General features: G+C 31.3%; 15 protein-coding genes and 2 non-coding genes across 32 annotated transcripts; 6 read left to right on the forward strand and 11 right to left on the reverse strand.

The window, feature by feature from the left end:
• The first annotated feature begins 11,210 nt into the window (after positions 1-11,210).
• On the forward strand, positions 11,211-18,340 carry LOC114168947 (SWI/SNF complex subunit SWI3D). Of its 4 annotated transcripts, none has more exons than XR_003600794.1 (8): positions 11,211-11,764; positions 12,763-13,295; positions 13,939-14,592; positions 14,917-15,083; positions 15,177-15,919; positions 16,066-16,262; positions 16,353-16,796; positions 17,993-18,340. XR_003600794.1 is itself a non-coding variant. In XM_028053934.1 (7 exons), the coding sequence occupies exons 1-7, from the start codon at positions 11,323-11,325 to the stop codon at positions 16,725-16,727; spliced, it is 3,111 nt and encodes a 1,036-aa protein (XP_027909735.1). In that variant the 5' UTR covers positions 11,211-11,322; the 3' UTR covers positions 16,728-17,098. The 4 variants fall into 4 exon arrangements, 1 of the variants encoding a protein (XP_027909735.1); XR_003600795.1 differs by having other exon boundaries at positions 18,008-18,340; XR_003600796.1 differs by lacking the exon at positions 17,993-18,340 and adding an exon at positions 17,828-17,986.
• Positions 18,341-19,220: 880 nt separating this feature from the next.
• On the reverse strand, positions 19,221-22,667 carry LOC114170094 (ras-related protein Rab7). The gene is made up of 7 exons (XM_028055579.1): positions 22,388-22,667; positions 22,038-22,064; positions 21,811-21,910; positions 20,593-20,739; positions 20,405-20,485; positions 20,121-20,266; positions 19,221-19,557 (listed from the first exon to the last, which is right to left on the reverse strand). The coding sequence occupies exons 1-7, from the start codon at positions 22,438-22,440 to the stop codon at positions 19,491-19,493; spliced, it is 621 nt and encodes a 206-aa protein (XP_027911380.1). The 5' UTR covers positions 22,441-22,667; the 3' UTR covers positions 19,221-19,490.
• A 4,620-nt stretch (positions 22,668-27,287) lies between these two features.
• On the forward strand, positions 27,288-35,419 carry LOC114169925 (coatomer subunit gamma-2). Its single transcript, XM_028055324.1, has 18 exons — positions 27,288-27,544; positions 28,021-28,118; positions 28,220-28,270; positions 28,380-28,493; positions 28,595-28,795; positions 28,870-28,971; positions 31,210-31,317; positions 31,396-31,626; positions 31,886-32,136; positions 32,257-32,428; positions 32,513-32,668; positions 32,780-32,830; positions 32,931-33,071; positions 33,148-33,348; positions 33,440-33,571; positions 33,653-33,826; positions 34,021-34,260; positions 34,891-35,419. Exons 1-18 carry the CDS (start codon positions 27,499-27,501, stop codon positions 35,083-35,085), a joined length of 2,664 nt encoding a protein of 887 aa, XP_027911125.1. The 5' UTR covers positions 27,288-27,498; the 3' UTR covers positions 35,086-35,419.
• Positions 35,420-35,774: 355 nt separating this feature from the next.
• Positions 35,775-39,144, reverse strand: LOC114169926 (guanine nucleotide-binding protein subunit beta-2). Its single transcript, XM_028055325.1, has 6 exons — positions 38,847-39,144; positions 38,610-38,704; positions 37,616-38,040; positions 36,278-36,635; positions 36,073-36,186; positions 35,775-36,006 (listed from the first exon to the last, which is right to left on the reverse strand). Exons 1-6 carry the CDS (start codon positions 38,950-38,952, stop codon positions 35,971-35,973), a joined length of 1,134 nt encoding a protein of 377 aa, XP_027911126.1. The 5' UTR covers positions 38,953-39,144; the 3' UTR covers positions 35,775-35,970.
• A 1,087-nt stretch (positions 39,145-40,231) lies between these two features.
• Positions 40,232-40,303, reverse strand: TRNAE-UUC. The gene has a single exon. It is a non-coding gene; the product is annotated as a tRNA-Glu (tRNA).
• A 420-nt stretch (positions 40,304-40,723) lies between these two features.
• Positions 40,724-43,932, reverse strand: LOC114169005 (glucan endo-1,3-beta-glucosidase 7). Of its 2 annotated transcripts, XM_028054014.1 has the most exons (5): positions 43,695-43,929; positions 42,712-43,376; positions 41,524-41,856; positions 41,091-41,376; positions 40,724-40,997 (listed from the first exon to the last, which is right to left on the reverse strand). In XM_028054014.1, exons 1-5 carry the CDS (start codon positions 43,762-43,764, stop codon positions 40,960-40,962), a joined length of 1,392 nt encoding a protein of 463 aa, XP_027909815.1. In that variant the 5' UTR covers positions 43,765-43,929; the 3' UTR covers positions 40,724-40,959. The 2 variants fall into 2 exon arrangements, with proteins under 2 accessions (XP_027909815.1, XP_027909816.1); XM_028054015.1 differs by lacking the exons at positions 40,724-40,997; positions 41,091-41,376 and having other exon boundaries at positions 41,518-41,856; positions 43,695-43,932.
• Positions 43,933-46,217: 2,285 nt separating this feature from the next.
• Positions 46,218-50,447, reverse strand: LOC114169900 (cyclase-associated protein 1). The gene is made up of 10 exons (XM_028055286.1): positions 50,090-50,447; positions 49,412-49,580; positions 49,273-49,337; positions 48,552-48,852; positions 48,326-48,473; positions 48,103-48,212; positions 47,957-48,012; positions 47,804-47,860; positions 47,448-47,591; positions 46,218-46,714 (listed from the first exon to the last, which is right to left on the reverse strand). Exons 1-10 carry the CDS (start codon positions 50,363-50,365, stop codon positions 46,628-46,630), a joined length of 1,413 nt encoding a protein of 470 aa, XP_027911087.1. The 5' UTR covers positions 50,366-50,447; the 3' UTR covers positions 46,218-46,627.
• Positions 50,448-51,494: 1,047 nt separating this feature from the next.
• LOC114169826 (probable receptor-like serine/threonine-protein kinase At4g34500) lies at positions 51,495-55,336 on the reverse strand. The gene is made up of 7 exons (XM_028055148.1): positions 54,284-55,336; positions 53,070-53,174; positions 52,838-52,960; positions 52,546-52,716; positions 52,328-52,457; positions 51,898-52,107; positions 51,495-51,818 (listed from the first exon to the last, which is right to left on the reverse strand). The coding sequence occupies exons 1-7, from the start codon at positions 54,802-54,804 to the stop codon at positions 51,702-51,704; spliced, it is 1,377 nt and encodes a 458-aa protein (XP_027910949.1). The 5' UTR covers positions 54,805-55,336; the 3' UTR covers positions 51,495-51,701.
• A 9,710-nt stretch (positions 55,337-65,046) lies between these two features.
• Positions 65,047-67,964, forward strand: LOC114169772 (BTB/POZ domain-containing protein At3g05675-like). The gene is made up of 2 exons (XM_028055070.1): positions 65,047-66,412; positions 67,475-67,964. The coding sequence occupies exons 1-2, from the start codon at positions 65,174-65,176 to the stop codon at positions 67,757-67,759; spliced, it is 1,524 nt and encodes a 507-aa protein (XP_027910871.1). The 5' UTR covers positions 65,047-65,173; the 3' UTR covers positions 67,760-67,964.
• Positions 67,965-71,657: 3,693 nt separating this feature from the next.
• Positions 71,658-74,674, reverse strand: LOC114169529 (uncharacterized protein At1g01500-like). Of its 6 annotated transcripts, none has more exons than XM_028054727.1 (3): positions 74,334-74,674; positions 72,616-73,457; positions 71,658-72,161 (listed from the first exon to the last, which is right to left on the reverse strand). In XM_028054727.1, exons 2-3 carry the CDS (start codon positions 73,312-73,314, stop codon positions 71,931-71,933), a joined length of 930 nt encoding a protein of 309 aa, XP_027910528.1. In that variant the 5' UTR covers positions 73,315-73,457; positions 74,334-74,674; the 3' UTR covers positions 71,658-71,930. The 6 variants fall into 6 exon arrangements, with proteins under 6 accessions (XP_027910528.1, XP_027910524.1, XP_027910529.1 ...); XM_028054723.1 differs by having other exon boundaries at positions 74,274-74,673; XM_028054728.1 differs by lacking the exon at positions 74,334-74,674 and adding an exon at positions 74,062-74,266.
• A 2,571-nt stretch (positions 74,675-77,245) lies between these two features.
• LOC114169572 lies at positions 77,246-79,959 on the reverse strand. 2 transcript variants are annotated; one of them, XM_028054796.1, is made up of 3 exons: positions 79,783-79,959; positions 79,580-79,698; positions 77,246-77,715 (listed from the first exon to the last, which is right to left on the reverse strand). In XM_028054796.1, exons 1-3 carry the CDS (start codon positions 79,905-79,907, stop codon positions 77,696-77,698), a joined length of 264 nt encoding a protein of 87 aa, XP_027910597.1. In that variant the 5' UTR covers positions 79,908-79,959; the 3' UTR covers positions 77,246-77,695. The 2 variants fall into 2 exon arrangements, with proteins under 2 accessions (XP_027910597.1, XP_027910596.1); XM_028054795.1 differs by lacking the exon at positions 77,246-77,715 and adding an exon at positions 78,261-78,552.
• A 115-nt stretch (positions 79,960-80,074) lies between these two features.
• LOC114169571 (phenylalanine--tRNA ligase alpha subunit, cytoplasmic) lies at positions 80,075-85,193 on the forward strand. The gene is made up of 17 exons (XM_028054794.1): positions 80,075-80,401; positions 80,482-80,574; positions 80,885-80,941; positions 81,466-81,521; positions 81,637-81,729; positions 81,841-81,931; positions 82,438-82,475; positions 82,580-82,618; positions 83,274-83,350; positions 83,434-83,518; positions 83,617-83,713; positions 83,945-84,041; positions 84,165-84,236; positions 84,349-84,415; positions 84,502-84,627; positions 84,791-84,845; positions 84,945-85,193. Exons 1-17 carry the CDS (start codon positions 80,132-80,134, stop codon positions 84,996-84,998), a joined length of 1,467 nt encoding a protein of 488 aa, XP_027910595.1. The 5' UTR covers positions 80,075-80,131; the 3' UTR covers positions 84,999-85,193.
• Positions 85,194-85,424: 231 nt separating this feature from the next.
• On the reverse strand, positions 85,425-88,554 carry LOC114168569 (transcription termination factor MTERF2, chloroplastic). The gene is made up of 6 exons (XM_028053447.1): positions 87,752-88,554; positions 87,075-87,483; positions 86,641-86,856; positions 86,312-86,419; positions 85,894-86,168; positions 85,425-85,798 (listed from the first exon to the last, which is right to left on the reverse strand). Exons 1-6 carry the CDS (start codon positions 88,420-88,422, stop codon positions 85,603-85,605), a joined length of 1,875 nt encoding a protein of 624 aa, XP_027909248.1. The 5' UTR covers positions 88,423-88,554; the 3' UTR covers positions 85,425-85,602.
• An 81-nt stretch (positions 88,555-88,635) lies between these two features.
• TRNAQ-CUG lies at positions 88,636-88,707 on the reverse strand. Its single transcript has one exon. It is a non-coding gene; the product is annotated as a tRNA-Gln (tRNA).
• Positions 88,708-94,481: 5,774 nt separating this feature from the next.
• Positions 94,482-95,567, forward strand: LOC114169892 (glycine-rich RNA-binding, abscisic acid-inducible protein-like). Its single transcript, XM_028055274.1, has 2 exons — positions 94,482-94,733; positions 94,996-95,567. The coding sequence occupies exons 1-2, from the start codon at positions 94,620-94,622 to the stop codon at positions 95,410-95,412; spliced, it is 531 nt and encodes a 176-aa protein (XP_027911075.1). The 5' UTR covers positions 94,482-94,619; the 3' UTR covers positions 95,413-95,567.
• A 3,582-nt stretch (positions 95,568-99,149) lies between these two features.
• LOC114169170 (protein RADIALIS-like 4) lies at positions 99,150-100,831 on the reverse strand. The gene is made up of 2 exons (XM_028054212.1): positions 100,305-100,831; positions 99,150-99,377 (listed from the first exon to the last, which is right to left on the reverse strand). The coding sequence occupies exons 1-2, from the start codon at positions 100,592-100,594 to the stop codon at positions 99,350-99,352; spliced, it is 318 nt and encodes a 105-aa protein (XP_027910013.1). The 5' UTR covers positions 100,595-100,831; the 3' UTR covers positions 99,150-99,349.
• Positions 100,832-110,212: 9,381 nt separating this feature from the next.
• LOC114168601 (transcription factor bHLH63-like) lies at positions 110,213-112,779 on the forward strand. 6 transcript variants are annotated; one of them, XR_003600708.1, is made up of 8 exons: positions 110,213-110,737; positions 110,833-111,069; positions 111,171-111,305; positions 111,447-111,506; positions 111,714-111,950; positions 112,044-112,152; positions 112,409-112,512; positions 112,596-112,776. XR_003600708.1 is itself a non-coding variant. In XM_028053486.1 (7 exons), the coding sequence occupies exons 1-7, from the start codon at positions 110,375-110,377 to the stop codon at positions 112,631-112,633; spliced, it is 1,179 nt and encodes a 392-aa protein (XP_027909287.1). In that variant the 5' UTR covers positions 110,213-110,374; the 3' UTR covers positions 112,634-112,779. The 6 variants fall into 6 exon arrangements, 4 of the variants coding, with proteins under 4 accessions (XP_027909287.1, XP_027909288.1, XP_027909286.1 ...); XR_003600709.1 differs by having other exon boundaries at positions 112,404-112,512; positions 112,596-112,612; XM_028053486.1 differs by lacking the exon at positions 112,409-112,512 and having other exon boundaries at positions 112,596-112,779.
• The last annotated feature ends 9,719 nt before the right edge of the window (positions 112,780-122,498 follow it).

Below are 122,498 nucleotides of genomic sequence, written 5' to 3' on the forward strand. Positions count from 1 at the left end.
AGTGAATGCAACACGTATCAAAAATTGAAAACTAATTGCATGTTCATATTCAAAAATTGAAAACTAATTGCATGTTCATATTCATTGCATAATTTAAGTTAGAAAATTCACCAATCACACAGACTCACATTAAAAATTCACCAATAACACAATATACACACCAACACACAAAATCAAATTATGAAATTGTACAAATTATGAAACGGAATACCATGAAACGGAATACAAAATCCGTTTCAAACAGTATGAAACGGATTCTGTACTCCGTTTCCAAAAAAATTTGCAAATTTTTTTATGAAACGGAATACAGAATCCGTTTCAAAAATTTTTTTGGAAACGGAGTACAGAATCCGTTTCATACTGTTTGAAACGGATTCTGTATTCTGTTTCATAAAAAAATTTGCAAATTTTTTTACAAACGGAATACAGAATCCGTTTCATACAGTTTTGAAACGGATTATGTATTCCGTTTCACATACATTTTCAATTCCAAGCTAAAACAAATTCAATTTACAAAGTATGAAGGCTAACCTGACGGCAATACCACTTGGAGGAGCTAACGCAGTTACTTAGAAGAACTTCCTTCACAGAATCAACCTTCAATCACAATAATAATCACAATAATGCACTCAGTGTGTGACAGAATGAACAAAACAATAATCAAATGCATGAATAAACATACGAGGATACAAACCTCTTCCAGGGACCACCAACGAACGAAGATACGAGGGACCACTGCAGAGAATGAAGGCTGAAGCACGAGTGAGAGGGACCACTGCACAGAATGAAGGTCTGAAGAAGCACGAATGAAGGGCTGAAGTACGTATACTAAGGTTTTGGGGGTGCAGCGAGGTTGACGCAGTAAATGAAAATTTACTGCGTCCGTACCACTTCCAACCATTCTCACACCATATTAAATAAGGGCAGAAATGTAAATTTTGGGGGTACAGGAGATTTCTTGGAGGTGCAGGGAGAAGGCCCCCAAAATGATTGCATGGGCTGTAAAGGCCCACTTCATACAGAGCCTAAACCAGAAAAAAAAAAAGAAAAAAACAACACGCAACACAAATATTAAAATAAAATTATAAAAAAATGAAATGCATTAAAATGTAGCCAATAAAAATGAGTGATGAAGTATAAAAAAAAGGTATAATTCTTTTTTTAAACAATATCGCGAAATGAATATTGAATGATTGAAGGAAAGTATAAATTTTATTTATTTATTGACATATTAAGCTAATATCATTCTACAAATATAAAATAATCTCTATATATTTTTACACACGTACGCACACAAAATATCAATCTTTTATTGAATTATATTTTTTTAAAATACGTTGATATTTGTTTTCTAGCTTGTCCGTATTCTCTTAATATTTATGTTTCTTTAATAATTGTTATCCCTTTTGAATCAATTATTTATTTCGGTAACCAACTTAAATAGGTAATTGTATTGAATTATATAAGTAATCATTATTATTGTAATACTTGTATCAATGTAAAAGAGAGACTCACATTTCATAAAGATATTAGTGTTTCGATTGACAAATTGGAAAAAAGTTATTGTACAATTCAAATCAGAATAATTAAGCAACAACTATGTATTTTTTTTATCCTTTGGTTTGGATTTGTTTGTCTTAGGTGTGCATAGAGAAAACGTCCTTATATCTTTGAAGAGTGAATATACTATCTTGAGTTTTTGAATCATCCATTGAGTTTGAATGTATAATTATGTTTTGTACATGTTTTTATATGTTGGGTCTTTTAAAGAATTTAACACCAATGAGACATGAATATAACTCACATGTAAAGAATTGACACAACTCTTAACCCAAAATTTTAAGACAAGTTTATGGGTTTTAATCCTTCAACTTTTTTATTTTTACTTAATGTGAAACTTATTTGATTTCATATATCATTGAGAAGAGTTAGGTTTCCTCTGGACAAGGCTAATACTCTTAACATTGATAATAGTACGTTATTCAACTTACTACCAATCTCGTGTTCATAAATATAACAAGCACATTAAAGTTTATTTTCACCATATTCTTAAAGCCCACGGTGCATATCTAATTAGTCTTCCTTATGTATTTGATCTTCTAATTACTAATATATTTATTAGATCTTTATTTTGATCTTGCCATCGATTTTTGGTTGCATGGTAAAAAGAGGCTTAATAATAAAAAAATCCAAGTTATATTTAGTTAATTGACAAGTTAATTATGTTTAGTGAATTGAAATGTCTAAAATAAAATTTGACTAAATTTATTAAAACTAAATAAATCATAATATTAATCATCACCTTGGTGTTTTAACATACATATATTGAGTGTATGACTATAATTAATTGGTGATACAATAACGATTTAAAAATAAATAAAACAATAGACCCAACAAATAATAAATTATTATGGTGTTTTTGAACGCAACTATTGGCACCATGGCAAGACACTAGATTGCATGAAAGAAAGCGCGACGCTCGACGGATTTCAATGATGGAGAGGTCGGCTAGCTCATGATAAGGAAGTGCGAGGAAACAAAATCATAGGCCTAAAAACCCTAAACTCATGTAACGTTGGACTGGGACTTTTTAGACTCTTTGTTGGAATTTTTGGAGAATGAGACTCCTTTTTGGGGTTCCATAATTGTTGTTGAAGAGACATGTGACTGGATTTTCTGTTGGTTCAAAATTGGGTTTGTTGGTTTTGGGAGAGTTTAGTGTAGTGGTTTTTGGAGCTCGATGTTTTGGATCTTGGAGAATTCAGTGGACAAAGATGTACTTTATGTGTGTAAATTTTGAAAAAAAGGGATAACGTTAAAGTATTATTAGAATTTTAATTTAATTATTTTATTTGTTGTTTACGCATAGATTAAATAATGTTATCCATGATTTTTTTTTGGGTTAAGTATGTTTTTAGTCCTTGAACTTTGGTCCAAAATTGAAATTCGTCCCTGGTCGAAACTTTCATAAATTTTGGTCCCTAAACTTTAAAAATAAATGAATATAGTCCTTTTAACCCAATTTTGTTAACTCTTTTTTAAGTTTCGAACGCATTTCTCAGTAAATATTGGAGTTGTTTATGCAGTTTGACACATTCTCGACTCAATATTTACTGAAAAATGTGTTCGAAAAGTAAAAAAAAGTAAAAAATATTGGGTTAAAAGGATTATATTCATTCATTTTTAAAGTTTAGGAACCAAAATTTATCAAAGTTTTAATCAGGGACGAATTCCAATTTTGAGTTAAAGTTCAGGGACTAAAAACATACTTAACCCTTTTTTTTTCCACGAAGCATCCATCAGTAGGTAAATGTTTTAGTTAGGTTATTTTTACCCATTTTTTATCCGTGGATAAATTTCTTAAATAACAACAATTTGCATACAAATTTTATTTCACGGGTAATTTCAATTTTTCTTTTTTGGGTGTTAAGAGATAAATTCAAAATTGAACTCAATTTCATAAAATTGACTTATAAAGTGAGATTTATATCAACTTATATACCATAAATTATATTGTTAGATACATAATTTAATATTTACTATATAATTTTGGATTAATTAACTTCAGTGATCAAATTTGGGAGAAGGTTTTAAAGTACTAAAAAAAACTCATTAAATAACATTAAAGATTGATGATTTAATAGTTAAAAGTTGTAAAAGAAAAATTATCTATTGTTGTATTTATCAATATGAAACAATAAATATGTCAACACGTATTTAATATTTAATATGTGCATACCCATTCAAGTATATTTTAAGTATATTTTGTTGTAATAGTTATTGTTTATATATATATATATATATATATATATATATATATATATATATATATATATATATATATATATAGATGACAAATAAACTCGTCCCCGTGGGTATTGTCCGAATCCGTCCCGTTTTGACGGAGAATCCCCGCATTGACTGGGTATGGGTATGGGTATGGAGAATCCCCGATTTTTTCAATTGGGGATGGGGATGGGGATGGGGATGAATATATACCCGCCATAATATCCGTCCCCGCCATATCTCCATCCTCATTTAAATCATTAAAATATTTATAATTAATTAAGTAACCCTATATATATATTCTTTTTATTTTTTATTTCTTCTAAATATTTGGTTTGTCATGAAACTCATTCGCATCTCCAATATATTTTTTATCTTATCATAACTTTTATGTAATTATGTTAAAATGATGTATGTCAATTAAAAAAAAAATTTATGTCTAACATTTGAATATTTCTATTATTTTTTAATATTTTTATTTATTGTATATTTTCCTTTCACATGAGAATGTTTAATACTCTTAGTTTAAGTGTTTAATAGCATAAACATTTCATTTACTAGGTAATATAAAAAAAATCTTTACTTATTATTATTAATTTTTGTTTCATTTGAAGAACTATTTTATTTCGCTAAAACAATTTTTGTTATTTTTCAACCATTGAGTATATATGTTGATATTTGAAAAGTTTTCTTAGAAATCTCTAAGATATTTTTCGTCTTATCATACCTTTAATTATACATTTGTTTTTCTTAATGCAATTCCTTCCAATAGTCTTCAAATTGTTTATAAGACACACATTTGTTAATTTTTTAATATTTTTTTTTGTTTATTTTCATCATGTAGAATACTATTTCGATAAATTTTATCTAATTATTTTTTATTTTCTACTCATTACAATCATACTTTAATTTTTTCACTATAATTGTATAAATAATTTTTATTTACTACAATATAAAAATTTAATGTAATTGTCATGAATATTTTTTTTATCACCATCCAACATATATTGGAGTTTAAATATAAACTTTTATTATGTTTATTATTTGTTCTTTGCGTCCTTTGTGTGATTCCTTCCAATAGTCTCCAAATTGTTTATAAGACACACATTTGTTGATTTTTTAATATTTTTATTTTTTGTTTATTTTCATCATGTAGAATATATCTAATTATTTTTTATTTTCTAACTCATTACAATCATACTTTAATTTTTTTCACTATAATTGTATAAATAATTTTTATTTACTACAATATAAAAATTTAATGTAATTGCCATGAATATTTTTTTACCACCATCCAACATATATTGTGGTCCAAAAGATACAAGATCTATGTTAAAATTTTATTATTATGTTTATTATTTGTTCTTTGCGTCATTTTGATCAAGTGATGTATTATATTTTTTATTAGTGTATAAAAAATAGATTCATTATAATTTAAAAAATTGAAGTAAACAAACATTTAAAATATATTTTAGGTTTAATTACTCGGATGGTACCCACTTTGGTAGGAGGGTGTCAATTTGGTACCCGCCGAAAAAAAAAATGTCAATTGCGTTCCCACTTTTGAAAAAGTGCATCAAGGTCCCTTTCAGAAAAAAATAATTAACGCCGTTAACGGCATGCCACGTGTCACTCTCACGTTTTTTTAATTTTTTTTAATTTTTTAATTTTTTAATTTTTTTTTGCAAATTTTTTGTGTTGCCACGTGTCAAGTTCCTGTTTTGACACGTGGCAATGTTAGTGTCACGTGACAGGATAATGCCACGTGTGACAATTGTCATTGTACTGATCTCAATTTAGTACCCATATATACCTGATTGTTTCAATTTAGTCCCCATTTTTTGTGCCTTTGGTTCAATTTTATCCCAATTTTTTTAATAATTGAAAAAGATTTTTTAAGTCATTTTTTTAATAAGATTAAAAGTAATTAAGTATAAATATTTTTACAACATTAAGTACTCTAATATTTATATTAAAATTTACATGTACAAAAAATGTTATACTAATAGAAGAATATAATCATCTACTTTTCTTTCAAAGTAAAACAATATTGTTTATGTCAAATTCAAGACCAAATCTATTATTTGTATAAATGTTATTTTAATTAAACCTATATTTTAATTTAAATATTTTTTCCTTTTATATTTTTTTAAAAATATTTTTAAAATTTATCAACTAGGTTTCATTAATGTTTGCAAATTTAATAAATGTTTTGATTCTCATTAAATTTTATTTGGTATTCTAATATAAAAAATGTAAACAATTATAATTTATTTCAAAGTATTTGATATCGAAGAAACAACCATACTCCTAATATTGAATATTTGATAATATTATGTTTCTTTTACCGTAATTTTTTATTATTTTATAAAAATTAATTAAAATTAATACTAAAGTAGTAAAAAAATGGGTATGGGTACGAGATTATACCCGTTACCCGGTGGGGATGGGGATGGGGATGGGACAAAAGTTTGATACCCGTTGGGTTTGGGGATGGGGATGAATTTTTTTTACGGGGATGGGTATGGGATAGTAAAACCCGTCCTCGCCCCGCCCCGTTGTCATCCCTATATATATATAATAGAAATAAAAAGTAATGGATTATTATTATTATTATTATTATTATCATCATCATCATCATCATCGTGGGGTAGTTGTATAAAATTTTATGAGAATGATATAATTTAATTATTTTATTAATTAATTTGATATTACATTAATATTAATCATGTCCTATTAGTATTTTATTATTAATATATTTTATTTTTCTTGATACAATGTATTTTTTGAATTTTATTATATCAAAAAATTTAATGGATAAAAAAAATTTAGTTCAAGTATAAACATACTACCAAAGAGAGCATAACACAAAATTAAATTTTATTTATGAAATAAATTATTTCATTCACACAAGATTACAAAATGTCATATAACTGTACTCACGATAGGTGAGATCACACTCATATGAAATTATATTATTCATGCTAATTACACCTGACAAGGTTTACATTTCATCCATGATGCAATTCAATATTCAATTTAAAGCAATGCATCAAGGATCAACGCATGCAGTAATCTTTATTGAATTAATGTAAGAGTGTTTTACCAAAGAGATCACATGGACCTCTCAACGGATTACTGAACCGTCAAGTTCATCACAGATCATTCATTGAACAATTTAACCTATCACAAAGCTCGTTGATCAGAAACTCAAAATTATATATTACACATACAATAATAAATTATGTGCAATATAATTAATACTAACAAATAACTTAATTAATGCTAATCCAGAATAATAACAAAATAGATAATAATAATTTTATATAATAAAATTATATAAAATATAACAAATATATATATATATATATATATATATATATAATATGAAATTGTAAGTTATAAATTCATAGAAAAAACACGTTTCTTATTGATTTTTTTTCTGAAAGAAAAAATTATCCTCGTATATAATACATCCTTCCTGTCCAGGAAGCCAATTAAGTAAATAACTTTGAAAAAATGTAAACATTGAATTATTTGGTATCACTGTCCTATTTTAGTCGTGTTCATCAAAAGAACATGTTAATAAAAAAGTTGACAAGTAATATATTTGAAATTAAAATACTTGGAAATCTAATAAACACAATTAAAACATAACAAGCTAAAACCTCATGTTTAACTCAATTAACATGATTAGAATTTGAATAACTATAACAAAACTATACAATGATGTTGAAGAACTAAAACCATAATTAAACTTCTGTAATCTTGTGATGTCACACACTGTTTTTAGGAAGAAGAAAAAACGTTGGAAACCAACCAACAAGTTGAAAATAAACAGAAGTACTTACTCGTAATAATTTGTCCCATTATCATTGTTCTTTGTGGGAACAATACATTTTAAAGGACACTTCGGATTTGACAACAAACTACCATGTAGTCCACTGTTTGGTTTCAGTTGCAAAACATGGCAACTGCCACAGATATTAAATAAAGAATCTTTGACTCAACTTGGTTTTTGGGGAACTTGAATTCAGAGTGTATCTGTTTAATTTCAACTACATCACACACGTGAAATCATCATCATCATTATTATGTATACATCAGAGTAAAGGAATGTGTAATATTTGTCGACAGTTTTTTGCCACACAACACATGATTTATCCATTATTTCATCTCAATACTTTTGTTGATTATGTCATCTCATTATCCTCTTTTGCCCTCTCTTTTTCCATCCTTCACACCACTCACCAATCACCACCATGCATGCACTCACTTTTCATATATCTCTATGAATTCACTATCTGTATATATTTGGTGTGGCATATTATATATCAAATATAAGTTTTTTCTTAAACAATGAAATAAGCTTCTTAAATAGTAAATGCATTATTTAGTTTTTGATGTTAAAAAAAACAATTAGTTATTGACTTTTTTTGTTATAATTGCCAGTAGTTTAATCTCTAAAATTAATACTACCAATTATTCGGTCTCCAATCTTATTTAAAAAATAAATAAATAGTACTTCTAATTTTTTTTACAAATAAAGATATTAGATTCACAAGTGCAGGAACAACTATTTATACCAATTAAAAAAAGTTATGTATAAAAACACAAGGTATATAAACTATGCTTTCTATAACAATTCTAAAGTCGGTATAAAAAATTCACTTGGAAAGGAGAAATTATGTATAAAAAAGATAACAACTTTCTTTTAACTCCCTGTCACATATAAAAATTGCATATATAATGTCCAGAAACCACGTACAACACCAAAACAACCACAAAAGATATATTTTCATTCAAAGTTATAAAATATAATAGTCTAATACTTACATGAAATACAATCCTAATCTAATATTTTCATGAAATATAATCTAATATGTGTAATACAATACTATCTTGACCTATTGACTTTACATTCTAATATTTACATGGAAACTTATAAAATTCTTAATATTATCTTTTATAAACACTCGAAAGAAATGAAGTTTATTGTTCACGAACTTTGTTTAAGAATTCTTTTTCCATTGGAGACGCATACCACAATGAACATTTGAGTCAACAATCTTTTAGTGATAAGTAGTTAAGGTATGAGTTAAAAATATATGTCTTACCAAATCCCATGAGTCAACAATGTTTACAAATATGATTCTATGCATGTGTCTCATCACATAATATCCACATTCAAAACTCTTTGGTTGACACGAGTACTACAAGTTAAATTCACATAATATCATAAACTTGATAATTGTATTTCAATAGTTAGAGGATGAACTACCTATAATTGGTGCAATGGACTGCAATTTCTTTTTATAAGTTATTTGTGTTCCCTACAACCTCGAAGAAGCCTCAACCACTATGTGAATGTTAATGTACATTGAAATTGCACTTATTACGGAGCTTAATAAAATTAAGTTATATAACACAAAAAATAAATTAATAAAAAAGTTACCATTGTAGTGTACTTTTAATTGCCAAAGTGTGAGGTTTATTGTGTAATGAACACAAGACAACCACAAGAAACTTTTTAAGAACCCTTGCATATTCAAATAATATTAGATACAATTAAGTTTTACATAAATATAATTTAATTTATAAAATACATACTTATTGTTGCAAATAAGGTGCTAATTTTGTTTTCCTTTTCAAATGTCTGTAATAGGTACTTATGCACCTTTTCACCTTTATTCCCAACAAATAAAATGGCAATAAGGTCAATAAATCCGTATGTGATCATTCTTCTTCTTAATACATCTACGATGTAAATATCTTAGATATTGAAAATAAACAAGGTTAGAATAACATACTGAATATATTCAAACTTGATAAAAGTAATAAAAGTTTACTTACAATAACCAATGTTGTATTACTAATATGCATAACATATAAGTGCTAGAGAACTTAAAAAACATCATTTTGACATAAAAAAAGGTTGGAGGTCTTGTTTGAGACTTCGATAAACATTTGTAATTGTATAGGTTGCAAGGAGATAGTTGGTTGTGGCGGCTATGATGGCGATTCATTCATATCTTCCTTGGGAGTCAACCTGGCCCACCATAAGTTTGAATCAGGTTAAGATGAAAATTTTCTAGTTTTTTAAATGTGGGTTGACCTAAACCTGACTCAATTAACTCACGAGTTATACAGCTTGAGTCAAGTTGAAAGTGGGTTGACCCATAACCTACCACCACCAACATTTTATTATTTTTTTCAAATTTTTTAGAAGTTTTTTATTATAATTATTTACTATTTCTAGTTATATAGACTCACAATTTGATCCTTTTTAAATATTAGAATATTATTAGATAATGTTTGAATAAAATTGATGTTTAATTTATTTATTTTTCAAGTTGTATACGTTGATACTTTGATTTTCTACAACTATTTCTATAATAATATTTAAACAATTAGGTGAATATTTTCCACTTTTGTAAAAAAAAAAAAATAAATCAAATCAATTTACTCTCATTATAAACAATAAATATATAAACTAAAGTATAAAAATAAAATATTTGTAAATGAAAAATTCCCCGACTTATAATGAGTCAAGATTAATTACAAAATATTTACTCACCGAAATGAGTCAAATTAAACTAAACTCAACCCATAATTGTGGTTTTTAACATTTCTAACCACATAAAAAAAAAGAAAAATATTTACTTTGATTATGATTGAAGTGTATGTTACACTTATATAAACAAAATTTAAGTATAATTAATGCAATACAACAAATTTAATATTGAAATATTCTTTATTTGGACTTTTAAACATTTGTCTTATATAAGCCGAAAAGAAATACCGACTGGATACTACGTTCAAGCATACTTTAATTATATTCCCTATTTAAGATTTATGTATAACAAAATCATATAATTAGTAAAAAATATATTTTGCTTAGATATTGTTTGAAACATGAAAAATATAAAAATATAAAAAACTAAAGTTAAAAATTGAAATGTCAAGGGTTCGAAAGATATATAAATGGAAAATATTAAAACAAAAAACTTAAATAATATGGAAGCAAGATAAAAGATATTTGTTTTTTTTATTTATCACCTAAAGGAAAGAGAAAAGTGTATATTTTTTTATAAGAGAAAAACTTAGTTTCATCCCCCACTTTGTGTTGAAATCTAACCGTGCCACTTCTCTTTGGGCATGGATTTTTTTTTTCAATCAATAATTTTTTTTAATTAACATATATTAAGAAAAAAGTAATGTAATAAAGTTATTTTTTATGAAGACAAAAAGATTTTTGAAAGTAGTGTACGAATATACACATTCATTCAATTTTTATATGTTAGGAAAATAATATACTTAGGTCGTGATATTACATAGGCACACGTACGCAGGGAGTGGAGTGTGTGTGGCGGAAGCAGTAAAAGGCTAGGTGGAAATAACAAAAGAGGGAAATTAGATAACGACGACGTATTAATGTGTTCCAAGGCAAGGGAAGGGAAGCACCACCACAGTTTCACATTCACTCACCCAATTTTATTTCTTCCCTAACCCCTTTCCCTTCTCCTTCTCTTCTCCATGGAGGAGAAACGCCGCGAACCTGCTCCCTCCGCCGCAGATTCCCCGGCATCGGAGCCCGCATCGTCTCGCCGCCGTGCCGGGGCCAACAAGCGCAAGTCCGCTGCTCTCAACGCCTCCGGTTCCTCTTCCGCCCCCTCTAAACGCGCCGCTCGCGACAAGGCCTCGCCGCTCCACCCTCCTCCCCTCCACAATGGCCCCCTCACCCGGGCCCGCCAAACCCCCAACTCCCTCGCCGCCGCTTCCTCGTCCGCCGCTGCTTCCGCTCCCGCCGCCGTCAAACACTCCGAACGCACCCATCCCTCCGCTGCAGACTCCGCCGCGCTCGCCGAGCAGCTGAGGAAGGAGAGCGAGTGGGAGACTCTGGAGGCCGCGATTGAAGCGGAATTCGAAGCCCTCAGATCTCGCGGTGCCAATGCGCACGTGGTTCCCACTCATTGCGGTGAGACTTTGGGCACTTTCTCGAACCCTAATTTGGTTATGCTTATCTTCTGGGCTTCAATTGTAGCAAATAGTATGAAACACGCCATGTGTTCGATTTTATGCCATTGTTGTTCACTTGATGTTCGCGACGAACGAGTGATTCCAACGAACTGGTGCATGATAGATTCTCTTAAGTTATGTTTTTACCATTTGCGGTTTGCTTTTCTTCCTAATTCGCAATTTAAATTACGTTACCCTAAGTAGGTGTAATTGTTTGAGAACTCAGCTGCTTTTCTAAATTACATCAGAGATTTGATGTGGGAAATTGTGTGTAATAGTTGTATATTCTGAAATTTGACCAGACCAAGCTGACCTTATGACCTAGCTGAATAAGTGATGACCAGAGGCGTGCCCGAGGCTCTGACTAGTGGGGGCAAACAATATAACTGTATACTCTTATTTTAACATGAGTCTGTCACTTGATAATGGAATCACTATATAAATTTGTTGGGAGCAAAAAATTAAATTTTCATGTATTTAATTGTAACTTTACAAAATTAAGGGGGTGTCCATCCTCAAACCTTCTAGGTCTGCCACTGCTGATGATGACAGTGTGACTTTTAACAAAATAACAGATGACTGTGGACTTTTGTAGTAGGTAGCAAGGAAAGGTCAGGAATAACTGTGTGGAAGCTGATTGAGTGTTTCTGTTTTGTTTGTTGGAACTTTCTTAACCCTAAACAAGAGAAAACTGCACTGCAAGACATATCATCCTTGCTGCTGGTTCAAAAGTATGTTGCATAATTTAAAGAACGGTGCAGTATGAGCATTAATTCCTATCATGTAGTTATCCAACAAGATGCTGGAGATACTTTTATGAAAATGTTTGGTGACCCAGGTGTTCAAATTTTTTATTTACTATTTCAATATGTAATTGCAATGAGCGTTTTTAGGTTTTGGCCCAAGCTAAAAGAGGTTATTCTTAAATTAGTCATTTACTTTGAAATTTAATTTCAGGTTGGTTTTCATGGTTGTATATTCATGAAATTGAGAAGCAAATGTTACCTTCTTTCTTTAATGGAAAAACTGAAAATCGGACGCCTGATGTATACATGGAGATACGAAATTGGATAATGAAGAAGTTTCATTCAAATCCAAATGTGCAAATTGAAATGAAAGATATGTCACAGCTTAATGTTGGAGACATGGATGCTAGGCAAGAGGTAATGGAGTTTCTGGATTATTGGGGTTTAATTAACTTCCACCCATTCCCTTCAATGGATTCTGCTGTGGCCACTGCCAGTGATGATGGAGAAGCAGAAAAGAGTTCTTTGCTTGAAAAATTGTATCACTTTGAAACTCTGCAATTATGTCGACCTGTTCAAAGGTCTAGCCAAATGACTCCAGCTACAGCCTCTGGCTTGTTTCCAGAGTCTACTATTGCTGAAGAGTTGGTGAAACAAGAGGGGCCAGCTGTTGAGATGCTTGAGTACCATTGCAATTCATGTTCTGCTGATTGTTCTCGCAAACGTTACCATTGCCAGAAGCAGGTTGGTATCTATTACTTAAATTGAAATGCACCTTATGGTGATATGCTGAAGATATGGTTTAACTTTAAATATATTATTTATCATTCCTTGCGTACCACTCAAATGCAATCTTGTCCCAAACTTGGTGTTCTTATAAAAGTTGTAGTCTAAGTTCCATTGGTTTGTATATTTGTACTATATCTCACACTTTTAATGAATTAATATATTAGCACATTTTATGATGTCTACAATAAATGTTTTCCGTTGTTACCTTTGTAGCTTGATGGTGTGGAATCAATTTACATTGTTATCCGAGTTGGGTTATAGATTTTTTACTTTTGTTAAATGCCACCATAAAAGGACATTTCTGGAGTAGTGTAACAGCTACAGTCAGTTTTGAAACCTTTTCAATTGCCATTGAACTTACAAAAGAATCAATCATCAAGAGAGGCTAAGTGTTTATTTACTCAAAGGGTCATTGTTTATATTGATTGATTTTGAGGGCGTAGTGGTTTCTGTAACTTAGTTAGCAGCAGGCTGGTTGTCTATTTCACTCTTTGTTGAATTCTCACTAATACATTGTTGGCATGTTGTTATTCATGAGTTTTTAAATTTGCTCCATTTCATCTTGTATATTTTATCTATTCTGTGATGTGTCTGACAGGCAGATTTTGATCTGTGTTCCGACTGCTTTAGTAATAGAAGATTTGGCTCTGGCATGTCTTCATTGGATTTTATACTCATGGAACCAGCTGAAGTTGCAGGGGTTAATGGTGGAAAGTGGACTGATCAAGAGACCCTTCTGCTACTTGAAGCCTTAGAACTTTATAAAGAAAATTGGAATGAAATTGCTGAACATGTTGGAACAAAAACAAAAGCTCAGTGCATATCGTACTTTGTTCAAATGCCAATTGAGGATACCTTTGCTGAATTTGATGATAATATTGATGCTGGTTGCAAAGAACCAACAGATCCAGTTGCAACAAACAATGACTCATCTATGGACAAGGATGCTTCAGAGTGTATTGAGAATGATACTAGTGATGGCATCAAAGACCAGGATAAAAATTCCAAGGCTGAGGACGTTGAAGTGAAGGTGAATCAGGAGGAGAATCTAAAGTTACAAGAAGGTAGTGATGAGAAAGCCAGTGAGGGAACTTCCAAATCTGAAGATGCTGTTAAGGTGAAGTCTGATCAGGAAGCAGGCAATGAATGTGCTATAAATGCTCTCAAGGAAGCATTTGCTGCTGTTGGTTATTCTCTTGGACCTGATGGACCTTCTTCATTTGCTGAAGTGGGTAATCCTGTCATGGCACTGGTAAGTTGAATGCTTTGATGCATGAACAGTAACATTAATTCTGTGTATTTTTGGGGTAAGCTGGTTTGAATTATTTAATTCAAATCTCCTTTCTTTAGGACAATAATTTTGAATCACTTATATTTTTCTGTAAGTTTGTAACTGCTGTGCCATGTCTTTTTGCTTGCAGACCACAAAACTGCGAGCGTTTGTTACACCATTAAACAATACTTACTATTATATTACATAGAATCTTTCTCGTTCGTTGTGTCATTTCATGTTATTTCTCATGTAGTCTTGCACACTCTGTCTTGCTAAGTAGTATTTTGTGGCTTTCTTCTACAGGCAACGTTCCTTGCACACTTGGTGGGTACTGATGTGGCTGTTGCTTCAGCTCATAGTTCCATAAAATCCATGTCAAGAAATTCTCCTGGCACTGACCTTGCTGCAAGGTGTTGCTTTCTTCTAGAAGATCCGCCAGATCATAAGAATGAACCAACTAGTTCTGAGAAGTATGTGTGGTAGTTTTCACTTGGTAGTTTGATATGAAGTCCACTTCTTGTTGATTGAAACTTACAATGTTATTACTGTATTTTTTATAACAGGGATTCTAAAAGTGAGGGAGATCAGGATGAAGTAAATGTAAAGAAGGACAAACCAATGTTGGATGATAAAGATTTACCGAATGATCACAGTAATATGAAAGTTGTAAGTGACACTTTAGAAGACAAGGGACAGGCGGCTTCCACAGATGGTGCAGCCTCAGCAGAAAAGCCAATTTCTCCGAAGGAGCAACCAATGGTTAATCATGAAAGTGGGCTTGACAATTGTAATGTTCCTATCAGTGCAAAGCTATCCAATGATCAAGCACCAGACACTCTGCATGATTCAGGTGGTTCAACATCCAAGGCTGAAACTAAATCTAATTCTGACCAGGTTCAGGAGGGATCCTTAATTGAAGAACCTTGTCCTGCAAAGGTCATATCTGTGTCTGATTCTCTTCCATCAGAGAAGAAAGAACTTCAGCCACTTAAATCCAATTTACCAGAAGAGTCTCCAAAGCTAGTAGAGACATCAAAATGTGAGATAGTCTCTGACTCTATTCCCCCAACTAAGAACAAGTCTCAAAATCCACAATCTACAAATCCAGTTTGTGAATCTGTAGAAACAACAGACTCAGCCATGGATGTTGAAGGAGTTTCTAATTCCTTGCCGCCAGAAAAGGTTGACTCTCAGGCACTATTAACAACAAAATCATCCCAATGTAATGGGACAGAAAAGGATGTAGATATGTCACCATCAGATCCAGTTAGACAAAATTCTGCTGCTGAAAATTGTGCAAATACAGGTCTCTTTCTTTTCCTTCCTCTCGTCCACGCATGCAGGGAAAAAATAAGTGCCATATTTATTCAGAAAATGTAATTATAGGTCTATCTCTATAATTTAGCAGATTTTGATTTTGATCCACAAAAAATGAATAATTTCAACATACAGGGACAGGTAAAGATCATGCGGATAATGGAGCAAAAGTGGAAGATAACGATACAAGGATTAAACAGGACAGCAATTTTGAGAAAATGAAACGGGCTGCAGTTTCTACACTTGCTGCAGCCGCAGTAAAAGCAAAAGTTCTAGCAAATCAGGAAGAAGACCAAATCCGACAGCTTACTTCCTTGTTGATAGAAAAACAGGTAATCTCATGGCCTGGTGAAGATATCGTTGCCTTGTACTTCCTTGTTGTTTTGTTTCTGACTTTCTTGGTAAATTCTGTCTACTTACAGTTGCTCAAGTTGGAAACTAAGTTGGCTTTTTTCAATGATGTGGAGAATGTGGTGATGAGGGCAAGGGAGCATGTAGAGCGATCGAGGCATAAGCTTTATCACGAGCGTGCGTTGATTATTGCATCGCGGCTTGGTATACCAGCTTCGTCCTCTAGAGGTATACCACCAACTATATCAACTAATAGAATTCCTACAAATATTGCGAACTCACTCCCAAGACCACAAATGATGATGAGTCCACAAAGGCCACTTCTTTCTAGACCTGCAGCCACTGCAGCTACAACTCTTCAAAACCCATTAGCATCTTCAACTGCGGTAGGAAATTCCGTTCGGCCATCTAACCAGGAAAAACTTTCTTCTGTTGGGACAAAATAAAGGTTCAGTACATCTGCTAAAAAGTTATTGTCTTCATACGTACTGATCTCTCGCCATCATTTTGACAATGTGAGTATGCATTCTCATTTTGTTGTGGGTTTTCTTTTAGTTGAGGTCAAGATGGTATATTCCTTATAGCAGCTTAGTTGAGTGTTATATAGTAGATCATAACTGGTAATTTTAGTAAACAAAGTAAATAGAAAAAAAAATTACGCAAAAATGATAACTATTAGGAAACGAAGTGAAAGAAACATATGGAGTTCAACTTGGGAATATTTGAGGAGAAAGCATGACAGTCCGTTTCCAATTTGAAGACATGAATCTGTATTTTGACCTTATTTTTTATTGGATTTTGCTCTTTCCTATATTGGGAATTCTTATGTGTTAGTTTTTTTTTTCTCTTTTTGTCCTCAACTCCCTGTTTCTACACATAAAGCATTCCATTCAATAGAGTTGATCGATTATGATTTAAATACTTCTTTTTCTAATTCATCTTACAGAATGAACTTTAACCTTAATTCAATTTTATAAAACCTACTTATAAAATTAGATTTAGGCACTTTTATATTATAATTTAGTCATATTTCTAATCGACCAGTTATTTTCAACATTTCTCATTGCATTAGGAACGTTTTTATCATAATTGCACAGGCTTTAGAGATAACTTGACTCCTTTGTTCAAAGCCATACCTTTTTTGGTTGTTTTTAGTGAGAAGCTAATCTTATTTAATGGATACCGCGCTCATCTTTGTAAGTTTAATTATTCATTTACTTTTTAGTCTCTATATGTAAAAACAAATCATATTAGTTCCTACTAATTTAATCTTAGTTCATATATATGTGTGTACAATTTTTTAGTTCACTGTTTTGAACTCAAAAACGAAAAGGGATTATAAATAATTTGTATAGAAGTTAAACGACGATTCTTAAATATAGGGACTAAAATTGATTATTTTTAAGTATGAGGGCTATAAGAAAAAGGTTGTTCATCTATAAGAATCTATAGAGTAAATTAGTATTTTTTATATTGACTGAAGTTGTTTGATTGCTTATCCAAATTGCTTGATTGCTTTTAATTTAGTTCCTCCCTTCAATAACAGTATGACGTGGATGAAATTGAAAGGGTTGCAGCATGTTGAAAATGAGTCACATGTAGAGATCAAAATGTGTTTAGTTCCAGTATAGTTCCTTGTTTTGGTTGAATTATTAGTAGTTCTAGCTTGTTGCATGCATGGTAATTAATTATCGGATGCCACTTGATCCAGTCAATTGTTTCAAAGGTCAAGTGCTGGTTAGGACTAACTCCAAATTGACGACAATTGGAAATTCAGTGAGCAGAGTAGCACATTGCAAGTTCATCCTTACCGATATAAGGAGCCGCCGGAGTTGAGAGGACGGAAGTTTACTGATATTTTGAAGTTGTAGAGCCATTTTTTTAAAATTTATTTTTCAAGTATTTAACTTAAAACAAGTGGATAGTTGTGCAAAATTTGCGCGTTCAATCCTATAACTTCAATGCTATTCACTGCATTATTGGTTGAGAACATATTGAAATTTGGATGACTTCATAAAGAATATATAGCAATCTCGCAATGATCAAGAATTCGCTACGTTATGGCTATGCCTCATTTTACCTCATTTCTTTTTCTTCACTCGCTCTTGCCTTCATAGTCACCTTATCTGCGGATCTTAAGAGGGCTAGTTTCTTTCTTTCTTTCTTTCGAATTAAAATCCTTCTATCCTCGATCTATAAAACAACAGTTTTTGGATGACTACTTTTAGCAATCAATTTATAATTTTAAAATTTAGAAAAAAGATTAATTCATTCCACATTTTTACTATAAATATTTATAGGACAATTTCCATCTATTTAATAACATTAAAAGTTATATTTCTTTTATTTCATTCACAATCGATATTAAAAGGAGTGAATAATTATAGTAAAGTCAAAATATATACGAATTTAGAAAAACCAGTGGCTGGAGCTTATTCGGCGGTAGTTGTTATTCTTGGTTGCTTGCTGGTTTTGGTATCAACGATTATGCTTTGACCAAAAGTCATACATCACTAATTACTTTCAGTCTGCTATTCAGAAAGATCATTCCACTCCGTCAAATTTGTTTTTTTCAAACCCAAGGAAAATCCACGGCAAAAGTAATTTATAAAAAGACAACAAAGCTTAAAATCTAAAATATAATGTGTTCAGGCCGTCTTGGTTTAAATTATAAGGGTAAGAAAATTTGCACACCATGTTGATATCGGACAAACCAAAAATATAAACTGTTAGGTCTGAAGCTTCTATTTCCTTTTATAGAAAATCACCATATCTTAAGGTTTCAATACCTCGAGAGATTTACCCAGAAACGTCTGAATCCCAGCAAACAACTGCGTTGTGAGGGTCCATCAACAAAGCTCGAATCATGACCAAAACAATCAATCATGGTTCACAAATTTGTGGAATAACGAAAACAGTCGTACAAAATACTACCGATGTTGAGTACGAACAATGAGCAATGCAATATATAACTTCAAAAAGATCTTACGCAGTTTTCTTTTACAATATCGGAATAGCATACATGAAGAACAACTAATATGATCAATTATAACATACCAAACAAGCACCAAATATAGCATTGGACAAATTTGTTTCTTGAGCAAACACTAATGTACAATGACGCCTCCTCATAGACAGCAATGGCTAAACACAGTGAAATCATTTTGAAGTAATGTACTTTATTTGTTTTGAAAAGAAAACCTATATATTCAGCACTCGCACCCTGTTGCCCGTGGCTGACTGCTGTTTCCAACATCAATTGTGTCTGGCAGGTATCTTCAATAAGCACGGACAGCAAAATCCAAAATGTAATATCAATAACACATGAATGGATAAATGAAGTTTCAAATAATAAGAACCATAACCAAGAAATAGAAATATTGCAAACAAAATACACACCAATAACCAACCAATTGCAGGACTTAATTATATTAGACAAACTAGCATCTCCAAAACTAAATCCCGAAGCAGTCGTAGTAAGCAGTGATCTTTCAATATTACACAAAAATTGTTCCATTTTACCAACAAATAAAAAACAGAAACATTAAAACAATAAGCTTGCAATTAATAATGTATGCCCATGACCAATTTTTTTTGGGTACAGCATAAAAAATGGTTTGTCTCTAATATCAATAAGGAAACATTAACCATAGATAGATCTTCCAATTTTAATATATGGACATTGTGATTTAAGACACTGATGGGTTCAAACTATGCTCCCTCAAACAATGAACACAACTTCATAAAGTGAGACATCTAGTTTATTATGACTCTGGTGATAAGTTCAGTTGGTCAGTTGACAAATACGAAAGAAGAGATGCTCAGCTTTAGGAACTTACAATTCTTCTTCTTCTCCACTTTTCAGGGCATTCTTTGCTATGCATTGGAATGCTTCTTCAACATTAATGCCTTCTTTGGCAGATGTCTCAAAATATGGAATATTTCCTTTTGATGCACACCAAGCCCGAGCCTTCTTTTCTGATACCTGCACACAGGAACTTGTCGAGTTCATATCTTTAGCATTATGCATTATAGGTATTTTACAAGTCTTAGAGTGTCTGGTGGGGATATCTTTTGAAAAATAGAAAGAAAAATTGAAGACAGCAAACTCGGGGGGAAATACCACTCTGCTGTTCCCACCATCAATATCTATTTTGTTTCCTATGACGACAAAAGGAAAATTCTCTGGATCGGAAGGACTTGCCTGACAAAGTGATCACAAATATTAGAAGTTGCAAATTCTGTAAAATAGTGCTTGCCATAGTAGATAAAAACAAAAAAATTTACACATTTGGAGGAACATAAGCATACTTGAATCAGAAATTCCTCCCTCCAGTTGTTAAGGTTGTCAAACGATTTCATTGAATTAACATCATATACAAGAACACAACAATCAGCGCCTCGATAAAAAGCAACTCCAAGGCTTTGGAATCTTTCTTGGCCAGCTGTATCCCAAATCTGTAAAGTTAAGAACAAACAATTAACAACAATAAAATTTTGACCATTACAACTTATTTAAAAATACAGAAATAGAATGTGAGAATAGAATAAAGCCCAAAACTAATATCCACTACGAACAAAGTTACACAGGCGTCTTGCACACTGCAAGGGTGTGACAGTAGTACGACTACACTTGTCACTCACAAAATCACAATCTTCAGCTTTAAAGCCTCCATTAAGGCTCTTAAGAGAGCAACAAAACAATTTATCCTTTCATCATTACAAATCTAGTACTCTTTAAAATAGTTTAGTTATCTATCCCATCAGATTCCATCTATACAACATCCCAAAGATGCTCAATGATATTAATAAAAAAACATTTTATTGTATACTATACTATGAAGTCCACGTTAAGGTCACAACTGTCACATGTACAAAACATACTATAATGACATGAAAAATAATGGGATGATTAGTTTCTGAGAAATTCAAGAAAATGGTACCCTGCACTACCTACATCCCATGTACAAGAGCATTTCCATAAAGTCCAAGAAACTATATATTTCAAAATAATTTGAGTGTGTCTGAAACCTGTCTGATTGGCGTTAAATGGAGGTTTACACGTTCTTATGCACAAGTAAAAGCAATGCAAGAGTTGGATTGGCGTTAAATTGAAAGTGGAATTCGGTACACACTTAAACATTCTAACATTATTAGGAGTAATGACCAGAGAAACTTAATCCAATGGGCTAGAAAGCTTAGACTAAGTACGATGTGAACGTATATACGATGCCTCGGAAATTAGACAATTTGTTCCACAGGCTTTATAGCTTGCAAGATCAATATATGAAAACCATCATTAAGGAGTTTACAATCAACGAATTCTTCCACCAAATCAGTACATACCACGACACATAATAAGATAGGGAAACCTAGGTACTAACATCAGGAAGGTGAGACTCCAACATAATCAGTATCTTCTACCCCCTTCCTAGCATCCGAAAAACCCACCATCTCACCCAAACTTAAGGCCCAAGCATGCATGCACTTCCACGCATAGCAAAAACAAGCTAAGCACTATCGACAAACCTGTAAGGTGAAAAGCCTATCTTCGAATTGCACTTCTTTAGTCAAAAAATCCGCTCCAATGGTTGCCTTGTACTGATTACTAAACTTCTTATTCACATATCTAAATTACATAGGTTAGGGAAATACATAATTTCCATACTGAACTGAGCACTAGAAAACAAATAGCATCGAAGATTAAAACAATAATAAACAGAAACAAGGAGTTCTAGACAGAAACCGAAGGATACTGGTTCATCAAAGACGTCTTCCCCACCCTGCGAAACATCAACAGCAGCATCATACAGTGATTTCAAAATAAATAAAGAACTAAAAACCGGTAGAAATGGTAAAACTCTGCAACTAACAAATCGACTAAGCGCAATTGCAAATGCGAAAGAGATTTAAGTAACGGAAGCAACGGTTGTTGTGATCCAAACAAGAACATGAAAAATTCCACAATATAAACCAATCGGAAGTAAAATGAAATAACATAACGAAATTATCGAAGGGAGAGACAAGAAAGAGGTTGAAAAGTGCGAAGAATGAAGAGATCTGTGTAAAGAGAAACCCTAGAAATGGAAAAGAGGAAGAGACAAACCCACTGTCACCGAGAATGATGACTTTCAGGAGAGTTCTTCTTCGGGAAGGCATGGCGGTGGCGAGTGATGAGTGATGCGATCGGAGAAAGTAAGAATTGAAATAAAGTGTTATAGAGTGTTTGACTGAGTCGTTGCGGTGCGCTACGCTCTCTCTCTCTCTCTCTCTCTGTGCACCTCCAAACTCAACTTCTCTCTCGTCTCTCTCTATGCAAAATTGCAATTGCAAACGCCTTCTTCTTCTCTCTCTCTCTCTTCGCGAATATTCCGTCGCTGACAGCTGGACCAGTACAAATGAAAATCGACAACTATTTCTTTCAAGTTTATTTATTTATTATTTATTGTGCACCATATAGATTCATATTTTTATTTTATTTCAAAATACTAATTAAATAACTATATATACATATAAATAAATAATAAGGAAATGTTAGAAACAGAAAAAACCTGGTTACAAAAATATGTTTTGAAAGATGTTTTCATTTATTTTTTTGGATAAATATGTTTTTGTCCTCAGTAAAATTTAGAATTAGATATTTATTGAAATTTTTTATCAATTTAGTTTTTCATTTTAATAAACATGTAAATTTAATTTTTTAATTAAATTTTATTGAATTTATTTGAAGTTTCAAACACATGATAATATTTAAATTAACATTTAAATAAAGATAGATCAAATGATATAAATAATTCAAATACTACCATAAAATACATTTGAAATATTAAATAAACTTAATAAAATCGGATTAAAAATATTAAATTTATACATTTTAAAAAATAAACGACTATATTAGTTAAAAATTTTGAAAAATGACCAATTTTAATTTTGACTGAATTTTGAAGAACTAAAAATATTTAACTTTTTTCTTATTGCAAACTACTAACCGTTGAACAAATCAATAATGGTATGATAGTACGATAAATGAATCTAACTTATTAAGTTGATTTTGGTAAATCATTATGTGATATTATGATTTGATAGTACTAATTAAATTTATTTTTACTTTTGATAAAATGGATAAATTTTTATGATACTTTTTAGAAAATCAATTCCTAATATAATTCAGAATATAACTCACGCTTGATGCAGATGAACTATACTTTCATAATATTTTATTTTATTAAATACGAAAATAATTAATTGGTACCCTATGATATAAATTTAATTATTAAACTCAAGTGTCCAAAAAAATGTACACCAACAAATTAATCTGTTTAGGTAGAAACATCTCTTACACAATTTTTTTTTTAACATCTGAATATCTCGAACCAACAAAACAATAATAGTAATATAACAACAATATTAATGTATCTCTTTAAAATTTGTTCCTGTACTGTCGTTGAACTCGTGTCATCACCGTAAAAGCACACTACACACAAAATTCAAATTCTCACCGTCTAAGAACTGAAATAATAATTCAAATATGTAAATAGTATTTCATAAAGTAACCTCATAATTGAATATTTCATCTACCGAGCACATGAAATATGTTTGGCCGTAATATATCTCCAAAACTAGTTTAATTAATAAATTAGAGTATTTATAGTAAAAAAAAGTTTATTAGTTTTTAAATATATATATATATATATATATATATATATATATATATGATTTGTGATAAAACTTTTTGAATTTATTTATTCGGAAAAACTAAATTTTTTTATAATATTTTATTTTACAACTCTATTTCAATTTTAAATAACTTTATTTAATTATATGTACAAGTGTATTACATATACCTTTTTATGGTTTTTTCTAACAAATAAAAATTGTGTTTTGTCACATTCTTTTATTCATATAATAATACAATTACATGATATAATCATGCGTTAATTTATAACGAAAATGAAATGTGAAAACATACGTGAATTTGTCATCATATAAATAATGATATCAACAAGGTATGTGATATTTCAAATATAAATATGTTATTTAGCCTTTTTTTGTTTTTTCTCCTAATAAGAATGAACATAACACAAGATTGTAAGTTGTTGGAAAAATAACAAATAACAACCACAAACAAAAATCAAATCAAAATTTTCCTATACATAAATAACATGCAAAACAATGAGACGTATGGGAAAAAAAAAAGAAATCAAGAGTCACAACAACTTTTTAAGTGGAAAAATATCAATATGGATGAAAAATTAATAAGACATAGTCTAATAAAAACTTTCACTAATAATTAACGAATATACCGTAAGTTTACTCAAAATTGTTCATTAAGCAATAGAAAAACATTCTCTTTATCGACGAGGTGGATAACAATACAATAAAATCTCTTTAATGGTTGTTCTCTTCTTCTTCACTCTTTGGTGGGTTGTCTTCTTTTCCCACTAAAGACACTAACAACATTTTTCTCTTTGTTCTAAATAAAGACTAAATCCTCTCTATTTTGTATTTTCAAAAGGATTACTAATCTTTGTATTTTTTAGAAATCCTTCATTAGTGGTTATGAATGATATATTTTTCTCGATCTCTGATTTATTTCTATGAAACCAATATGAAAAACATCAAGAATAAGAAATAAACCATGTGATTTGATTTGTTCTCAATAGCCACGAGATTATAATCTCAGGTGATCCATTTGTTGACTAATACTCTATTATACTTGTAAGGTGAGATACCACTTGGCAGAGTTGGAATTCTAACCTCGTGGTAGTAACTATAGGCCGAAGGACTGTATAAGGTAGTCAATTTTTATGGAGTGTAGGTCTCCCCAAAGGAAACAAATGTTGGTTGACTGCAAGACCAACATGTTGAGGAGTAGGGAAGAAAGTCGACCTTAGTGATATTGTGGTGCTAAGTGGAAAGGTCGTTCAACGAATAAAAGTTACCCTAGGGATAACAAGTTGATTTGTCCCTATAGCTCATATTGACAAAAAGATTTGGCACCTTGATGTCAGCTTTTTAGTACTCAGGATTGTAGTATGTTCCAAGGGTTGAGTTGTTTGCCCATTACAATTATACGCGAGCTAGGTTTATAACATCATGAAACAATTCAATCCATATCTGATGTGGATGTTCGAATATTGAGAAGAATTCTCCTAATACGAGAGGACAGGGGAAAAAAGCACCTTGTGTGTCAGTTATTGTGTCCAAGGTAAAGGAGTGATAAGGTGAATTAGTGGTTAGAATGAAGAGAATGGAGGGGAAAGTATTGAGTTTGATCCTTCCTGCTAACAATTTGAAGAAATAAGATTGGTTTGGTGAAGTTTAAAGGAAGGGTGGGAGAGGTTGTGGGTTTAACTCCCCCACTAACAAAAACTAACAACTAACAATTGTCGATAAAAAAGATTATGCATGCCTAAGATACGCGTGAGTAGCTAAGAGAATAGCGAACAACTAACAAAGGCTTTGATGAGCGTGTCTGGTTTGATGAACAGTAATAGTGATGGTTAGCGTAAGGAACTGCTAATGGAAAATGACTCAATTTTTAAAAATTTAAGTGAGTTTAAGTTTCACATTAAATAAATTTGATAAAGTTGAATATCATATAAGGAAAAAATACTTATAAACTTATTAGTTTATGATATTAAGTTGGAAGTAGTGTCACCCGAGTGTCGCTCGTGTGTTTAGGTGTAATAATATAAATAATAAATAGTTGAATCAAAAGAAAAATAATTTGAAGAAAAAAAGAATGGTATAAATAATATAAAAAAATTAATGTAAAAAGTATTTTAAAAAAATAAAATAAAATAAAGTATCAATAGTTAAAAATTAAATTATAAATGTTATAAGTATATATATATATATATATATATATATATTAATACATAATTTATATATAATAAAACATACATATTTACTGTACTTTTGCTGTCTAAAACGAAATACGTGTAACTTTTGTCAGCAAATTGTATCATCTATGCAGAAAAAAGTTTTAAATGAAAAAAATTTATGTATAAGCTGTCCAAAACGAAATACGTGTAACCTTTTCATCTATGCAGAAAAAAGTTTTAAAAGAAAATGGTGTTTCGTTTTTCATAATTTTTAATTATTTAATTTTCTTCACAAATCGCATGCAGAAAAAGAGTTTAAAATCAAAAGTGTTTCACTTTTCATATTTTTCAAGTAATTATTTCTCCGTTTTTTCAACTTTCTCTTCTCTCTTTCTATTCACGCATTTTTGTTTTAAATTTTATATTTCATTCTATATTCAAATTTTATTTTTCATGTTTTCTTACAGCTATAGACTTAAAAAAGTTTGTTTGAGTTTATTTTTTATTCACTACATTTATCTAAGCATTTTTTTTTTTGAAAAAAAGAGCTGAAGAATGTGTGGGAAAAAAAATATGCGAGAAGTTTAAGTCAAATAAAAAGTGAAAAAAGGAAATATATATTTTTTAAATAGTTTGATTTTTTTATATACTTGACATGTCAAACTATATTAACACTGTAAAATACAATCATAACTTGTTATTACATGAAAAATCTTATTAAAGAATAGTAAAAAACAATGAATATACATTGAAACCAAACCAACTTACCGTGGTCGGAAATCGACAATTATGATCGATGGTCGAAGAAGATTTATCCATATATAAAAGAAGTTTACGTGTTAACTTATATTTTTGTTTCTTTATGATTTCATTTTTCTTCTAATTTATGTTTTTTTTTGTCACCATTTTCATTTTCTTTATGATGATGTGAAGCTATGCATGTTGACATTAGTATAATGCCATAGTTACACAATGCAAGATCACACTAACAATTTAACATTCTTTAGTAGAGTTTCACAAACTAAAAATGGAAGTTTGGAACTAATAAAGCTGATTTAGAAAAGAAAAGAAATTAAAAAAACAAAGAATGAAAATATCATATATTATTTTGAATACATTACTTTTTAGTTAGTTAAGTTTTATTACAAGTTATAAAAATTATAAATTTGATATATTTACAAAGAGGGAGAGGGTAACACGGTAGGAAGCAGTGGGTAGTATCCACTGAATCTAATACTACGACTACAAAGCCTTGTTCTCTGTTCTCTGTTCTGTTGACGATCCATTCTTCTTCTTCTTCCTTCTTCGTAAACTTGAGTGGTGCACTCGCAGTGCAGGGGCAACTAAAAAGTTCAGATTGCGCACTTTACAGATCTCGTAGATTTTGCTCATGGCGCAGCCGCTCGTGAAGAAGGACGATGACCGCGACGACGAAGGTGGTTAATTCATTCTTCTGCTTTTCTATCTCGCAATTCGATCTGCTATTTGTTGTGTTTGTGCTTTCTGTTCAGCTCTCTATTTGTTGCCACTGCCGGATCACTCTCTCGCTTCCAGATCCAATGTTTAATTTCCCTTTCCCATTGTGAATGCGGCAGGGTTTGTTCAGATCATGATGGTTGGATTGGATTTGAACTCTGACTCATCTCTCATATGTTGTCGTTTTAGAAACTTCAATTGATCCAGGCGTATAGGTTGCAATGCAGATCATTAATCATGTGCAAATTGCAATTGCTTGTTTGAGTAGTTTATGTGATGATTGACGAATTGATACTTGATATATAGTCTTTATTTTTGCTACTTTTTTTCCCTTCCTTTTTCGGTCCACAAGTCAGGCTGGTGTATTGTGATTACCTGCAGATATTATAATTGACTCAATGCTTATTTTTATTAATTAGTTTTGATTGTTTAACAGCTGAATATTCTCCCTTTGCGGGAATTGAAAAGGGAGCTGTTCTTCAGGAGGCCAGGGTTTTTAATGACCCACAATTAGATGCCAGGAGATGTTCGCAGGTTTTTCTTCGTACTTTTTATTCAATCGTTATCTTGTAATTCTTTAATTCAATGGCTGAGTTCGACATTGCATATGCTTGTTATGTTTTGTTTTTTTCCAGGTTATCACGAAACTTTTATACTTACTAAACCAAGGAGAGACATTTACAAAGGTCAAGATTTATTTCAGAGATTTCTGGTTGTTATAGAATGACTTTGTTGTACTATGCTAGAGTTGTATGAACCCCTTTTTAATAGTCTGTTCTTGCTGTAACTTCGCAGGTAGAAGCCACAGAAGTTTTCTTTTCTGTGACTAAGCTTTTTCAGTCTCGAGATCTTGGGTTAAGGAGAATGGTCTACCTGATAATAAAGGAGCTTTCCCCCTCAGCGGATGAGGTTCAAAATTCTCATAATTTTTATTAACAGTCAGATTCACATATATGGTCTGCATATGGCATACAGAGATTGTGACTGTTCTGTCTCCCTTTTTTTAATAGGTTATTATCGTTACAAGCTCCCTCATGAAGGACATGATTAGTAAGACTGATATGTACAGGGCTAATTCTATTCGTGTCCTTTGTCGCATCACAGATGGAACACTCCTCACCCAAATAGAGCGATATCTGAAACAAGGAATTGTGGATAAGAATCCAGTTGTTGCAAGTGCAGCCTTAGTTAGCGGCATTCATCTGCTTCAGGTATTAATAGAATTTATTCCTCTATTCTGTATATTTCATATATGTTGCCTGCTTATTTTGCGGCCCCTTATCAGACATCTCCAGAGATTGTAAAAAGGTGGAGCAATGAGGTTCAGGAAGCAGTTCAATCAAGGGCAGCTCTTGTGCAATTTCATGCCCTGGCTTTGCTCCATCAGGTATGTTACCTGAATGTGTTTTTGAATCTTACAATTCAAATGACGTGTCTGATACAAATGGCGTGTAATGCACTACGTAATAATTTTAAACTTAAAAATCATAAGTGTGGTCACAAAACAAAATCTCAAATCATACTTGAGCATGTGAAGCCTTTATTTTAGAAGATTAAAGGAAGAACCTAGTATAGTGCATAAAACAAATGAGCGACAATGTGAAACCACATTATAGAAAAATAAAAATGGAGATCTGAATAGTCAAATAGGGTGATCAAAGGTGTTCCTTTTCATTCAACTGTTTAAGCTTTATCAAACATTCAATTGCTTTGATTAGAAGCGGTAAAATTTAGCTTGAAATATATCACATAAACGATGTCTAATGCTCAACATAATAAGTTAAAACTAAAAAAATAGTCATGAGTTTCACAAAACAAAGTCATATGTAACATATTCTTATTTGAAACCATTATTTTAGAGGATTAAAAATAGAGCAATGAAGCAACCAATATAGTGCCAAAAGTGTCCTTTAGGTTTCCTTTCATTTAACTGTTTAAGCTTATCAACTTAATTGCTTTGATAAGAAGTGGTAGAAGTAAAGTAAAATAAACAAAAAAAACAGTGAATTGTTGAACTGCATCATTTATATTATTGATGCAGAATCATTCCAATTCATTCATGCATTTAAAATTTATGGTTATGTGTGCTTCTTCTCATGATACGAATGATGACTAGTCTAATTATGTGATTCACATCATGAATTATAAGATTCTAATAATTATGTCTCTTGGTGTATTACTGTAAATTTCACTTGAAAACCAAAATCTTAGTTGCCCTGTTAGATCATTTTGTTAATCATTTGTAATAGAATTCATCAGCCACTGGTATATGTTGCAAGAGTACTTTTTTTATAGTCTGCTTACACTTTTGGGATAATTGTTTCATGACAACCTTTCAATGATCTACCGATCAAATACATTTTTACTGGTAGTCAGTAGCGCAGTAATGTTGCACCATGTGGCATGGCACCCTACCATTCCTCCAATGGATGTTGTATTGCATTGTCCTTGGTCAGAGAAGGGCCTTTTACAGCTAAAATTGTGGCCCAAGCAGCTGCTAAACAGAAGATGCATTGAAACTTGCTTTGCTTCTGAAACCAGCATTGTTTCAGGAATTTTCTTGGGATCTTGATTCCTGAAACAAGTCTTGTTTTGTGGTTGCAGTCCCTTCCGTCTCTTCCTTCATCTGCAATCTACATACACACCACAAATCTGTCTACATTTTCCCTCCATTTGCAATTTAATCTTCTAAGAAGCGGAAGACCATGCCTATTTTGCTGGGGTCTTAGGGTTACAGTAAACAGTGTTAGGTTGGGGGGATTGGGACAATGGACCCCCGCAATGTTTTTTTTTATTGAATTTTCTCCTCTTTTATTTTGGTTCACTGGCATCATGGAGTCCAGTTTGACTTTTTTATTTAAAGCATATCAATAGGATATACTAAACTAAATAGTTATAATTATAGTAATTGAGTGCATACAATAATAATAGTAATGGACATCATGGTCCATGATTTTTGTTGGTACTTATGTGTTTTTCTTGAAAAACATTAATTTTCATTATTTTTTATGATTGTCATAATTTGAGTAATTTTAATCATTTTTTTAGAATTTATTTATTGTATATAAACTGCGAAAATTTTGTTGGAATACTGGCCATCTAAATATTTGCCACCTTGATTTGGTGTTTTTGGGGTCAGCTGCTATGTGCTACGATCATGCATTGGTAACTATCCATTTTTATCTTAAAGATTTGACTTCTGTATAACCTGAATAAGTGATTTCACAAAAGATAAAGGAAAGACAATATTTTTCAGAACAGAACTACAGAGTTTGTATTGATTTTTTGGTTTCTCACCCATGGTTTGGGTTTATACTGCCTCCTCTGACTTAGAGCTTGGCATACTCCTTTTCGTACCCTTAGCTTCAACTACAGCTGTAGTTTATAAGTGGCCCTATCATGAAAAGTTTCGGTATCACTTAGGTTTATATGCTTTCACCTCTAATGTAAATTAGTGTAAACCTTACACATTGATTGTATGTCTTGTATACTGTTTGAGCATGATTCTGATGGAAATTCTACATCTCATAATTTTGATTTTACCTTCAGAGGATCCTATTTCGGTTATTGTAAAAAGAAATAATTTAGTATTGACATTGACACATGGTTACATACAACATTGCAGATACGGCAGAATGATCGACTAGCTGTTAGCAAACTGGTTACCAGCTTGACCAGGGGAAATGTTCGTTCTCCTTTGGCCCAATGCCTTTTGATCCGCTATACAAGTCAGGTGCGTTGTCCTTAAAATTAGTAGCCCCAACTGAAATGTTATTTTTTCCATAATCTTTATAGAGCATAAGAACTGCAGGTAATCCGGGAAGGAAATATCACACAATCAGGAGACCGCCCCTTCTATGATTATCTTGAGAGTTGCCTTCGTCACAAGTCAGAGATGGTGATTTTTGAAGCAGCCAGGGCAATTACGGAGCTCAATGGAGTAACTAGCCGAGAATTAACTCCTGCAATTACAGTTCTTCAGCTCTTCTTAAGTTCGTCTAAGCCAGTCTTGAGATTTGCTGCTGTCCGTACCTTAAACAAGGTTAGCATTTTTTACTGACTTTAATTTAAATGAAAATACCTTTTCATTCTGCTGTACAATTTGATAAAGTATACGACAGCCTCCATTCTGATGTAGAGCATTTTTGCATTTTTGCCTGCTATGATTTTGTGGAAGTTGATAGAAAATCATTAAATCTGCTCATTTCCCTTAACATATCGATGTAGCTAATGTCATAAGGTATGTTACACTGGATTCATTGTTTTATTTACATGGTTGAGTGTGGCTATGAACTTTGCAGGTGGCAATGACACATCCAATGGCAGTGACTAACTGCAATATTGACATGGAAAGTTTGATCTCTGACCAGAACAGAAGCATTGCAACACTTGCCATCACTACTCTATTGAAGACAGGAAATGAATCTAGTGTGGACCGACTTATGAAGCAGATTACGAATTTCATGTCTGATATTGCTGATGAGTTCAAAATTGTTGTTGTTGAAGCAATAAGATCACTGTGCTTAAAATTCCCTTTAAAATATAGATCTCTGTGAGTATATGTCATTCTGTATGTCCCTGCCCCCACCCCCCAGTAGTTACATTTTTTATTTGAATGTTTTCCTAGATAAATAATCTAAATTACTGATTTATTTTCTCTTATTATTTTCAGGATGAATTTCCTAAGTAATATTCTTAGGGAAGAAGGTGGTTTTGATTACAAGAAAGCAATTGTAGATTCAATTGTGATTCTTATCAGAGATATCCCTGAGGCCAAGGAAAGTGGGTTGCTTCATCTTTGTGAGTTTATTGAAGATTGTGAATTCACTTATTTGTCCACACAGGTAGTAACTTTGGTTTTGTCCTTCGTCATTTACTCTATGCATTTTTGGATTTTTATCTTGTTAATTTTTTTCTCTATCCTCTAGATTCTGCACTTCCTGGGAGTTGAAGGGCCAAAAACATCCGACCCCAGCAAATATATTCGTTATATTTATAACAGAGTACATCTTGAGAATGCAACTGTTAGGGCCAGTGCTGTTAGCACAATGGCAAAGTTTGGGGCTTCTGTTGATGCATTAAAGGTGTTACTCTACTGTGTCTATCAATAATTTTCTCTACATTTCTCCTATACTTTTCTGTTTTAGGTTAATATTTGTGATTAATTTAAATTCCATAATTATTACTCTTTGCAGCCTCGCATATTTGTACTGCTAAGGCGATGTCTTTTTGACAGCGATGATGAGGTGATTTTTGGTCATAACAATTGGTGACTCTGTAGGTGTTTAAACTTTAAAGCTATCACTTGCTTTGATTTATATCTGAATGATTTTTATTTTTTTGCAGGTCCGTGACAGAGCAACACTTTATTTGAACACCCTTGGAGGTGATGGTGGAGTGGTTGAGACAGATGAAGATGTGAAAGATTTCCTCTTTGGGTCATTTGATATCCCACTTGCCAATCTGGAGACTACTTTGAAAAACTATGTAAGTTCACCCTAGTATATTCCCTTTCACTGGTTAAGATCTCACTGTCATTTGCATGTTTTTAATGTGAATGCAGGAGCCTTCAGAAGAGGCTTTTGACATTGGTTCAGTGCCCAGGGAGGTTAAATCTCAACCTCTTGCAGAGAAGAAGGCCTCTAGTAAAAAGCCTACCGGTTTGGGTGCTCCTCCTCGTGGTCCCTCATCTACTACAGCAGATTCTTATGAAAGGCTGCTTCTATCCATTCCCGAGTTTGCAAACTTTGGGAAACTTTTTAAGGTTGTTATACTCAATTATTGTCACAATCTTTATTTTATTTTATTTTTCTTTCCATATGGATTAAGTATTCTTATGACGTTACTCTTACCAGTCTTCAGAACCTGTGGAGCTTACTGAGGCGGAGACAGAATATGCAGTTAATGTTGTTAAACACATTTTTGATAGCCATGTCGTGTTTCAATACAACTGCACAAACACGATACCAGAACAATTATTGGAAGATGTAATGACTAATACAGATACTGTACAATTTCATTCTATGCTGCAAATCCGATCTTCTGAATCATTTCTTCCTCTTTTCCAGGTTATTGTGATTGTGGATGCTTCTGAAGCAGAAGAGTTCTCTGATGTGTGCTCAAAACCTCTTAGATCTCTTCCTTATGATTCACCTGGCCAGACATTTGTGGCTTTTGAGAAGCCTGAGGGATTACCAGTTGCTGGAAAATTTTCTAATGTTCTGAAATTTATTGTTAAAGAGGTACTTCACCCTTTATCTTTGAGAAGCATTGCGGTTTTTTGTTCTAGACTTAAACCCTGGTGTATATCATGGCGTTTATACTTTTAAACATGAAGCATATTTGATTTTTCTCCCACAGGTATTTTTGTGGAAAATAAAACCAATAATACTTGTGTGGAAATCTAATCATGGTACATATATTGGATATTGACCAGGTTGACCCAGCCACTGGTGAGGCAGAAGATGATGGTGTGGAGGATGAATACCAGCTAGAGGATTTGGAGGTTGTCACAGCAGACTACATACTGAAAGTGGGGGTCTCTAATTTCAGGAGTGCATGGGAAAGCATGGGCCCTGAAAATGAGCGGGTGGACGAATATGGTCTTGGTCCCAGGGAGAGTTTGGCTGAAGCTGTAAATACCGTCATCAATCTTCTTGGTATGCAGCCTTGTGAGGTAAGCCAATGATGTTAATAGCTGCTTTGATAAACGTTTGTGTTTAGGAGACCGGTCCCATTACATTAAAATGGTCATCATGAGTCATTTGTACAATTTTTACTGCATCACGAGGTAATTTTTGTTAAATTAATTTTCTGCTTGACTTGCTTGATAGCATAGACCAAAAGTTGACATTCTCATACACATTTGAGGTTTAATATTTGCTCAGATGTGCTTTTGCAGTGGATGCATCTGTTAATAAACCTAATTCATTTGAAAAAAAATTGAAGTTGAACTTAGCTACATTGCTAAACTGAAGCCACACCAGTACCTGCATGCATGTATATGTATTGACACGGCAAGCAGACGTTCTTTGGTGATTTTTGGATAGGAGAAGAAATTATATCAAATGGTTATTGAAAATTTGACTATATCCATCATGAACCAGTTAATTGAAGATGGCTATCGAAATTATGCATATATGTATATGCATAAAATAATCACTGGTTTTGAGCTTTAAAATAATCAATTTTAAGCCTTAAATTAAGTAAACATTTTACAAATATTGAAGCATAGAACCGTTGTAAAAGTGTACTGAATATAAATGAAAAGACTACACCATCATTATTTGGTGTTCACTATTTGCAGGGAACCGAGGTAGTGGCGCCCAATTCAAGGTCACACACATGCTTGTTGTCAGGTGTATTCATAGGAAATGTGAAGGTGCTTGTGCGGTTGTCTTTTGGACTTGATGGTCCGAAGGATGTTGCGATGAAACTGTCTGTCAGATCCGAGGATGAAACTGTCAGCGACACCATCCATGAGATTGTGGCTAGCGGCTAGTGCACTTCACTCAACTCGGCCTTTCTTTTTTGTTACTGAGATTGGAGTTTAGCTTCCTTACAGATAGGCGTGTGTAAAGAATTCCAAAGCCGTACACTTAGTAAATGCAATTTATTGGCCACCACCCACTGCACGCTTGTTAGACTAGCAACCATACTTGCAAGTCGGGTTTATTGGAGTAAACTTCATCATACTTCATTTATTTGTAGCACCTGTAATACGAATTTTTGCTTATTTTCATAAATATTTGTTTTCTCATGATTTGGATCTGTTAAACAGAAACTATTAGTGCAAAGAAATCTCTATTTTATTGAAATATTTGTGTTGGGATGCACTATTGTTCAATGGTATTATCTTTTTTTTTTTTCTTTTTTGGCGATTCCTCCAACTAAAAGGATTCTTAAATTCGCACACGATCAGGTTTTTCAATACATGCTACAACTTGCATATAAACCAAAACTTGCATATAAATGAGCATCGAGCATCGCATTTTGATCTACACTTTTCTCCTGGTACGGCATAAGCGATTGAGTAGGTTTTAACGGCCACAATTACGGTTTTGGTGGACAAATACCATTTATATTCATTAAAACAAATAAAATATTTGATTGAATATAGTTTGGGACCCTTTCAGGAAGCTCCATAATCATCATAATTAAGAGGAATTGGTATGTATAGCCGTGCTACGCTGAGACTAGAAAACAAACAGTCCTTCATTTTGGTTTAAGGTATAGTTACCGAAGCGGGTAGTACAATGGAAAAAGTACTATTTAGATCACACGTGAACAAACAGATATGAGCATAAACAAACAGCTGCACTATTTGCAAGCCTAAAATGAAGGGTTATATGACTTCATCTTCAATTTCATCATCCCCTCAATGCTCTTAAGTTGTCTTCCTATGCCCTCCAAAAGCCCATATCTGCAACGGACAAGTAGTTAGCACATAGCCTAAGATTTATTGAATATGCACAAAATACATGCTCACCTTTAAGTTTGTGTCCCAACTTCCTGTACACAAAGCACTTCCATCAGCTGACAAACCTAAACAGCTGATCCTGTCGTCATGAGAGTCTTGGAGAGATCCTAAATTCAAGACCACCTACAAAGAAAGCAAACAAATGTTCTTTTAAAATACTAAGCCGATTTCTTTCATATTGCAGCCAGAAAATGCAACCTAAAATACCAAATACCTTTGCCAGTAAAGTGTCCCAAACATAGCAATCTCCATTTGTGTATCCAGCAAAAAGAAGTCTTCCTGATGCAGAGAATGCAATGGAAGTCACAGGCGGAATGTCATTGTCACTGTGCTGCTGATAGTATACTTGAAGTTGGTGTCCAGTCCTAATGTCAAACAATCTGCAGGTACCATCATCCGAGCCAGTTCCAAATCTATTTCCATCCGGAAAGAATTTAACTGCATTAACATCTCCCTCATGCCCATGAAATGTCCGCACTGCTCGACTTGCCACGCGGGTATCCCACAATCGAGCCGTTGCATCGCAAGAACCAGATACAAACATTCTTGAGTTGGATGCATTAATGGAGATACTGAGAGAGAATAACAAAATAATATATTTCTCAGAAAAGACTTGATATTAACAAATAATATTGAAAAGAAACTCTGTATTTAAACCAGATTTCATAATTTATGTGTGTAGAAAGAAAGTTATAATTTTATGTACATGACTTGCATCTTGAAGCAGCAATGGTCATTCTTTTGTAGATTAGTTTATTCAATAAATCAAAAGCAACAAGAGTAAGTTACTACAGCTTCTCCTTTACTTTTCATCAATAGCACAGATTGTTAGGAGTTGAAACTGAAGTGAAGGTGGAATATGTTGGCAACAGATAAAGTAGTTAGTTCACAAGAGGGGATCAATTACACAGATAGAAGAAAAAAGGCATGCAGGCAATTAACAAGTTTGTAAGAAAGGGGAAAGCCTTGGTCCTTGGAGGATAATTCTTTCTCCTTATTGCTATTCAATTTCATTCAATCAACAAATTCACTCTTTGGATTCCTAACACATGCATCCCTTCATTATGAAAGCAGGCAAATACCTCCATTGAATTTACAGAAATGCTGAAACTATATCCAATATACTATTATGTCAAACAGATTCTTTATCTAACATATTATCATGAATGTCTTGTGGTCAAATCCTACCCTTACTCAGACTTATATACCAAGAAAAAGGGAAAAGATGCAAAGTTGAACACTGACAACATTCAAATCCGCTGCAATGTCAAATGAATGTACTCTTATCTTTTTTCTTCCTCAACTGAAAGGTTGAACAGCGTAGGAAAAATATTTGACCATAAAACAAACATTCATTATCTGACAAGTTCTCTAGTCTTGCCAGTATTATGGAGTTAGTTGTATTGTACAGTTTCATTTTGTACAGAGACAATAATCCTTTTGTAGGTTTTCATAATAGATGGAAGGTAGGCATATTAACCATACAAAGAGATAATTAATTACTGAAACAACAAAAATTGGTTCAAACTAATTCAGTAGACAACTAACACACCTGTATACATCTGCAGTGTGTCCAGACTGGAACTCTCCTCCAAAGACAGATGTTTTAAGGCCAGTAGTTATATCCCATAAAACACATGTCTGATCACCAGAACCAGTAATTAAATGAGTATCTTCATCCGGAACATACTGACAAGAGGAAACATAACCCTTATGTCCACTAAGCATCCGGGAAACAGGTAGATTCCCATCTTTGTCAGTGGGTGAATTAAGATGGAAAATAGAACAAACACTGTCAAGACCACCACATGCAACAGACTGACCGGTTGGCGAAAAAGCACATGTCATGACCCATGCACAAGGAAGCTTTATGGCATGGATTTTCTGCCGCGTTAGAGCATTCCAAACTATTAATCGCCCATCTTGAGATGCACTAACAATCTGACTTTTTTCAGAAGTCCAATCTAATGAATACACCTGTAAATTTGAAACGAATTCCAAGTCAACCTAACCTCTGCAAGTTTGATTGTAATAAGAAATCTACAATAATCACTAAGTAGTATATCAAAGGCATGATGATTCCTCTATGCATACAGACTAAGGCTATCTCTCTCCAGTCACAGCAAGTAAAAAGGAAGCTAGATAGCAGATGATTCCGTCCTGACCAATATGCATCACATTCTAGATATCATTCAAAACTAAAAACAAAATGCAAAGGAGTAGTCTAATAACTTATAGTCCTCATCTATGGTTGGATAAACTTCTCAGAAGTTAAAATTAACTGGTGGATGAGTTAACTGTAAAACCCTCTCATTTTAACATTTCATAAAACTAATATCCTCTTCCACAATGCTTAGGGAGAAGTTTATCCAAGTTACTGAGAGGTAATTAATTCCATAATCAATCAACAACTTAAGAATTGCCTAGTGATAAGCAGCAACTGTGATGTTCTTGAAACCAAGTCAACCTAACAACCAAAATTGAGGAACATGCGAAGTCATGCATAACATATAAAGTAGAAAAACAATACAAAAAAAATAGGGTACCTTGCCCGTGTGACCCTGCAAGGTTCTACAGCAAACCAGATCCGTAGGTCCAAAGGTCACAGGTGTTCTACCCTGAGACCTCGCATACTCACAGACTGCAAATTTTCCATCAAACAAAGTGTTCAATCAGCAAGATCTATGACCAATTATTGGCAACAAGTTCTACAAGTTGAACCTCAAACAAACAAACAAAAATCATTAATAATCTAAAATAAGAAGAAGAGAAAAGGGTTATACTATCTGTGTCGAGCAAAGAAAGACGCTTCTGCTTCAATCGGTGTCTGAGACTGTTGACGGTGTCGATGGCAGCGGAGTGACGCTCCTTGAGCTCCGCAACAGACATTTGGGCTCCCTAAACTCACACACCAATTAAGGAAGAAAGGAAGAGGTTGGTGTTGGGAAGACCATGTTTCTGAGAATGCTTTTTATTTTAGTTTTACAACAAATTAATTGGAAAGGTTAATTATTTGTAAGATGAAGTTGAGTTGAGGATGTTGGAGTTAAGGGAGTGTTTGGTGGGCTTCAAAATAGAGACAGTAGAAGACAATGGAAACGACAGAATATTGTTACATCGATCGCGTGAGAAGTGAAAATATATTTTTTTACAGAAATTGATGAGTTCCGCGCAGTCAAAATTTCGCACAAATGTGCATATAATTGAATAAAAATTCAAATACTCTTGATTATATTTATTTTATATTTTTCCAGTGTATTATTTTATTTTTATTTTTTTAAAAGGTTTTCATCTATCTACTTCTTACTTTCTCTATTTTTCTTCCAGTTAAACAATGCAGTAACAAAGCAAAGAAGTAAGGTGTGGTTCTTTCTTTCTAACTTCTGACACTGCATGTGTGAATCTTTCTTGAGTCAGACAATATTTTGATTCATTGAAACTTTAACATAAACATGTGCATGTTGAATCTTGAGTTGTTATTATTCCAAGAACATGATTATCTTTATTTTTGTTGTTCTCAATCAATGAATTTTAGTTTTGAGTGTGAATTGTAGAAGTAACAACACTTCAAGGATTAATTCATACCAAAAATTGTTAATTAGTTTAAAATGTTCATCTATAGTTTTTAGTTATTGATATTTGTTAACTAATTGATATTTTTACTATTTAACAGTTGAGATATTTATTTTTACAACTTCTTCTCAAATATGAAACATCAAAATTACCAAATCAAAAGTAATATATACAGACTTAACATGGTCTAAAAGATAAGAGATTTCTCTTCAGTTTTAGATTCCTCAATTTATTTTATAGCTGTATCCTTAAAATTCAACCCATGAAAATCTAAAAGGTTTCATTCCAATATTTGACTTGCACAAATTGGTGGCATAAAATATTATTAGAGATTGTTCAGCTTTGTTTCAAACCTACCTTTTTGTTTTCAAAACAAAGAAGATGTGAGAAGGTTATACTCTACAATTGTCTTGTCTCATTCCAAAAGTCAAATGTGAAACCTACCCAATTAGGAGATAAGGCTGTGTGAAAGCCCAAAACTTAGTTTATGTTGTCCAACATTACCTTCTTATCAGCAAAACACACCAATTTTAATTAATAATAAAAAAAAAAAACACACCAATTTTAATTAATAATAAAAAAAAAAGCAAAAACATTCCGTTGCCGGGAATTGAACCCGGATCTCCTGGGTGAAAGCCAGATATCCTAACCGCTGGACGACAACGGAATTCATGTTTAATAAGTTCAACAACATTTACAGAAACACTGTTCCTCGTAGTTTACACCTCATTTATTATCTTTGACTGACTTTTATGCAGTTTAGTTAGAATGAATTCACTAATAAATTTGTAGATTTATAATTAAATTTAACAGTAACCATTATTTTTTGTCAAAAATTTAAGATGAATTAAATGTTATACATTAAATAAAATAAGATAACTAATATATAATTAAAAATATTCATAAATTTATTTTCTTAACATTTTAAATTAAAAATAATATCATAACCTTTTATATAAATGTAATCACGAATAAAAACAAACACTTGTCATTGTCCTAAAATTAAAGACCAAGTTATGATAAGATGGGAGAAATCCTTATATCCAAATACAGAGAGCAAAAAGAAGATTATGGTGATATAAAAGAATTGAAAGGAACATAATTGTAAACTGTGACTTTTATTAACTTAATTTGCATCTTGCTTTCTAACACACTGAGAGATACATGACACAGAGAAGGATAATTGGTATCCATTTAAATTGATTCGTTGAACCTATTTGAAATTAAAATAACATGAATAAAAGAGGCCAAAATGATCGACTCTTATTCCTGGATCCAATTGTAGTGTAAATAAAATTTTGAACAGACAAAGTTGAAGTCTTTTCAGGTACTTCCACCAGGATAAACACAATCACTGTAACCTACAAGTTGGAGGAAAATGAAGTTACAAAGCTAAGACATAGATGAATATATGGCAAATGGTTATATTCCAGAGAAATTGTAAGAAAACTTACTTGGATTTTGAGAAGTAAGCATTGCTGTTTGAGAAAAATCACAGTTCCATGGATTTCTTCCAATGTTCTGGTAGTAGAGATTCATAGCAAAGGTAGCATGAGACAAGACTGTGTTAGGTTCATAACAAACACCTCCTGGCTGAATTGCTCCACAATCTATAGCTAAGTTACCACAGATATAATCAATATTTCTCTGCAATTCATCCTCACTCACTTCCACCTTTGGAACACACCATTGTGTTTCCCTTTCAGGAGTATAAGGACCATAAGGACTGGTCGGTGGATTCTGGAGAAAAACAACTTAATATGTTACTAAAAAAGAAACATGTTAGTCGAATATGTTTTTCATCTGACATTAAAGAAAAATATGTGAAACGATATAAACAACTCAATAAACAACTCAAATATATGAAATATACGAAACACGTTAAACCTTATGGGTTGAGGCAGAGTTGGCTAGGCCAACATCATATGCCATGGTGAGATCAGTTTTGAAGAGGCCAAAGGCTCTCTCAGATGGTGGACCAGGTTTGAGATCCTCATCATAGAGTGCAAAAATGAATGTGTCCAGAGATTTGGCAGGCATGGAAGGAGTGCCAACCATTGATCTAAGATGTGCAATTAGGTTTCCATTGTAGGCTCTTGCGTTTTCAACACTTGCTCCTGCTTCATTCCTGTCCCCACGAGAGGGCCATCCTGTCTCAGCAATCACTATCTCCATCTCCTCAAACCCCATGCTGCTCAAAGCAGAGTGCACTGCATCCACCTATGCTCAACATCACAGTACACCAATCATGCTTCTCGTAGTAACCAGAAATAAAATAAATTTAAAATATTTAAACAAAAGTAAACTTCTTTTTATAATTTAATTGTGAGATTAAATTATTAACTTAGCTTAAAAGATGAATTCATTATCATTAAAACTAAGTAACTGCCATCACATCAAATATTTGAAATTTGGCTTCAGCCACCATACATATTTCAATTTGTCACAACTAGACAGCGGAAAGCGAAGTGGCATGAGGTGGAGAATCTGAGATATAAAAAGGTAATTATTATATTCGCTTTGGTGACCAAAGTTAAAAAAGGAATATTAAATTGAAATTGCGATATACCATATGGAATGTATATGTAATTTTTTTTTTAAATATTAGAAAATAATTGACTAAAAAAGGTCTTAGATGACGGAATAAAGGTAAACTGGAGGAATAATTTGTACAACCAGACTCTTTACACTTATATACCAATTCATAAAAAGATTTAAAATTTTAAAGTTGGTTAAGGATCTTGCATTTTTCGATTTTTGACAACCTAAATCAAAGTGAAGATTATCGGACACGTAAATGCATGTAGGTGGGTACGTGTAAAACATGCCACAATTTACATTGTATTTCCTGCATGCTTGATGAAATTACACAAAAATAATTTTCTTATCGTTACATTACTTTAATCTATTTTAATTCATAAATGTGTTATTCTACTCATTTTATTTGTATTAAGTTAACAAATATCTGTGTAGGAAAAAAAGTTGAAATATAAATTTGATAAGATGCGGTGAGTGAGTATATATAATTTTTGGTGACAAATTTAATAAAATAAGAAAGGGAAATAAGTTGCTGACCTGAGCGTCAAACATGTTGGAATAAATCTTCCCGCTGACCTGATCGACCCGACCCGAATTTGGCTGAAATAGACAGAATGCGAGTGTTTCGGGTCTCGGGTCGCTCCGGTAAGCGAAGAACGGGTATGGGTTGATGGCGAAAGGTGACTCGTTATTCTTCAAAAACGCTACCAACGGTTGGAGGATATCCATCAAACCTGGGTCGAACGACCCGGCCGAGGGAGGCTCCGACCGAGTCAACACAGCCATAGAATGCACCGTGGAAACTTTTATTTTGCCACCGAGTGAGGCCGAGTTGAGGGCATTCTGGACATTTTGCATCGCCGGGAGTAGCTGCGACACGAGGCCATCGTCGCCGGAGCCCATGATCTCATTGCCGACGGCGATCATAGTGATGTTGCTTTCGGGGTAATGTGGCAACACGTTCGCGTTGACCCACTGAGTGGCCGAGTCGGGATGAGATGCCAAACTCGGAATGTCGCCGTTGGCCACGCCGATGACGATTCCAATGCCGGAGTTCGCTAGCGCCTTTATGATCGCCGGATCCGCGCCGTATAGACGTACTTTCCCGACCGTCGTAGATTTGAGAAGCTCCACAGAGGCCTCCGGCGACGGAAGGTTGTCGGCGACCTGGCCGTAGTTGACGCCGATGAAGGGTTGTGAAACTGCAGTACGAAAAAGATTCAGTAGAAAGCCACTACTTAATGACACAATAATTTATACATATTTTCGTGGCTAATATTCACTAATACATTACATTCTTTAAGTGAGACCACTAACCATGAAGCCAAATCAACACTATAATTATAAAGCAGTTTTAAAATGGACTCAAAATCCAACTTTGAGTGAAGGGTTGTGGTGCTTGAGAAACACTGAAGCAGTTGCACTTGAAAACACGTTGTTCATTCGTAATGAAAGAAAACAAAGAAGAAAAATTTAAAAAGGTAAATGGTTAGAATGGATATGGAATTGAGAGAACGTACCAGCAATGCAGAGTGCTGTGATGATGAGGGAAAGGTGGAGAAGGAATGAAGAGTTGGAATGTGTAGCCATGGTGGTTCAGTTTCACAAAACTATTCTCTTGAGTTTGTAGTTCGAGAATATTTTCTTATGAAGGCAACATGAATATGAAAGCCAAAACCAATGTACTCAGAGAGAAAATATATCACAGATCACAGGCATGCAGATAAAGATGTAAAGGAGAATTTCTAACTATAGAAAGAAAGTGCTTTGAAAAATTACTTTAAATACTGACGGGTCCAAGAGTAAGCACTAGGGTTAGGCTGGTGATCGTTAAGAGAATCGGTGATAAGGTCCGTTTTAATTAACGCTAGAATATGATTTTGTAAGATTAAGTTACATCTAAAGTTTACTTTTTTTAATATGATATTTGAGTGTTAAAAATAATAAGTGAGTTAAAAGTTTTATATTAAATAAAAAAAAATTAAACAATATAAAAATAAAAATTCATAATCTTATTAACTTAAAATTTTTAGATAAAATTGATGTCAAATGCAAATCTCATCTCAAAAACTAATTTTAAAATATTGAATTAGATTTCAAATTCACTAATAATTTATAGTTTTTTTATGTTCCTTTATTTTTATTTCTATTCCTGTCTAAGTAACTTTCTCGCAATGAATGAAAACAAGAAGAATAAGGGGGAGATGAAATGTTTTGAATTTTGATTTTTCAAACATCAAAATTCTATCTTTAATGTTTGAAATGTTTTAGTATGCATGTATATATTAATATATATATATATATATATATATATATATTTAACGCTATAACATAACTTTGACACATTATTTTTAACATATGTAGAAATATTTATGTGAAGTTACACTATATGAATGTTGAAAATTATGAGGTTGTGTAGTTTCACAGGCTAGCTTGATTTGATTAGTTTCATTCTTTCACTAAATTTGTTTATGGTTCAGGTTGTGTATTATGTCTTTATATTATTATTATTATTATTATTATTATATATATATAGTAATATTTATGAATTTATGAAATAGGCAGTATTGTTTGACGATGGGGAAGAACAGAACATAAATTCTCCGACGGAAGGACAAGGGCGAAAAGAGGTAAAAATATTCGGGGTTTGTGGTTTTAAGCTGGTTTCGCACAAAGCTTCGAATCCGCACGCTCCTTTGAACCAAATAAAAGGTTCCTACAAGACTACGCAGAAGTTTCAACTTTTGCACCCAAAAAGAAAGAAGAAAAGACTAAAGAAAATAAAGAAGAATAAGCTGTGATGTTCATAAAGAAAAAAAAATACTTTTCTTAAGAAGATTGTAGAAGACGCTTTACAAAAAATGTCCAAGACATACAAACCTGCATATAAAGTGTGTGAAAAAACTTTGAACAAATTTCACGGGTTAGAACAATGCTTAATAATTACCTCATACAAAAACAATAACACAAACAAGGAATATATATATATATATATATATATATATATATATATATATATATATATATATATATTCATTTATTTATTTAAAAGAAGCTGGACTAAATTTTTGTGATGTTCATTAGTTTTATTAAAAGACATCATATTTTCTTTCTCAATAATAGGACATTTCTTAGAGAGCAGTTCAATTTTTAAGTGAATTGTAAATACTACTAAACAAACTGACTTCGTTTAAATACCAAATCTAAAGACTTTTAAACAATGGAAACATTGATATAATTTTTTAAGCAAAACGGATGAATTTAAATATATCTTAAATGAAAAAATCATAGAACAAGCAAAATAAAAAGTAAATACAGATATTATATAACCTAAAAAATATAAAAAGTGTGTGTGTGTATATATATATATATATATATATATATATATTATTTATAAAAATTGAATGCAAATATAAGGAAATTTATATTTGACGTTCAACAAAACAACTATGTTATTATTCTTCCAATTTTTTTTCTCACAATACTATGGTCTGACAACAAAAGTAGATGATCAGTTATTTAAAATAAAAGGAAAACGAAATGAGATATTAGATCATAATTGCCAATTACATATTTAAAAACGATAGATAAAATTGCAAAGGGGAAAGTGATGAAATGTGATTAAACTAAATGAAAAATGATTTCATTTGTTTCATGTATCAATTTACGTAGACTTTGAAAGTGTAAGGAAACAAGAGATGTAGAAAAAGGAGGAAAAAAATATATAATAACCGACATGACAAAAAAAAAAGCATTAATTAATAAATAAATATGAAAGAAGAGTCAGAAGTCAAAGAGGTCAACACTTATATACTTAAAAATGCATTGATGCATTGATGTATAAATCTAGCTAGTTAAAAAACAAAAACCAGGAAACTAACAGCAAATTAAAATTGATAAAAATTACTTATTAACTGTTGATAAAAATATCATGGTAAAATTATATGTTGCATTTTCCTTCATTCACCTTCTTAGTTAATACTCTCCAACAAATTTATGGTTTAAACAATTGAAACATTGAATATTTAAGATATTGAGCAGCATTTAAGAAGCCAGGAACGTCCATAACTCGTCTTTTCTCATTACAAACTAAGAACAAAATACATTTCCGAATGAACCGAGAACATCATCCTTGCTCTATCCTCAAAATACGCAAAACACCAGAACAAACCTAGATATTCAGATTGTAATGGTCCTCTGAAAGCTAAAAACCCGATTGCATGATGCAACTTAAGACAAACATACTCACGCAGAACCAAACTATCAAAACCAAAAATCGCATGGAGGATTCCAATGGTTCAATAAACCCATGGAAAAAACCGCTAGCATAAACAACGAGTACATGGTAAACCTATTCATATGACTGTATTTGTAAATGAATTAACAAAACAACAAATTGAAGCCACTCCCACAGCATTCCAAAATAAATAGAAACTTCAACTTGCGAGTCAATTTAACCTCCAGAATGAGAAGCAGGTGTTGTTTCAAAATGCCCATCCTTGAACAAATGAATGTATTGTTGTGGCAAGGAATGCTCCACCTGAAACAGAAGACGTCGTTAAAATTTCGGTGTCACTTGACTTCGTCCACTACTAATATCTAACCAAGATCACGCTGTTTAACAATTGTACAATTTTTAAATAAGATTCTAACTATAGACGGATTCATCCACCGCTGTGTGAGACGTGAGGATAGGTAAGCAAATTCAGATCGCCAAGTACAGTTGAGGTGAGAGAAAAACAACTTCTAAAAGTACTCAATATCACACGCTAGTGTTTTTTTGTGGTATGCTGTTTCTTCTTCCTTCATACACTGTCCTAATTTTTATCTACTGCATTCTATTTTATTTTCACCATCTTTAATTTTTAACTTTATTGCTGTTTTCTTATTGCTCCTATCTTGACGGTGATTGTGTGTTGTAACATATGACCTATATCATGAGATTCTTTAATTTTTTTGGAGTAAATGTTTAAAAATTATTTAGTTCGAAGAATAATATTTAAGCTGGTAATCATCCCACTTTCTACTATCCCACTAGAGCATTTTTGGGACTGGCCGCCTCACATTGCTATTTTCTAAGTTGTAGTAAACAGCATCTATAACAATCATAAAAACAGACTCTAGTATTTAATTTTCAATTATTAAGACATTGAAATTATCTACAAGAAATTAGGGGGAATACAACACTTTAACTAGTTTTTGCTCAGATGATGAGGAATCAAACTTTTCAACATCAAATATAGAAAATATAGAAGAGGAAAACTAAAACATACCCAATCACCATCAGTTTCAGCACTAGGAACCAGGACATTGATCTCACTTGACTTTGCTGTAGTTATGGATGTTTGTAAAGAGTCTTTGCTCAGATATAGCTGGCAGCCAGAAGTGTTGTCCACTAAAATTGTAGGAGCTGCACCCTATGATTAGTAAAAGAGAGCAGAAGTATAACTAAATCAGTTTTGACATATTAAGTATTTATTTTAAACTCTTATAATGTGCATCTTATCAGTTATATCAGCTATTAAAATATTTACTGGGAAGAACAATATGATATTCAAGCTAACACGCCAACAGCATTGGAAGATGTTATGGGTTGAGGGGGAAAAAATAGAAAATGAAATCTAGGTACCTGGCATTGAACCTCGACCCCACTACTGTTTACAATCTCAAATGCTGCAACAACATCCTACATTTTAAGACAAAAAAAAAAAGAATTTTCATCTCTCAATGAATTGATTCCGTTTATAATATTATTAAATATCAAATTCCATGTTTCACAGACCTTAAATACAACTCCCATCTTTGTGCATTTGTCAATAGTTATATTGTTGACCTTGCCTGCGAATTGTTTAGAAGTGATTACTAGTAAACTTCTCACCAAGTGATAAGTTGGATACCAAATAGGAAAAGAGATGAAAGAATAACTACCTGGAATCTGCAAAACAGAGTTTTTGCATCCATAAACATATACAGACTGTTTTGAATCACAATCTCCAATGACCAAATCTTTCTTCTCAATTTGATTTTCAACAACCCATCTGCATTGGCAGAGATAAGTAGGGTTCAGTTAGGGAGATTGAATAGTGAAATTATTGGCATTCACTTCTATACACATAGTAACTAAAAGACTCAAACACACATATAAACCTACTTGCGGCCCATTTGAAGTTCAAACTTTGGAGGTCCTGCTTTAGAAGGCACACGTGAAGTTGCATGACTTTCTTTTTCAATAGCACCAACAACTCCAGTTCTATCGGTGCGATTCTTAGTCTTCATATCAGCAGTAACCTTTCTCAAACCTATTAGATAAAATATATAATTCATAGATGTTGACTGCTGAATGTTCAATCAACAATGTATAAGTATGAATAAGCTACCTGAAGTGACGTTTCCTTCACTGATTTGATGAAAAACAGCTGACATACCCTCTTTAGGCTTAGAAGATGAAGCCTGAGATGATTGAGAACTAAATAGAGAAGCAGATGGAGGGGGAGGGGCGGCAGGTGCAGCAGGAGCAGAAGCTTTTGATGGAGCATAGACTTTTCCTTTTGGATTCCAAACAGCGCCCAAAGGATGAAATCTCTTGACATAATCTCTCAATCCAGGTAGATACAACTCTTTAAGAGCTTTTGCCCATTCAACATGATTTGGGTCTTTGTTTTTGTACTCTACAAGCACCTAAATATTACAACCAAGAATAGGGCAAGATCATTATCTCAACCCATGAAATAGCAGGTTATATGAGATAGGAAGTGCAACAAATAAGCCTAATAGGCTAGTGCCTGATCTATAATACACAGCCTTCCATATGTAAATGTTGCCAAAAGTAAATGGTAAGTCAGACATTTAAAATCAAATTTCTGAGCCTAAGCATACAAACATTAAGATTGCTGATCGTAACTCATTTCCTTTCTCATCCATTAAGCTTACGTAACTCAGCAAGTGAATACACCTATACATTTGATTTCAAAGTAAACGTGAAACTTTTTAAATGCAAGGATATAGTACAAATTACTAAAATTATCAGGGAAGATCACTTGCGGGGACTCCTTTATGTGCAAGACAAATTAGTAAGATTCTGAAAGTTATCAAGAATACCTTGTTGCAGTAAAACTCAGCCATTTGCCAGCTTTCTTCCACATGCGCAATTGGCATACACAAACCTTGAAAAAACAGAAGAGACATAAATCACTGAAGGATAAATATTCATCCAACAAAAGAATCATTTATCACTCACCACAGTCCTTCCCCGCATATGCAATCCATGCTAGAGCAGAGAGACTGTCAGCAGCAGCCTTCAAGTGATTAAAAAAATCAGATCTCCTTCCCTCTGTCAATTTGGTAGCTTTCGTAACCACATCATTCAATGGTTTCAGAAATGCCTCCAACCCAGCAACGTCAGGCTTCTGCACAGTAAATGTTGACGAGAGATGCTAACTCAGCATTTGCAAATACAGGTGACATAAGGTCCAAAAAAATAAAACATTACAGCACGAGCAACTATATGCACTCCCTTCTCTACAAACTAAATTCGATCTTTCTTGGCGGTAAACCTCTTATTTCATGAGCAATTGCTTCTGAATTTCGCTTTACAAGCTATTGTATACTCAAATACCCAACGGAACATTGAACCTTCACCTTTTGTCAAGCATGACAGGTAAAACAAGCATCGAATCCACAACAACAACTACAGATTTATATTTTAAAGCATATGCAAGACTCCCATAAAAAAACAGTCAGAGAATGCCACCACATTTTGTTCAATCGGTATCAGACTTTTATTCCATCAATATTCTCACTATTTTTTGGACACGACAATATTATCACACACGATGCAAACATCCAAATTCTTCAATCCCACGCCAAAACAAACATTCCTCGCGACACGAAAAACAAAGATAGAGCAATGACGAACCTGTGTTTGTTTGAGCTCAATCACAAGCTCTTTCTGAACACCGAAAGCTTCCTGCACAAGTTTCGACACATCCAAGACCTGTCCTCCGATAACCTCCGCAGCGCGGGAAAACCTAGCGACGTGCTGGTCGATCAGATCGGCGAACGCAACGACGGACGGATCGCGCGCCGCGTCGTCGGCGGAGATGGCCGACGAGGCCGATGGGTGGAATCCGGCTGAGAGCGACTCTAAGCGCGACACCGCCGATTCTAACCGCTGTACGAGCTTCTCGTCCATGCCTCCTCTGCGGTTCGAAGAAATGGCACAGATCTGATAGTACCCTCTGAAGATGATGCTTGAACCGTTAACCTTTTTAAAAAGAAAAACTAAAATATATAATTATGGGAAATGAGAGGAGGGAATTATTGCCCCCACGTGTCATTTTCTTTAGTCCAATTCTTTTAGATAATTAGATAAGTAGAAGTGATTGAGGGAAAATTGGTACTACTATCACACACTTTCCATTTCTATCATTAACCAGTGAAATTTATTGAAAATTATAACATTGTAAAGATTTTAATTTCAATATAGAAAAATTATAAGGTAACAACACAAGTTTTTGCGTTCAATGTGATAATGTTAATATAAAACATTTTTAATGGATAATGTTAATATAAAACATGACAATAAAATAATATTTAACAATATGATTGATATTGTGTTCGGAAACTTCAAAGAATATTACAAACATAATGAATGTTTGAACTTTCCTGAAATGAATTATGATCCAATTAATTGTGAATGTTTTTCTTGTTGAAAATAAGAGGCATGGCCTGATTTATTTATTTTAACTCAAGTTTTGAAGAAGAAGTTTAAAATTGTCAATAAAGTGTTGAATACCAATTGGGCCTGTGTTGTAATTCCTGAGTCAGAGGCACAAATCTAGGTAGCATCTGTCACATTCTCTTATCTAGGGAACGAAGCTTGTATGAGGAACATGCAAACAAAACACAAGCTAACGAAAGTGTACCAACTCTTTTGTGGCGTTATGCTAATTATGCATACGATGTTCAGTACTGAAAAAAGATCAATACCTGCCCCGACAACTCATGCATTATGCAGGGGTAATAATTGGTATGAATCAGAAACACCATTTTTTTTTTCCTTGCAAGAGCAACTTGCGGTGAATCGTGCTTGCAGTACGTAGGACCGTCGTGGAAGTTAAGGAAAATCACTGATTCGTAGATTCGGTTTCATGTCAAACATGGCAGCAGCAGATCCATCATAGTTCATAGTGTCGGAAGCATCATAAAAATAATTGCAAGTTAACATTTGTTTTACGGTGCTGTGAGAAACTAGGAATGAGGCTGAATGTTTAAATGGGAAGTAACGTTAATGACCAAACGTGCTCTAAGGTTCTTGAATGTGTCCACAAGCAGATAAACAAAATTGACAGATTGTGAAGTTCGTATTTACAATAATGCAATACAACAAAATGCATGGTTGAAACCCGAAGGAAATAACTAAACCGTATAAGATATGCACAGCGATTCATATAACTTGTTCATAACATAATGAAATCTGAATACAAATAACTCCATCACAAGAGTTGATTGACCAACAATACAAACAATCATCTCCATCTTGAGTTTTCTACGCTTTCTGCATGCTTTGGTGGTGGATAAGGAACTTTAATGGAAACATCTGCATGAGAAGGCAAAGGATCTTTCTCTCTAACTGTGCGTAGCTCCTATTCAATTCAACAAGTTAAAGTTAGTGATATAAGGAAGATGAAAAACTGAGAAAGAGTGGCTGAGTGTGGTGCTTACAGAACGAAAGGGGAAATCATCTGTTTCAAGCATATGAACAATTTGACCCATCTTTGGTCGTTTAACGACATCCATGTCTATACACCGCAGACAAATTAGTAAAACTCGTTTCAAAGATCTTGGAGAGGGTGGAATCTCAATCAAAGGATCAACTAGCTCCTCACTGCGACGACTTGCCACCATTGCCTTGAACCAATCTACTAAATTCATCTGAATGAAGAACATTTACAAATCTATGTTAAGTCTTCACAGTCACTTCTAAGATAGAAAAATAAGAACTTATGCATGGACTAACTTGTAAAAATGATTTCTTGTTAGCTTAAAATATGATTTTAATTGATGTTCAGGTTAATTTTAGCTTATGGATAAGTTTTTCCACCAAACATGTCCTTAATATATTGATGAAAACATGAACAAAACCCAGAAGCACCTCTCCAGGTGGTCTTGAATAATCAATGGGGCTTCTTCCTGTGATTATCTCCATGAGTAGAACTCCAAAGCTATACACATCACTGCGCTCATTAAGCATACCTGAGCTTGCATACTCTGGTGCAACATATCTGCAGAAAATTAGTGGTAACAAATCATAAGATGATTACCATTTATGGAAGTTGAAAAGCAACTCAGATTATGGTAAGAAAAAATTACCCGAATGTTCCCATTACACGCGTAGTTACATGTGTTTTCTCAGATCCTAAGAGTTTGGCAAGTCCAAAATCTGATACTTTGGCATTCCAGTTTTTATCCAACAGAATGTTACTGGATTTTATATCCCGGTGCACAACTTTGGGTTCTAAGCCTTCATGCAAATAGGCTAGCCTGTTTCAAATGCAGAAACTTTAACTCTTGTGATCGAATGCTTAAGATAACATAATCAAGGATAAAACCACAGAGCATGTGATAACATTAGTCAGAAAGAGTTTCAGCACATTAAACTCACCCTTTTGCTGTCCCAATAGCAATTCTCATTCGAATATCCCATGTCAAGGGGCTAACTGATCCTACATCACCATGCAGCCACTGTTCTAAGTTTCCGTTGTCAACATACTCATAAACAAGCATCCTGAATGACAGTAAAATTGTTACTTAAGAAAATTCATAGGAATTCTGAACTTCTATGGTCTGAATGACATTGAATCAAAAGAATAATAGCCATGTAAACAGAGTAATACCTTCGAGCACCTTCTGCGCAATATCCCACCAAACGAACCAAATTCTTATGCCTTACTTTTCCAATAGCTTCAACCTCTACCTTAAACTCCTTCTCTGCTTGACCCCTGATTACGATACAATAACACACGATTTTTCAATAAATTAACATAAATAAAGACGCTCATTGAATTGTTTCAGGAAACTTCACTTTAACGTGTTTCAGTCACAACTTTGGACGGTAAAGATTAAAAAATATTTGTATAAAAATTAAAACAAGCCCTTCTCACATTTTCTTAATTCATTATGGAAGTTTCAAGAATTTTGGTACAGACAACTTCAATTTTTAGGTGACAATGATTAACTTTAAAGCATTTTCACCATAAATACAAGTTACCGTTATTAACTGAAAGTTATCTTTTAATTTGCTTTTAGAAACCCCAAAACGCATACAAGGTAATTATTCTTCCCATATTAATAAACTAAAGTTTTCCTTGCAAAATAACTACAATAAACTAAAGTTTGGGGGGATTAAGATGGTATCTTAAAAAAGGTAAAACAGAAATTATATACAGACATGATAAATAAAGCAAAAAGTAAAAGTAAAGAGAAAAGCAACATACTAACATTATTACCCAACCAAAAATAACACTATAAATAAAAAAAAAACAAATTAGAAAAGAGGCAAGTGACTATTATTATAGGTTCAGAACGCTTATATTATGAGTAATCATGGTAGTAGTAGCGGTAATATTTTAACTCTCTCAAACCACGCGAAAAAACAAAAAAGTAAACCATTGTTTCTCAAAAGCAAAACAATCAGCCACCAAACTCGCTTCACTTTTCTGAAGACAATTCAAAGCAAACAGATTGCACATTTCCCAGGTTAAGACCGTGTTTGGACGTTTGGAATGGGAGTTGAGGAACGTCAAAAGTATACTCATTTTCAAAGTAACAGATTCTCTTCTTCATTTTGTCTTGAACTTGAAGAACGTGTATTGGAATGTCAAAATCATATCTATCCAAACATATTCAAAAAGAAAATGGAAGCCATTTCATAGATACATAATTGGTAGAAAGTTAGAGAGAAAGAGTTTTCTAGGTTCAGTTGAAAGAAACAGAGGAGTGTAAAAAATTGAGTAACATGCAGCAGAATAAGCATAAAAAAGGACAGAGAAGTAAAATTGAGGTATAAAAAATAAAGTTTGGAGTTTAGACATGTGGGTGTGTAACATACTTGTTGTTGAGAAGATTCTTGACAGCAACGACGGAAGCATCGTGCAGAATTCCTCTGTACACAACACCGTACCCACCTTCCCCAATAACATTCCCTTCTGCGAAACCGCGCGTGGCGAGTTCCACTTCCTTCATGCTGTACCACCGGCCCCACCCTATGTTCGGATCCTCCACCGACACCTCGCTGCGGTGGGCCCCACCACCGGAAACTTCGCTCTTCAACACCGCGTCAATCTCCACCTTCATCCCCGTCTCCTTCTTCGGATCACCCTCCACGTCACCAATCTCGCTCGTCGTCGCAGGGGTGAGATCCGAGGTCTTCACCACCATGATCTCCTTCGACACCAGAGGGATGCTCCCGGAGCTGTGCTTCGCCGCCAGCTTCCGTCGCTTCCAGCTCCGGCCGCCGCGCAAGCACAGGAAGAAGACGAGAACAAGAATCACCACCGCGAAGACGACCAAAACCGCCACCAACACGAGAAGCTTCAAGCTCACACTCGTGGTTTCGCCGGCGTCAGTCATCGGTGTTACTGACTTTTTGTGGGAGGAGAAGGGTGAAGGTTGTTATTTGTTACGAGAAGTGGGTGGGTGAAAAAAAAACTCTTTCTTCTTCTACGATGACATGGTTGAAAATGGGAAGAAAAGTTATAATAAGCATTGAAAAGGGTAAGGGAACAGGGCGTGGTGTTGGCGTTGAGAAGAGTGGAAGTGGGGTTTCAACGGATACAAATGGGAAAAACAGACAGAAACGAAAGTAAGAAACGAAAGAGGTGTTGGGTTGTTGTTTTCTGGGAAGAAAGTGGGGTCATGATTACGAGAATGCCATTTGCTCTCTGTGCTGGATCCTCTTCCTAAGTTGTTACTCTCACTCTCACCGCAAAAACGAATGCAATCCAAAAAAGCGTTGAAAATACCCTCTCGAGTGAACACTGTGCGACGGTGGGGTCTGTTGGGTAATTAGGAGGCTTCATTATTGCATCATTTTCTATTATGCTCTATTTCAAATCCCTTACACTTACTCCATCTTCTTCTCACAAACGCGCTTTTCTTTGGTATTTTAATCTATGTGGGACTTTGAATTGTATTGTAGCTTAATGAAGTACTTTTCTTGTTGGAGCATAATCACTTCCATTGTATATATATGTGTAAAAATAAGTGGATGGTGATTCCACGTGAACGTGATTATCAACCACCACCAAACCATTTTGCTGATGAATGCAATATTCTCTTGCTTCACAATTAATTTCACCAGCATTTATGCATCTCCACTTACTCTACCCCTGCGTTTGGATTTTCCCCATTTCTTAACTAAATGCGTAAGATTTTAGTTTGCGGAATATGACGTTTGTCAGAATCACTGCAACTGCCAACGTTTTATCAGTTTTTATTAACTTGTTCACGAAAGTCGAATATAACCACAGCTTAGAAAAATAATGATACGTGTAGACGCCTACAATACGAATATCATGATACTCACATCTATTTTGTAAATATATAGGTATCAAAAATATTCATGTTCGTAAATAGCATAATCATCTTTAATATCAGTTTCTTATTTATTATATTTTTAATATCAGTTTCTTATTTATTATATTTTTTATCCGTTAATACCCGTAAATACGAATTTTTATTTATATCTCTATAAACATCACATGTTTTAACCTATTGCTTATATCTCACTATTCAAAGTTAGATTACCAACAATGTAAAACGGTTCCCTTTCCAAGTTTAATTTCGTGAAAAGTAAAACGGGGAAATTATATTATCGATACAACGGACTGATTTGAACTCCTTTTAGACACTTTATTAGTTTATTCAACTTTTGACTTGGGACTGAATATTATTTGATTTAACAGAAATAAAAATCAGGGATCAGAGATATTGTTGATATCATTATAACTAGCGTTATTAGATTTGAATGTTTTTGACACATGGCAAGTGTAATGATTCTGCGCTTTATTGCACTGTGCCAAATTGTTGTGCTAAAAATCATTATCATTTTGACTATTGAAACAATACAATTAGTGACCACCCAAACTCTGCCCAATGCATTGAGTAAAATTGAAGAGGAGTGGACCAAAAATTATGTGTTCACCATGAACAAATTTTTAGTTTAAGATTGTTTATTCCTTGAAAGTTTTCTTATGAAGAAGTTGTTCAGGGTAAATACGACTTACTCATTTACATATAAAAATTTAAAATTTTGTCTGTTTCGATAACTTTGATGTAAAATTACATTGGCACAATAAATTTATCCTAATATATTTTAATGATGATCGGCCTTATAAAGTAGAATATTACCTATTTCGGAAGTTTGTCACATGGAATGAAATATCACTAAAAACTATGTATCTCTTGATAGGAAAAAAATGTTAAAGAAAACTAATCCTAACTACTGAAATACCGACGAGGTAACTTATTCAAAGGAGTAAGGTTTCTCAATTCTTTGGGCATATATTTCAATTTTTTTTTCTTAACAACTAAGTTAGTTTCACGAGAAAGAAAAAAAAAATATTGATGCCTGTGGTTCTTAGACAATAAGAAATGGTAATACTTGTTAACCTCAGGGAGATTGAACCTCGTTATCATGTTACATCCAATCATTTTCTTATCTGTGTTTGTCGCGACACAAAATCTTGCAAATATCTCCATAACTAATTAGTCTTAGCACAGCATTGGAGAAAAAAAAATAAAAAAAAAAAAAATATATATATATATATATATATATATATAACTTTAAAAAATTGGTTGAACAAATCATCTATACTTGTTTTTAAGGATAAAACAAGATAAAATGGTACATTTGTTACCATCTTTTTTCACTAAAATGGAAGAACTATTTTTAAAAGGCAAATGCTAACCAGGGTTAGGACACTGATTATGGAATAAGTAACGTGCATTAGTACCATCATTTTTATGTTAAAAGCTGAAATAATTAAGTACAATACTTAAAATAGTATAAATGTACATAATAAATTTCATAAAGACAAAAATATTCTTTTAAAGTTTTAGACAATAACTTCCTGATATAAAACAAAGACTTTGACATTTTTAAGATTTCTACTAAATAAATAAATAAAATCTCAAATTGACATTAAAATTTTTTTTTGTTAAATTTTTAGGTGTTTAACACTATTTTTATGTTGATTTTTCTGTTAATTTAAACTTTATTGAGTTGTTTTTTTTTGTAAAATTTTTAGATGTTTAACACTTTATTTATTTTTGGTTCTTTTGTTAATTTAAACTTTCTTGTGTCTAATTATATTTAATTTTTAACAATATTAAAATTAGTTATTTTATTGTTTAATTGTTTTTAACTTTTATTTGTGAACATTAAATAAAATATTAAACACACATTTATACTATTTATGGGCATTTTTGTCCTTTAAATAAAATAAAGTTGCATTAATGATTAGTAATTCATATTTTATTTAACATTATACTTATTTATGTACTTCTGTAAGATTCAATGTATATTAATTATCATTAAACATTGTCCTTAGGACACTAGTTAGTAAAATCTTTTTTAAAATACTTATATAACATATCTTGTATATGAAAAGATGATGTCTTACAATAGACACCAGGAATACAAATAGTTTTAATTAAGTGAATTTTTTTAAATAGCTCACATAAGTTGGTTAGGTTTATCTTTTTAACCTAACGGTCAAATTCAACTCAACTTAATTATAATAGTTATAAAAGAAGGAGAATGATAACCAAGGGATTGGTTAAAGAAAATTAATTTGTATTGGTTTCTTCATGTTTATGTTGAAAGTTGAAATAATTAAAAATATTAATTAAGATATTATAAATGCATATAACAAAATTTATAAAGGACAAAAATATCCTTTTAAATTTGTAGACAATAATTTACTGATACAGATGAATGACTTTGGAATTTTTAAGTCTCTACTAAAAAGAAAAAAAATATGGTGACACTTCAAGAGTTTCTTAAAGTGAAAGTTTCAAATGTGAAGATTGCAAATCTTTGAAAGATATGTCTTTAAGTTTTACAAAAAAAAAAACTTCAGTGATGAAATTATTATACTTTTTTTGTGGAAAATTTTTGTTTTTCTACTATTCCTTCAAATTAATTTTCCTTTTTTGTTGAAAAAGATTATCGAGAAGTCAAAGAAAGGAAATTCGATGAAGTCTCAAATTGATACTTTAGTTGTTTTTTATAATTTTTTTTTATGTTTAACACTTTTTTTTTGCTAGTTGTTATGTTAATTTAAACTTCCTTATGTCTAATTATATTTAATTTTTAACAGCATTAAAACATAAAACATAGTTTATTTTATTATTTTTTAACTTTTATCAGTGAATATTAAATAAAATATGAAATCCATATGTACAATACTTATGGACTGTTTTGTCTTTTAAATAAAATAAAATTGCATTAATGGTGATTAGGTCAGATTTAATTTAATATTATACTTATCTATGTATATTTTATAGAATTCAACTCATATTGATTACCTTAATCAGTGCCTTAATGACACTGGTTAGCAAGACACTAAAAAGAAACTATCAAATTGAATAATTTATAAAATCATGATCAATTATTAGGTTGTGTTTGGATTGAAGAATGGATTTGAGGGAGAGTAAGTGGATGAATTTAAAAGAATGAAGGAGGGATTGTGGTATTGTTTGGATTAAAAGATGAATAATTGATGTTGAAGAAAAGTTTGTGAAAATTTATGAATAATATGATATTATAATAAATTAAATATATTTTTTAAGATTTAATACTTTATAATATTGTTTTCAATACTGGTTTTCATGCACTCTTCTACAAGGAAGTGTGTGAACAAAAGCAAAAGTTGAAAATGGTGTTTTAGGTTTGTAAGTTTACGGAACACAATAAAAAAAATTGCACAGTGCGGTGGAAGGATACAAGTAGAGATGGCAAATAAACCCGTACCCGTGGGTATCACCCGAACCCGTCTCCGTTTTGACGGGGAATCTCCGCTTTGACTGGGTATGGGTATGGGTATGGGTAATACCCGAAATTTTCAACTGGGAATGGGGATGGGGATGGGATATATATATACCCGTCCAAATACCCGTCCCCGCTTAAATTACTAAACTATTTATAATTTATTAAATAATCTAAAAAATATATATAAATAAATAATATATTTACACATAAAATATAATATAATATAATATAATATAATATAATATAATATAGTATATATACATATAAATAAAATATACTTTTATATATATATATATATATATATATATATATATATATATTTACACATATACATGTAATATAATATAATATAATATAATATAATATAATATAATATACATATAATATATATACATAATAATATAATATAATATATATAATATATACGTATAAAACAAATTAATCATTTAACTAGTGAGATCTTTTATAAACAAATTTATAACATTATAAATTTATAAAAATTTAAAAGAAATATATATATATATATATATATATATATATATATATATAAAAGCATAAAATATATACGCATATACATATAATATATATACATAATAATATAATATATATTATTATATTTATATTATTATATAATATAATATAATATAATATATACTTAAAATAAATATATATCTATAAATATATATATATATATATATATATATATATATAAACATAAGATATCCACACATATAATATATATACATAGTAATAATAATATAATATATAATATAATATAATATATATAAATAATTATATATATATATATAAACATAAGATATCCACACATATAATATATATAATATATATATACATAGTAATATAATATATAATATAATATAATATAATATATATATATATATATATATATATATAACATATTTCTCATTCTCTTTGTTTTTTGTTATACACTTTGTTTACTCTCTCAATTGTCTGGCTTGTTTTTCAAGATTTAATTTTGAAGGTAATTTTTCTTCTTCTTATTACATAATTTTTACTCTCTGTACATGGTTATGTTCAAATAGGTGTTCCTCAATTTCATTCTATGAAATAATTTTTAGGTTACACATTTGATTATCTTTATTTATTTATTTATTTTCATGAAAATGTTTGACTCTTATTTTGTAGCTCTTCTTTTTGTTACTTTGGTTATACACTTTTTTACTCTCTTTTAATTGTTTGGCTTGTTCTTTAAGGTTTAAGCAGATCTTCAAGGTACTTTTCCTTTTATCATAATCTTAATTATACATTTTTTTTTCCGTTATGTTATGTTCAAATGGATATTCTCAAATTTGGGTCACACATTTAATTATCTTTACTCCTTTATGATAATTTTATTTATTATTTATTTTTTGTTTCATGATAATGTTTAATTCTCAATTTTAAGTGCTCAATTGCATAAATCCTTAATTTAATTCAAGATCAAAAGATGAAGAATCTATGTTTAAATTTGAATTATTATTAATTTAATTTTGTTATTTGTGCTATTTCGTTTAAGTGGTATAATATAAATTTTTAATAGTATAAAAAATATTTGAAATATTTTTAAACTTGATTATTGGTTGTCCTTTTATATTTTGTTAAAAAAGAAATTAACCTTTTTACTTTGTTTGATTTTTTTTTGTTACGTATGTTAGTTTCTAGAGAAAATGAGCACAGGAGATCAAGATTTGCAGGTACCAAGTCCACCACAGTGTTCACAACAACCAACTCCCTTTCAAAGTTCCAATAATGACAGTCAATCTCCATTGAATCCATCTACGCAAACACCTTCAGAAGTTCATGATGAAATACATTCAACAACACAAGTAGAGCCTGAGAAAGGGAAATTGAAAAGTGTTGTGTGGGAACACTTTGAAAAGATAAAAGTTGATGGAAAATACAAAGCTAAATGTAACTATTGCAAGAAACTGCTTGGTGGAGAAACAAAGAATGGAACAAAGCACTTGCACCATTATACAAACATATGTATTCAAAAGAAGGCTTTAGCAAAAGGAAAAGGGGGACAAAAAACACTTTTTTCTAAGATTTCAAGTGGCAAAAAGGAATTGGCTTGTGGAGCTTATAATGAAGAAAATGCCAAGAGGGAACTTGCAACAATGATTATATTGCATGAATATCCATTGTCAATAGTGGACCATATTGGTTTTATTAGATTCGTGACAACAATTCAACCATTATTTCAACTTCCTTCACGAAATACGATAAAGAAAGAGATACTCGGCATCTATGAACATGAAAAACAAGTTGTTATGAAGTTGATAGATACAAATAAAGGAAGAATAGCAATTACATCGGATATGTGGACTGCAAGCAATCAAAAGAAAGGGTATATGTCTATCACAGCTCACTATATTGATGACAATTGGACATTGCAAAATATAATTTTGAGGTACACCTTTTTTAATTTATAAATTTTCCAGTAATTTTTTTTATGCACCTCTAGAAAGATTATATGTCTTACAAAATATTGCTTAATTTATAGGTTCATTTATGTTCCCGCACCTCACACAGCTGATCGACTTTGCAATGTATTAGTTGATTGTTTGTTCGATTGGAATATTGATACAAAATTGTCTACTATCACTTTAGACAACTGCATCACAAATGATAGCATGATTGAAAAAATTAAGGATAAGTTGAAGTTGGACACACTCATTAAGAAAGGGTCTTTGCTTCATATGCGTTGTTCAGCACATATCCTTAATTTGATTGTGAAAGAAGGGTTAGCCGTCCTAAAAGAAGGGGTGGAAAAAATTCGAGAAAGTGTAGCATATTGGACAGCAACTCCTAAAAGAATGGAAAAATTTGAGGAAACAACTAGACAATTGCGAATTTCTTTCACTAAAAAGTTAAGTTTGGATTGCCCAACTAGATGGAATTCTACTTACAAGATGCTTGATATTGCCATATGTTATAAGGATGTGTTTTTTAGGTTAAAGCAACGTGAAGCTCAATACACTTCTTTGCCAACTGATATGTAGTGGGAATTTGCAAAGGATGTTTGTCGAAGGCTAAAATTATTTAATGACATCACAGAAATCATTTCTGGCTCCAAATACCCAACTGCCAACATCTTTTTCCCAAAAATTTGTGAGATCAAGATTGCAATAAATGATTGGGTTAAATCTCCTGAGATAACCATTCAAAATATGGCAATACAAATGTTAAAGAAATTTGAAAGTTACTGGAGTGTTATTCATGATATATTGGCAATTGCTTCAGTTTTAGATCCAAGGTACAAGATGGACATGTTAGAATATTATTTTTATAAATTGTATGGTAATGATTTTGATCTGAAACTTAGTAGGATTCGTCAAATGTGCTATGATTTGGTTTTGGAATATCAATCAAAAAAGAATGAAACTTCTTCTTATAGAGCTACATCATTGGAGTTGGGAAAGGATGTTGATAATGATGCGAATGAATTTTTAGAGTTTATGGCAAAAAAGAAAAAATCTAGAACTATAGTTATGAAAACAGAGTTGGATTATTACTTGGAAGAAAATAATTTGCCGGTTACACAAGAATTTGATATCCTATCATGGTGGAAAACAAATGGGTTAAAGTTTCCAACCCTTCAAGCAATTGCAAGGGATGTTTTAGCTATTCCAATAACAACTGTAGCTTCTGAATCTGCTTTTAGTACTGGTGGTCAGATATTAACTTCTCACCGTAGTCGACTTCATCATATTACTATAGAGGCTTTGATGTGTACAAGAAGTTGGATATGGAACTCAAACCATCTAGGTAAGTTACTCAAATTTATTAATATTTTTTGTTAGTATTTTTTGTGAATTCTCATCTAATATTCTACATTTGGTGTTTGTAGGTGTTAAAAAATTAAAAGGAAAAGATGTTCTCATGAGTGAAAATGAATCTGATGAAGAAGGTACATTATATTCTAGTAATTAAAATTTTCAATTTCAATTATTATATCATATCTAATTTTTCATTTTTTTTTCTATGTGTAGGTGGATCGAATGCAAATGAAACCACTGATCATTTGTAAAATTAATAAATATTTTGGTTATTATAAAATTTTAGTAATGTGTAATTTTTTAGCTTTTATATAATTATTTGAATTTTATTTAGTTGTTATTTGATACTTTAATTTGAGATTTATACTATTATAATATTTTTCTTAATATTTGACATCATGAAAATCAAAAAGAGTATGTTATTTTAATATTGAATATTTTGATAGTATCATGATTCCGTTGGTGTGATTTTTAATTTTTTTTATAAAAAATATTTAATTGATATATGGAACAATAAAAAAATGGGTATGGGTATGGGTATAAGAAAATACCCGTTACCCGGTGGGGATGGGGATGGGTCAAAAGTTGTATACCCGTTGGTTTGGGGATGGGGATGGGGATGAATTTTTATTATGGGGATGGGGATGGGATCATGATACCCGTACCCGCCCCGCCCCGTTGCCATCCCTAGATACAAGAGTGGCAATGTCTTTATCTCGAAATGATATGTTATCTATTCCTAAATGTTAAAACAACAACAAAATATAGGTAAACAAGTGAAATAAATAATTTTAAAATAACCAAGAAAATATACATTTTTATTTTTCAAATTTTGTGGAGTATATTTTCTTGTGCACCTTTTGTGATAGTGTACTTGTTTTGACTTTAGTATAGTTTTATAGGTTGAAAGATTATGTCTAGGAGCTCTAGTGTAAAAAACTCAAGTATGATATTTGTTTTTGGTCAACTTCCACCTTATTGATGTTCTATGGTATTTAATGAGATATTGTTATTAAGACATTTAAATTATTTGTAACAATATTATCAAAGAAGTATTTCCGTCAATAAATACAACAAATTTAAACTGAATAAAAAATATTTATGTAAGAAGAATAATCTTCATATATCATATTAAATAAGAGTGATAACGAAGAAAAAGAAAAGAGATTTAAAATACCATGACGTAAAATCTCCATACTTTTTTACTATAATTCCTTCACAAATAATACGTTTTACTGCTAAATTTCATAGTTTTAATTTTCTTTTGGTAGTTTTGGTAAACTCGACGAAAAAGAACGAATAACACAAATATTAATACTTTTTTTCCTAGAAGATCGTATAAATAAATCATTGATACAAAATACTAGTTTTGCTTAAACTGTAGCAATATGTAGCTCCTATCAGTGTATATGAAAAGGGGTACGTTGTGTAATTCAGTTCGGTGTAATTAGTAATTCTGTCTTCAGCGAAGAAGCCTGGTTTGATTTGTTAAGCCCATTGGTAAGGGTAGCGAATCCACATTAGAAGAAAGGCCATAATGCTATCCGAACCCATCGTCTTCATTTGTTCACCTTGTCCTGATTTGAGACGTGGCGGCACGTGATTGTTTCATTTTTTTATTTCTTATAAAAGAAAACAACACACGAGATGAGAGATACCGTCCAAGTGCTGATGGTTTGGATAAGATTGTTTTGATAAAAGAATTCGGTAGGTGCTCCTTGACAGGTCTTTCTTTTATTAGTAATAATAATAAAAATTAATATTTATAATTTCTGCATACTTACAATTTTATCATTTACCTATTCATTTATTGAGTTTTAGAAATTACATGTAGTATTTTTGGACTATAATAAAAATTTACTAAATTCATCCGGTTGTTATTAAAAACAAAACAAAAAGAAAAGTAAAACACACCCATCTTCTCTTAATAAAGAAAAGAGAAAGAAAATATATGCCATTTTAAAGAAAATGATAAAAAATCGGTCACCAGAGAAAGAAAATGATAAAAAAAAGGGAGAGAAAGGGTTTTCACCTCCGTCCCCACTCTACAGAACAATCCTGATCCATTACCACTTTCCTTTTCCATCAATACACTAAAAAAAAAATCTAAAAACTCATTTCCTCCATTTCTTTCTAATCCATTCCGATGATTCCCAGCGCCGGAATTCCTAAAAAGCGGCAACGAACCGCCGCCCGCCGTTCCTCCTCCACTGTGGGCACCATCTCCTCCGTCTCAGACGTAACCCTAACCGAAATCTCCCAACAACACCACCGTCCCTCTTCCATGGCGGATGACCGTCCTTCGCCCATGACCGACGACCGTTCCTCTTCTTCCACAGATGAAGCTCTCCATTTCAACGACGCTGTCACTGCTGACGTCGTCCTCCGCCTCTTCATGGACTCTCCTTCTCCACTTCAGTCCTCCCCCACCGCCACAGCCACCGCCGATTCTGTTTCCAAGTCCGACTTCCACGTCTATCTCCACTCCGACATCCTCCGCCGCTCCAAATATTTCTCCGCTCTCCTGTCCGACCGGTGGATTGGCAACGTCCAAGCGTCGGATCACGCAACCTCAGGCGACGGCGACCGCGACCGCTTCCTCCTCAACCTCGGTGTTCCGCCCGCTACCGGCTCGATCCAGTCTCATCTCACCGTTCTGGAGCTTCTCTACACTAACGACTTCGCCGCGGTGGTGGATAGCGCTTCAATGGCGCTAGATCTGTTGCCGGTGGCGCTGGAGCTTCTGTTCGAGGAGTGTGTGCGTTGGTGCGTGGATTTTCTGGAGGCGGTGCCGTGGACGGAGGAGGAAGAGAAGCGAGTGGTGAGATTAATCCCGTTCCTGAGCGAGGAAGAGTCGAGGGAGCTCGTGGCTAGGGTTTCTCCGTCGAGAGAGGATTCTTGCGAGGCGATGCTGGAGGGTCTGGTTTCGTCGGCGATGAACAGTTACGGCAACACGGCGTTCGTGAAGGCATTTGTAGGGAAGATACTGAGGGATTTGTCGTCGAGGGAGACGGCGAAGAGAGTGTTGGAGAAGGCATTCGCTAGAAGCTTGAAGACGGTGAAGGAGTCGTTGGAGGATTATTCGAGTCCGGTGTTCAGAGGAGATCACAACGAGACGGAGGCCATTCAGAAGTTGAATCTGCATAAGGCTTCGACGAATGGGAAGCATCTTCTGTGGCTTGTGGAGAGGATGATTGAGCTTAGGGTTGCGGATGTCGCTGTGAGGGAATGGAGCGAGCAAGCGTTATTCACCGCTGATTTGCAAAGGGCGTTTCGTGATGATGCTTGGAGGAACATTGTGCCTGGCCTTCCTGCTGTTATTCTTAGATGTACCTGCAGGCTCGCCAATGCTGTCTCTGCTGGCACTATTCTCGCTTCTAGACAGGTAATGTTTAATGTTCACTTTCCTTTGTTCATTCATGAGTTTTTTATTCTTTGATTATGCTGTTTACTCAAACATACTCTAGCCTTTGGTGAATAATTGTTGGTATTGTTGTGTTTAGAATCCGATCCAAACATGTTGTTTGCAGAAATAAGGGCAATTCAACCTTATTCCTCAACTTTTGTTATTTTCAAATTGTTATGTTTTGCTGTTTATTTTTTGTTGAAACTTAAAGGTTTAGTTCATGAGTTGAGGAGAATGTGGAATTGGGGACATTGTGCTATGTTTGTATCTGGTATGTGGAATTCATTTACTGTGCTCCCTTCCAACATCATATTTGATTCTAAGTTCTGCATATCTGGGTAGAAAATGCTGGTTATAGAATTTATTTTTTATAATTGGAAAAAAGGTATTGTATTGAGGGCCCCCAAAATGTGCAGCTGCTTAGTTGCTATGAAGCATTCAGCACCTCTTGAGGGTTGAAGCATTTGATCATTTTACTTGGTAATTGCAATGCCATAGGGGTAAAAATAGATTGAATGGTAATAATAAGTTGTTCACTTTTGGCATGTTAGACTGACGTTTTAAATGTACCATGTTCAGCTCTAATTTTTATTATAAACATTTTGCTTGAGCAGGTAACTTAGCCAATTAATGCAAAATAGTCAAATATTCACTGTTTTATTCCTCTCTTTTTAATGCACTCTGGCACGTTTCACCTGAAGGCTTTAAAATTATCCGTGTATTTCTTTACGTATTTTGGGTGGTGTTTTTCATCAAAATTAGAGTTTTACCATGATCATTGATGTAAACCTTAAATTTGAGCCTTTATTGAAAGTACTCAAGAAACTGTAATCAAGTTTGTCCAAATTACGGAGCATCCTATGCCTTTGTTATATTAAATAGAAGATTTCACTTGCTATAATAATGATGTTTCCTTTCCATTTAAGATTGATTTTAATCACATTGCATATCTTCTCTACAGATATTATTGTTTAATTTGTCAATATTAGATGTTCTAATTCGATTTCTCCATATTGACGCTTACTTTTTCGGTATCTTCAGGTGAGAAGGAAGCTGGTGGAGGATTGGCTACCCGTTTTAGTTGTATGCAAAGATAATGTTTCGCCAATTTCACCGAGCAACAAATCGTTGTATCTGGAACTGGAAGAAACATTCTTACGTATCATCTCCACATTGCCCATGTCAGATGCTCAAGAATTGCTGCAGCGGTGCCTCAGCTTTTCAACCCGAAATGTTGAAGATTGTCCTCATTTGGTCACTGCATTCAACACCTGGTTCCGCCGTGCAGCCCGACCTCCCAAACCAGATTCTCTGTTTGATCAATGAGTTTTTGCTTCGCATGTTGTCAAATATTGTGTATAAATGTAAATACTATGTTCAGAAACATAACTTTAACATCAACATTGTACATATAAATCCAAAGTTAAACTGTTTTGTCTTCTAGGACAAACCACAGCCCCATTACATATACCATGTCCTGATGCTAGTCACTAATGGCTTTCTTGGAAAACATGAGTTTGGTTCAAGAGTCCATTGAAGATGTGCGTTTTATTCATGAAACTTATGACGTAAACTCAACCGGGACTAACGTGTAAGTTGTTGTTTGAAGCAGCATATTTAGCATGATTTCTAACAGTTTAAGACTACCTGAATAGTTTTTACTTGAAAAATGGTAGCAAGACGTCTACTAGACAATATCTTGTTAGAATTTGACAACTGTGTGAATTTAACTTTCTATTTAATTATGATTTTTCCATTTTAAATAAATTTTAAGTAATATAAGAGAACATGTATTAGAAAAGGGTATATTAGAGTATAAGTAACATTCCTCTTTTTACAGGGACCCCTTTATATTAGAGGTTAACGAAATTGGTAACTTAGTTTCACGTTTGACAAAACAGAGGCTTTTACATAGGAGTTAAATTTTGTGTCATGAGATTAGATGTTTTAACAAGTTCAAAGGTTAATTCGAGAGTTTATCCATCAAAATTACCAGAAGTTGAATATCTCGTCACATCAAAATTTCAAGTATTTAATCATTTGAATTTAAGTAATAGAAATGATGTGCCAGATTAGTTTATTGGATTTGTCGTATTTCATTTATAAATTAATTAAAGATCGTTAATGAATTCAGTTTAGGGCACATTATATACTTTAAATTGATATTTTTTTTAGTTTAGTTGATATGATACTTTCAACTATAATGGTAAAAAGATTTAACATAAAAGATCTTAAAGATACTTCGACATAGAGAAAAAAATTAAGTAGATGTTATGTTAGTGACCCTTTTAATCGAGAATGATATCATCAACTTAGTAATCTCTATTAATCATTTATTAATTTATTGGACCATCCATTGTTATCTAATTCCACGCATAACATATATATGCCTTTATACGAAGGAGAGTGTGTTCAGTATGCCAAAATTTTTATAGTTGTATATAAAATTTTGAGATGTCAAATATATAAAATATATTAAAGTTTAAAAAAATTATATATTAATTTATATAAATCTAAATAAATTTTGGGAGGTCATGATTCTTTTTTGTTATTATTAAAGTTCGATATCGGATGTTTTAAAATTTAATAAAATCTATAAATAAGACCAATTTATAATATAAATGTGAATACAAATTTTATTTTACAAATTAATTTGTAAGGTTGAGTCATACTTAAAATTTACTTAACAATTGTAGTAGAAACTCTAACTTAACATATAAGAAAGTATGTCAAAAGAAAATGTTTAAGAGATGCATAATGATGATGATAATGCTGAAATTAGAGAGAGATTAGTATAAATAAACCAATCTTACAAAGTTAAAGTGGATTTAAAGTTTAATTTTTAAAAATTATAATAAAAAGGTCTAACTTAACTTAGGAAGAAATATGCCAAAAGGAAGTGTCTAAGAGATACGTAATGGTGATTATGAAATTAGAGAGATTTGTATAAATTAAAGTATAGAGGGCATCTTGAGGAACTTTGAATTAGTTTGGATCTTAAAGCTTTTTTTTTTTTTTTTTCTATAAAAAAAGTAGATGTGAAGCTATTGCAGTGGAAGACTCAAAAGCTGCAGCATTAACCTCGTTATTGGATTGCAAGATTATTTTTTCTACCTATTTGGGAATTCCTATAAAGACAAGTCCTGAAAATCGGATTCAATTAAAGGAGTCCTATTATAAGGAAAGTTTGAAAAGAAATTAAGTCTTCGGAAATATAAGTAGTTATCCTTAACGGGTAGAGTTGTTTTATCAACTCTATCTTCACCTCTTTACTTATTTTGTTCCTATCAGTTTATAAGATTCCAAGTGGAATAGCTAAGAGGATTTAAAGCATTAAAACTAGATTCTAATCGGGAGACAGAGGAGAAGAGAGGAAGATGACATGCATGAGTTGGAAGGATATTTGTTGTCTAAGGAACTATGGGAATTGAGGGTGGAGGATATTAAAATATTGAACCATGCACTCAATATTCGTTCATCTAGAATAATAAGTTTCGAAGTTAAGACGAGTCAAAGAAATAAAATCTATTTGGATCTTAAAATTGAACTTGATACCAACTTAGAATAAAAAACCTTATACACTATGTTCATGTGTGAAGATTTATTATTAAAAGAAAATAAGAAAACATGAGTTGAGATAACAAACATGTTTATTTTCTAGTATCAGTGAGCGAAAGGAAGGAATTGCTAAGATTAATTAATTTTTTCATTTCTTCACATACAATGATTTGAGAGTAATTAATGGTAAAATACAATTATACTCTCAATTCATTTTTACTTTCACAACAATAATTAATATCCAAATTTCTAAACTGTGTATCAAAAATAAATTTAATATGTAAGTATATTGTATTTTATTATTTTTTATTAATTTATTTTCTAATTTATTCATTTAAATATCTTTTATAAAATAAATCTAACTCATCTAAATATAATTTTAGATTACTTTTAATTTCAGGATAATTTGATAATCTTTTCTTTTTAAATTAAATATAACTTTTAATTTATCACGTCAATTAATTCGTTTACATACTTTCATAAACTTTACCTTTAAATTCATTCATTTTCACTCTCATATTCCTTCAAAATAACAACACAAACTTTACCATTTAATCCATTTAAATCCATCATTTTTCCCCTACCAAATCAATCCTCACAAATAAACAAATCCGTGTTTCCTTAAAAAGATTTTGACTGTTAAGAAAGATTAAGAAACATCATTTGAATATGATAAAAGTGTTCACTTGTTGGTATTTAAAAATGAGAGAGAAAGAAAAGTATCGAGGGATTGTCTTGTTAGACAATAAGTTTGTTGAACCATTGTTATTTTCCTAAATATTTGCCGCTCTTCTATGTGCATAAAGATTTCTAATTTAAGTTATAAACATCAGAAATTAGGATTAATTATCATTAATAGTAGTAAATACTATGAATTATTTAAGGATATAAATAAAGAAGTGAAGGGAACAACTAGAAAAAGTCTTATTTTGTAATATATCTGATCATCCTATCTCTCTTTATATGAGCTGATTTGAGATGATTAATGATAAAATGTCATTATATTAAACTTATTTATGTTTTTCATTCATGTGCGTATATGTTTCTTATTTAATTTAAAATTACAATTACTTGTATTAAACTATATTCTTCTTGATTAATCTTTTTAGCTTTTGCAAGTATATTTTAACGTTCACGGTTAAGCCATTGGACCATTTGAAATGCAGGGAACGATGTTGTCAAATTCCAGATGCAGGTTTACATACACAGACAACAGCTGTGAAGTTTAGCATAAACCTTATGCAGTAATTTAACATATGTATTTGGAAAGGGATCATATGTTTATGTTACTGCATTCATGGTTTCTATTCCATTTGTAATAGGTCAATTTTGATACAACTTGAACTTTTTTTAATGAATGTCTTCAATTTGCTTCACACAAAATAGGAGATAAGGTTGAATGTTTGATCTGCATAGCCAATCAACATGCATGCCTACTGCTTGAAGATTGGTCACTATTATGCGTCAACCTCAAGCACCTACACAACCTCATAAATTGCAAGGTACACAATTAATTTGGACCAGAAAGAAGGAAGGTCAGAATAATTCCATGAACAAACTTTGCACTACCTGCTATATCATTATAAGATCAATTTATCATTACTTTGTGGAAGGAGGATTATTACTGTCATTAGGAAAATCAAAACTAAACTAATTCTCCCCTAAGTCAAATAATGTTATCACCACCTTCATAGATAGATACAATAATGGAAAACTTTACTTTATGTCATATAACTCGCACAAAATGGCACTAAAAAAATGAACTATTTTACATACAGCAACTCCAAAGAAAAAAAAACTCCACTCAGTTGGACAAGATATTTAGCCTCTTGCCTCTGGATCAAGAGGGATATGGACAAAAATAAGGTTAGGTGTCTTTGGATTAAGAGGGAGATGGACAAAAAGCAGAGAACTTTTAAGCTTAAAAATAAAACAGCAATTAGAACAACCGTCTTCTAAAGTGGCTAGTGGTGCCTTGGTAGGTTTTAACAAGCAGGCCAACTCCAATGCCAATGCCAAGACAAACACTGAGTCCAATACCAACACCAACCCTAACACCAGCATTGAACCATGAAAGCTCTCCATCTTCACCATCACCATATGTTGTTGTTCTTGAGTACAGGCTGCTATAATCTTCATCTTCGTATTTGTCGCAAAGGTAATCTGGAGCCTGCATGATTGGCATGTAAAAGTATTAAGAAAGATGGTTTTTGATTTGTGAAAAACAAAAATGGAACTTCTTCAAATTGCAATTGGTTTGGTTATCAAATTTCCATATATTCTCGGGAGAAAATTCAACACTTATTATGTAATGCTGATTAGGTAATAGCATTTGTTTCAGCGGGGACCAAACTTAAACGAAGAACTAGACATGAATTGTGTCCTTTTCTTGACAGCTAGCCATAAAAAAACAACACATAAGAGAACAAAATAGTTTTAGGAAGCAAAGTAATACGATGAAAGCAGATCAAAGGTTGTTTTCAGGTTCTGAAGTCCATCAGATACAAATGTTTATGTGTTAAACCATCCCACTTTCAAATGTTTATGTTTATATGCATGGACGAGTTAACATGGCTGATGAAATGACACAGAAAAGGATGAAAATATAAATAAATACAACTTACCTCAAAAACAAGTGCTGAAGAAGGATGCTTTCCATTTTCACTGGCCTCATGCTCTGGAATTACATCCAACATCCCCTTCTTTGCATGCTTTTTCTGAGAAAGCTGCAAGGATTTTGTTAAGATAATTGGAGTACCCAAGAAGGAGCCTGTGATGTAGACCTCAATTGATGGGAGAGTTGAGTCTGGTGATGGCAACTGTTTCCCCTTAAAGAAGCTGGTGCCTGGAACTATGTATGACTCACAGTTCATGCTCCACCTATGTCCATTATAACTTGATTCCCTAACAACACCATTGGTATTCCACAATTCCAAGACACCAGAAAGCAGCAGAACATCTCTATCAAACACTTCAAACTTCACACTCCCACTCATCCTTATGCTATCGGTGCTTACAAAAGTCACTTCTTCAGATTTTCTATCGACCCTGTCTCTTTTGAGAAGTGTTGACATGCCATCAGAATATATGCTAGTTCGAACACCATTAACTTCAAGAAGAGTGTTGGGATTCAAAGGAACATGGTTCAATGTAAGAAACCCAGGAGTGGAATCATCAACCTCACACTTGCACACTCTTACATAGAATACCTTTATGTCCAGCCAAGGTAATGACCCCTTCAAGGAGGGTTGATAAGAGTGCCTCGCAATAGAGTATCCATCCTCAGTTGATCCATTTCCGTTAGCCATAGAAGAATTCTCCATAGCCAGACAGTCTAATTCTCCTCCTCAATCAGATTCTTACATTCCCATTGGAACAATAACTTGTGTCAACACTAATCCACAGGAAGCACAGACGCCAGCAGCAAGAAGTGAATTCAGTTCAGTTTCATTCACAGAAGAAAAATCTGGACATAGGAGGACAAAAAAGACAACCATTTATACATCAGCATGACAAAGGGAAAGGGGATTAAATCTAAAAACAAAGAACGTACCAACCCCCATTAACCTTATGCGACATCTAGATTTGTAAATGAAACAAAGCAAAAGAAATAATAAACTGATAATAAAGTATAAAAGCAAACTAATACTAAAATGAAACAAGCATGGCTCCACTTAACACAAGACGCAGAACCCAGTTGAGAGATAAAGAAGATGACAGCAACCCACACCAAATCAGATAAGATAACCGCAAAAAGAAATGGATTGAGAAACCGATATAGTAGATGAATCGAAGAAACAAAGAACAATAAAATGAATGGTAAAGGTTCAAGGTCCGAACCTGAAGAAAGAATAAACAAAAAAAGAGGATAAGAGGGAGTGAAGGAGATAAATCAATAAACTCCTCGAATATGTACAAATTCGGTGGCTAAATCAGCAGAAAACAGTGTCTCTTTCTATAATCCCGTTGATACCCATTTTTATCGAACAGTGAATTATACCACAACGAAGACAATCCACCAATTTGCCGGAGTAAAACGAGAAATTGAAAGTGTTTAACCACACACGTACAGTGAAACAAAGAGGAAGAAACGGATCACACACAAAAATCCCAAAAGGAAATTAATCTCCTTTCTGTAGAATTAGACAGAATAGCCGGCAAAAGACGACAGAGAAACACGACAAAAGCATCCCTAGCAGGAACCACGCATTGGTGCGAATACATCACCAAAACCGGAAACGCATTATTTAACACCCAACTAACCACATCACAACGCACTCACCAAAGGAAAAAGAAAGGAATTGGTAATGGAGCAAAGGAAAGAAAGCTTTTTGGCTCACACCCAGAATCGGTGGCGGAGGATCTATCCGAGGAAGGAGATCAGACCCAAGTCCTCAAAACAAAGATTCTTCTTTGTTTGGTTGAACATGACAGGATGAATCCAGATTATAGGGAAATATGGGAAGAATCCAGATTTCATAATTTTTTTTTTTTGGTATTTGGAAGTGATGGATATAAAATAAAAATTGTTATTTTAATGGAGGAAGTGGGGTCCTTGGGTATCTGATATTCTCAAGATCTTATCCACGGAAAATACATACATAGACACAGGGAGAGGAAGAAGAGAGAATGTATTGTATGAAGTTTTAAGGGTTGGTGTGTGGGTGAATTGAAAAAGACGTGAATTCTGATCTGTTTGTGTTTCTCAAACCTCTCGTCCTAATCGCTGTTCAGAGATGGATTTGGATGGATACCTTGCAAAGTTAGAATTGCTAACTAAACAAACACGCTTTCCGTTTGTTTTTAATTTTCATTAAACAGGTCAAACTTCGTCTAAATAAGCTTATTACAGGTGTCTAATTTACCCTTCATTGTCATAAATAAATAAATAAATAAATTATTTACATTTTAAAAACAATTACCAATAAATTAATCGTCATTAATAAATAAAAAACAATTACAATCTAAACTTCCAAAAGGAAATAAAGCAGGTAGAAGTTAGCCGTTTTATACGAAAATAAAGTTGAGGCGATTTTCGTTCGCTAGAGTGTGAATTATATCACGAATGATTAGTCATTTGTTTGACGACATAAAGAAAATGAAAAAGTTGAAATTAAAGATGTTTTTGTTTTAAAAGTCATTTGTTCTAATCAAATACAAATTATTGCTATTCGTGTCTTTCTTTTTGCTTTATTTTATTTTTCCTTTTCACTGTAAGAGACAAAAGTGTATCATAATCTACTACTGTACATAAACTTTAATCCATTGTCCAAGGGTAAAATAAGTTTTGATTTTAACCTTATTTACTCAATATTTGATAAATGTATTAATTTAGTTTTCATGATCACTCTCAGTTTTGTTATTAAATATAAGTATTTTAAGATGATTATATGTAAATAATATTAACTTAAGAGTTAAATTCCTATGATTAAAAAACATATTTATTAAATATTTAGTATTAAAATACTAGAAAAAAATTAAAAATACTACTTTTAACCTAATAATTTGAATTTTTTTAAAACGGACTTAGGTTTGTGCGTATCTTTTTTCTGGTCTTCGTTATGTTTTTTTTTTTTTTTTTTTATCGTTTTGGTTTCGTTTTAGACAACTACATAATAAAACTCGTGGAGAAGACCAATCTTTCTCCGTGCGTTGTTTAACAAACATCTAATAAAAGAAACACTTTCGTTACCCTACATCTGTTTTGAGGCGGACGTGAACAAAATGGTAAACTAACACTCACTCATACTAATAGTTAAAAATAAATTAAATTGCACCATTTGTTAGAAAGAAATAACAATATTTATATTATTATCTTATTCATATTTAATTAGCATAATGAAGAAACGTAAAAAAAAAACCTCTTAAATTATTAAGAGTTAAGGGTAATATATATTTAAATATTTGTATTTTAAAAATATCTGAATTTAATTATTTGATCAATTATGTGATGGTAAAAAGATATTACTAAATGTTAACTTTATAAATAATAATAACTAATATCGGATATTTAGTTAAATAGTTCATTCTATAATTTTTATTATAAAAAATGTCACTAAATATTAAATTTAGAAATAAACGGACTAAAATTTAATATTTTTAAACGTTAAAAAGACTAAACTCATCGATAAAAAAAACTATTATAAAAATGGTACAATAAATTAGAACATACATTTCCCAGTTATCAATAATATTTTAGATTATACATCTGAAAAAGTGGTTAATGCTTAGAAACACAAATTCATATAGAATGTTGGCTTACCATGGATTGAAATCAACTCATGAGTTCAATTTTTGATGAATCGAAAATTTTGTCATTACTATAGATGTGTAAGTTGACTTATTAACAAATATTTGACTTTTATAATTTATTTTATATATTTATTATAAAAATAAAAATAAAATATTAAAATATCAACACGTATAATTTGATAAACAAATAAATCAAATATTTAAATTATTCAAATATCATTAAACAACATTCTAATATTTAAAAGTATTAAATTATAAACCTATATAATTATAAATAATAAATAATTATAATAAAAAAATTGTAAAAAATTAATAATATTGTTGTTTATAGATTCTAGGTGAATTCACCTTCAATCCAAAATTTATTTAACTTGTAGATCAAGACTGGTTTAGTTTAATCCAATTTTAAGAAAAAAATATGTTTCTCAACTCAATCCAGCCTGAACATCTAGTTAACCAGGATTAATCAGAGTGGAAACCCATCATCTCTTGAATGACACCCGAGATAGTAGGAATGTTGTACTTCATTCTAATGCGGCCCACATGCCTTTCTTGAATTTCCATTTTCCACTAATCCCTCATTAGAAAGTTCAATTCTGGAAAATTGAACTACTCATTTCCCCAAAATTCCATTAAATTTGTCTTTTTAGAATAAATGTTTCTAGTACCTGTCATATTTGCTTTTAATCTCTTGACAAAATATCTCATTTTAAACCTCCTTCATTTATGAAAAGAAGTGTCTATAATATCTTGTAAATGAGAAGTCAAATGGGAACTAGTCTCTGACCTAACTGAAATACCAAGAGAAATTAATCAGCCAACCAAACCTTTTGCTAAAAGCCTCATCCCACCCAAACCAGCACAACACTAAGTGCAATTGGGAAAGTTCGACCCTACCATCTTTAAAATAACACCTCCCCATCCTGTAAGCCCATTCCCATACCCTGGATAAAAAGTTGAAAAAGAAAGGGGGAGGATAAAAGCATGGCTCACATAAAAGTCTAGCAGAATGCTAAATACTATACTAACGAAAAAATAAATTCAGCTAAAAGTGCCCTAAATTTTTGGCCGACCATACATGTGTAATGAAAAAAATCTTCGAAAACAAATATCAAATTTTAAAAAAGTTACAGACATTGCTTTCTGGACCAACGGAACTGGTAAAGTAGCTGGGCATTTTATGAAGCATAACTCGAATGGGAGGTGAAAGATCATTCAGCAAAACTTGGAATCGTTACCTTATATCACAATCTGAAGGAAATTGATAGGAGGTTAAAATTAGTAATAGAACAGTATTGTTTTTCAAACTGGATTTTGATGCTCCAAGGTAGTATGACGGGACTCCAATTCATGTGACAGCCATAAAGGAATTAGACCAGGAGTATGATGTGAGGCAACATTAAGTCTATGGCAACCCAACTAGAATTTGATATGATGGAATCCTTTAGTCTGTCACCGAGGAACTGCAAAGTCTAGGACAAATCAACGAAAAATATGGATTACAATCAGCAGGAGGGAGTAAAATCTAGGGAATTAAGTTTGAAGGAACTTTCATTTTTCTTCCCAGTAGACAAGACGAAGAAAGAAGTTTCAACATGAAAGAATAAGGACGGAAATATCTAACTCGAGAGAAAATGACCATAATAATCTATTATATCCTCGGTCAAAAATCTAACAGCACAAACCATTGCTCTTCTTGACATCATCAACTTCAAAATTTAAATTTAATGTTACAACTATAATGAAATCACGAGATATTTTTGTTATTCACGTATAAGCAGTCCCAGATTAATTTCTGACAATTTTCTGTTCTCAAACTAGTTTCACTTCTCACTGAGGGCTAAATTGGTAGTTAAATAAAATGCCATTATAGCATTAAAGTGGGATCTGTAAAGAGGGAAAATAATTGGACAGGTCATGGCACTTTAACTAGGAACCAACATAAAATAGATTAAATGACTAAATACACTATTTGATCCCTAAAAGATATATATGCAACTGAAACAACATTTTGACATCCTGAAAAAAGCTTGCATCATCATATTGTTAATCCTTCCAAAACCATTTAAGAAAATTCAGGAAAGAGTAATTATAAGCATGTTGGCCATCTATTTTCAGGCAATGACGAAGCTCAACTATAAAATCTGCATTAGGAGAGAATTACAATACAATTGACAAAAAAATTAAATGTTTGAAGTTCTTTTCCCATCCTATGGTGAGACAGAGAGAAAACTTATGATTTTCTCTTTTTCATTTTTTCTTTCATCTTGAATGGATCCAGCTGACCTGTCACAATGTTTTTTCAAGTCCTAATGCAACAAAGTAAAAGAAGTTGTCAGGATGTGCATAAAGAAGACAAAGGTAATTACCACACTAGGTACCCATCTCATAGTGATACTACCACTAAAGAGGTATTTCGTATGTTCTTATTTTTACACCAGCATGTCAAATCATCTAGAATCCTGTACCCTCACATTTATAATGTCAATAAAGGAAACGTAGGATATTCTGATAGCTAAGAACTCCTTCTTGATATGTTACCATAAATGTTTTATAGCAAGGATGGTACTCTATAATTTCAAAGACACTCACATTGTTTTGGAATGCCAAGTTACCAAGAACCCATATACTCACCGCGCGTCAGCTCACCAAAATTGAACCCGTACCACAATCAACTTCATATTTATGAATATGTAAATGGGACTAGTTTTCTGGAGAAATACTATTTGGAAATTAATAATATTACCCTGAACAATTGATTATAATTATCCAGCACGGCAGAACAGTAGCAATCCCTCATTTTCAAAACACTATCACACCGTCAACAATCATCAGGATTACAAAATTGTGATATTGTGATATTTCATTCCGTTTCTCGAAAATTGTGATATTTTCACACCAACTTTCTCTTATTCAACGTCTGATACGCAAAGTGATGAATCGATGGAATCTGAAATCCCATGACCATGCCTCGTTCCATACTTCTAAATTATAATCAAAGGCAGAGCTTGAAATAGAGGTGTGAAACGGGAACGGTGATTCCAAAGTCCATGCAATGAGATTTAATTTCATTTTTCCACACATATTCCTTTGTTTTTAAGACTTACAATTATCACTTTCAACAAAATTCTTCTTCACAAATTGCGATTATATTCTGAACCTGTACAAAACATAATCTAATGGACGCGTACTAGAACATAATTATCACCCGAAAACATCGCTGTTAGCTACAAGCATAATCCAAAACAGATAATACAAAACCTATTGTATCATTATCGAGTCAATTACGAGTAATAGAAGGCGTAGTGCACTTAAGAAGAAGCATAGAAGTAGTACCTCGAGAAAGCAAGCTCCAGCAGGAGGAATCGAAGGCGATATTGGACGTGAGCCTAGCGTTCGCGATAGCACTGTGAAGAGGCATCAACGACTCAACGCTTCTCACAACCGACAAAACCCTATCAAACGCGAAATTCATCCACAATGTCAAGCGCAAAAGGCAATGCAGGTCAATAAGAATAATTGAATGAAGCGTGCTGTACCTTGAAGCTCGAGGGATGCGTGTTACGGAAGACGAAGAGAACACAAACGGCGTCGTTGAGCTCTGGACGAAGCTTCTGGAACGATTAGCGAAGGATCTTGACGCGACCCTCACCGCGGAAGCCATTATGTTAGAACCCCGCGTAACCGGAAGTTGTACTAAAACCCTACACTACTATCACTTACTCTGTCTTGTTTTTTTTCATTGTTATTGGGCCGGCCCAACACAAGTTATGCGGCCCAACACGAGTTACGCGGCCCAATACAAGCGCCGTACCAAACCTATCTCCCTTATTCCGAGGTTGTTTCTGAACGCAGTTGTGTGGTGTGCGGCGAAGCAAGAGTGTGAGAATGGCGGAAGAAGCAGTTCTGGGGTACCTAGAGAAGAACGAGGAAATTACAGACTCGGGTGAGTTCGCAGCTGAACGCGGCATTGACCATAACGAGATAGTGAACGTGATTAAGAGCCTGCACGGTTTCAGATACGTGGATGCGCAAGACATTAAGAGAGAGGCTTGGGTGCTAACTGATGAGGGTAAAACCTATGCTACCGTGGGATCACCGGAAGTTCAACTCTTTCTGGCCATTCCGCCGGAGGGTATCTCTAAAGAAGACCTTCAGGTTATTTATATGTCTGTTCACTCTCCTTTCTGTAAATTTATAGGTTTTGTTAATCGATTTTTTTCTTTTGCTGGTTGTAGAAAAAGTTGGATCCTTCGCTCTTCAAGATAGCTTGTGCCCAGGCTGCAAAGAACAAATGGGTGGATATGGGAAAACAATTGATTTCTAGAAAGGTACGTTGGGTCTCTTTTTTAAGACATTAACATTTTTGTAAGCAAAATTGGGTTTTACGTACTTCATTTGGACTAGGTTATTAGATAGATGGAATGAGTCTCTCTTTATTGTGTGAGTACATTTGCTATAGGTTGCAGAGTGTGTGTGTGTGTGCGCGCTTATTTTCATTATTTCTGTTCTGCAATTCTAGTTTTAGAATTTCTATACTTCGTTTTTTGTGCATTTGCCTGTAGTAGAAATATAGCACTTTTTGTGGGGATGACTTCATGATTTACTGAGTATTTTAGAGAAATCTGTTTCTTGCCGCAGGTTCAACATGTGGATGACAAGGTCAAAGATCTTCTTATCCAAATACAACAAGGGCGGGTATGTGTACTAATATGAATCTGTTTTACTGTAAACTTTTTAATTACTTTCATAGGAAGAAATTTGAAGAACTTAGATCTTTTCTGGGTGGAGAGAGGGTTGTCTCTAAGTTCTATTCATTAAGGAATTGTAGGAACTTTCATGAAATTGAGGAGGTGAAATGTTGTGATGTTCGAGATATGTTAAATCATTAATTGGGTAGACGACAAGGGAAATGTCTTTTGTTGGTATCCACCATTTTATAAATGAAGTTCTTTTGGCTATATGCACTCAAGGTAGGACTTCGGTGTGGATTAATACTTTGGGGGAAATGGCAAGGTTTTACAGAGCAGCATACTCAACTCAACATATGAGACTGTTACAGGAAGTGGAAAGGGGGGATTTATTTTGAACGATTATTGTTGTTGAAATTCTTTGCTTCCTCCTTTTAGAGTTTTTAAGAGAATCTTATAGTTTTCTTCAGCAGTTTTCCGTGTGAAATTGTCATGTCTGATTAGAAATTTGACCATATGTTGCAAATGCAGAACATTGGTTCAGATGAGATCAAAGCACTCAAAGCAAGAAAGCTCATTGTCCCACAGTAATAATACTTTTTCTTGGTTGTGTTCAAGAGTCCTTTAGATATACTGAATGTGCTGTAAAAGATTTAAATATTCTTTCATTATTAAAGTTCTTCTTGGTGTCTTGTGATCTAGAACGTGGAAGGGTTACTCCTTGAAAAAAGGTCCAAATTATGCGCCCAAAAGAAAGAAGGTCGTCACTGACCTGACTCGTGATAATTTTCAGAGGTATTTTTTTTCTTAAACTACTTATAACCTCCGCCTTCATTATTTTCAGAGATCTACTTTGTGCAAGACATTATTTGCATATCTTATGAACTGAATTTTTTTTTTTGTTAGTGGTGAGTGGAAGGAACTCGAGTTTAAGGAGTACAATTATAGTGCTAAAGGTCAGCCTCTTGAGGGTGGCAATCTTCACCCATTGCTGAAGGCAAGGAGATATACCCTGTTCTCATTTCTTTCCCCAACTTTATTTGAAATTTGGATTGAACTAATATTTAAATTGTAAATGTTATAGAAATTTTGCTCACACGAAAAATATTTATATTCTGCAAAACAAACAAGAATATAGTGTATTTTTACATATTTAAATTTTCAATTTGACACTCACAAATTTTAACTTATTTATTTTATAATGGAGGCGATCTCTTCCTGTGTTGGGTTATTTACCTGTCCCTGGCCCCAAAAATTGAGGATGATTGTGCTTGGCTATTATTTTGGCACCGTAAAACTTTGGCAAATCTGTATGATGCAGACAGACAATTTCGTTATGTCATTTCAGCTTTTTATAGAGCACAATGACAATGGTTAATCTATTTAGTGGGTCTCACCTAGAGGGAGAAGACTTTTGTTATTAATAATGGCGGTTCTATGCCCAAAAAAAAAAACTTTTCACAATATTTAATGTGTTTAATACTTTTGATTCTCTGTTTTCAGGTACGATCTCAGTTGAAACAAATTTTCCTCTGCATGGGGTGAGTTCTATCATTGTTATTTAGAAGTACGATGTTTTTTGTGGTAAATATTCAGTTCAAATTAAAAGTTCAACAGTTTTTAATCTTAATTTTTCGTACTTCAGGTTTGAGGAGATGCCAACAAATAATTTTGTTGAGAGCAGGTAATTGTTGTTTCAAAAAATTTATATCAAGCTCCTTGTATCTGTCATCAAGTTTTCTATGTACCCTTTCAACTAAAACAAAATATGTGGTTTTAACTGAGGTTCTCTAGCAAGCAGGTGAAACAAATGTTCAAAGTGTTTGCAGGCAGGTGCCTTTTTAGCAAATCTTCAGTATAACTGAGAATCAGAGAAATGTCCTAGACTTTGGATATTGCAACCGTTAAGATTTTAATTCAGAAACCAAAATTTCCCCCTTCCAAAAATGAGAGAAAAATGTAGCTTTGATTTTATTTTTTTGGAGTATTCAAAGATGATATTATCTTCTGTAAACTGTTTTATTGGACCTTTGAATGACATCAAAGTAACTAGTGGAGCTATTTTTCTTTTGTTATGATAGAGAAATGACTTGGAGACCTGGAGAAGAAACTCTTGTTCTATATGGTGAACAATGCATTACAACATCATGAAAGAAGTTTCATTTAAAAAATATATATTTTCTAAATCTAGATTCATATTGTTAATCTGCGCCCCCTTGATTCTTGCTTATATGTGTTATGTAGATAATGGACTTTATCATAAAGTATTAAATCTAACAGGTTATAACGTTATAAGTTTGCTCTCATCATAAGTTTTATATCTGAATGAAAATCTGCAGCTTCTGGAACTTTGATGCCCTGTTCCAGCCCCAACAACACCCTGCTCGTGATTCACATGATACGTTCTTTTTGGAAAGTTAGTAAAACCTTTCTTGTTTTCATCATGCTAATATCGTCTCATCTGTTTCTATTCTGAGAACCTGAAACACATATCTGCAGCTCCTTCAACAACAAAGGAATTGCCAGACGATTATGTTCTGAGAGTGAAGCAAGTTCATGAAGCTGGTGGTTATGGGTCTAGAGGGTATGACTTTGACCGAACTCAGCACTTATAGCATTGGCTATTTACTATCAATAGAGGGATATGCTTTCTGTAAAACCTTGTAATTTCTTTCTTGGTAGATATGCATATGACTGGAAGAGAGAGGAAGCAAATAAAAACCTCCTGCGAACCCATACAACTGCTGTTTCCTCCAGGATGCTTTACCAACTAGCACAGGTACCCGTCTGAATTTGCTGGTGTCATGTGCTTCTGGGTACATATTATTACATGGTGTTTAGTGCAGTTCAGGCCTCCTACTATTCTTCCTGATGATTTTAGATGAAATTTCTTAATAATGTCAACATATTTGTTTCAGCTGAACTAAGTTATGACACGTACTAAGTTTCTAGCTCTAAATTGTAGCTTGCATGATTCCTTAGTTTGCTCTGCATTTTGATATCTATGCAGAAACCATTTGCTCCAAAAAAATATTTCTCTATCGATCGTGTATTCAGAAATGAAGCAGTTGATCGGACACATCTTGCGGAGTTCCACCAAATAGAAGGTGCTACCCAGTTACTGGCACTTTGATTTTAACTCTTTGGAAATTGTTCATGTCACAAACGAAATGAGATCGCCTTTGATGGTCCTATTTTTATGCATGTCACATTTTTATGTTTTAATTCAGGTCTTGTATGTGATCGGGGACTCACTCTGTCCGACTTAATAGGAGTCCTGCATGATTTTTTCTCACGCTTAGGTAATGTTCTCCTCTACTGAAAAAAGATTCAGATGTTGAGTGTAACTGCCAATGTTAATGAACGAGTGAAGGCTTTAGTAGTAAGTACGATTATTCTTGTTATTGAGCTTAGGCATGACCAAGCTGAAGTTCAAACCAGCTTACAATCCATACACTGAACCTAGCATGGAGATCTTTAGGTGAGCCTTTCTGTAATGATTACTTGGCATGTCCTTGTCTGATTTTGGATTCCTGAGATAACTTATTGATCAAGTACTTTTAACAGTTATCATGAAGGTTTTAAAAAATGGGTAGAGGTGGGAAACTCCGGCATGTTCAGGCCTGAAATGTTGCAGCCGATGGGACTTCCTGAAGATGTTCAAGTTATTGCGTGGGGGCTTTCCCTTGAAAGGTGAGAAGAGCCATACAACACTATAACCATTACCGAGAATAAAAAAAAATTAATTTCTGAAATTTAAATTTTTCATTATAATATTACTTCACAAAATTACAAATGACAGAGCTTAAAAAATGTAGTGCGACATGTTGATTTAAATTGTTTTACCTGGAAACAGGCCAACGATGATACTATACGGGATCGATAACATCAGAGATCTCTTCGGACACAAGGTATTTTTAGGGGATAAATGCAATCTGGTTATTTCTGTCTATGTAGTTTAAATTAAATATTTTTTAAACGTAGATAGTGATTTTTTTTTGTTTTCGCAGGTGGATCTTGGGCTCATAAAGAAAAATCCTATATGTCGTCTTGGAATTGATTAAAGTGATTCATGTGTATCTCTTGTATTTCTTATGAGTTATAAATTACAGTTTATTTTTCCTCTTAGATTAAACACTACCTGTAGATTATTAGTTCAATTTTGTATGAAGAATTTTGATACGGGAGAAAGTTCGGCTTTTGTGTTTATTTTTTCTCGTGTTCTGAAAAATAATTGACGGAAAAGTTACTAAATTTCAGTTTCTTGTAGTTGTGATTTTACGATAAAGTTATTACATTGCAAGGACAAAAGGTGTCTCTGCAAGAGGTTTGCTTGTGTTTATTTTCCAATGGACATATCGTTGAATAAAAGTTGTTTTTTTACGAGTAAATTTTCAATAAATATTAGTTTCTTTGGAACACGTCGTAAAGGATAAGAACCTGAAATTATGTAGAATAAAATTGGAAATAGAATGAATTTAATAATTTTTCAGTCATTTTTTGTGTAAAAGCATATACGATATACCTCAAACCATCCTAATTATTAACATTTTTCTGCGCTCAAAGTCTAAACAGTTATCATGTCATAAGTTAAGAGATAGTTACTATACAGCTTTAATTTCCAAAATTCAACAACCATTCTATTTTCTGCAGAGTCATCAATTTTTTTTATGCCTGGGGTGTAGAAATATCTTCGGTAACAGCAGATTCAAATTTTCTGCGCTTTCCAATTAAGTCCTTGACCATTTTGTGGAATTCTTCATCAGTGCACGCCAACATATATCTCAGCTTAATATTAATATGGTTCTCCACTAGAACCTTGTGCCTTGGGATGATTCGACCCTCGAGAGAATAACTGAAAAACCTGACAATGGCAAGGGCGACAAAAAAAAAAGAGTAAGAATCAAACACGATATTTTCAAATAATCTACTTTAGGTTAAAATATAATCATGCGATACCTTGGAAACTCAATGACATCTTCCAAAGGCCTGATCATGGATTTTCGCAAATAAATATACTTGGGACGAAGGACATCTGGATTGTATCTTAGCAGCAACGGGAAATCAGTAATCATCTCACCCAATTGCCGAAGACGTATGCCAAGAGATAAAAAATATTTTACATTCACATCAAGCTTATGTACTATATTGCATCCCAAGAGCTCAGGTCCAAGAGCCACAACCTTGCCAATATCTTTCTCCGTGACTCCAGCTTTGGTCATCAAGAATATGACCTATACAATATTCACATTTCAGCAACAGATTCAATTAATGCTTCTAGATGAACCAAACATTTCAATATGGTGATTAACTTATTATGTCCATGCAGCAATGTCTTTTCCATGAAGGAACATGGTTGCAGAAGAAAAGAACACACCACTGGTCTAATTTTCTTGTAGAGGCTGTAAGTGAGTAGAGGTGGAAACTTCACAAGCATGTTGCCAATCCCTTCATTGTGAACCCCTATGTCCTCAAAAAATTTTACCTAGACAGTAAAATAACAAATGTCTCGTTATCTTCAAGAAACAACACAAAAATCATTGGAAACTTTATTTTTAATCTACTATACTTCTAATGTGTAAGAGAATACAATAACAACAAGATCTCGTGAGCTGAAGGAGTGAAAATAATGACAACAAAAACTAATCCTAGGTATAAAGTAGCACTACTAAAATCACAGAAACAAATAAAAGAGTGTTTGCATACCTTTGGCACAATAGTCTTCTCCAAGTCAGCACAAAAGACCATTGGTTTAATGATAAGCATCCTCTTCATGCCATCTCGAGTGATCCCATAATAATACAGATACTTTACAAGAGGCTTCCAATGTTCCTCAATACTGCACGCCATTAATTGTGGCCTAAATGCAAGCAATTTGCCAACATCCTCAAGTTGAAGCCCAAATTCTTTTAAGTAATTAACCTGAAAATACATTAGCAGCTTCCCACTTTATGTATATCTATATATCAAACAACCATCATCTTGCACATCAAAGTAAAATTTATACATAAAACTTTAAACTTCCTTTGTGTTTGATTTGGATAATACTAAAACTAAAATTAACAAAGCATGAAAGAAGACAGTGAGGATGCATTGCAAGACAGCTTTATTACTTTACAGTATGCTAAAATCTAATGTACCTTTTCATTCATTTCTTCCAGAGAATAGTAACCAAGCACTCTAGGAAAATCAAAAACCATTGTCCCAAAATCCTTCTCATTTAAACCCATATCTAGGAAGAAATGTGTACGAGTCTTCACTTCTTCTAAGCTGTAAGACAATAACTGAGGACAACGACTAATGACATAACCCATCCACTCCCTCCTTACTCCATTGGACTCCAAATACTGAACAATCTCATCCAGCTCCTCATGTCTGCGTTGCAAAATATCATCTCCAGCCTTCAACATTACAACACCAAGAAACTCACCTTTCACACGTACCGATTTCAACCACATGACAAAACTTCTTATGGACTCAGGTTTTCCTCTTGACTTCAAAATGATCTTCGCTATCCGGGGATACGACAGTGCATTGTGCTTCAACCATCTGCACAATCAACAAACAAGCATTTGAATTTGAAATCTCACACTGAAAACACTCGTAAGAAAAAACTAATAAGGATGATCATCCACAAGGTTTTAAAAAACAATCCTTGCCAGCAAGTTAGCATCAAGGATTTTTGTAGTAACTACAATCGTATCACCATTGCAATTGCAGCCACATTGGCCATCGGGACAGCATTGTCACCCCATTTAGTTTCACACAGACAACAGAACAAACAGCTTACCAACAACTTGTCAACCTCGGTCCTTACCTAATAAGTGGCACAACTTTAGACTCATCAATAACAGTTTTGGCGCGTAAATTGAAGGAGGAGTTTGAAAACCCAGGCAATCTTTTCAAGTTAGCAGCTTCAATCATGATGTGATCCAGAAAGCCGGATAACCTGCCAGTCAAATTGGTAGTGTAGGTGATTCCAAACTTTCCCTTCCGCATGGCTTCTTTGAAAACCTCTTCAGTGACCTTTCTTCGAATCTCGAGAGCGCGCAAAATCATCTCCTCCTCCTCCTCTTCCTTCTCATGTTTATCATCAGGGTCAGCACCTGATTGAAAGAGGGTGCGGATAGGGGGCAGAGAAGAACCCACATCGGGGTCGCTGGGAGATTGAGCGTAGATGGAACCGGGAAACTGAGGGGTCCTTTTTCTGACGAGGGAAAGCTCCAAAACCTTCACTTTCTCATCGTGGGGCATTGGGTCTAGAAGCTCGCTTGGTTTGGGAATGGAAGTGGAAATGGGTACCCCATCTTTGAGAGCGAGATGCTGAAGGAGATAGGCGGTGGATTTGGAATTGTGCTTCCGGAGAATGGAGTGATGCTCCTTTGGGTTTTGGCAATTGAAAATGGTGCATGTTGTTGTTGTTGGGTTGTGCAGTGGAAACGAGGAGCAGGGAAAGTAGGGGTTGTATTTTTGAGAAGAAACAAACATCTATTGTTTTTTCTTCTTATACGCTCGATCCAGCACGAAAGAACTCAACGTGAAGATGGAGGTGCAATCAACAATGGATAAGAGGTAACAGATATCACTCTACTTTGGTTACAAGCACTGCTTAATGAAGGACACTGACTGAGCTTTTTGTCAAAAAATATCCCTTTTTTTTAAGAACATCGTTCTGTTTCAAAAAAAAAAAGATAGATAAAAAGGTCCCACCGAGATTTGAACTCGGGTTACTGGATTCAGAGTCCAATGTCCTAACCACTAGACCATGGGACCTCGCTGATAACTTGTATTATTCATTTTTATTTATAAACTATATATAGGTTTTAAGCTTAAAGCGAGATTTAACTCTTCACTCTTTATTAATGTACTAATTTTAGTTTTTTTTTTTAATTTAAGTTTTTATTTACATTTTTTATTCTGTCAAAAAATATTTAAACATAAATGTTACTCCGAGTATAAATTTTATTCAATATAAATAAAAGAGGTTAATAATAAAAAATAAATGATTGAATATGTATTTTCTTTCTCTTAACACTCTAAAAATTAAAATTAGTTATTTTTAAAATTTTATCCAATTTAATCTACAAATTTTAAAAATATTATTATTTAACACATTCTTTAACTAGGTTTAAAATAATGAGATCCTATTATTATTATTATTATTTTAATAATAAACTGCTTATATATAAATAGAAATTTCATAAAAGGATTTCATTATTTAGAAAACATTATCTCTCTAAAATTTCGTCCTCTAAATTTTCTCTGACTTATCTCTAAAATATCTTACCATTCTCTCATCCTTTTTTCAAATCAGAGACCGCCAGAGTGATCACTACGGCGAGATCTCCAAGTTTGTCCGATAAGAACCTTGAATTGAGTAAGTTATAATTCTGTTCTTTTCTCGGTCTTTTCTTGAAAACCTTGCATGTGTTGTAATCTGTATCGCATGTGAGGTTTGCGTATCTTGTAAGAATTCTTTATGAGTATCGGCAATGGAAAAGGGATTTTAGGTTGTTGGCAGTGGATTGTGCGAGTTAATCAGGTAAGGGAAGCTGATAATTGAATTTAATTAGAGGATACAATGAATGTATTTGTGTATAATTAGAATTGATTGTTTGAAGTATGATGGAATGTGAATTGTTTGATGTTTGGTATAAGTGAAATTATGATTGCATTGTGTGAATTGAGGTTGAATTGGAAAATGAACACTTGAATCATGGCTCTAATTGGTATCATCTCACTTTGCTTAAAAACCATTTTAAAAACTAGACAACACTGCCATGAAGATGCCAATTTGGGTTATGAAATTAAGTGAAACATCTCCCAATGAAAACCAGAATATGTGTGGTGTGAGGTTGAGCCTCAAAATTCAAGGCTGAGCCTTGAAAAATGCGAGAGGATCAGCGTCGAGCGCCAACCCAGCGGTGCCTGGCGCTGAAAAATGCGAGAAGAATGAGGTTGAGCGCCAGCCGAGTGGTGCCCCAGCACTGGGACCCCTGCAGGTCTAGAACAAAATTTTAATGCTAAGGCTGAGTGTTGAAATTTGAGGCTAAGCGCTGGCTGCCAGATTTCATGTGTTTGCTATTTTGATATGTTTCATTACATTAACTGATCTGAAATGAATTATTTTGACTGTCTTTGTATGCTTTGAGTGAGATTGGGTGAATATGGACCTGTTGTATGTGAATTATGGAGGAATTTCATGGAGAAATTCTAAGTGTGGATGAGGTAGGGTATGCAAAGACATAAGGACTCAGTTTTGGTTGGTATCTTGACTCCAATAACCATTAAGACTCATATAGAGTATAATGAGTTATGTCGTGAGGAGTAGCAGGAGGTCTTAGCCATTGGACTCGATCAAGTCTTTGGCGCGAAGGAGACTTACCTGGTGTGATGACTGGGTGATAACCCCTTGAGGCCAAACTTTGCAGAGTTTGGGAATCATACTTCGATGTTAATTGCATATATCCGAATAATTGAGTCTAGAGTTGAATGGCGTGGGAGTATTGAAATGTTCCTGTGTGAATTTGTGATAATTGATTGTTATTATGCTCTTACTCTAATGTAATCCAGAGATCTTGTAGATAAGTGTGTTTTGTAGTAAGTGGTTAGAATTTACCTTCCCTTTCTTCTAGAGGTTTTGTACATATAGTATTGTCATTACTTAGTTTTAGATGACTATATAAGATTATACTTAACTTCTATGCTATCTGCTCTGGGTTATCACTATATAATGTTTTATTTAGTAGTTTAAAAGCTATTAAATGATATGTCACGTTTCAAAAATCAAATAAACTTAATAAAATTTAATTAAAATAACTAAATTAATATATTTTTAAATATAAAAATTAAATTAGTATAAAATTTTAAATAATTTCATATTCCACATAAAGGTAAGAGAACAAATGATTTAGCCCAAAAATAAAATATCAACCAAGACATTAATATATTTTAACCAAAAGTGACCTTTTAATCTAAAAATCAAGAATTTGACTTTATTCTTAAAAATAACATACAATTATATATATATATATATATATATATATATATATATAATAGATGGACATTTGTTTATCATAAATACTGATTGTTACATATCTTAATAAAAAGTTCAGGACCAATGTATACTGATATTTCAATATTTCAATTTATATCACATATTCGTATCTGATACGTATTGTGTCTGATATTTTAGGATACTTCCCTAAATTTTATACATATGTTTATAAAGCACTTCCCTAAATTTCCATTTTTGAGAGAAAAAAGAAGATAAAAAAAATCCTACTTGAAAGATACAATTCAAAATTGGCAATTCCTAAATAAATTCAATTATTAGAGACGAAAAAAAAAATAGAGTAACATAATTTAGAAATAAATTCCTCATCTGTTACATCTACCCTGTGATTTCAAATCAACATAACATAACATGTTTATCAATGAAGTATCTAATTTATAAAGTAATAGTACACTACAATACAATCTTTGAATAATGGCCAATTTTAGTGACAAAAAATAATTAGTCTCTATATAGTGACCAAATTGAAAACTAAAATAGTTCCAAAAAATTATAATCAGTCTCTAAATTGATAATTATAATAGTTTCAATGATAAATTGATTTTTAAATTGATCATTAACATTAGCTACAAAGATTTGACTAACAAAATAATTTGTCTCTAATTATAAAATTTGGATTCACACACTAACAATCATATATTTATTATTGTTTGTAAGAAATATTGTATATTTTCATTATTCATATATCACGTATCTATTACGTATTATATTTTATTATTTTAAAAATAAACATACCGATATATCAGATAGGTGTCGTATTTGATACACGTATTTATACATCATAGAAGTAAGAACAAGTTTATTGATACACTTCTTCCTTCTAAAGAAAATAAAGTATAATAACAATTTTGTTAAGACCAATTTCACTTAAAGAAGTTAATACAAAATCAAACGTAACCAATCAAATGCATAAAGGACGGAAATCTAAAATAAAATATTATTTTTCCAAATTTAAGATTACTAATGTAGATTTATATTAAAAGGATAAAAAATAAAAGATTAATAATTAGAAATAAAATGTGACGTTGAAAGTATAATAATTAGCATTTTACAGTTTTAAATTTGAAGAATAGGGATAAAAAGGTAATTTCAAACATGAGATATTTTGTTGATCGAGATGTATGATATTTTGTATTGTCTCACCAACCGCATTATGTGATGATGGGTCCCATGATCGTAGTCCTTTACAGCACACGTCATCTTCATGCTCCAACTTGATTCCCAACTTACGCCTCTCCATATATTCTTTGAGAGTTGATATTTAGATAGATGTAAGAAAAACATTCTCTTAAAACTCAATAAATTAATATTTTAATTCTTTTTTTCATTTTTTAAAAATACTAATATACATTATAGTATTCTTAAAGATTTGCCATATGGGTGTTTTTATTTGAAAGTGTCATTGTTAAGTTTATTTGTTCTTTTTAAATAAAATGACTTGAACATATATTTTTTAAATTAAGTCAAAGTAGTATTATATGTCTGTAATAAATTATGCATATATAAAGCATCAAAATAAATAAATACAACAAACAAAAATTTGAATTATGAAATGTAGACAAAAAAATTCTCTTTATATATAACTATATAGATATATTTTTTGATTGAAAATTGTAAGTTAGACAAGAAAATTAATATTTAAATTTCATGTACTTTTTTTCTACCCTAATTACTTAATTAATAATATGATTTTTATATTTATATGTTTGATTTGTTCTGATTTTTATATTTTTCTACTCGATGGACTCCACATTTATAAAAAAAGAAACTCAGAAAAACTCAATTGAATCCTATATTTAAAAAAAAAAATACTCGATTGAGTTTATACTTTAAAAAAGAAATAATCGATGTACATCATATGAAAATGTCATATATTAAATTTAGGTATCAAGATTATAAAGCTTTCAAGAAAGAAGGTGACACAAATTTAAACAAATAACTAATTTAAATTTTTACATGTAACCATTTCCAATAAAATCAAGATCTATTTATTAAAAAAAATCACATTGAGAATTTTTACAAAAATAAAAACTTAATTCTATAAAACATAGATATAATAATTAAAATAAAATTAAATATAAATATAAAAATAAAATTAATAATTAAATATTTTTTATTTTTCTCTGAGTTTAATAATTAATTATAAAAGTCACTTTAAAATAAACGAGTTACACTCTTGATGTTTTATATGTACACTTAATTTTGATTTATTTTAAAAAGACGAGTTATATCCCACTTGTGACTGAAAACAATAAAATATATTTTATTTACAAAAGCAATAGTATCTTACATCAGTTAACTTTTCTCAAATAACTTTAAATAATATTAAAATAATTGTATGCATTCCCCTTAATATAGAGCGAAATGATTATTGCGAAATATACATGAAAAAAACTCTATTTTCCTAATTAAATGTTTTGTCTATTTTCTAATTTATTACATTAAACTTCATTTAGGAGTTAAATTTCTTAAACTTTTTATTTATTTATTAAATTTTAATTAAATTTAATTATAGAACAAAGGTATCAATGGCTTGACCGCGGATTCTAAAATTGTGCTTGCGAAATGGGTACAATTTACGGACAAAATTACCCATATCGGTCATTTTGATAAACTAACTAAAATAGGTAAATAAAAACTCGAAACACAAATTTAATTATCAAATTTTTATTGTTTTATTTTTTGAAACTCGAATGAAATATCATATATTGGAATACGATTTCAATGTCATAACCCAAAAAGGAAATATCATATACTAATCTGAATGGAATGAAATATCTATGGATCTTTGAAGGTAAGGAGTTAATACTCAGATTTTATATATATAAAAAAAGCTTACTGAATATATGGTATATTATAACGAGATCTTGAAAGTTAAGAAGTTTTAAAACTAAAAGACAATTAATTTTTAATTTAAAAATTTAAATATAAATTTAAAATTATGAAAATGTACATATGATGAGTTTCAAAGTTAAAACATTTGAGACCTATTTAAAATATCTTTCATAAAAAAAAATAAGATTTCTTCAAAACTTATAGTATCCTTAATTTGAAAATGTTTTTCTTATCACTTGGATTTTCAGTACGATGTTTTTTTTCATGAATCCGATTATTGAAAACAATTATGGTGTGGGAACTAGAGAAAAGATGGGTACTGGGGTTGTATAATTTGTTAAATGGGTTGGCAATTTCAATGAATTTATTTTCTAACCCCTCTTTTATGTAAAACAATACAAGAAGCATGATTTTGACTAAAAAATGAAAAAATGAAGAAAGACTTCATTCCAAGCACAATTATGGTTAAGAAAATTAAAATAGTTTAAAAAAAAAAATTGGGTGTATGAATAATTTCTAGGGATTGGGAAAAGGTGGGGTTGGAGTAGCAATGCCCAAGAAAGAAATGAATAAAAAATTGGGCCCAAAATTTGTGATGACCTAATTTGAACCATGATTGATTTAACTTTAACCCTGGTCTAGGTCCAACTCATAACCCGTAACCCTGGTTAACAGTCCAGCTGCTATAAAAGAATCCATTGGGGTTCACCCTTTCATCGTGCAAATCTTATCCCTTTACAACAATCCCAAATTTCTAGGGTTTATAGTATTTTCCATGGCAGCAGCTGATGTTGAGTTCAGATGTTTCATCGGTGGCCTTGCATGGGCCACTGACGGTGATTCTTTGGAGAAAGCCTTCTCTGTATACGGCGAAGTCCTAGAATCGAAGGTCTGTTTGTCGCAGGCACCGCATCTGATCTGACACGATTCGGATTCGGAATTTGTCGATCCCGTTCTGATCTGTGATCTCTGATATTTTTTGCGTTACTTGATCTATGATACTTGTGTTACTATATGATTCTTTTTTTACTCACGCCAATAGGTACGTTCATCTTCATCCTTTAATCAAAGGCGAAGATCGATCGGGTTCTATTCGGTTTTGTTTTCGTATTTTTTCTTAGATCTGATTTCCATGGATTTTTATTTTGCAGATTATCAACGATCGTGAGACTGGAAGGTCTAGGGGTTTTGGATTCGTGACCTTTTCCACCGAGAAGGCCATGAGAGATGCGATCGAAGGAATGAACGGTCAGAACCTTGACGGTCGGAACATTACCGTGAATGAAGCTCAGTCCCGTGGTTCTGGCGGAGGCGGCGGTGGCCGTGGAGGTGGTGGATATGGAGGTGGTGGTGGATACAACCGTGGAGGAGGTGGATACGGTGGTGGAGGGGGATATGGTGGCGGCGGTGGATATGGTGGCCGACGTGAAGGAGGAGGAGGAGGATACAGCCGTAATGGTGGTGGTTATGGCGGAAGTGGTGGTTATGGTGGTGGAAGAGACCGTGGTTATGGTGATGGTGGATCCCGCTCTCGTGGCGGTGACGGTGGAGACGGTAGCTGGAACTAGGTTTTGATGTTGTAGAATAGGGTTTATGATTAAGCCGATTGAAATTAGGTGTTCTATTTCGTGTGTTCGTAGTCTTGTTGTTTGTGGTTTTGACCTTTATATGTGGTTTTTTACAGTCTCTTATGAATGAAATTAAGGTGTTGACTTACAGTGTTTATTTTTATCAGCTTTATTGTTTTATGATACTTTAACGGAAATTTACCTTAACTAAGTTTTACCATCTTAAATAAGGTTATCTTAAGATTAACACCTTAGATAAGTTTATCTTAAGATTAACGATTAACGATAGGTGTTACACTTGTAGGTTTTACAAGCCTTTCTGCTTTCGAAAATCATTATTGGCATCACTCGTGACCGGCGGAGAAAATGTTTTATTTTCATCTTATAATAATCGATTTATTACTATTAGCAATCAACTAAGTAAGAAAATCGAGACAAATTTAAATTACAAAGGTTTAATAATTCATTAGTTGCATGATTCATTATTTCGAAGAACCACGCTTAAACACTTCAAAACCTATTTTCTACATTATGTATATTATAAATTATGTACGAGTAATATAATTATTATTGGTACGCGATATTATTATTACAAAAGGTAATTGTTTAATAGTAAGGGTTGAAAGAAATAAATGTAGCAGATTATTTGTAAGACAAAATTGAATTATATATTTCTCCTATTTTCATGTATATCTCAATCATTCAAATAAAATTATGTGACTCTAATTATCACTGTCAAGTCTTTAAAGGTAATAATTTCAAGTTGAAATTATTATAATTAATAAAATACAAATTATTTTATTGAACCGATTGTGAGTGACAATTATTATTTTCTTCCTTCTATGAAGATCTTGAATAATTAAATTTAATGTGAGTAGATCTAGTATGACTCGTATATGTCAAGTAAATTAAAAACCAAAATTTAGTCCCACATCAGTTGAGTTATTTCTTTTCAATTTTACTAAGCTATATAAAAAATAGAAATTCATGTGTTGAATCGAATGTTATTTTTCTCAAAAGGATTTCTTTAATTTTTAGGATGAGTATCACTCCCTTATATTTAGAAATGATTCTAATGATAGTTTAAAAATATTTATTTTCCATCTCCAGGTACATATTATATGTTTCTGTTTTCTTTATTATATTTGAAAATATTTTTATTATTTTTTTATGTTTTCTTTATGATATTTGGAAATGTTTTATTCCTTGTTTAATTTTTTAATATTTGTATTTACCATTTTCATAATATTCGGTAATGCTTAACATTTGTATGTTTCTCAATATTGTTCAATATATTTATTATAAATATAGAAACATATTGTAACATGGTTTGTTGCTGTATTTGAATTAGATGTCTTAAATAGATTATATAAAAAGTTAAATAACTCATTTGGTAGTGTCTTTTAACATAGATTGACACATGAAGTTTACTTTCTCAGCTATTAATACACACAATTTTATATAAATCTTTTAATAAAAAATAACAAATTATTGATGTATAGTCTACAGTAAACATTACAAATTATTAAAATTTTAAGAATCCGTTTTAATAGAACTAGTATGTGTCTTGGAGACACTTTATCAAATACCCACTTAACTCATAACAAAAACTATGCACAGTCATCTCACTCAATTCTCAACTCGCCTTGAATTGGTGCAGAAGAGTATTATATATATATATATATATATATATATATATATATATATATATATATATATATATATATATATATATATATATATATATATATATATATATATATACTCAAATAAAGAACAAGAAATTCTGGAGACATGTAGTACATTAAGAATACATGGTCTTTATTATATGTTTGGATAAAGTCTTAATCATCCATGTGTTATACTTTGCAGTAGTATTTATTAGAAGTTGAGATTAAACCTACTGAGGTTCATCTTCATTGGTATTTAATACAAAAAGACTTTCTTTTCTATCAAACAATTCCAATATCATCAATTTCTCTCTTGCTACCAACATGAATACAGAAATGGTCAGAAAATTACTTGAAATTTGACACATAAGGTTTCCTTTCAGAATCAAATGGCTTCTTTGCCAATGAGTTACAAAGGAATTCCCTCATCAACAATAGCTACGAGCTCGTACTTTTCAAAAACTTTCTGTGAAACATTTTTGAAAACAAGTCTTTTGCAAACAAGGTTTTTTTTTTTTGAAACAGTGATTAGTAACTGAGGTTGAAATTACTCGTGATTAAGGACACTTGAGTTGAGAGAAAGTGTTTTGTGTCATTGCAATATAAATGAATTATGATTGTGATGCCTCTGCAACATAACTTTTATTGGCAAGGAAAAAGCTAATCCAACTTCTTCACTTCACTTTATAAATGCATCTTACCAAACAAGTGTTGAATTTTGCTAATTTGATCATGTCACACATGAATCACCAAATGATTCAGATTTTTCACAACTCAACATGACAAACTTTGAAAACTTCATTGATGGCTAGGAGAATGAACTTGAATATTGACATGTGTATTAAGATGAAACATGTTGAACAAGATGGAAACACTTTTTCTTTTTTTTTTTCTTTTCCCTGTGAAAGAATTCTTAGACAAACAGAGATTTGAAAGTCTTATGTTTCTCGTGTCATCATTCTAAATGAGGCATTTGGTCAATTTGATGGAAGTTACTAGATTATTATGTCAAAAGAGTGAGTTTTGATTGAAAACTCTAGAGTTAATGAAACAATATTAAGATTAACCTAAAAAATAGAATAAAGTAAATTATTTAACCACAAAAACTTATAAGAATTTTAAAAAATAAATATTTTTTTTAAAAATTTCATACGAAGTATTTTTGTTTGCAAAATTAAAATCATGTTTGAAGTTTTGTTCTTCATCCAAAATCATTCATCAAAATGTAGCATTTAGGTCTAAAATACAATTTCTATATTTTTTTCTCGGTTGAATTTCAATCTTCCAGTACTCAACTTATTTTTGTGTGAATGTAAATACTTAATTTTTACAGGTTAAATACTTTATGTTTATAGTTAAATTAAATGCATAACTTTTTTAATCCAGAAGCAAATTTCTATCAAAAAAGCCCAAATCCCAATTTGTAACGAAATTTGAAATCTTGTAAGGGAAATTGCAAGTTGCAATTATTGTTTTAAAAATTGAACTGAAATTGATTTGGTAATATCTTTAACTCTTATAAAAGTGAAATATCTCGTTACTAACAAGAATGGACAGAAAGTTACTCAAACTAATTAAAATTAAGGAAAAATCAAGACAATATTGTTTGTGCCAATATTTTTTTTTATTTAATGTCAATTATAAAAAACCTTAAACTAAACAGAAAACCTATTTAGAGATTTTAACATGTATAAATGTTTTGCCAATTATTATTATTATTATATTTATCTTGAAAAACAAAACAAAAAAAGCTCAAATCCAAGTTGAAGTAATCTAAATCTTGGACTACACAAATGTTTCACATGATGATGAGGTAATGCTGCACTCAGTTTGATTTATACGAGGGAATATTAAGGGGCTTGGTACAGTTGTACTAAGCTGCAAAATCAAGTTACTTTTCACTTTTCTCTTTTTACCTTCTTTCTGATAAACTTTACAAACTCTATAGCACCTTGTTCAATTCTTTTATTCTTCTGTCATTAATTATATAATTTCAATGCGATTATAATAATAATGAAAAAACAACAACATTTGTTAATCCTTTTTAAAGGGTGTACGAGAATATCCTGATTAAGAATCTGGTATTGTTTTCTGAAACAGGACAATTCATTGAAAACTGAAACAATCTAAATTACAACTGCAGAAAAGAAAACACAGATAAACAAACTAGAGAGACATGGAAATAAAGATATTTCTGGAAATTCAAGGAACACCACATAAATGCTGCTAATAGCCGAGGATGACACGAACAACATCGTTTCCCATCATCAATTCAGCTTGAGATACTTCATAAGCCTGAGACAACCAAATAGTTAAAATAAAATTAAACATGTGTGCATCCTAGAAAATATCGAAATGACACGGAAAACACGACAAAATTTACTGCAGAATGCAAGAGAAGACTTATGGCATTACTCCCTCAATTTGCTGTCACAAAATGACCACATTATTTATTTGAGAAGGACTCGTCACTGTTTTTGTACTGTTCAAGTGTTCAACTATTTGGAAGCTATAGCAATGTGGCATAATATTCTCCAATCAAGGAAAAGTAAGCTTATTGCCACGGAATCTTTAGCCATCACTTTTCGCAAACACTTAAATTTTCACAGTCAAAATTTTTGTTCACAGTAATTTCGGTCCACAAGAATTCTGTGACCTTGTTATCTGGCTTCCATCACTGCAATGCTTCTACCACAGATTCAAAAAATATATTTTGACATAAAAATGTTACTGTGAAAGCAGTTACACCTAATTGCATCAAGCATCAGTTAGGTAGTAGCTAAATAATTGAGTGTAGAAATTTCAACCTGAAAACTCAAGGTCTATAACAAGTAATTTTTCTGTTCAATGACACAAGAAAACGAAAAAAAAAGAAATGTCAATGGTTTTAGTCTGCGATTTCTACCTTCGTTTTCTTGCATTAGAGTGACCCAGTTGCAGAACAATGCTGCATAAATCGTCACCTTCTGCTACTTTTTTTATTCTGGCCACTGATTGTTAACTATCAAACAGTTTTGCATTTTGCAACTGTTTGTGTGATGATTAGACTAGTCAACCCAAGAGGGACGAACAATGGAACGATGATAGATTAGATGATAATGCATGCATGAGAAGGATCAAAACAAGAAAGGTAATGTGAAAAATGTTGTTACTTAAATGACATGCAAATGATTCAGCACACGAAAAAGAGTGGAAAACAGAGATTTGGTTAAGATGCATTACTTGTCTCCATCATCAACATTGTTGGTGGTGGTGGTGCTGCTGCTTCCGGTGGACCTGTATTTGGGAAGAGGAACACGACCAGATTCAATGTGTCTGACATCCTCAACGAGGATCTCATAGTGTTTCTTAACTTCATCAGGTGTTTTGTCACCAACTGCTGCAGCCACATTCTGCCAGCGATCAGGGGTATCCTTGTCATATTTGGCAAGTGCTTTCTCAAACAGCTTGTTCTGTTTTTGGGTCCAAGAGGACTCAGAAGGCTTTTGCTTGGTGAGAGAGCTTGAAGCCATGAGTGATGAAAGAAGAAAGAGACTAAGAGAAAAAAGAAGAAGAAATTTCTTTGGTTGAAGGGAAAGTTTGTGTGAGTGTGAGAATATGCAGGTGGTGGTGATGTGCTTATATATTGGTGAAGCTAGTGGGTTATAGGTGATTAGGGAATCTGAGTATGCAAAAGTTATAAAGTCTCGTGACCCGTTCGCATTGGAACCACGAAATGATGCAGTACAAGAAGATTTTATTGGCCATAGCTCACATTCAGTGAAGGGAATCGGTTTAAAAAGAATATGGTTCCAAAAACAAGACTTGATTTAGCTTGATGGTACCGTTTTGTGAAGCTTATTAATGCATAGGAATTTTCCCAACACACCTTTTGTACTTTCTGTTAACTATGCAACCATTAATCAACTTCTTAGCATCAAAATCAAAATCACTCCAGTAAGGTAAGAGTTTAATGCTTAACACTGATTAATTAATCTATATGATGAAACATGTTAATAACAAACTCTTTTAAAATTTGTGAAGATTCTGATTAGTTTCATAAATTTGAGATTGTATAGTTGGTTATTGAAGTGAGTTAAATATTATAATGGACGAATAGAAAGAATTGAACGATCAAAATCCATAAATTCATTGTTGAATTTATTTAATGTGTGTATCGGAAAGATTTTGAGTTTGAATAAAAAATAATACATTTGAAAGTATATACTAATTTGTCAATTTAGTAGTTGAAATGTGAGGTTTAGTCTTAGTTTCACTTTAAGGTGCATTTGATAGAAAATTACTACCACAAAACATTGCTATGTTTATAAAAGTTTCAAGTTTCCAAATTAGGTTAGGTGGGTTGAACATTTGAAAATTTGTTAGAATTTGAGAGTTATTTGATGAGATTTTTGTTATCATTTATTGTTTTTTAATTGAAATAAATTATTTACGAGTATAACAAAATGTGTAATTTTTTGTTTTTTTTTTTATCAGCATACCATCTATTGAGTAAATATAAGTACTTGCAGTAAGTCTACAATATTCTCTTTGGGATTATCTATATTAAGTTTGTTGTGGCGATAAAACATTCTTTTGATAATATACAACACTTGAAACATTGTTGAGTGGTTAAACTCGAAGGAAAATTTTGACTTTCCTATTTTGTATTTAGTGTATTTTTGATAGCTGCAAATGACCACCTTTATCTCAATCATAAATTTAAACCACAAACATAAGTAAAAAGGATTTTGATTGAACTCATTTATGATTTGATAAGAAGATCATTACAAAACTTACTGCATATTTTTTAATTCAAGAAAAACTACTTCTTACCACTTTCTAATCAAACTGAAGTTTTGAATTTAAAACAATTTCACCTGTACAAAACAGTGGTTGTTTTTTTTACAAAACAAAAATCAATTCTCACTATTCCTCCAAGAAAATCAAACAAAATGATAAAACGTTGCTTTCAATGTGAAAGTTAAAAAGATAATTTTTTACTTTGAGGCGAGGCACACTGAGATCAAACACACCCTCAAAATAATATTGGAGATGGGATCATTTATGTTGTGTAACATGAGATTTGATCTCACTTATATATACTATTATGACTTTGCATTATATTTATTCAATGTAAATGAAATTATTTATGTCATGTAAAGTAAGATTTGTATTCACTTATATATTGTAAATCTGTATCATTTCTAATCAATATAAAATCTTCAACATATGAATTTACATTATTTCTAGTCGATATGAAATCTCTAACACGTGAATCTCTCGTCGATGTGAAATCTTTAACATGGTAACACAGTAATGCTGGTTTCTCACCCTCCCAAATGAATGACATGATGTAAGACAAGGTGGCAGCAAATAGTTTAATTTAAAGTTGGCAATTCATAGTAGTATAGTGTGCATGAAGAAAGTTTATTGGATGGGGTTTTTGGTATTCCATCGAAATTAGACTCAAATATTTGGAGTTAGAGATAAGTGTTCACAGGTATCTAAAAAAGCAGTGGTCATCACTTATCACTAACGTAATCTGAAAGACTGAGAAAAATTTGGCAAGAGGGGGGAAAGAGTTAAATTTTCAGCGTCTCACAAAAAATATTTTATTGTATTCAGTTCGTGAGATATTTAGAGATGGATTTTCCCAACCTTTGCTCAGAGCAACATTCCAAAAGGTTGTAAGGCTACCTGAAACCCGTACTACGATATCACCATACCACGTTTTTTTCTTCATGTTTTCGTAGCATTTTAAATATATCTCTTTTTTTTGTCTGGTTGGGCATTTGAAGGATTGTGTGTCGTCTCATTGGTGCAACAGTGAAGTACCATTTTCATTTCTCCATAACCAGGATAAGCTCGTAAATCTCTACCCTCTTCCACTTTCTTTTTCTTTATAAACCTAACCTTCGCGTTGATCAATGTATTAAGGTTTATTCATTCAATATATTTAATAATTTCACATCGTTTAAGAGTCAAGATCAAGAATAATTTAAATACACTTTCTTTCTTCGTCTCTTTTAAAGATACAACCGTGATAAAAGTTTTAACCTCAAAAATAAACAATGAGATTGGAAAGAGTTATATGAATTTGGATTTTATGCTGAACATGAGGTTGAAAAGAATAATATGAATTTGGATTTTCTATTGGATTTTTCTATATTGTTCCTCTACTTTATCTTCACAATATACTGACGACCAATGATACAAAACAATACCCAGAGAATCTTATTTATGTTTAACTTTCTATGTTGCTTCATTGCATAAGTTCATGTACACATCATGCAGTCACTGAATATAGTTGTGATTTTCTTTTCCTGATAAGAAAATAATTTTATATTTAATTTTGCTTGTATGAAAAATATTAATTGAACTGTGCATGTTAGCCTCATCTTCTTTAAATCAAGAAAAAGAAATTGATTCATTGAAATATTAACTTGGAAAGTTAATTATGTATGCATGGCAATAGATATATGCATTCAAATTCAATGAACTAAGTCGTTTATAGTAGCTTTCATAACACATAGAGCTGACTCATCAGCTCTGTGTTTTTTTTTTTGCCTTCAAATATTTTTGGTTTTGCCAAACAAAAAGAAAGTTGCAGGTTTTATTCAAAAAAGGTAATTCACTAACCTTTTCTTTTCTGGTGTTCTCTAAATCCTCTAGTCATAACCAACCCAGGAAGCACTTTTTGTGAACCTTTGAAAAGTTATATTCATGAATCATTAGTTATTCCCTTTAATGGAACTATATATACTAATGAAGTGGAGTGAGTGGTCCTGTTTCTGAAGGTCTGATTTTTGTAGAATGTAGGTTAAGTTAAGTGAATGATGAGAGTCTACATTGCTCAACAAAACCTAAGGTCCAAGATCATTGGGGTATTTAATGTCACAAAAAGGAACTTGGTAATTCACCACTCACACTGGTCCCTGAAATCTCATGGCAAAGTTTGAGAGAATCTTAAAGGGATAGAGCGATTGAGAAAAGAGAGATAGTGTTCTTTATACCTTGAAGGCGTAATGGAGATAAGTAGATAAAGGTTTCAATTTTGGGAACCAACCAATTAGAATCATATTGGTTCAATAAGAAAAATAACATAAAAATTTAACAGAAAATTTAAATTCAAATTTAGAAAAATATAGAAAAGTGTAAAGGTTTAAAATGACGAGGATTGCACCTGTTAGCGACCTTATATTGGAGGGAATCGAATGTTTCAACATTAATACTATGTTAAGAAATGAACTTTAGACCTAACTCAACTCTATAAAATCGACTTATAAAATGAGAATTGTACCTATTTATATATTATGAATTGATCTTGTATCTGGAACTTCCAAAGTATTGAGACATAAAAGTTCAAGTCATGCCACTTTATTTGGGAGCAAACAATAGGTGTTGACACTTCAATGCAAGGGTGCAGGGATTGATTCTACACTACAAACCTAACAACATTTTTTTCCCTTTTTTAATTGTTGGAGTGAACATATGCTAGTTACAAAACTTAATATAAATCATAATCAATTTTAATTCGATGTCTTTAACATGAATTTTCTTTAAAATATTGAATGAAACCATGGTTGTAGAAAAAAAAAAAAACTGAATTTTAGTGACACTATACTCAATGAATATTCAACTTTAATAGAACAGTTTCATAGGATTCAATGTTTTCTCTACTGTGTATAAATACATGAAAAGGATCTTTGTTTTAGTGGACCACACATGGTTTTCAAACCCATAAAAAGTGGACTTCGACCCAAAATATTTATGTCCATTTACAACTTCACCACACAAACACAAAATGAGAATTGATATTTGTATCTCTAGGTTTTACTATGTACCCCCTTTCTTTATCTCTTTATCAAAATTACACACTTTCCGGAAATTAATTTAGAAAGTCAATCTTAATATAAATTTGATCCCATTAATGAATCTAAACTTCAAATTCAAAATTTGTTTTTTATATTTGGATTTGATATACCTGACATGAATCATCTGAGCTTGTTATTTACACGCTTAATAATGACAAACATTATGTGTAAGCTACATTTGATCTTTTATTGGCGTTTCCCAACCCGCCAATAAAATTTACTGTGATATTAAAGCAACTTGACATGTCGTCGAAAATTTCAATTTTTAATCATAAAAAATCATAAAATAATATATCTTTAAAAACATAAGAAAGGAATAATATAAAAATTTATTAAAAAAAAATTCAAATTAGGGTAAACTTGCTTCATGGTGATCACAATCTACTTCTGTTTTATCTAACAGGTTTAATGTTCATAATTTATTAAAAGGAGGACAATGACGTAATTACATTATTAACTCATGCATGCAACATAGTTTTTCACATCGGTATTAATTATTATTTGTCAAGTACAAAAAAATAAGGTAGGAAACATTTATATAATGTGTGTATATATGTTAGATACATTTTATGGAATAAAAGATTACTATTTAATTTAAAAGAAACACTTACATTAAATTTTTATTATACATTCACAAATTTAAATTTATATAATTTTTTTTTCAAAAAAAAAAATAAAAGATACTAGTTTACTCACAGTTGGCAACAACTATATTATGGTTTTTGAATCAGTGGGCATTGTTCATTTTATATATTCTCTGTGTAATGGGTCCAAAGAAAAAAAGATGGAGAATAGAATAGAATGTAATGGTTCCAACCAAGCGCGTATGAAGATGCCATTATATTCTTTTCATGTATCTATGTCATTATATAAGCAATAAGTAATATTTTTTTTTTTACTAATTTTATTTTAATTTAATATCTTTTAAATCAGAATAAATATTTATTATAAAAATATTATATATAAAATAAAAATAATTTTTATTATAAAAAATATTTATATTTATAATTAAAATTTTATTACTTATTATTATTAAAAAAACAAACATAAGTGTTCCTAGTATATATATTTTCACTAATAAAAAATAATTTGTTTATGAGTTAATTTGTAAAAGTTATTTAATCTAACCTTTTGAAAAATTTATATTGCTGATGCAAGAAAGTATTAATATTTACATAACAAGTTAGTCTTTCACATTACATATTACATATATAAGGATTACAAATTTATTTTTTATTTTGACATTTATCACTAAAGTTATAGATTAATCTAGGAGATGCAAAGATTCATTTAAAACATTAACATATCGATTTTTTTTTTATCATATATTTGAGATATGTTAATAATACCATTAATATATATAAATTCTTCATTATATATTTCAGATAATTATGTTAGCTAGGCCTATACTATACCATATTATTTTAACCAGACTATCTTCATTTAATCAAACATTATTTTTATATTTAACCAATTTTCGTCAATGAGTCTTAACTTTAATAATTTTATTACTTGAAATTTTGTTAATATTTTATAAATTTATTATTTAAAATAATTTATAATTTATTTACCTGTAATCATGTAACTTGTAGATTTTTTATTTGTTTACTGATAGTTTTGTTGTTTTGAAAATACTAATGAACTAACTTAAGAAAAACGGTATTTGTTAGGAAATATTCTAATGTATGTTACATTTTTTCTATTTATTACCTAAAAAATATTTGTTAATTATTTACTAACAATTTTATATCTGGAAAAAATATTTTTTTTAAATACTTTTGTTACTTTAAAATAATTTAAAATTTTTCTTTGTACAATATTATGAAACAAATCAACCAACTCGAGATGAGATGTGAAATTGAAAAGGATTAAAGTACGCTATTTTTTCTATTTTATTTAAATAATTTTTTACTTAAATTAGTATATAAATTATATATTCATCGTTTTTTTTTTCTGCTAATAATTCTTACTATGTGAAAAATTCAATTTAGTTTATTTTTTGAGCATTCTTTTGTATCATGGAGCAAATGAACTAACTCAAGAAAAGCAATCTGCAATTTTTTTTATTTCTTTTTATAAATTTGTTAATCGAAATAATTTATTTACTCATAATCTAACCCAAAGAATCTGTATTTCTTTCTATAACTCTGTTACTAAGAATAATTTTCAATTTATTAACTTTTTGAATTATTTTCCATCATGAAGAAAAATAACTTAAATCTAGGAATGTGACAATAACCATTAAGCTTTTAAAAATATTCATTTTTTTTTCTTCTTTATATCAGCAGAAGAGAAAACTCAATTTGTATGTATATTTCTCACTTGAAACAGTTCATAAGTTATATACTCGAAATTTATATATATATATATATATATATATATATATATATATATATATATAATTCTAATTTATTTGACCTTTTAAACATTCTTTTATAATATGTTGTGGAACAAACAACTAAATCAAAGCAAGTCACAATAATCAGAAATACTTTAAAATAGTCCTCTTTTCTACTTCATTTTATCTATATATTTTTTACTCAAAATTATTTATTATTTATTTCAAGTAATTATAAATTATTTTGTATTATGTTGTGAAAAAATTAACTGAAGAAAGAGAGGCAACAATTAGCTATTTTTCAAAGGTACGTTATATTTTTTTTACTTCATTTTATCCATAAACTTTTTTCTTGTAATATTTAATAATTTATTTACGCATAATTTTGTTACTTATAAAATTGATATTTTTTTTATGACTAAAAAAATGTATTTGTTTGGCAAAGGAGTTGAAGATGTCTGTGCATTAAATAAGAGAAGGAAGCCCATAGCATCCACCTGTAAGCTTGCAAGTGGCCAAATTCATCAATGCATACTCTCAAAAATCCAACCTCTCTTACTTTTTTCGTCTATATTTATATTCATATACTATCTTTTTATTAATAATACTTTCTAACAAATTAAATAAAAAAGACATATTTACTTTCTTTAAAATATGAAAAAAATACGAGGGGCCTGGAGAAAGAACTAGGATTTCCCAATACATCGGATCTGCTGCTCTCTTTCAATGCTTCATCATATGCCATCTCCTTTTCCCAATTATTGTTTTCGAACACATATCACTTCCATAAGATAAGAACCTTTCCAATTATTTTTCCAAAATTTATTAGCAGGTGCTAGCAATTAGATCCTGTGAATTTTAAGTTAGTCAAAAAGCTTTATAAGTATAAGTGTTTGTCATAAACATTTTAAGTTCAAATGATTTATCTTAATTTTTTTCTCCATTTTATTATTAAAAGATATCTTAAATAGATTAAGAAGGAATATATATTTAAATATTATCGTGAATGAGTAAAAGTTTCCTAACTTTATACCAGAAATTGTTGAAATAATGTTAATAATTTAGAATATATAAGTGAGTACAAATTCTAACTTATTTTGAATTCAAAATTAACTTCTTAAGAGGAAACTTGATCAAACATTAAAACTAAAATCGTCGACTAAAAAATCTTAAATTATTGACATCATATGAGTGAAGAAATGTGAAGTGAATTTTGGTTGAATGCACCTGAATATGTGGTGGTGGTAGTACTATTTTGTTGCATGAAAAACAAGTTAATTAAGGCAGTGATATTTTTCATGATTGACACAAGTATTGGTGAAGCTATAGCCATGTCAAAACATGTGTTTATGATGAAGTATAATGATGAAGCAGATTTTCTAGAGATTAATGATGGAAGAGATTTGACTAATTGGGGAAAAAAGATAAGAGGGCATTGTTTATAGAGAGTGTGTAAGGTATAAATGCAGTGTATGGAAAGAGTTAGTGAAAGAAAATAGAGAATATATAGATGGAAAGCACTTGAGGAACTAAAAAAGAAAGAGTGACATAGTTTTTGTGTTGATGTAAACCACAAAAAAAGTGATATGATAGAGGAAATGAGATTGAGATGGAGGACCCATTTTGAAGTGTATGTATGCAACTGGTGCATAGGAAGAGGGGACCTATAGAGAGATAGAGTTGAAAGAGACATCAACCAAAAATAAAGTTACAAACATTTTCAAGAGATAATGGAAGTTGCCTTCATCCTCTCTGGACTTGTTCCTCATCACCTTTACCTTCCGCTATTGCTTCAAGCTTCAAATCGCAGCATAAATTTCCAACCAAACCATGATTTAGACAATGCTGTTAGTGTCAACTTGCTACTTCCATATCACACTCTTGCTAAACATTCTCCTCACATTTTACCAACAACTCTTCACCTTTCGTTAACATCGCATCAAAACATTCATTACCGGTCATAGTCGTCGAAAGATTGTGATTTTATATATATATGTATCACATTAGTCTTACACACATAAAACATTTAATACTACTTTTAATCCAAAATTTTAAGATAATAAATTTATAAATATTTCATCTTATATAGTGTTTAATTTTATCTTTTCTATCCGATATAAGACTTTGACTTATTATTCTGAACAACTTGTCTCATTACAATAACTAAACATCCTCATAAGCCACTAAAACAAAAAAATCTGTCATGTTTAGCAACTAAGTATGGGGTCAATTCTTCTTAACCCATCAATCACTTTCCTTAAAGTGGAACCTCGAATATTTTTAGATTATGTGGTTTTGTTTATCAAACGTAAGTAACTGGTTCGAATAGACCTGTATTCATAGTTCTAACATGCTAGAACTTTCTCTCATCTATATTGCAAATGTTTTATTTTAGAATACATTCTTGTCTGCTGGAATAAACAAAAACACACATAATTTATGTACTGTTTGTACATCCAATTTAAATAAAATGAAAACACATAATTGTGTGTAATTTTCTTGTAAATTTAAAGTTTTCTTCTTTTTTTATTTTACTTGTATGTTTGAAGCGAGATGCAAATGAATACATTCTTTGACGATACAACCACCGCAAGTACTGATAAAAGAGATTAGAAAGAAACCATTATGACGAAAGTACTATTATTGTAGAGTTTAATTAATTACAAAGTTGATTAGTCGAAAAAAGAAAGAAAGAAAAAAAAAACCTGCCGTTTCGAAGCGTTGGACACGCCCACGTGGCGGTCATATCAGTGGGCCCCACGGCCACAGCCTCGGTTATGGTTACATCAATAGACCATATGTCCCACTCTCTCTATCTTAATTATTCCGGTCATATTTTATTTCCTTTTATTAATTATTAGTGTGATTGAAATAAAATAAAATAAATAGAGAAATTAATTTCCCTCCGTTTATATATACCCACCCTATCTCTCTGCACTTCCTTAACACTATTCCAGTGTTTCTCCGTGACCCTACGTCGTTTTTCCTTTTTGTTTTCCACACACACCGCGAGGCGCGTACTTTCGGATCCGCTACTAGCCCAACAACGTAGCGGTGCCTAATCCTTAGGAATAACGAATAACCATAACAGCCTCAGCATGTTGCATTGTCTCAACGGTTCGGGGAATCTAGGAGCCAGTTGTTCGGACATGACAGTGTTGGAAAGACAAAGGGAAGCAACCATGAAGTGGCAACACCACCATCACGACAATCACCAACCTTACTGTTCCGCTACGGAGTTTCACGTTAACCTCGTTTTCTCTTCTTCTTCCAACAACCTTCCTCAGAGTCAGGGCTTGGCCATGGCGCGTGAGCGTGATGATTCCGCGCTCTCTCAGGTGTTGGCTCATTCTCTCAAACCCGACCCGGGTCTCTGCCCCGAATCGGACAACGGATTCGGATCCTCTTCCGGTTTTTTACCCAAGGAAAACAATAAGAAGAGGAAGGCGCTGAACTGCAAGGTACCAGAGAATGCTGATAGAGGGTTATGATTCGGTGTGGTGTGGACTATTGTAAGGCAAACGTGACGATTTTTTTTTTTTTCGATTTTGTTTAGGTTGCTGCGGAGAGTGATAACAAAGAGAAGAGAGTGAAAGGAAGTGGTGAGGAAGGAGAATCCAGAGTGACAAACCAAACCGGCAACAGAAACGGCAAATCCAACGCAAATAAGAACAACAGAGAAACCTCTGCGGATTCTTCGAAAGGCTCCGAGGTTCAGAACCAGAAGCGCGAGTACATTCATGTCCGAGCGCGTCGTGGCCAAGCCACTGATAGTCATAGCTTAGCTGAAAGAGTGAGTGAAAAAAAAAAAAAAAACCTAAGTACCATATTAAACGACGCGTTTTGTTTCTATTTGTGTTTGTTAATGCGAGCGTTTTGTTTTGTTTGATGCAGGTCAGAAGGGAGAAAATTAGTGAGAGAATGAAGTATTTGCAAGATTTGGTTCCGGGTTGCAACAAAATTGCAGGCAAAGCTGGAATGCTTGATGAAATCATTAACTATGTTCAGTCTCTTCAACGACAAGTCGAGGTTAGAGTTTGTTGGTCCCTGTGAAATTAATTAGGCTCTTCACTGTTCATGTTGGAAAAGTTGAATTTTTTATGCTTTCAAGTCTAAGGACACTTGAATTAATGTCCGCGCGTGACTTATAATGTTTATCATTGCATGCAGTTCTTGTCAATGAAATTAGCGGCTGTAAATCCAAGCATTGACGAACTGTTTGCCAGAGAGGTATGCACAGTGACTCAACTTTTTTCTCCTTTTCTATTAGCTGGATTCAGTATAGTAACAGCTTCTTAACATGTGACGGAAAATTACAAATAATCACATTATAATCACAAATACACTATATATATACTAGGAGATTTTACCTTAAAAACCTTGGATTATGTTCTTGCATCTGTTTATGACATAACTGTTTATGTTTGATTCCTACAGGTGTTTCCTTCATGTGGTCAAGGTTTACCCAACATTGGGATGGCATCGGATATGAGTATGTGTAACAACCCCTCGTATGTTCAGTTGAATTCGACACAGCAACTTGTATCATGTTTTGGTGGATTAATAAATAACGTGGGGATAAGCCCTCCGAATGTGGGAGTTCGAAGGAACCTTAGTACTACTACTACACATGTACCTTTGCCCGAAGCGTTTATTGACTCGTCCTGTTTCACTGTATGTTTCCCTTTTGTGTATGCAATTGTAGTGTTGTTGTTGTTGTTCTGTAATGATTGCTCTTGTAGTGTCTAATAACTACGTGCACTGCAGCAAATTCTACCCTCTTCCAATTGGGAAGGTGATTTTCAAAGCCTTTACAACGTTGCTTTTGATCAAGGGAGAGCATCATCATCATCTTTTCCTTCTCAGCCATTTACAGGTAGCTACAAATTTATGACTTGTCAAATCACTGTTTTTTTCTAAGCCTGATATCCTTAAAGTAGAAAGTAGAAGCACAGCAGAGTGGATTTTAATGGCTGATCGAGACACGACAGTCCCACAGACATTGATAAGTCCTTTTTTTTTTTTTTTATCAAAATGAAGAAATTTTTCAAAAGAGTCTTTTAATCATGCAGCCATCAAGCCAGTTGTCTCTTTTATTTGTTTCTTACATCACTTTCTGACCTACAGAGTAGTGGCAAAGTTCTTTGCAGCTTGCTCAATAACATTAGAATGATCGATGCTAATTGCCATGTATAACACGTTGTTTTGATACCAGACAAACAAATTAACTTACGAGGTTGCAAGTTTCTCTTTTCGAGATTCTTCTTAGTTGTTTGGATGATGAATTGTTGTTGTAAACATGGTTTTATGTATCTGCAGGTGTAGTTGAAATTAGCAATCCGAAGATGGAGATGTAAACGATCGAGATTATCCATTTGATTTTGTTGGATTGGCTCACTCGGAAGAGCTTTATGGAGATTTTTTTCTAAGTACATAACATATATTTGTTGTATACTACTCCGTAGAATAAATAAGATCATATTAGTGGCTGTTAACTTCACTCATTTTTACACTTGCACGTTTAATGTAGTATATATATATATATATAATTGATTGAAAAAATGAAAAAGTTGATCGCGATGTCACGTGTGTGACCACGCACCTAATCCATTATACATTAGGCTTGATGGCAACCTTCCACTGCTATTTAAACCTCTCTTTCTGCTAAACTAAACTAAACCAAACAATAATAATAATAATAATAATAGTGTTATGCAATAAATATTGGAAAGATATAAAACACATAAAAGATAGCAAAAGTTAACATGAATGGAGATATAAAACACATAGAGCTGCCGTCATATATTCTACCTTTGTTGTGGACAAAGCTACCACATTTTGTTTCTTAGATGCCTCAAGAAATTGCCTATGTTTCTAGAATAAATACATAGTCTGAAGTGTTTTTTCTATCATCCAAATCTCCAACATAATTGCTATCTGAAAATGTTAGCAGTCTTAAACTTCTAGTTTCCTTTTTATACCAAATTCCAAGAAAGATGTACCTCTGATGTACCTCAAAACATGTTTTGTTGTCATCCGATGTGTGGTAGTAGGATTAGTCATGAATCTGCTAAGTAAACTTACTATATACATCAAGTCCAGTCTAGTGATAGTTAAATACATAAGACTGTCAATTAATTGTTTGAACAGAGTTTCTTCAACACCTTGTTCCTTTGTATTCTTGGACAGTTGAATCCCTAACACCATAGGATTCTTCATTGCACTGTTGTCCTCCATACCAAAACGAGACAATGTCTCTGCCAATTAATTTTAAAATATATTTGAAATAAAATTGTTATTATTATAAATGTTAAATATGTTTTTTCCTTGATTTTAAGTGAAAATTCGAATTAGTTCCTTTTCAAAATTTTGGCCATATTTAATCACTCAACTTTAGAAATTTTGTTATTATTATTTCTTTTAACCAAATTTTGTTAAGTGTATTTAATATTTCATACGCGTTTTATGATAGTATCTGAGTTGTTTATAACGTTTGATATATCTTCTTCGTGCTTAAACTTAACAAACAAAATTTGGTTAAATGACTAAATCAACTCATTTATAAAGATGAGAGACTAAATTGATCCAAAATTTGGAAAAGGGACTAAAATGACTAGATCCACGCAATTATAAATATGAGGAACTAAATGTATCCAAAGTTTCGAAAAGGAACTAGTCTCAATCTTCACTGAAAGTTAAGGAACCAAAATTACATTTTCGTAGATGAGAAACATGTTTGAAACGTAAACTTTGGTTAAAATGATTAAGTCCACACATTTATAAAGATAAAAACTAAATTGATCCAAAATTTCAAAGATGAACTAATTATAATTTTTCTAAAAAGTTAAGACAACAAAACATATTTTACCCTTATTATAATATTAGTTTGTAGAAAAAATAAATGAGAAATAAAAGATAAATTTAAAATTTTAGAATGGAAAATAATGTTTCAATACTAGATGGAAAATAATGTTCCAAAATATCCATTTAAAAATAAAAAAAAAGGATTATTTTGAGAATTTTTTTATGAGTAATTTTTTTAATTTAAAAAATTATCAAATAAAAGAACAGTTAATTAAAAACTATCATTTAAAATGTAAAAGTTATAAGATAATTATTTTAGTTTAAAAAATGTATCACAGAAATTCCTTTATATATAATTCTGTAAAAAGTCGTTGGAGAGAAAACTTATCCTTTGATTTCTAATGTAAAAATAACCCATCGCTTCTATGAATACTTTGAACTTATGATGTTACTAATTAAAATTAACTACTAATTTTGTAGGAAATAAAATGAAGTAATTTAATTATTTTATTGATATTCAAGTACTTCACTATTTTTTTAAAAAGACAAAAGTTTTTGGATTACTTAAAACTTTAAAATTTAAACCCAATATATTTCATAAAAAGAATACAATTTAAACCATAAATTTGGCTCTCGAAAGTAGCTATCTCTACATGTGTGGGGGTAGGGTTGTGCATATGCTCAACATTTATAAAAGTGAGGCCAATCCAAACATTTTATAAAATGGAACATTTAATTAATTGAACTAATAAAATTAACTAATGTTTGGAAATTCACCTTGGATGATGGATTGCCATCAATTTCTTATGAGATCTAAATTAATCCAAACAAATGAATCAATTGTTAGACAAGAATTTTTAAAATAATATTTTTATAATCTGATTTTAAAAAAATCATGAAATGTATTATGAAACAAGTTTTCTATAATACTACTTTTGAAATAAGCTTTTCAGAAAATATACAGGACTTTTCAAAATGAGATTTTTAGAATGAATTTTTTTAAAACAATTCTCAGAAACAACTTTTTAGAATGAATTTTTTTCAGTATTATTTTTTCTTCTTCCATTCTGTTTTTTTTTTTAATAGAAATGATGATGACATAGTGGTATGATATATGTAAGAGGTATTTTAATCTTTTTGACTAATGTAGGATACAGGAAACAAAAGGCTTAAAAAAATAAAGAGATACCTCTAGAAAAAATAAAATTAATGTGTTGGACTTCACTCATGTTATAACTATTGGACCAAGGAAAACCAGATTCTCTTAACTTTTGGGTCTTTCTTCCTACATCGCAAGCATTTCTTCTACATCTCCAAACAAATTTTAAATTTTCTAAAAACTTTTTGAACACTTGAAAAAAACTCACAGATATCACACCCTTAAAATTATTTCTGGATATCGACTTCCAAAAGTCAAAATATATCATTGAAAGTCGACTTCCGAAAATCAAAATATATCACCGAAAGTCGACTTCCATAAGTCAAAATGTATCATTGGAAGTCGACTTCCAAAAGTCAAAAGTTATTACTGAAAATCGACTTCCAAAAGTCAAAAAACATTACTGGAAGTCAACTTCTGGAAGTCAAAAAATTAATTATATTTTCAATATTTTTAATTCTTTTTAAAATTTATGTTTTCTAACTTTTATTTTATTTTTTAAAACACATATTAAATATATTAAAATTATAAAATATTTAAATTTAAAAGAAAAATTACTTTAGAAAGTACAAAATAAGTAAAAAAATTCTAAATAAAAAATTAAAAAATAAAATAGAAAATTTATTTAAATTAAAATAATAAAACTTTAAATTTAAAAAAAATGAAATATATATATATATATATATATTCTGTTTTTAGTTAAAGTTTTACTATTTTAATTTAAATTATTTTTCTATTTTATTTTTCATTTTATTTATTTTATTGATATTATTATAATTATTTTATTTATATATTTAATGTGTATAGTATTTTATATTTTATTTGATTTTTTAATTTTCTTGAAAATTTAAATATTTTAATCATATTTTAAAAAAAATTCAATTATATATTTTTTATATTTTTAAATTTAAATTTATTTTAATATAATTTATTAAAATTTTAATAAAAATAAAAAAGAATTTAAAAAATCATATTTAAAATATCATATATATATATATGTTTTTAAAAATTTAAATTTCATTATTTACATATATATATATATATTTTTTTTTTTCTTTTTTTCTTTTTTTTTAATTTCAAGTTTTATTATTTTAAATTCAATTTAAATATTAAATAAAATTAAATGAAGCAGAATAAATTTTGTAGTTTTTTGTTTTGTTTTTATTTAAAGTTTAATATTATTTTAATTTTACTTATTTTTATATTTATATTCATTTTTCAGTATATTAAATGAAAATAAAATTATATATATCGATATTAATATTTTTTATTTTTAAAATATATATTAAGAAATATGAAAATATAAAAAATAAATAAAACAATAAATAATAAACTAAAAAAAATTAAAAGTTAGAAAACATAAATTTAAAAAAAAATAAAAAAAAAATTATTTTTTATTTCCGGAAATCGACTTCCGATAATGTTTTTTACTTCCGAAGTCGACTTGCGGTAATAATTTTTTACTTTCGAAAGTGGATTTTCGGTAATAATTATGATAATATGATTTAAAATAAAATATATTAACTTATAATGTTTTTCTATTATAATAAATATATAATTAAAATAGTAACATAATTTAAGTTTTGGTGTTTATGAAATATATTTTAATTTATAATTATAAATATTATTTCTAATAAAAAATCATAATATTTTTTTCTTTAAGTATATTCTAATTTTAATTTATACTTTTGAAAATTATTTTTATGTTAATTTATTTTATATATATTTTTACTTAATAATAATAATATACCACATTTTTTTATCAATTATAACATTTTTTTAATCTATCAAACTCATTGTATTACTCACTAACTTTTATACATATTCCTTTCTTTCTCACTATCTTTTCCTTAATCGAAATAATTTTTATTTTTTTTCAAATTCACTCTCAAAACATCTTTAAAGATAAACACACATTTATACAGCAAATCATATATGATTGATTCAAAACAAAATTTTCTCAATGTAAATTAATTCATGATTGTATAAATTAAATAGAAGATGTTTTATATGCATGTCAAGAAATATTATTTACGATGGTGGTTACCAATTTGATATAAATAAATAAATTTAATTGTTATTTTAATTATTTTTCAATTGAAAACGATATTCTATTATTACGTGATTGAACAAATGAATTCTATAAAGGATTTAAAGAAAACATTTTTTTAAAGGAAATAGATGAAGTTCATCGTGAAAAAATTAAATTGATCAAAATTCGGTAAAACAAAATTTCCCACCTCTCTCAGTTTGAAAATAAAGTTCAATTTTAACATTGTATTAGAGTTATTGTTTAAAAAGTTTTATTTTTGTATATATGTAAATGAGAAAGAGTATGTTAGAAGTCTCACATTACTAGAGATAAAATATTACATTTTATAGTATATAAGTGAAATGCAAAGGATACCATAGCTTTTCATTTCATGATTATTCTTTATGAAAATGTTTCTTTTCTCTCTATTTATTTTTCAAATTTTCTAATCATGGCATGTGGTAAAAGTTTCCATACCTGATCATTGGATTTATATTTTATTTAATTTTATTTCATTAAAAAAATGTTTAAACTACTATCACAATTTATTATATTTTTAACTGCTTTAGTTTTTTTTGGAAAAAAATTATTTATATTATAGTTTCATCCCCTCAAGTTAAATAATTTAATTTTACACCATCAAATTAGTTAACTATTGTATTTTACCTATATTTACAATTTTTATTTTTATTTTCTTAGAAATATGAATAAAATAAATAAAAGTAATATAAAATAAAATTATATTAAAATTTATGAGAAAGAAGTTTGTGAAGTGTGTTTGGAAAGTTTATCGACAAAGAAAATGAAGCGTATTTTACTAAATCATCTTTATATCTTAACTTATTTATAATTTTACTTAAATTAAATTAAAATTATCATTACAATCTATTATATTAATTAATATTTAAAAAAAAACTAAAGTTATATTATAATAATTCAAATAAATTACAGAAGGCCTAGCGAACGTCTTGATTCTTAGAAGGCACCCATTCTAAATTAAGGCAGCCACATTTTTGCATTCGGTGAGGCTACATAGCATTTAATTTTAATTTTTCTTTGAATGAAATAATTATTAATATGGTAATTTTTTTATTTAAATTTTTATACGTATGAAATTATCACTGATTGTTGAAAAGTTTAAAATTACTATATATATATATATATATATATATATATTATCTATTATCTATAATTGTAGTTAAGTGTTAATTCAATACATATTGTAAATTATTATTAATTATTTATAAATTTAAAATTATTATCTATTATCTATTATCATTTATTTACAATTGAAATTTAATGATTATTGAAATTAAAATATTATTATTGATTTGTTGGAAATTAAAAAATATTATTTATATTATCTATTATCAATTCAACAATTATTTTAATTAAAGTGTAAAGTATTCAGTATAATTAACACCTAATAAAATATAAATTAATAATTTATAAAATCATTATTAACATAAATTGTGTTATTGTTTTGGGAATTAAAAATGTTAATGTTATGATATTTATTATGTGTTATTGTTATATAATCTTTGGTTAATTTTTAATATTTTTTTAGGAATTTTTAAGTTATGATATTAATGTATATTTATTGTAAAGATATTATTTTTATTTGTATTTATATTTTTCAAAATACATTATTATTTTTAAATATTATTTATTTTAAATTGTAATATAAAAAATATGTCAGAGATTATCGTGGTAAGAAAATATTGACTATGTTGTTTTTCTATAACAACAATACTTTTGTCATAAAAATAATATATTTATTTTTATATTTATATTTTTCAAATTATGTTATTATTATTTATTTTTCTTTTTATAATTTTTTTTATTTGAACTTTTTATATAAAAATAATGGTGCAGTGGCACTAAAAGTTTAGTCTTTTTAACTTTTTTATTTAGATTTGTATTTATATAAATATTTAGTGTGGCAAAAAATAAAATACTTATATATAATTAAATATAATTATTGTTTTGAGTTGAAGTTTGTTAAACAATCATGTGTCATGAAAGTCATCAAATAGAACATAAAATAAATGGACATATGTCAATAGTAGAATATTAAACAACTATGTGTCATGTTCTCAAGGGTTTGGAAATTTCTTTCTTTATTTAGTTTTGTGCATTTATTTTGGTGTCCAAATTTTTTTTCTTATGATGGTTTCAATTATTATATGTATAAATTAATATAACTGACGGAAGTTGCCATTAAATATAAGTCGGTTTATGTCTTCGGCCACTCCAATGAAGTAGTTAATTTTCCATGCGATTCTTCACCATTTATTTATTTACCCCTATAAAATGTGTCTAATATTTAATTCCAAGTTGATAATCATATAATTAAGTTCTTAATTTTACAAGACATAGTTAACGTGTTTTTAAAATTTATTTATCGATTTTATCTCTATAAAAGAGTACACATTAGAGATAAATACCTTTCTAATAACTACTTTAAAAATTCCATTTAAAATTGTTTTAAATTACCTAATAGTATAAAATATTTGAATTGACGGTAAATGAAAACTAAACTATATTTCTTTATATATATATATATATATATATATATATATATATATATATATATATATATATATACACACTTTTTAGTTTAAAACATATTAGAGGTAAATCTTTCTCTTATCTCTGGTTATGTTTATGTTTAATAATTTTAATTTTTTTTTTCAATTTTATTTTAGTTTTATTATCAACTACAAACTTAATATATGAATCATGATGATAGAAAGTTAATATATGAATTATCAGGATATCTTTTAGATTTGAGTATTATCTTTTATGTATAACGTTATATAAAGTTTTACATTAAAAACTCTTAGTTAAAATTAATAAATCATTTTTGTTCTAGACCAAATTAAATGAAATTTATCAAAATAAATAAATATATACACAACAAACGAAAAAAAATATTAAACTGAATCAGAGTTTTAGTAAATTAAATTCATTATTGTCACAATATATTTAAGTTATATTTGCGTTAAATAATTCTTAAAATTATTTGGTGTCATGACTTAGTCAAAAATCAACAATCATAAACTTAACTTGCTCAAAAACCAATTTCTTTTCTTTGACTATTTTTCTATGTATTCAATGTTAATGTGCCTACCTCAACTTACACTTCTATTATTATTAGCTCTAAATACTATAACAAAATTATCATAATATAAATTTAATGGCCTAACAATTAAATCTACTTTGAATTCATGTATGAAATTCTTCAACAGTACATCGTATGAGTCTCAAAACAAGAAAAAAAATTCAATCTTTATAATAGAAGTAGTGGTCAATGCCTGCTTTATCCTAATCCATTATACGGTTCCACACGTTAACATCAAATTATAATTAAATGTTAATTGTCTGGTATCAATATAGCCGATAAATTATAAATCGAAGTAATATATTACCTATAATTTATCAGTTTATTTGTATCTAAGGATAACATTCTTTAATATTTGTAACATTCTCAATTGCAGATCATCTTCTTTATTTATATCTTTATAAAGATTTTAAGATTCACTCGTTCCACATTTTTCATTGTATAACTGTTAAAACAATTTAATTAATTAAAGATATAATTACTTATTTGGTCTCTTAATTTTTTGGTACATTTTAATTTGGTTTTCATATTTTGTATTGGTTCAGTTTAATACCCCAACTATTTAAAAATGTTTAATTTGATATTTTCGTTAAATTGGAGTTAACATCGTGTCCGTATAGGACGCATGTTAAGCCACATAATTTTTTTTATATTTTTCTAATCTTTAATTTTTTTAAAAAAATTTATAATTTGTCACGTATTAGATTAATGTCGTGTCATGTGACAGTTTACAGTCATGACACGTGGCAATAGTAAAACTTGTTTTCAATTTAGTCTTTTATTTTAAATTTTTGGTTCAATTTAGTAACCCTAATTCTTAAGTTGAAACTAAATTAGTAAATAAACTTAATTACAACTTATATATACATGTTACAATAATTTGTTTTAATATATACGTCAAATCACTTCACTTAAATACTCAAATTATTTTATTTTTTACATTTTTACCTTTATAATTTTTTACACTTGTAAAAAATAAAATAAGTCGAGTATTTAGGTGAAGTGATTTGATGTATATATTAAAACAAATTATTGTAACATGTATATATAAGTTGTAATTAAGTTTATTTACTAATTTGGTATCAACTTGGAAATGACAAAATTAGACCATTTTAAAAAATATGGTACTAAATTGAACCAAAAATTTAAAATGGAGGATTAAATTGAAAACAAGTTTCACGACTGTCACGTACGTGTCATGATTGTAGACTGTCATGCACGAAGTAACTTGACACATGACAGATTATAAAATTTAAAAAAAAATAAAAATTTCACGGTTTCACATGTGTCCTATACAGACACAATATTACCTCCAACACCTAACCGAAATGATCAAATTGAACATTCTTAAATAATTGATATACTAACTTGAACCAACCAAACTATGGGGACCAAATTGAACTAAACTACATAATTAGGAGACCAAATCAATAATTATATTTTAATTAAATTATATCAAAAAAACAGTTTTTTTGTTTAACTTTGATTAATAAACATTGAAATATATTTTTCTCTTTCTCCATTTTTAATTACTTTTTTTTATTGATTTTCATGCTTTCTGTTAATTTAATTGTTTTTATTCATATTCGTAGATCAGTGGTTTCACAATCGTATTAATACTTTATTTAGTTATTTAAAAAAACATTTTTAAGAAAATAATTATTGGTTATTCTTATAATCTAGATCTTATATAATATAGTGTAATCTAGTAAAAAATATTATAAAACTTAAATTTCAGTCTTATAATTCAACGTATAATCATAATCCTTTCATGTTATTGCCAGAAAAAAATTTGAGGCAGACGATATGTGTGGCCACAAATAATAGTATTTGAGCAGTAAAAGTCATGTTCTATAAATATAAAATCGATATCAAACATGAAATTAAAATTTAAATAAAGGATAAGTCACTATTTTAATTTAGTAAATTTTTTTAGTGATTTTTTTTTTGTAATTTTAATAGAACTAATAAATAAATAAAATATTATTTTCAAATATAAAATAACTTAATTAGGAATTATCTAAATAGAACCTTACCCTATAAATCCAACAACCTAGTTTGACCAAACACGCCTACTAAACTTTTTCAAATATTAGAAAAGTA

The sequence above is a fragment of the Vigna unguiculata genome, chromosome 11 (genome assembly GCF_004118075.2).
Source record: "Vigna unguiculata cultivar IT97K-499-35 chromosome 11, ASM411807v1, whole genome shotgun sequence".
Taxonomy (NCBI): Eukaryota; Viridiplantae; Streptophyta; class Magnoliopsida; order Fabales; family Fabaceae; genus Vigna; species Vigna unguiculata.

Bases quoted from the DNA above. Each gene is read 5' to 3' on its own strand.
- LOC114169925 (XM_028055324.1), top strand. From the start codon at position 27,499: ATGGCGCAGCCGCTCGTGAAGAAGGACGATGACCGCGACGACGAAG. The intron at 28,494-28,594 runs GTTCAAAATTCT...TTTTTTTAATAG, and splicing joins TTTCCCCCTCAGCGGATGAG to GTTATTATCGTTACAAGCTC. The intron at 33,572-33,652 runs GTAATGACTAAT...CCTCTTTTCCAG, and splicing joins CAGAACAATTATTGGAAGAT to GTTATTGTGATTGTGGATGC.
- LOC114169892 (XM_028055274.1), top strand. From the start codon at position 94,620: ATGGCAGCAGCTGATGTTGAGTTCAGATGTTTCATCGGTGGCCTTGCA. The intron at 94,734-94,995 runs GTCTGTTTGTCG...TTTATTTTGCAG, and splicing joins GCGAAGTCCTAGAATCGAAG to ATTATCAACGATCGTGAGAC.
- LOC114169571 (XM_028054794.1), top strand. From the start codon at position 80,132: ATGGCGGAAGAAGCAGTTCTGGGGTACCTAGAGAAGAACGAGGAAATT. The intron at 80,575-80,884 runs GTACGTTGGGTC...TTCTTGCCGCAG, and splicing joins AACAATTGATTTCTAGAAAG to GTTCAACATGTGGATGACAA. The intron at 83,351-83,433 runs GTTAGTAAAACC...ACATATCTGCAG, and splicing joins TGATACGTTCTTTTTGGAAA to CTCCTTCAACAACAAAGGAA.
- LOC114170094 (XM_028055579.1), bottom strand. From the start codon at position 22,440: ATGCCTTCCCGAAGAAGAACTCTCCTGAAAGTCATCATTCTCGGTGAC. The intron at 20,486-20,592 runs GTATGCTTATGT...TCACTTTGTCAG, and splicing joins GGGAGGAATTTCTGATTCAA to GCAAGTCCTTCCGATCCAGA. The intron at 20,267-20,404 runs GTATTTCCCCCC...TCCTGTGTGCAG, and splicing joins ATGGTGGGAACAGCAGAGTG to GTATCAGAAAAGAAGGCTCG.
- LOC114169572 (XM_028054796.1), bottom strand. From the start codon at position 79,907: ATGGCTTCCGCGGTGAGGGTCGCGTCAAGATCCTTCGCTAATCGTTCC. The intron at 79,699-79,782 runs GTACAGCACGCT...CGCGTTTGATAG, and splicing joins CGCATCCCTCGAGCTTCAAG to GGTTTTGTCGGTTGTGAGAA. The intron at 77,716-79,579 runs GTACTACTTCTA...GATTTGTCCTAG, and splicing joins CTGGAGCTTGCTTTCTCGAG to ACTTTGCAGTTCCTCGGTGA.
- LOC114169826 (XM_028055148.1), bottom strand. From the start codon at position 54,804: ATGACTGACGCCGGCGAAACCACGAGTGTGAGCTTGAAGCTTCTCGTG. The intron at 52,717-52,837 runs GTGAGTTTAATG...CATTTGAAACAG, and splicing joins GCTATTGGGACAGCAAAAGG to GCTAGCCTATTTGCATGAAG. The intron at 52,108-52,327 runs GTGCTTCTGGGT...TTCTTCATTCAG, and splicing joins ATTCAAGACCACCTGGAGAG to ATGAATTTAGTAGATTGGTT.
- LOC114169772 (XM_028055070.1), top strand. From the start codon at position 65,174: ATGATTCCCAGCGCCGGAATTCCTAAAAAGCGGCAACGAACCGCCGCC. The intron at 66,413-67,474 runs GTAATGTTTAAT...CGGTATCTTCAG, and splicing joins CTATTCTCGCTTCTAGACAG to GTGAGAAGGAAGCTGGTGGA.
- LOC114168947 (XM_028053934.1), top strand. From the start codon at position 11,323: ATGGAGGAGAAACGCCGCGAACCTGCTCCCTCCGCCGCAGATTCCCCG. The intron at 15,084-15,176 runs GTATGTGTGGTA...TTTTTATAACAG, and splicing joins GAACCAACTAGTTCTGAGAA to GGATTCTAAAAGTGAGGGAG. The intron at 15,920-16,065 runs GTCTCTTTCTTT...TTCAACATACAG, and splicing joins TGAAAATTGTGCAAATACAG to GGACAGGTAAAGATCATGCG.
- LOC114169529 (XM_028054727.1), bottom strand. From the start codon at position 73,314: ATGGAGAATTCTTCTATGGCTAACGGAAATGGATCAACTGAGGATGGA. The intron at 72,162-72,615 runs GTAAGTTGTATT...CCAATCATGCAG, and splicing joins CTTCAGCACTTGTTTTTGAG to GCTCCAGATTACCTTTGCGA.
- LOC114169900 (XM_028055286.1), bottom strand. From the start codon at position 50,365: ATGGACGAGAAGCTCGTACAGCGGTTAGAATCGGCGGTGTCGCGCTTA. The intron at 48,853-49,272 runs GTATTCTTGATA...TGTAATATTTAG, and splicing joins CTGAGTTTTACTGCAACAAG to GTGCTTGTAGAGTACAAAAA. The intron at 46,715-47,447 runs GTATGTTTTAGT...CTTCTGTTTCAG, and splicing joins CTGAAACTGATGGTGATTGG to GTGGAGCATTCCTTGCCACA.
- LOC114169170 (XM_028054212.1), bottom strand. From the start codon at position 100,594: ATGGCTTCAAGCTCTCTCACCAAGCAAAAGCCTTCTGAGTCCTCTTGG. The intron at 99,378-100,304 runs GTAATGCATCTT...TGGTTGTCTCAG, and splicing joins AATGTTGATGATGGAGACAA to GCTTATGAAGTATCTCAAGC.
- LOC114169005 (XM_028054014.1), bottom strand. From the start codon at position 43,764: ATGGCTACACATTCCAACTCTTCATTCCTTCTCCACCTTTCCCTCATC. The intron at 41,857-42,711 runs GTCAGCAACTTA...TGTTGAGCATAG, and splicing joins CCAACATGTTTGACGCTCAG to GTGGATGCAGTGCACTCTGC. The intron at 40,998-41,090 runs GTAAGTTTTCTT...TCCAACTTGTAG, and splicing joins GCTTACTTCTCAAAATCCAA to GTTACAGTGATTGTGTTTAT.
- LOC114168569 (XM_028053447.1), bottom strand. From the start codon at position 88,422: ATGTTTGTTTCTTCTCAAAAATACAACCCCTACTTTCCCTGCTCCTCG. The intron at 86,857-87,074 runs GTACATTAGATT...ATGTATTTTCAG, and splicing joins TGGAAGAAATGAATGAAAAG to GTTAATTACTTAAAAGAATT. The intron at 86,420-86,640 runs GTATGCAAACAC...TTTACTGTCTAG, and splicing joins AGAAGACTATTGTGCCAAAG to GTAAAATTTTTTGAGGACAT.
- LOC114168601 (XM_028053484.1), top strand. From the start codon at position 110,375: ATGTTGCATTGTCTCAACGGTTCGGGGAATCTAGGAGCCAGTTGTTCG. The intron at 110,738-110,832 runs GTACCAGAGAAT...GATTTTGTTTAG, and splicing joins GGAAGGCGCTGAACTGCAAG to GTTGCTGCGGAGAGTGATAA. The intron at 111,507-111,713 runs GTATGCACAGTG...TGATTCCTACAG, and splicing joins ACGAACTGTTTGCCAGAGAG to GTGTTTCCTTCATGTGGTCA.
- LOC114169926 (XM_028055325.1), bottom strand. From the start codon at position 38,952: ATGTCTGTTGCGGAGCTCAAGGAGCGTCACTCCGCTGCCATCGACACC. The intron at 38,705-38,846 runs GTATAACCCTTT...GAAAATTTGCAG, and splicing joins TTCTTTGCTCGACACAGATA to TCTGTGAGTATGCGAGGTCT. The intron at 36,007-36,072 runs GTGAGCATGTAT...TGTCCGTTGCAG, and splicing joins GTTGGGACACAAACTTAAAG to ATATGGGCTTTTGGAGGGCA.